The 119,050-nt window shown below is 48.0% G+C and overlaps 1 protein-coding gene across 1 annotated transcript; it reads right to left on the bottom strand.

Annotated features, from left to right (window-relative positions):
- Positions 1-15,329: 15,329 nt before the first annotated feature.
- Slco2a1 (solute carrier organic anion transporter family member 2A1) lies at positions 15,330-95,624 on the bottom strand. Its single transcript, XM_051140760.1, has 14 exons — positions 95,259-95,624; positions 56,265-56,402; positions 52,572-52,734; positions 34,544-34,771; positions 33,203-33,301; positions 32,214-32,350; positions 29,375-29,450; positions 28,700-28,864; positions 27,362-27,551; positions 25,499-25,664; positions 23,098-23,261; positions 18,744-18,808; positions 16,293-16,416; positions 15,330-15,462 (listed from the first exon to the last, which is right to left on the bottom strand). Exons 1-14 carry the CDS (start codon positions 95,352-95,354, stop codon positions 15,342-15,344), a joined length of 1,932 nt encoding a protein of 643 aa, XP_050996717.1. The 5' UTR covers positions 95,355-95,624; the 3' UTR covers positions 15,330-15,341.
- Positions 95,625-119,050: the final 23,426 nt, after the last annotated feature.

The following is a 119,050-nucleotide window of genomic DNA, read 5'->3' as shown; positions in this document are numbered from 1 at the left end:
ATCACTCTCTCTTTTCCCTCTTCCAGGACTATACTTAGAGTTAGCCTTTCTCTATTCCTTACATTTCTTCTTTCCTTCCAGAGGCAACTGAAGAAAGGAAGGGTTCATTTTAGCTCATGAATGGAGGGTATAATCGATGCTGAAGGGGAAGGCATCATGGCAGGAGCTCGAGGCAGCTTGTCACATTGTGTCCAGAGACAAGAAGCAGAGAGAGACAGAGAGAGACAGAGACAGAGAGAGACAGAGAGAGACAGACAGAGAGACAGACAGAGACAGACAGAGACAGAGAGACAGAGACAGAGAGAGACAGAGAGAGAGAGAGAGAGAGAGAGAGAGAGGGCACAACTCTGGCACTCTGTCCCCCTTATCTTTTTTATTCAATCTGAACTACCACAGCCTATGGGATAGTATTGCCCAAATTCAGGGTGGGTCTTCCACTCAGTTAAACCTCCTTGGAAATCTCCTATGGACACACCAGGGATTTGTTTCCCAGGTGATTCTAACTCATGTCAAGTTGACAATCAAGATTAATAACCACAAGCTGGATGCAGTGGCGCACGCCTATAATCTCAGCACTTTGGGAGGCAGACGCAGGTGGATTGCTATGAGATCAAGGACATCCTGGTCCACTAAGCGAGTTCAGAACAGCCAAGGCTACATAGAGAAACGCTATCTCAAAAAACAAAACAAAACAAAAGATTAACAACCACATCTTCATAGTAATTTGCATATCTTACATATTCCATTTCTTGTCATTTCATTCTACTTTGTGGATATTTTCTTTTGATTAACCTTCCAGTTTATTAACTTTCTCTTTGGTTCTGTTTTGTCTTTTAAAATATCATCCAATGATTTCTAAATTTTTACTAGAATATCCATGCCCTTATTATTCAAACCTACTATATTTTAAAAACATATCCTTTTACAGTTTTCTCTAACTTACCATTTAGAAAAACCTCTTTGAATTTAGTAAGCATTATTACAATGTGCATATCCAATATCTTCACAATCTACAATCCATATGTCCTGGCTACTTCTTACTGTCAACTTGATACAACCTAGACTCCTCTGGGAAGAGACTGTCAATGAGAGAGTCTGTTTGAATCAGGTTGGCTGGCGGGGGCGGGGGCGGGGGGCAGGATTGTCTTGATTGTTAATTGATGTAGAAAGACCCAGATCACTGTGGGCAGTGGCATTCCCTAGGCATTCTTATTCCAAAGGGGAAGAATGTGGGCATAACTGGAAAGCTCTGGCTAAAACAAAATCAAAGCCCAGCAGGACAAACACAAAAACCCAGCAGCTTCATGTCCAGCATCTGGGGCTCTCTGGCATCTCTTATCCAAAAGGAGAAAGCTAGGTGAGAGCAAAGAAACAAAATAGCTTTTGTGTACCTTTATTCCCTCTTTGCTCTTGACTGTGGATGTAGTGTGACCAGCTGCTTGAGCTCTTACTCTGACTTGCCTGAAATGTCTGATGGACTCTAATTTGGAATTGAACGTCAAATAAACCCTTTTCTAAACTTTCTATTTCTTTACTATCTTATTATCCCTACACTATCTTCAAGTACATATTAAAAATAAAACCATATTGTGCTTATGCCAGCCAGGCATGCTGGCATGTTGGAGGTTGGTCTGATGTATTTTGGTGCTAATTACTGCTTGCAATCTCTGCCCCACCTTGTATCTTGCCTAAGAGCCTAACCTGTTTGACCAATACAAGGCCATCACACCTGGGCAGGGCAAATGGGATGGGCGTGGCTAATGTTCCAGGGCTTGGGGAGACAGAGAGAAGCTTGAGGGAGAAGAGACCAGAGGAGAGGAGAGGAGAGGAGAAGAAGGCTGCGCCATGAGTTAGGTGGAGGAGAAGAAGCACGTGGCCGGCGTGGATGGAGACTTGGACCAGATGATGATAATTAGCAAGTATTTGAGATTATGCATGGGAGATAGCTTGATAGAAATTATTAGATGCAGATGGCATGGGATTGGGGCAGGTATGGGTACTACTATGGGAAGTAGTTTAGGGTATTAATATCTGCCCTGCCCCAGGTTAACGAAGGCTATTTAAAAATATAACAGGTGTCTGTGTCTTGATTGATTGCTAGTGGGTTATAAAATATTGCCGTAATCATAAGTATAGGCCTAATAATAAACATTATTAGGCCATACTGATAATCAACCACAACAGTGGCACACTGTAGTGGATAAACACATGTTTTTGTTTTGATCCCAAGTGTGGGATGGGGAACAGACTTATGAGAGAGCAGGTGATGGTTATCCACTTAGAGGTCGAACCACTTCGTGGGGGGGGGGGGTGGGGTGGGGAGGTGCTCGGTTTTTGCTGGCTGAAAAACATCCTAGTACAGACTCTGAGAGGAGACTATATATATGAGCTCAAAACAGGAGACAGGGCTTTTTGGGTCTTGGTATTATTTGCCTATTTATTGCTGTACTTCAAGAAGCTCCAAGAGAGAACCGCTCCAGCGAAGGCTTTGAGGCTCTGGGCTCTGCTGGCTGCCATTCCAGGTTCCATCCGGCAGCAACTTTGGTGGAATTGCTGGTCTGTTGAAATCCTGCCGACTACTCTAGGGGAATCGCTTCCAGAATTGAATTTAACAAGGTCTATTTCTCCTGTTCCCATAAACCTCCTTTATCTCCTATCTAGGGTAGGTGAGTTGGAAGGGAGGTATAAACATTTAAAGAACCCCAAATAAAGTAGGCTTGGAAAAGTTGGAGCTTATAGCACACTTTTAAAAAATTGTACTTATTCTTATTTTATTTGTTTTAAGATTTATTTATTTATTACATATAGTATTCTGCGTACATGTATGTCCATACACCAGAAGAGGGTACCAAATCTCACTATAGATGGTCACGAGCCACCATGTGGTTGCTGGGAATTGAACTCAGGATCTCTGGAAGAGCAGCCAGTGCTCTTAACCGCTGAGCCCTCTCTCCAGCCCAGCAGCACACTCTTTTAGTCCCATCACTAGGGAAGCAGAGGCAGGTGGACCTCTGTGACCTCAAAGCTAATCTGGTCATGATAGCAAGTTACAGGCCAGCCAGAACTATAGAGTGAGACCCTGTCTAAAACAAAACAAACAAACAAAAGATCGACTGTGTCTCATTTTCTTTCTCTCTTTTGATCTATCTTTATTTTTATTTTATGTGCTTTGGTATTTTGCCTGCATATATGTCTGCGTGAGGGTATCCAACCCCTCTGGAAGAGCAGCCAGTGCTCTTAACCACTGAGCCATCTCTCCAGCCCTGTGTCTCATTTTCTGAATGGCTCTTTTTAAGTGATTTATTATTCCTTCTTAATTTTTCTAATATTCTTTTTCATATTTTTGAATAAATGTATAATTCATGTAATACTTATTTACCGAAGCTCTTAGAGTGGTGTATATCATGTCCAGTGCATTGTTTAAACGTTTATAGCGGAGGTTATATAATATGAGAATATATAACTATTAGGAGACTGATAACAGAAGACCCAGTGTTGGGACAATACTATAAGCTCCGTAGTGTCTGTTGCAATGATGTTTACTTGGGTGATAATTAGGGCATGAGTTGACAGACCCTACTAAGCCCATGAAATGCGTGCTCTTCTCATGATAGCTGACAATGAAATGAATCCAGGAAAGTCTCCATCTGGGGAGTGACACGGGTCTCTAGAAAGATTTTCATGTAAACCAACGAGCCGGTTGGATGGACGAGTGAACAGAAAGAAAAAAAAAAGTGACAGGTGGGGGATGGGACGATGCGATTTGTCAGTGAGGGGGTTGATAGGTGCACAGAAGGTTGGGTGAGTGAATGGGCGAGGAGCGTTGTCTAGGACAAGTGTCCGAGGGGGTGGGTGCTAGAGTAAACAAATGTAGATAAGCAAGCAGATAGGGCACAGTAATGTGGTGGGTATGTTGACAGATGGGATGGACGGAATATTTGGATAGAGGACTGGCTGCAGCTGAATATGCTTCACGCACTGAGATTATTGGTGAGATGCCTACTTCCTTTCTTCTCCATTGATGTACATGTGATACAAACTTATAGACGCGTATTCAATACAAGGGTGCGCTAGCATTCCTAGATTGAGATAAACACCTAACTAAGTGGTTTGAAACTTCCTGACTCACTGTCCCCATGGCAGAGGCTGATGGACACAGTCCTTCCTCTGCCTTCTTAGGGCCGGCCCAGTGGCCATCTTGGCAACCTCAGAGAAAGCTGAGTGAAACTGGGAGTTTTCATCTCTGAGATGTGGGTAAGCATGTTATGTGAATTCTTTCTTTCTTTCCTTCTTTCTTTTTTCTTTCTTTCTAATTCATGGGTAGAGGGTTAGACTTTATTTTAAACAAACAAACAAGAGGCGTTTTTGGAAATAAGCACTTTTCAAGTATAAAATTAAGCCATATAGTAATAATTAAGCTTTCATCTAATAAATAAATTCTGTACTCTGTTGAGGGGGGGAAGAAGCAGATGAAGATGGTGGGGCTAAAAGCCTACTAATTGCAATACTTTCAGATCCAAACGGGTGTCAAGCTATAATAACAGGCTGGCCTGTTATTATAAATTATGCCTAGTGTTACAACTGACGGTCCCATTTCTTCCCACATAATTTGTTTTCTCCCTGTGACTGCAGACTAAGAAAGAAAGGAAGAAATGTCACCTTTCTATTAGATTTTAGCAAGGAAAAAAAAAATCAGACTTTTGGCTTGAGGCCATGTCTAGGGAAAATGAACTTTAGAGCAGACAGTCCCTTGGAGCACAGTCATAACAGCCCTCTCCTTCAAACAGCTTCATAAATGGAGAGGCGTATGGGTACAAGTTCCACAATGGAGAATGCTTTCCCATCAGGACATTTTAACATGAAAACATTTCTTTCCAAAGTCTGTAGCATGTTATTAATATAATAGACCCACCAGTGCTGACTAGAATCTGAAATCCCTCAAAACCCCTAATTAAATAAACCCATAGAAAATGTTAGGTATGAATTTGACTTCCCAGATGATTCCTTGTTTAATTCCTGGGGTGATGGGGGTAGTTACCGTAGTGTCCAGCTGAGGCCCATGCATGGCATTGTGATATTTTATATTGGGGAGCTCAGTACACAAAGGTACAAGACGTAAGAGTGCGCAACCAAATGAATTACGACAACACAAGGTTCCCGCCATGAGTCCAAGGAATTTCCTGTTGCTACAGTCAACACCTCTCCCTCCTCCTCCACGCCACTGACATTTCTACCTCCATATGTAACCTCTTCTTTTTTGTTGTTTGTCTTTGGAATGGTTGAGTTTGTGTTCTATGTTTTAGCTTTCACTCAGCAAAATATTTGCAAGATTTATCTGTGATGCTGTGTGTTTGTGCCTTGGTGGCATTACAGCTAGTGTAATTAGGAAGGCCTAGCCCATGATGGGTGGGGTCACCCCTGGGATGGTGGTCCTGGGTGCTATAAGAAATCAAGCTGAATAAGCCACGGGGAGCAAGACAGTAAGCAGCACTCCTCATGGCCTCGGCATCAGCTCCTGCCTCCAGGTTCCTGCCCTGACTTCCTTCAGTGATGGACTGTGATGAGAACTGTAAGGTGAAAATAAACCCTTCCCTCTCCTGGTTGCTTTTGGTCCCAGTGTTTTACCTCAGCAATGAAAACTCAAAGACAACATGGCTCAACTGATCAATCATTTTATGACTAGTGCTACTTTGCTTTGAGCAGGAGATGATTTCAGAGGCCATAGATTTCTACCCAACAGATAAAAAAGCTCTAAGAGAACATTCTTTCCATTCTTAAGACAACAGCAAGCCCAGACAAGCAATCAAGATACAACCCTATGAGTCCTTCAGACACTATGATTACAAAACCATTGAGGTGACCCAAGACTGTGTGTCTGTGTGAGTCCTTCACCGTTGTGAATCATCATGTAGCTGGCCAAACCAACCAACCAACCAACCAAACAAAACCATCTCATTTTTTAAAAATCAATTCACTTTTATTTTATGTGCGTTGGTGTTTTGCTTGTATATATCTCTGTGTGAGGGTGTTGGATCCCCTGGAGCAAGGATTACAGACAGTTGTGAGCTGCCATGTGGGTGCTGGGAATTGAGCTCAGGTTCTCTGGAAGAGCAACCAGTGCTCTTAACCTCTGAGCCATCTCTCCAGCCCCCCCATCTCATGTTTTAATAAGTTCTTAAAAGACGAATTTGGGCCAGCACATGTGTGTGTCTGTGTAGAAGACATTGGTGGATCATGCACATGATCCTGAAATATTCTTCATGGGTGTCCCATGGCTGTTCTTGAGAAAGACAAGATATGTAAGAAACCAAAGAAAGCTCCCTTGCATAGGCGGAAGGTGACTGGTTGTGATGCCAACTCCATCTATTTCTCCAGTCCCATGCATCATACAACCCCAAACCCTCAAGATCCTCGAACGGACACCAGAGCATTCTGTCCACATCCAGTGCCATGGGAAGGTAAGAATGTATCTGGGAGCTGACCTTAGACCTCCCTCAAAATCCCTACCTTCAAGCCCACAGGTAGACCCTGACTGGTTCTCAACCCTCCTAATGCTGTGACCTCCAACCATAAAATTGTTTTCGTTGCTACTTCATAACTGTAATTTTGCTACTGTTATGGATAGTAATGTAAATATTTTTGGAGATCGAATTTGTTGAAGGGGTCATGACACACAAGATGAGAACTGGTGCTGTGGGTGATGCACTGTTTATTCAAATGAGGGCCATGATTCTTTAAGAAGTGGCAGCAGGAGACCGGGGGTGGAGGTCAGTGGCTGATCATTTGCCTCACACGTACAAGGCCTTACTTTCAATCCTCAGCAACAAGGAAAAAGACAATCATGGAATCTGGAGTCTCTACAAACATTGCTCGCAATGCCCAGTGCATGCTAAAAAGAACTAGATAAGCAAATAAAAAGGGAAATGTGGCCAAAGTCCAGAAATCAAAGCAGCCAAGGTAGGAGATGGCCCAGATGTCTGACTTAGCCAAGTTTAAAGTGGCTATTGTAAATAGTTCAAAGGCCCTATAGTTAAAGGAAAATACAATCTTAATTGGTATATAAGGTTCCTTAGCATTGAAATTATGGGTGTGATAATAATTTTTGAAAAAAAGAAACAGTATTTTTAGAACTGAAAAACATAAAACTAAAATTAAAATATGCCTGGGTGGTTATAAGACTCTATTTATAGGATGCAGAAGAAAGCTCAATAAACTTGAAGACAATTCGATACAAAATGTAATCTGGGGATCAGCAAGACAAAAAAAGGTAAAGAAAAAATGAACAAGGACCGGGCAATGGTGGCGCACGCCTTTAATCCCAGCACTCAGGAGGCAGAGGCAGGTGGATTTCTGTGAATTTGAGGCCAGCCTGGTCTACAAAGTGAGTCCAAGACAGCCAAGGCTATACAGAGAAACCCTGTCTCGAAAAACCAAACCAACCAACCAAAAACAAAAACAAAAAAACCAACCAACCAACCAAAAACAAACAAACAAACAAACAAACAAAACGAACAAAGATTTGTGGAAAGTCTCAGATCATCCCCAGTGGTTGAGTTCTGAAAGAGTCTAAAAGGTGAATTACAAAATCATTTAGGATATAAATACATCAGTGACTACCAGTGTAATTTGCTCTCCCTAGGGAGAGTCCATTATGGGGGAGAGACATGGGAGCTGGAGCAGAAAGCTTAGAAATCACATCTTTAATGGTAGCCGGAAGTAGAAAGAAAGGGATGTGGAAGTGAGGTGAGGCTTCAAAGTCTCAAAAGTTGGCCCCAGAGTACTTGTTGCAACAAGGCTGCATCTCTCCACACCCTCTCCAATCTGGGAACTAAGTGTTCAAAAACATGATCCCATGCCCAGCCGCCATAGTCATATGACTGCACACATTTATCCAAACAAGTTGACAGAACTAAGCCAATTAAGCCTCAACAGAGCTGGGCTGTTGTTTTTTTTTTTTTTTTTCTAACCAAAGTTTCCAGAGATGTCTACATTGCTAGTGAAATGTTTATTCAATTTTAGTTTTTGTTGTTTTTTTGTTTTTCGAGACAAGGTTTCTCTGTGTAATCTTAGCTATCCTGGACTCACTTTGTAGACCAGGCTGGTCTTGAACTTACAGAGATCCTCCTGCCTCAGCCTCTCGAGTGCTGGGATTAATTATTCAATTTTGGAAAGAGATAATTTCTTAGAAAGCTAACTGTTTACTTAGTCTATGACCTATCAGGTTTCATTTCTCCAACAGAACTGAAAACATAGGTCCACCAAAAAAAACCTCACAATTTTCATTTTAATTTTATTCATAATAATAGGAGGGCATCTAAATAACCTGATGAATAAATACAGAAATTATGGCATAGCCAACCAAGAGAGTGCCACACAGCAATAAAAAAGAACGAACAACCAAAACTACAGGCAACAAATCTCAAAGACATTAGCATGGATTACATAGTACCATCTTTATGAAGCATTAGTCTAAGTTAGGTTAACTTGTAGTGAGAGGAAGCCCCTCACCAGAGGAGGGCAGGGTGGGGAGGTGGGCACAGACTGTACACAAAGCAATATCAACAGAGATTCTAAGAGTCACACTGTTTTGCACCTAAATGACAGTGGAAGTTGTCTTTTCATGTACTTTTCTCAAAATGCAGCGAACAAGCCAACCGGAAATTATTTTAATCATACGTTGCCAGGGAAGGCTTTTACAAATATATTTTCATCTTGTTTGTAAGTTTTTGGTCTGGTCACTTAAGGCTGAAATGCCCATTAGTTGAGATGCAGAAGTCAAGGAAAGGAAACTTGAAGCAAAAGATGGGGACTTCAGTGTCCCCTGCATCAGGAGGAAAGTGTCTGTCTGCGAGTCTCCTTCAAGCACCACGGCGTCTGGAATGGATCAGCCAATTGCTGGGACCCAGTTTGTGTGCTTTCCTGCCTAAGTCTGTCTTTGCTTCCAAGTAGCAAAGGGCTTTGTTAGTTTTGCTCAACCTGCCCCTAAGATTGGAGCTCAGTCCTTTTCAAAGTGCCCTAGAAGGTGACAGGGAGCGAAGGGACCTTTTCTGGAGGTGGGCAGTGCCTGCAATTATGATTTGTTTTAGAGGCCAGTTCCTGAGGCCTAAGAGGTACACTGGTAAACACTAGAGACCTAGAAGGTGGAGGTGGAAGCTGACTGAACACCCTGAGGTTGCTGAATACTGCAGCCTGTAAGATTGTGGGGAGGCTGACAGCACCTGGGTGAGAGGGGCCCCACGATGCCCCCAAGTGACCCTGCAACGTGCCAGGTTGCAGGGCATGCGCGCCGCAGGGCTGAGAGTGCTTGGGTGGGAAGCCTAGATTGTCAGAGGGTGGCGACGAGTTTGAGGGGTACCCTTCGCAGCGGGCTGCCTGGCCTCAGGGACACCTTCTCTACAGGCTGCGTGAAGCGACCCCCAAGGTGGCGCTACCTCATCGCGGCCCGGGTGAGCGGCAGCCCCTGGTGGCGGACTGCGACAGCAGCGCCGGGTAGTGAGGGTCAAGTAGCAAGAACCGGACCGGGACACCGCTCTCTGCCAGCTGCACCCTTGCTCCTCTTTAAACAGCGACAGCACGGAGTGCCTAGCATTCTCTGATCTCTCAACCCACTCCCGACTTTGGGAGCCATTCTGGAATTCCAGTCGCCTTTTCCCAGAACTAGCCCAGGGGAGGGCGCTCTTGTCATTTCAAAAGTCCCCACCCCTAACCCCACCTAGTTCCTCGTCCTTAAGCTACTGTTTGTGAGGGGTTAGAACATTCAATCTAGTGCTTGTCCCTATCTGAGACCTCTAAGGGACACTCTTAGAGATCTGGGGGCTGTGTACGTTTTAAATGATGCGCCGTGAGACCCACAAAGAGATCCAAAGAGAAGTTTAGGGGAGCCTGAACAGAAGACCTTTTTAAAATAAGCTGGCCCACTTGGCTTCAATTATACCCCTGGGGCTCCAGCTCCCACCTGAAGAGAGAGAAGGGAGAAAGGGGGAGCCACCTTCGGCTGAAGCAAGGGAGGGAGGCTATCCCAGGGGTAAGCTGGGACTGCTTGGGAGGGTGGCTCTTCTGCTCTCTGAGGTGTAGCAGTCCCCTTCCAGGACAATATTTTGAAGTATCAATGCTGTCCTGGGACTGGCTGACCCTCTAAGGCCATTCCCCAGCCTTTGAGTGGGCAGAGAACCAGGCTGGCCCCAATCTTCATGGCTTGGTGTAGGACAGCCCTGAAAGACCTCTCAGGGGCCGCTAAACCTAGACCCTACGGATCTCCTGGCCTTACCCTGTTCTCCTTCAGATGCCCCTGACCAGTGAGTTCTCAGAATGTGCACACGTTTGCTACCTTTGTCCACAACTTTGTCCCCTCCGCCTGTACTTTTGACCCTTGAAATCAGCCCTAGCCCCTTCTCTGATTTCTCAACTGAATTCATAGCACTTGGGTCTTTGTAATGTATGCAGTTCCTAACCTTGCTCAAGGTATACACCCTGCAAAGTCAGGGAATGTGTCGTATCTGGTCCTTGCACACACCAGCTACTAAACAAACAAAGTATGACTGAAAGCTGCAAAAGACCGCCCTTATCTGTGGGATGTGATGGTTATACTGGCCTCAGTTCAGGAGGAAGCTCTGACTGAGACTCCTCCCTTGGAGATAAGCTCCTCCCCTTGGGAGCATGCTTAATCTGCAGTCCTCCCTCTAGCTCCTCTGCCTTCTCATCCTTTGCCAAAATCTCTGCCAACTAAAGAGAACCCCTGCATGTTTCTCAGCCTCTGGTCCATCATTTCTGCCTCTTCTGAGACCCTCTTCTTCCCCGCTCTCCCATCACTAGGTATCGTCTTTTCATCTCTGGTGAGGGACCCACTGTGGGTGCTTCCTCCTGCCTCTACTCTCTTGGGTGAGCACAATGGTTCATCTAGAATCACTCCCCATGGTGGAGGATTCTAGCGCACCTGTCTAAGTCTGCTCCCTCTTCTCCTTGTGCAGAGAAGATCAGATTTCCCCCACGCGTATAGCAGTTAGGTAGCGCCCTGAGACAAGTCCTGGCCAAGTGCCTGAGAAGAGAGCCTGTGTACCTTCTTGCCAAAACACTTGCTTACCAGTGCGAGACCTCCTTAGCTTTCTTCCCTGACTCATTAATTGTGGACTGATGACACAGAGGTACCTCAAGTCCAAGGAGTTAGTATCTCTTGGAAGCCGTTGCCCTAGAGAGTCACCCAAACAAGCCATGGGCTTTGTGCAAATGGGAGATAAATGTGTATTGTGTCATGTGACTGAAGCCTAGCCAAGCCTATTCTGGGTGATTTGAGGAGTTTGCTGAAGTGAATGCATGGCTTGGCAAACTGTAGGGAATCTATGCACATTTTATTATTGCTATCAAAGTGTAGCAGGTGCCTAGGAAGCAGGGACTTTAGCAAGATAGGGAGCCCCTGTGTCCTGTGGCCACTGGACAGGGCTGGAAATGGGTGTGGAGACTGGTACACGGGCAGGGCATGTCACGAGAGAAAGGCTTTCTCTCATTAATGATTTGTCAAGGGCTTGCCTGGAACCTGTTTACATATTTAATCACTGATGAAAAGTTAAAGAACGTGGCCCTATTGGCAGGGATGGACATTTTCCTTCCAGTGTTTAGTTCTAGTGGCTGGGAAAGATGGGGGTTTTCTCCTGGATTTGCAAAGATCCCCCCTCCCCCCTCACACATACTGCTGCCCATCTCTCTGGGAAGCTGCAGTACAATACTTTAAAATCAAGCTGACAGTGATCCAGGACCCAGCCTAGCTGTATCTCTCCATCTTTGGAAGTGTTGAAGAAAATACAACATGGCTCTGTTTCTCAAGTGAGAATGTGATAGCCAGTCCCCAAGATGAGGACTGTCTGTGTGCGTGCTTTGTCCTCGCCGCTCTGCTTCTCAACGTCCTCTCCTCTGTGTCCCTTTTTCTCCATGCCTGTCTTTTCCCTCGCAGTGCCCGGAGGGCTCTCTGGCTCTTGTTTGATGAGTGGTTAGGGCATCCTTGGAGTGCGTGAATAGAAGGCGGCGGGTAAATGAAGTATCGTCTGGCTCTCCCAACCTCTATCATCCAACCTATGCGACCCTAGAGAGACTCCTCCACTTCCCTCTCACAAGTCAGTGAACTTCAGTGGGAAAAGAGGGGGCTTTCTCACTCCCTAAGACTCCTCCTAACTTCGGGAGAGAGAGAGAGAGAGAGAGAGAGAGAGAGAGAGAGAGAGAGAGAGAGAGAGAGAGAGAGAGAGAGAGAGAGAGAGAGAGGAGAGAGAGAGAGAGCGAGAGAGGAGGAGAGAGAGAGAGAGAGAGGAGAGAGAGAGAGAGAGAGAGAGAGAGAGAGAGAGAGAGATGCAGCAGACAGAAAGAGCTGGACAGCCTGGCAAGTTATTTGTATGATGTGAGCCTTGCTGGCCGCTTCCTTGACTTTGAATTTCTCTCTCTCTCTCTCTCTCTCTCTCTCTCTCTCTCTCTCTCTCTCTCTCTCTCTCTCACTCACTCACTATATAGCCCTGACCATACTGGAACTCAGTATGTAGATCAGCCTGGCCTTGAACTCACAGAGATATATCTATCTCTGCCTCCCAGGTGCTGGGGTTAGAGGTACACGCCACCATTCCTGGCTAAGATTCTTTATTTTCTAATGGAACCCAGAGACCAGTGTGAACTCCATCATGAACTGTGAGGAGGACTCTGGCAGAAGGCTTGGGACCAAAGGATGCTTGCTGGAGATATCTTTCTCTTCTTCCATTCCTCCCTTATGAGGCTGGATGACACAAGGGAGATAGGGTGGTAAACAGGGAAGGGCTTCCTAGGACTGGGTGGGGTGGCAGAGAAAGATATAGCTGCGGTTGTGCCCAGGATGGAGACTGGGGCCCTGAGTCAGACCCTACAGGGTCTCTAAGCTCCATGGAAAGGAGACCAAAGACCTACCATGGTCCTTATAAATGTAAAGGCACCTCTGGGTGGTTAGTCCTCATGGTCATGACTGGACTAGGTGCCAATGCATGGGTGAGCTTGAGGGCTGCCTTCATCTGCCTGGAAAATGGAATTTCTGGATCCCCTTTACAGCCATAGAAATGGACTCAGGCTTTGTGCAGAGTGTTTCTGCATTTTAATAGTAATCTTGAGCACGATGCACTCAAGGGAGCCTGTGACACTTTACTCTCTAATTGAAAAGAAAGTGAGACATTTCAGGAGCCAGGGGCTCCTCTGGTGCTTGAGAGGCACGATTTGCTGGATCAATTGTGACGGTGGTATTCACAGATATAGTGTCTGTGGCCAAGCCCATTTCTGGATCTGAACTCAAAGGCAGCGCTTGGGACCTGCTTAGCACTAGGCCGATGGCTTGAGAGTGACATGGTTTCTGGTGCTTTTGGCTACAGGCCTGAAAAGCTGGAGCATAGGCACTTCTTTGTCTAGAAGGCGCAAATTTGGTACATGGCACAAATCACACCCATACACACCAACTTACACCCATAACAAAATTATAATATATTAACATAATAAAATAAAGGCTTGTGGGGCCAAGCAATCTTTCAGAACCCAAAGGTTGGCATTCATTGTTTGTGAGGTCGGCTGAAGGCTGTGCCTTCAGAATCTGGCTAAATCGCAACGAATAAGCCCAGGGTTAGTTGCAGAGAATCCAAACAGAACCATTGCACATGCTGAAACTGGCCCGTGAGGTTGTGTGGAGCCGCCTCCTCAGTAAGATCTGTGGAACTGAGCCTGGTGGCTTGTGAGAGAATACTGATGGTACCGATGTCTTCCACAAAGACTTCAGTCTCACGGGTAGCTTGGTCAGACTGACATAAACCTTTTAGCTTCTCACCATATAAGGCATTTCTGGAAGGCACTTAAATGTCACATCGGGCAGTGACAATTGCCTAGCTGCCTCGGGGACACAGTGAACCAGCTCTCCATCTCACACAGGGCCAGAAGCAGAGCCAGGCTGGTGGGAGCCCTAAATGGCATGTGTGGGTCAGGTCAGGATCTTCTCTGCCAATCTTTGGGCACCTGCTATGCCCGACAATATGTGAGTGTGTCCCTGCTGCCCACCAAGCGCTCTGTGGGAGAAGGTCCTGGTGCGAATGGAGGGAAGATTTACAAGGGGGGCTCTCAGAGAGCCATGTAGCATTACTGCTGAGCGCCAAGTCAGTTTCCAATAAACAGGTAAAGGGTTTCCTTCCTGGGCCTCAGCCTTTGGCTCTCTGTTGCATAACAGTAGTGGCCCCCAGCCTGGGCCCGCGGAATAGGCCCACCTCCACCCAGATGCAGCGAGAAGCTGAGCACGTGCCAATGAAGACAAAGTGTTTGCATGCAAATCAACCCGGCTGCCCGTCTAGCACAGTGACAGGTGACATCTGCTTTGCTCTGACATCCAGCTCTGGCTGCGTCTCAGGTACCCCCTTAACACCCCCCAACCTTGCTCCTCTGTGCATGAGCTGAACTCCAGTCAGTGAAGACCACATGCAGCCACTCTTCTGTTTCCGGGGAATGGCAGGGATGGCCTCTCGGGTCTGAGGGGGATGGGTCTGGTCTCCACTGTGAGGGTGGAGACTGGGCCTTCCTTAGTTGGGCTCCTCTTGGCTTTCTCAGCTTGCAATGCAGAGAGAAGTATATGCTGATAGGAAGGTAGAGACCTCAGGTTCCTACGAACAGTGTTTGCATGACCTAATCTCTGGTTCCTTAGTGCCTGCTCTGATACCAGGGTGTAGGCTATAGAGAGGGCTACACGCCCCAAATGGCAGCTTCCAAGTCAGCCTCGAGGACAGAAAGTGGGAAATCAAGGGGCGGGGGGGGGGGGGGGGGAAGCCAGCCTATTCTGGGTTCCACGCTGGGTTGAATTCAGATGAAAAATGGTACAGCTCCTGTAGCCCAGTTCTGGCTGTTAAGGAACCAACCTTTTCCTCTGCCTCTGCGGGGGGTCGTGGGTGGAGTCAGAGCAGAGTTGGGCTGCCTGGCATGGAAGGCGTGGTCCCCTTTTCTCACTCTACTTAAGTATTCCTGAGAGAGCACAGGCTGCCTGGTTTTGGGCATCTTGTTGGAGGGCCCAGTGCTGAGGAGAGCCTGTCTATGTGGCGGATCCCTTCGGAGGAGTTGGAGAAACTGAGCACTGCAGTTCAGTGCTCAGAACCATGAGGGAGACAGAGAGAGAGAGAGAGAGAGAGAGAGAGAGAAAGAAAGAAAATGGAAGGAAGGAAGAGATAAAGAGAAAGGAATGGGAGGGAGGGAGGAAAGAAGGAAGGAAGGAAGGAAGGAAGAAGGAAAGGGAAAGGCATGTTAACATTAGTTAATACAGTTGGGTGTGGAGGGAGGCGGGGCCTGGTCTCTGGGGCAGGGCAAGCGGGGCGATGACGTCAGATGAGGCCCGAGGTGTTCTCCTGCAGGCTGTATTCCCTGTTCTTCTTCACCCTCCAGCTGGTGAAGAAGAGCAGCAGTGTGCCCAGAGCCTTGTAGAGCACTTGCAGGCCCAGGTACCTGGGAAGCAGGAGAAGATGGGGGTGGTGAGGGAGGAGGGGTCTTCCGCTTGTGTCCTCAGACCACAGACCGCAGGAAGATGAACACTTTCCACAGTGGCCTAGGAGCTGTGAAGACAGCTGTGACCTCCCAGGTGGGGGGGGGGTTGCTTTGGACTCACGCGTGACACTAGTGAGCCTCTGTTCTCCGGTGTCACCACTGATGGCCAGAAGTTAACACTACTGCCCCCAGCTGTCCCCAGAGGGTATCTCTCTGCTGCTCCCCTGCTGGCCTTCTCTGTCTGTACTCAGTGTTTCTAGCCCTGGCACAGCCCCGCAAGCCCACCTTCTCCTCCATTTGTAGATGACGGAATGTTAGCAACAGGAGAGATGGCTGGACTTGGCTCACTGATATAGGCTAGACTCTCCCTCCTGGGAACTCTGTGGGTACCATGCTCTACCCCACATTCATAATCTCTCTCAGCCTCCAGGCACCCCTTTACCTTTGGGGAACATTTTTTGGCTGCTATGACTTTCCCATGGGCTCAGGAGGGGCCAGTACCTCAGAGGCCACCTGATCTGAATGGCTCCTTACAGGTCCCCAAGTGCCTGCCTTAGTGGCCTCTGCTCTCTGTCCATGGCAGAGTCTGCAGAGTCATCTCTCCTATCTTGTCCCTTAGAAGTTTGACAGCCCCCATCACAGCCATGAGGCAAAAAACCAAACCCAAACCAAACCAAACCAACCAACCAAACTTTTTTTTTTCCCCTGCTGGAACCACAGGCCTAATTAATCTCCTAGACACCTGTGTGGGTAGGAGCCCTCCCTCCGCCCCCCCCCCCCCCCCGCCTCACCTGTTTCGGAGAGCGTCATTGTCATAATATGCACATGCCCCTTGTCTCCCTGAGCACAGGTGGTTCCACTGGATACAGGAAGAGTCGATGATGAGTCCGTACAGGGACGGAGACGGCAGCCAGGCTGGCAAAAGTGGGAAGGAGGCAGTCAGAGGTGCCTGCCCCCTGCCCCCCAACACCCCCCATGGCACAGTCCACACAGCTGAGGCCTCACAGGTGACCTTGCTAGTGAAGCCCAAGTTTAGTTCCCCTTTCACCGGAAGGCTTAGGAGATAAAAGGGAAACCCTTTCAGGACAGAATGAACCACAGGGTCAGCCTGGTGTCAGCTCAAGACGCCTAGTTCTCACGCTTAAGGTGTGGCCCCAAGTAGAGATTCGATCTCCAGATTACTAGCAGCACCAAGTCCTCACACGGCCTCCACAGGTGGATGGCTTCAAATGAAAAGTGAGTGAGCAAGCCCCCCGCCCCAAGGATCCCATGCCCTTGTCTCACTCCAAACTACCATGCTGGATTAGCCAACAGCCTTCGGAGACCTAGACTGCCAAAGGGTCCCAGCACCTAAGTGCTGAGGGCTAAGGTGTAGTCGTCCAGCCGGCTCAATGCTTTACTGGGTTGCCCACTACCCAACCCCACCACGCTTCCGTGTTGCTAGCTAAGTCGTGAGAAGCCAGTGGGTCAGGGCGGACTTGTCCAGCAGCCAGTGGGTCAGGGCGGACTTGACCAGCAGCCAGTGGGTCAGGGTGGACTTGTTCAGGATTTACAGCAGGGATGGGCCATCCCATTCACAGCAACGTGATGCTGAAAACACCTGACTGTCTGGGATGCTGTGAGTTGCTGTTTCTGGAAGAAAGAAGCAATCCAGGCCCGCGGCCCTGCCCACACACAGCTCCCTCCCAGGAGCAGCCCCTCAGCCCCTGCTCACTTTCCAGTTTCCAGGTGAACAGTGGCTGGCTGGAAACTGGCCCCAGCGACACATCCCCGAAACCGAAAAGAAGTCAAGGAGAGGTTTCAAGAGCATCTCTGGGTAATCGTAAGCCTGCTGGAGTTTATAAATAGGCAATCTTTTCATCTACCCCAGAGTGGAGCTGTGTTCTTAAGCGATGAGTGGAATTCCTCCAAGGCCTGGGTTTTCTAACTGTGGCCACAACATTGAGTTATCTGAGCTCAGGTGGAAAATTAGAAGCAGCAAGTGCTCGGAGCTGCAGGACAGAGAGGCTGTTCTCTAGGTCACCAATAGAAGCAGGGCAGGAGGTCCTCTGGGAGGAATGCCAGGTCTCTTTCCCTGCCAGGCCAGTAGAGTAAGTTATATGCCAGCTATAGACGGTAAGTCATAAATAAATACAAGGAGCTGTGCTGACAAGCCAGCCTCTACCCGGACAAGATACCCTGGGTCCCTCGTGGGGCCCAGGAATTGACAGTTGTCATTTAGAGGGTGAAGGGTCAATCACAGGACCAATGGCTTAAGGCCAAGAAACTCCACTGAAAATGCTGGCGGCAGTCTCCCTGCATAGGCTCCTACCCAAGTGACCTCAGTAGGGATGGTGGCACATGCTGGAAGGGTAACAGAAGCCATGTCAGGACAAGAGGTGACCTGTATGTACCCCTGTATAGTGATGCAGAGCAGGCTCCATATGGGTTCCAGAGGTCAAGGTCGGACTGTGCGCCTTCATAATAACTGAAGTCCTTCTGCCTGGAATCTCTAAATCCCCACGCCTGCAGTTCTTAGGTCAAAGATCCTCTGTTGAATTCAGTCTCTTTCTCCTGTTGTTCACCCATCATCGCAAAGGCCTTCATACCAGTGCCTTGCGCTCAGTCTAACGTGTGTCAAGGGTGTCAAAGGGCAGCTTTGGGAAAGCACCTGCTATGTGTCCCCTCACTACTCAGGGAAGCCAGATGCCCCCTGCTCCCATGGGAGTCCTCCCTTCCTGTGGGTCTCTGCTAATCATCTGTATGCATGCTTGAGCGTTGGGATGGGGCGGTGCTCCATGCTACTTGAGGACAGACAGGGTTTGTAGGCAGAGGGTCCCCTGACGGAAGAGACGTTTGCTGAACCGTGGCTGAAGAGAGAAGTTTGGAAAGCAGGAAGGGAGCCAGGGCTCAGCTCAGAAGCTGCTCTGTCTTTTGTTTCCTAGGGCGGATTCTTGGAGAAAGATTTTTAAAAATACCTGCCTTTAACTCTGTATTCAGTGTTCTCGAGCTATGTATGCCCTTTTCTTTTCCTTTCATAATTTAATTTGGCTTGAGTGCTGTAGACAGAATCTTTCCTGATCTCAAGCAATCAGGCAAACCGTCCCAGTCAGGGTTCAGTGCCTGCTGTTGGGTAGACACAGCTCCTCCATACAGCCAAGATGAGATGGGGCTTCCCCCAACCCTACCACCCCAACCCCATGGCCTTTAGATGCTCATGGTCCACAGCCTCTACTCCAGAAGGTAGGTTCTTAGTTACCTACCCAGCAAGCGCATCAGCAAGAACTGTACCCCAATGGCAAATGACTTTTCATCCTGGTTCACCACGCTGAAAAGGAAAACATGGGGCAGTCAGCACTGGGAGGGCTCTGGGCCGCAGGGTCACCTGGGGGTTGGGCGTGGGGAACACACAGACTCAGAGCAGTACCCATGGTTCTCAAAGCACCACTGCTGGATCCGCGGCATCACCTAGGTTAACCAGTATTCAAAATACAGATTCTCAGCCTGCATCTATTAAAAAACATGGGTATCCCAGGAGAGGTGGATGCAAACTTGAGTTGGACAACGGGCAGTCAGGATTATTTTCAGGGTTTTTCCAGAGACTGGTTGGGTGAGAAAGCAGGCAGGAGAGACTGGGAGCAGAGCGGAAGTTCTGGCTGGATGCTTAGGCAGCAGGTCTGAACAGCACCCACATCTGAACAACATCTTGTACCAGGAAAAGAGGGCCCAGGGCTGTCAGCTTCTGTGCAGGTCTCAAACAATTCCTTGCCCCCGGGGCAGCTTTGTGAGGTGTGACTTGAGCAGCTGCCTACGATGCCAAACTCAGCTTTGCTTTACATATGACTTGAGATTCTTAAGGATTCACAAGCCAAAGCTTTACAGTTTCATTTGCATCAAGTTCCTGTGGGTTCTGCCAAGGCCACATACACAGGGTGAGGAGCCCAGAGCGGTGGTGGAAGTGCCTGCTGTGTGACCGGACTCTGACTTCTACGTGCTTTCAGCACACATACTCCCTGGCTCTTTGGAGTAACCTACAGGCCATCGTACACTGTCTTACAATCTTAACCAAGGTCAGGCAGCAAATTAGATATGTCCCCAGGGGGATGCTCTTTGGGGTTCAAGTAGGAGAAAGAGGCACCCTCCGGGATTGCCCAGCGGACAGACAGCACCTGGAATGTGGACTGAATGGATGTTCTTTCCCGCTGTGTCTGCAGCGTCCCTCCAACGGCCCCGTCCATAGTGGACGCCTTGATGTCTAACCTTCATTGCCAACTTATGGATCTGGAATCACCTGGGAAACAAACCTCTTGGTGTATCCGTGAGGATGAATCCCTGGAGGTTTGATTAAGTTGGGAGGACCTACCCTAAATGTTCATGATGCCATTTAATAGTTTCCTGGGATGAATGGAACAGAGAGGTGAGCTGAGCATCAGTACCCATCTTTCTGCTTCTGGCTATGGCTACAATGTGACCGTGACTGACCGGTGGCCTTCTGCTCCTTCCTTACAGTTAGAACCAGTCTTGTCCCTCCTCCCGCGCCACAATGGGCTGTATCCTCTTACTGTGAGCTAAAGTAAGCACTTCCTTCGTTAAGTTGCTTTTGTCAGGGATTTTGTCCTAGAAACAAGAACAAAAATTAACAGTGGCCCCCCCCCCCATTGTCTTTGTCCCTCATGCGGGCAGACTAACTCCCACACATTTTAACTCAGTAAGGCTTGGACACCCCAATTTGGTTATTGACCAAGCTTCTAGGCCTCTTCTGGTTGCTGCCCCATCTAAATCTGAATTAATCTTAGGTTTTGGACCGCTCTCTCTTTTCTTACATTGTCAGATGACCTCTGCTCCCAAGCTGACTGGGGCCAGGCCTACTAACCAACACTTGGGGCATTTGCCAAGTTACCTTATGCCATGTCTTCCCTACAGCACCCGTGCTGGGTGGGTGTGGTGGCCTTTAATCCGGGTACTCAGGAGGCAGAGGCAGGTGGATTGCTGTGAGTTCGAGGCCAGCCTGGTCTACAAAGTGAATCCAGGACAGAGGACAGCCAAGGCTAACACAGAGAGACCGTGTCTTGAAAAACCAAAAAAAGAAAAGAAAACAAAAAGAAAAAAAATGCACCCTGTGCAAGAAGGGAATCCCACTAACCTACATTGGGTGCCATCTTCTTAGTGGGATATATCTTTAAATGGTCTTGGGATCCTGGAGCCTCCTCTCTAGCTCTTCTTTAGGCTGACCAGTCTTGGGATGGTTAAAATGACGCTGGTCTCCACATCTCAGGGAGGTGGTTTGATCTGGATTGAATTCCCTATCAGGATCCCTAACCCTCACAAAGGTCAGAAGACCAGCTTCTACCTAACCCAGAATGGAAGAAGGGAGACCCACTAAAGTGTCTTAGGTAACAGGGTCAGTCCTTGGGGTGCACAGGATGGGAGCAGTAAGGAGGCAGGTGACTGAGCAGAAGGTGACAGGTCACTGGGAGAGGCACCATGCTGTGGGCTCTGCACATCCATACCCATGATTACAGAGTTCGCATGGTCCTCACTGCTGCTCTTGGCCCATTTCTCTGGGCTGTGGCTGCAGGGAGCAGCCTTGAGGCATGAGCAGGAGCATGCTCACAGCTCACTGTATAAGCAGTGGCTCTCTGCAGCTCAGTGTGCCCCTGCTGGGGTGTAAGCCCGCTGCACACAAAGCCCACACTTGCATCCGTGTGTCACTGCTGTGGGATCTGGGGGACATAGATAATCAATACAGCTTTGGAGGGTACAGTCTTTCTGCTGTGATAATGTCTTTTGTTTTTAACACAGAAATTTCTTTCTTTCTTTTTCTTAGTTTTTTGAGACAGGGTTTCTCTGTGTTATCTTGGCTCTCCTAGACTCACTTTTGTAGACCAGGCTGGCCTTGAACTCACAGAGATCCGCCTGCCTCTGCCTCCCAAGTGCTGGGATTAAAGGTGTGCGCCACTATGGCTGGACACAGGAATTTCTTTTCCTCTGCTGGTGTCATTGAAATAGAGTGACAGGCACTTGGTAGCTTGTGGGTTAACTTGACTGGGCACTGACTTAGAGAGTAAAACACTAACAGCTGTTTTATTCTCCCTAGTGCTAGAGCCAGAATCCAGGCCTTTGCATGAGCTACACAAGTGCGCTCTCTCTCTGTCATTAAGTTACATTCTTGACATAACATCCGGTCCTTCGTCTCTTAACCTTCTGGGGGAAATAGGTCTTCACCAGTATGGAGAACAGCATCCCTCACCTCCTTTTTGAGGGAAGGGCAGTGCTTCTCAACTTTCCTAATATTGTGACCCTTAACACTATTCCTCATGTTGAGGTGATCCCAAACCATAGAATTCTTTTCCTTGCTATGTCATAACTGTGGTTTTGCTACAGTTATGAGCTGTAATGTAAATTCTGTGGTTGTCAGTGGTCTTAAGTGACTCCTGTGAAAGAGTCAATGCAACTGCCTTGGGGTCTCATATCACTTAGCCCGGCCGTAACTTACTATATAGGCAAGGATGACCTTGAACTCGTGACCTTCCTGCTTCAGCCTCCCAAGTGCTGGCTTTACAGGAGCCACCACCACACCCAGCAGAGGCCCTTCTGTTTACAGAGCAATTGACCCTGAAGACACGAGCACCTGGAGGTGGGATCACTATCTTACTTTCACAATCAAGTAAACTGAGGTTGGTGAGGTCAGGCAATACCCGAGACACCCAGGAAGTAGGATTACGGCAGAGACGTTTAATCTGACAGGGAGTTTTCAATCTCTGCTTCTTCTTATTCTGCTTTCCAAGTAAGCAGGTGGGGCTGGATGGGAGGGAGCGCACTAGGTAGGCAGGAGGTGGTTAGGTGAACTTGGGTGAGACTTTTATTTCCTTGGTAGAATGAGGCAAGGGCGAGGCACTCACTGTAAAAACCTTAGAGGCACTTGAGTGTCAGTTATAACTAGACACCTCCCTTGTCCCCACCCTGGCTAGCTTGTCCCTCCTGACCTGAGCACTAGGTATCTAGCCTCCTGCAGTTTTCTCCCTTTCACCCTCTTCCACAGCTTTCCTCTTCCTTCTGGAAGTTTCCTCAGTTTCCGGCTTGCTATTTCATCCAGCTGACTTCCCGGTTCTTTTAAGATTGAAAAACAAGTACCTCTGTATGCACAGCCTGTCTTTAACCCGTGACTCAGACTTTTGATAGTTCTGCCATCGTGGACCACAATGTAACGTTCTGCGAATAAGTGTGGGGATGCTAACAGGGCCTGTATTTCATGGGTGTTAGGGGCTCCTCCCGGGACTAGAACATCTGCCATTAGTGTACCCGTCATCTTCTCACCATTGGACACGTGCAGGCTGCTGTTAAGATCCCCAGGGTCGGGAGAGAGAGAGGAGAGACTGTAAGTGGGAGACAGGATGTAATGCTAAAGGGAGGGTAGAGAAGTAGCAACAAGAGCCTCACAGGGCTGGGCGTGGAGGCAGAGGCAGACGGATCACTGTGAGTTTGAGGCCAGCCTGGTCTATTAAGTGAGTCTAGGATAGCCAAGGCTACACAGAGAAAGCCTGTTTCGGAACAAAACAAAACAAAACAAAACAAAAAACCAAAGTGGGGGGAAAAAGCCTCACAGGTACCACTCACCGAAGAACCATCATGTAGAGCGGGTTGTGGGAGATGCAGGCGATGAGCGCCACAAAGGAGATGAGGAAGATGGATGGGAGCAGGAAGTGTGCACAGGACACAGGGCATGACCCCGTCTTTGCTGATGCAGATCCCCCAGCCACGCAGCTGCAGTTCAAATAGGTCTTGAAGAATAGGAGAGGGGAATGTCATGATTTCGCTCCCATATATTTCACACATCTACGCTGGCTTTTGCCACAGACTCTCACCAATATGACGCACCCTTTGCCCTCCCCTCCAGCCCTCCAGGGAAGAAGGACAAGTCTGGATTCTAAGACTGAAGAGGCCAGATGAAGGGTTTTGAGTACCCCGGAGGGGGAAAGGGTGCAGGGGGGGGGGGGCGGGCAAGGGACAGTGTCCCACCTCTCTCACTGTTTGGGCAGTAGAAATGGTCTTCCCTAAGAGTCCAACACGGGCTAAATTCCTGCAGTCCCTCCCTCTCATTTGCATGCCCGAGATTTCACCACCAGGCATAGCACCCTCAGCTAGGAGCCTGGGGGAGCTCTCCTGTGGTCCCAGGCAGCTGTGGTGCTTGTGTAAGTTGGTCTAAGGGAAGGTATGGTCAGGGAGCAGAGGAAGCAACAGTGGAGTCACTTGAACCCTCTGCAGCACCTCCCACCGAGGGGGGTCCTTTGGTTTAAGAGGGGACCCCCTGCCCCCAGAGGAGGCCCCTGCCTGGTCATAATTCTATATGGCTCAACACTGTTGAACAACTCTTCTGGTGGCCACTGCTCATCTGGTCATCTTTATCTTCTTCCTTTGCAGGGGCTGACGGCCCAGCCTGCGATGTTGCTGGCTGTCATAGCTGTCTTGTTGCTCCATCAGCTTATGAGCCAGGATGCTCCTCTCAGTCAGGCAGCAGGACCTTTCCTCCTGCTCTACCTGCCTCTCAAGCTCAGAAGTTTGTAATACCCAATATTGCTGTTACCTCCCTCAGTCTGGGTTTTTTAAAATATCGAGATTTTTCTCCCCCTTATAATTTATTATTTTTTTCCTTGAGATCATGGTAACAGATTTAATCTTGATGTGCGTGTGCTGTTATTGGAAGCTTGTCAAGATTATTTCTGGAAGTAGATGAATCAGAGTTAAGTAAATAAAGATAAGAAAACCACAGAAGCCACCATTCTTGCAGTCAGGAGGTAAGCTTAGGGACTGTCCTCTCTCAGTTCCTTGCCCTTCTCCACCTGAGAGCCATGTGTCTTTGCCCATAGAGACAGTGAGGGAAGCAGCTTTCTCCTATCTCCTCAGAAGAGGTGGTAAGTGGGGGCTAGCCTGGCCTCCACACAGGTGTGTCCTTCCTATTGGAGCATCCTACGATAATGGCATAGAATTCCCATTGCTCTCCAGGAGTGGGGGCAGGGGATCACACCTGGCCCTGTCCAGCCCTGGCCCTGCCTGGTCCCCACTAGTTGTGACACTTGTCACTTGGCCCTCACCAGACCTTTCCTCGACTCCTGTGGGGGCCATTCACACCTGAGCTTTGTACCCGTTCTTCCCTTGCCTGCCATGAATGGTCCTCCAGGTTCCCACGGGATTCCTCTGCTGTTTGCTCAGGTGTAAGTCACCTCAGAAAGTCCCCTAGATACTCTCTGGGCCCCTGAGTGTCTCCCCTTCCACCCCGGCATATATCTTGTGCCAGGGCTTTGTGCCATGGGCTCAGCACCTCATTGTCAGCATGCTGGCTGCACCCAGTGTTTTCTATTTGCTGACTAGTAAACAAACGGATAGGGGAGTCATTAGCTATTGGCAGATCCCAGAAGGCCTAGGGCCACTGTCCTCACAGAGTGATGAACAAAGCCCCTGCGGTTGTCCAAGAAGGAGACACATGGCCTTGATCTAATTCCACATTTGCGCTAGTGTCCTGGCTTCAGGCCAGCTCTGTGGCCCTCCGTGGGGCTGAGGGATTGAAACAAAGCTCCCAGCACTAACCTTTCAGGCCCATGTCACAGGGGCCCTCTGCTCCCAGCCCATGTGACTCTGCAACATGGCCTGAGCCCAGTACCCAGCAGTCGCCTGCCCCTGCCCCCTGGGGAGCCAACAGTATCAGTCACAAGTCTCTACTGAGGGCGAATGCTCTGACTTGTTTCCATTGTTTTGCCAAGTCCCCAAGAACGAACTTGTTGGTCTCTCTCCAATCTTTAATTGACTTTGGGCTGTAGGCACCTGGTCCATGACCCTGGGGCAGGGAAGGTGGTACGAGGGTGGAGGAGGCTAGGATGCTGATATTGAGTATCAGAGCCAAGAACAATATTTTGAGGTTGCACACTGAGCCCCAAAGCTCTACATGGCTCTCTCGGCCCCTGCGACTCCCCCCCAAACCTGCCCCCCCACCCCCAGCCCCACCCCCGCCCCCAATCCTTACTGGTTGCTTGGAAGCTGCTGAGCTCACGTTCATGCCGCTGCAGCCCGCATGGCAAGGGGAGAGGTACTCAACTCCATTGTCTCCGCAGACTGGGTGGAAGATGGAATCCGGGCACGAGCAGTCCTTGCGGCAAGCAGGAGGCTGCGGAGGTATAGAACTTGATGTGCTGCCAACGAAACAGGAAGCGAGGAATCAAACAAAGCGAGACCAAGAAACAGCACCACACTCCAGCTCAGCACGAGTTCCTTGGCCTGGCTGATGTGCCAGCATGTCTCTGTTTGTCTTGGGCCAGTGCCACCCTAGGATCTGAACCGAGCCCATGGGAGCCAGTCGTGAATCTGCCACTGTTTGGAAAGCATGGCCCTCTCCATTTCTCCTGACACTTTTGGACCCTCAAGGCCACCAATTACTCAGTTGGGAGGCCTAGCCAGCAAACCCAAGTGCCGCTGTGGGAGTCAAAAATGACCAGATGACTGAGACTCTGTTGAAAGAAATGATTGATGCCACAGTAATGTCATTGGTAATGTTTGCCTTCCCTTGTCTTCTAGCTAGGTTCTGGCTAGAGGCGGTGGCTGGGAGCTTTGGAGGCATCTGAAGTCCTCACTGACCATCTCCACAGTCAGTATGGATCTGGGTCTCTTCACTTCCCTCCCTCTTGTGGCCAGAACTTTATCAAAGTGGATTTGGAGGGCTGATCTTATTGACCTTTTTTGGGGGGAAGTTGTGATAGCTGAGTGGCGCATTGATGAAACCATCCTAGTGACTGTTGATGTTTATGGGACATCACAATGGAAGAGGCTCCTCATGCGGACAACTTCCTCACAGCAACAAAGAGCATCATACCTAGAACTAAGGCCAAACAAGAGCTGGGGCCAAACTCCCAGTGAAAACCACCCAAAGACCCCCAAAGCGTCTGGGCTTCTCTGGGTCCACAGTCAGCCTGCAGAACAGCAGTGATTTCCCCCACGCCAAGCAACGTTCCCTTTCTTTGTTCTCCTCTTCTCTTTCACCAATCAATTACAGAGGAGGTCGTCCCGCACTATTCTTTTGGCTTTTGCCTGATGCTGTTGCTATATTTGGAGATGTTGGTCTCTATGAGAAAGAGAACACACTGGGGCTAAAAGGCTCCAAGTCTCCAAATCTTGCGAACTCCTTATGCAAAGTCCTGAAGAAAGGGTTGCAAGGTGGTTACTGGTCTGTGTGTGTGTGTGTGTGTGTGTGTGTGTGTGTGTGTATGCGTGTGTGAGGAAGAAAAGGTTGCAAGGTGGTTACTGGTGTGTGTGTGTGTGTGTGTGTGTGTGTAGATGGGCATGTTCCTTGTTTGTGGATTGTAATGCCCATTCTGAAAATAGAGCTTGTCTCTAAACTTGTGCTCCTGTTGCTTTCTACAAACAGACTGGTACTTTGACTTGCCCTCCACCTCTCCTGCCGTCGCTGTTTTAGTCTGTCCCCACTTTCATTGCTCATCTTGAAATCTTTTTGATTTTCATTGCTCATCTTGAAATCTTTTTGAATCTCCTCTCATCTTTCTTCGACTGCTTAGTGAGACTCCAATTCCAGCTGGCCCAGAGCTGGCCCCGACCGCTGCTGATTTCCTGCTTCCTAGGGCCCGAGCTCATTCAGAAACTAAAGTGATTCATTTCCAATGATTCTTACAAAACAGAACCCTAACCCTGGCCACCGGCCGAACTCATCTCTTAACGGAATATACCGGTTGAGGCCCGGTTTCCTATGTTACGATGGGAGAGATCAGATCAAAGTGAGCAGAAGGGACAGAGGAGGTCAAAAGGCAGAGAAGAAATGCATATGGTGGCTGGATTCAGGCTGCGGTGACAAGAGGTGCCTCCGCTTTATTCCATTTACCTGGGGGGGTAGACCTCAGCCACGGCTGGGGTGGAACATCCCATAAAGAAGAGAGGGGCGCAGAGGATTATGGAGATGGTCATGATGGTGGCGGCCACTCGGGGGATGGTTTGCAGAGGGAAAACAAAGCGTTTCATGAGGATCCCTCCAAAGAGCATCCCCAAGGCTGCAGCAGGAAGGTTCACAGCACCTAGGCGAGAAGGAGAAGAGGCTGGGATGCACAGCCTTGGAGCCTTGAACTGTACCACCCGGAAGGAGCATGGCTTCCTGCAGGCATACTGGGTATATTTATGACAGTAGGGGCTGAATACTGTGTATTGATAACTATTGAGTGCTGGCTGGGTACATCTGGAGAGGTTTGCTTCACTAGAGGGGCTGGCTTGCCTGATCGAAGAAGAAAGAGGCAGTCAACTTCTGACACCTGTAATCCCAGCATTTAGGAAGTGGAGGCCAGAGGATCAGGAGCTCAAGGTCAGCCTCAGCTACCTCAGCAAGATCGCTATCAATCCTGGGCTATTCCAGGGCTTGTCTCAGAGAAACAGAATTGAAAACAATCCGACCACATCAATCCTGGGCTATTCCAGGGCTTGTCTCAGAGAAACAGAATTGAAAACAATCCGACCACAGCAAGAATAAGGAAGTCGATTATTTGCAGGTGCTAAGCCCCAATTTGAGCTGAAGGCTAGAAAACTGATGTCATATCTGAAGGGCACACAGGACTGTTCATGGAGTACAGGGAGTCACCCTCAAATCTCATGCCCTGATTATCTTGTGTCAAGTGTTTGGTTAATTTCACCTGTGGGTTGGGCCCAGTTATTCACTTAGGCACTCTGTGTAACCCTCATCGCTGAGTCTTAGCATCTACTGAAAGAAGTAGGAACACCCCCACAGAGTCTGGGTTCACTTTTCTGTGTGTCATCTGCCCTGTCATCGTGTAAAGGAGCCTGACATGTCACAGGGCTGAGACTCAATGTCTCCGGAGAAGGAAACCCCTAAGAGGCATTATGACTATTCCAAGCTTCGTGTTCCCTCTTCCCTCTGTTGCCCCTGATAAGGTCAGTTGGGAGGATATCAGAGTCCCACCCTCTTGGTGGGAAGCAAGGCAGCCCCCAGTCTCCACCCACTCCTGAATAGAAGAATAGGAGCCTCAGAAACCTGCCAAAACATTCTAGATTGCCAACCAGGAAAAATGTCCTTAAAATTCCTTCTCTCGGGCAAGCCCTCCTGTCTCCAGTCTATGTCCGGTCTGACCCTCGGTTATCCTTGGATGGACCTTACAGTACCCAGTTCCTCCCCAAGGTAGCACCACCCAGGCCACGCAGCACCCCCCTGACACACCGATAAGAAAGTTGGCATAGGCTGCCGAGGTGCCATACTGCTTCTCCAGGAACTTGTTGAGAAACGTAGAGAGGCCAGCGATGACGGAGGAGAAGGTACACTGGGCCAGGACCACCAGCATGAAGAGGGGGTTCATCAGCAGCCTCAGGAAAATGCGGGGGAACCCTGCAGGCAGATGGCTGTCAGGGAACAGGCCTTGGCGAGAGCCTTGCCACCACCCTGACTCAGCCAGGAGGCCAGCTTCCTCTCTTCCTCAGGGCAGAATCAGAGATACCTAGACTCCCAGCAGTCAGTGCACAGGCCACACAGACCTTGGATTCCCACTCACCACACTTGTGGTCTGACTAAGATGCTGCTGCTGGTGGGGAAATAGAAAACAGTGCTCACACTGGGAAAGGTCTCCTCCCACAACTGCCACCTCTACAGGAAGGTGGGGAGAGAGTGGAAGTAGAGACTTGGGGCGGTGACTGTCTCTGCCTGAATTGGGGTCTACAGGTTAAGTGTGAAGAACCAGTCACCAGGCTCCTTGGCTGAGGCCCTCTGAACTGAGGGTGCAACCTGGGGCGGGGGGGGGCAGCCACAGATCTTATTGTTTTGTGTGGTCCCTTTTACCCTCTACTTGGCCTCCTGCCACCCAGCCCCAGCCCACCCAAGGCTGCTGGGGCAGTCACTTACGTTTAATGAAATCCATGAGGGAGCCTCTTGACCTGTCCTCCTCCATCTTCATTGTTTCATCTGCGATAACAGAGTGCTGAAGGCAGCAAACACGGTGATGTTAACGGCCCGTTCCTTGAGGGCCATTTGGACTCTTTGGACTCAGTGGCTCAAGGACCACACGTGTGTAAGGGAGGGCATCTCGAGAAGCAACTGCCACATGTGCTTCCATCAGCCTGCTGCCCTGGCTGGACATCAGAGCGACTCTATGCCAATGCCTCCCACGGTACCTATGGGCATATTACTGCATCTGATGATCCCACGACTAATGCCAAAAGCATCCTCCTGCATCCTACCCCTCGTCTATATGTCACGGCTATACTGTGTTCTATACGTAGAGTCCAGGGCTGGCTGGCTTCTAGGACACAGGGGTCTACAATGCCTGCTGTTTTCAGCTCTCCTTTTCTGTGTCCTTGCTAGCGTCCCTGCCTTCTCCTCAGTGCAAAGGTGAGTCCTACTCCAGGCTCTATCCTAAGCATTACTTGTGCCTTCCAGGCATATTACCTCGGTGCCCTCGCCAGTCTCTGAAGCCGGCAGCCCCAGCCAGAGGGCCCAGCTCTCTCTGAGCCACTGCATAGACACTGACTTGGGCTCTACCATTAGCATCCTTTGGTGTTCCTGTTAACTGAGCACCTGCTCTGCTCTGGGCAATGGGCTCATTCCCCATGTATCACCTGCTTCCACACCACTTCCTTCCCAGACAGATTCTTTAATTACCCCGCCCCCCAAGAACTTTGCAAGAGAGGAAGCTTAGAAACAAAGTAACTTGTCCGACATCATTCACCTAGTTTATGAGTGGAGGGGTCTTCAAGATCTGTCCAACTCTTAGCCTATCAGAGTATGCCATAGCCTCCTGCTGCTCCCCTGGGATAAACGCTAGCCCTCTACCCACACCCCCATCTCTTACAGCGGAGCCTCCTTCTGCCACAAATCACAAACACAAAGCATGAGCTCCCACCCAATTCACAGCCATGTCTTTGCATCACCACGCCAGGAACAACCAGACTGGCCTTTGCCCCATCTCTCTGACCGCCATTGCTCTGGCCCTCTGCCATGTCTTCCCCATGAGCCTCTCAGCTCTCCAGCTTTCATTCCTTCATGAGCCTCAATCTCAGCCAACTGCCATATTGTCACTAGGTGGCCACACAGTCACCACAGTGCCCGGAACTCACAGGAGAAAAGGTTAGGACGTTTGGCCCCATGTGAAGGGTCACCCAACCTCCTCTTTCTTTGGGGCTTCCTACTCTCATTGTCCTACCTACTTTCCCCCATAAGATACAATGTAGCGAGAATTCTGGAATTTTGGTTTCTCTAGAAAAGCACAGAAATATTATAAGACTATGTTTTCATTTTAATCCCAGGTATGGGGATATGGGACTGCTTTGGACTGTCCACAGCAGCTGACTGTGACTTGACTCATGCTCTGGCAGAGGCGTTGTTTTGCCAGCTGTAGATATGTTCTGGGATTGTGTGATACTTGAAATTATGAGGATTTTACAGAGGGTATATAAATGCTAGAGCCCCAATAGGTGAGGCTGGCGGTTGTTGGTCATTCAGGGGAGTTGGCTGCAGTTTATGAGCGGTTATGCTCAAAGAAGAAACAATAAGAAATGCATTAAATTCAAGGATCTCTCTCTCCTCTCTCCTTCTTTCTCTCCTATCTATTGATGGGGGTGGAACTGGGGGATAAAGGATGGGAAAAAGAAGAACGCACAAAGTAACAAAGACCTGCTACAGAGAATAAGCAGGAAGAAATAAATTAGATTCAGACATCTCTATCTCTGTCTCTCCTATCTAGTGATAGTGGGTGACACTGGGGGTATAAAGGGTAGGAAAAAAAGAGCTCACAAAGTAGCAAAAATCCAGTTACAATACAACAGAATCTGAAACATGATCCACTCAGCCCATGCTTGCACCATGTGCTCACACCTTGAGTGGACTCCCTTTCTCACCCAGACTCAAACCTTAGTAAGTTCCTTTAAGAGTATAAGTGTGGCTGGGTGGTGGTGGCACACGCCTTTAATCCCAGCACTTGGGAGGTAGAGGCAGGCAGATCTCTGTGAGTTCGAGGGAGGCGTAGCCTACAAAGCAAATCCAGGCAGCCAGGGCTACACAAAGACACCCTGTCTCAAAAAACAAAAAACAAAACCACCAAAACAATAACAACAAAAAGAGTACAAGTGTGCCTCACCACCTGCTCAACTTTCGTGTGTGTGTGTGTGTGTGTGTGTGTGTGTGTGTGTGTGTGTGTGTGTAGATCAGATGACAACCTTGAGTGTCATCTTTCTGGCACCATCCATAGTGATTTTTAAAGAGGTCTTTATGTGGCCTGGGGCTCCCCACCTAGGCTGGCTGGCTATTCCGCCCCAGGGAAAACTTCCTCGTCTCTGTTTCCCCAGCATCAGGATGGCAATTGCACAACACCATGCTTGGCTTGTTTTAATGAGTTTGTGGGGATCAAGCTCTGCTCCTTGGGTTTGCATGGCAGGCACTTTACAGATTGAGTTATCTCCCTATCTCCCACTGTTCACTGTTAACTGTTTCATAACTCTTTGGTCCAGCTTAGGTGAACTCAGGGGTTTCCGAACTCTGTTCCCTGGGACACATCTGGTCTGTGAGATGACAGCATGGTGAGACAACACTGACTGGGACCTCCTCTCAGTCTCTGATGAGCCTTGTGTGCCAGGACTTGTTTTAATTTCACTCAGTTTGCAGAGCGTCACAGGGCTGCTAGTCTCCAACCCTGCGACCTTGGCTTAAGTGGCTACATCCACAGGGTCATGGGCTCTGGGAAACTTACCTCTGCTCCTCTGGGCATTGCTCGAGGAAAGAAAAAAAAGGGCAGAGAAGTGACAATCAAGAAGCCTGAGGAAATGAGCAAGCCCAGCCACCAGGCTCCGATCCATCGAGGGTCACCCGGGATCAAGTTCACTGTCGCTGAAAAGAAGCCAAAGGATGAAAATGGCTGTTGGTTGAATGCATGCTCTCTCTGATCTGACCAGAAAGGGAAATCTGGTTCAGGGGGATGTTTCACTGACTTTCTTCCCACAATGATGACAAGACACGGTAACATGGTAACATAAGACCCTGATCAGTGCCACACTCCTCTGAGGCCTTTCTGGTCTTCCCAGAGCACTCCAGCCACTGCACAGAAAGGCAAACACTAAAAGATATTCCCAGGCCTCCCTTCTCTGTTTCTTCTCTAGCTCTTGGCAGAAATACTGGTGAAACGATCTGGTCTCCGGAGGGCTGACATGGTTGTGCACTGCACACTTTACCTCCATTATCCTACTGGCTCCTAGCAGGTCTGTAGGGTAGGAGTTACATACATCTGACTTCCTCTAACCCATCAGGAAACCTTTGCCCATGAGTCATTTTCAAACCTGTCTTCCTGTTACCCTAACTTGTACTCTTAACTGTTGAACTCTATTACACCCTACTTTTGAGGGTCCCTAAGAAAGTAGGCCCCGTACTTCTCAGGAGCCGGACGATATATAGCTATCAACAAGGTGGGTTTCCTGGCCTCCAAAACAGAAATGTTACCCTGAAAATTGCCCCCACACTTCATCTAGAAGCCTCCATTTATGCTGCTTGATATCAAACATGGAGACGGAAGGAGGAAGAATGTGTCAGAATGGCCTCCAGTCACTCAGTGGCAGGCAGCCCTGGGCACTGTCCCACATGGACTGGGACCTCCATTGCTGGTCTCTTTAGGCAGCCAAGAGGGAGGAGGTAACTCAGAAGCAGCAGAAAAAGCATGACAAGAATGACTATCCGCCGCATACGCACCAGTGTCCACTCTGCCATAGTCCACGAATATCCTCAGCATAACTGAACCCAGCAGGTATCCGAAAGCCGGTCCAAACACAGCAATAGCAAACAAGATGGCTAGAGATTGAAGCAAAGGATAAAAGGCTGAAGAGGCACTGAGGAGATTCAGCAGCCCTGTAGGGTCTCCCAAGCTGAGGGAGATCCCTGAGGTGCCACCCACTGTCCCCTGGGAATAAGGAGCCCATGCCTGTGACACCTTCTGAAGCCCGTCCCTGTTACATCTCCTGCAGCTAAGGGCCAGATGGCAAAGCTTGCAAATCCAAGCCTGTTGCTCCTCTAGCACCTCCCAGAGGGATCTTCTGGCCTGGAATGAACCTGCCTCCATCATATCTTTAAAACAATGCCAGTCCAGGGTGTGTTATGGGCAAAGCTCCCCGAGTGTACAGTGCTGGCAGCTCTGGCTGGTGCATGCGGGGTCAAAGATGCGGTCTGTGACCCGAGGCCGTGAGAAAGCACAACATGGCTTTTTAAAAAGGGAAGGTATTGGGTACTAGTGACCATCTGCTACCTGCTTCACAGGTGCCAACCTGTCCGTAGCTCAGACAACTGGTGTGTCACCCAGAATGAGCCTAGAGAACTGGGTAATTTGTTGAATATCTACAGAGTGTCTAAGCCATGGCCCATAGGCCACATGATATTCAGGATAGCTATGACTCTGGCCCATACAAAGTTTAAGCTTACTTAAAGCATTATGTGATTGCTGTTGTTGTTGCATTAAAAAAAAAAAAAAAGCCGTAATCAAATGGTTCTCTAGTGTGAACTTGGTAGAATACAATGCCGTGCCATGACATCAAAGGCTCAAAACAGGGCTAACAGCTCACATAACCTCAAAGCACATGGCGCTGGGCCAGGCAGTAGTGGTGCACACCTTTAATTCCAACACTCGGGAGGCAGAGGCAGGCAGATTGCTGTGAGTTCGAGGGCAGCCTGGTCTACAAAGTGAGTCTAGGACAGTCAGGGCAACACAGAGAAACCTTGTTCTCAACAAAACAAACAAACAAACAAACAAACAAAAAAACCAATAAACCAAAAACAAAATCCAAAAACAAACAAACAAACAAAACCCCCAACCCCACCCCCACCCCAAAGCATATGGAACACACAAAGATTCTTAGTTCTGTCTTCCAGGGACAGAGCCACTTGAGATCCATACAAGTGGCATTTACTACAGGTCTTTGTCATCCACCATGAGGTGTGACAAGAGGACCAGACCCCATTTTAGCCCCAAGACCTTCGGCAGGTGCCCCCTCAGGCTCTGACTCCCCACCCCTCACAGGCCTGTAGAAGCTCAAAACTCACAGATATACAGAGGCGAGTTGGTGGGCTCTGCAAAGTCATCCACATAGGAGATGCCAAATGGCTGGATGGGCACTGTCCCAAGACCGGCTAGCAGCTGAGCAATCACCATAAGGCCCCACATGCTGCTGGTCTCCTTTGGAGTATCTGGCACGGTGCTGTGGCACTTACTGGTCTGCTGGTCTGACAGAGGCTTCTGACAAAGGTTGGTCTGAAAGCGGCTACTGTTTCCTGCAATGAGCATGCCCATTGGTCACCACCACCCTGGCTTCCTATCCTACCCTTGTCCTGCCCTTCCTCCCATACCCCAGAGGAAGGGAAAGAGGGCCAGGGGATAGCAAGGTAGCACATGGTCCTTGAGGAGTATTCCTCTCCTTGCATGGCAGAAAGGACTACAGAGATGGGGTGAAAGCAAGATGGACTGCGACCCCTGACCCAAGACCAGCTCTGCCCAGGAAGGAGAAAGAGCACCCATTTCTCCTCCTCTGCTGGTGCTGGCATAGGGCTGAGCATGGCAGATCAGTACTGCAGTCTTGGAGGGATGTGCCACCCATCTGGAAGAGGAGATCCACAGTCAAACCCAGAGTTGTCCTCAGCAGATCATGTCTCTGGTAGCCTTTCCCTAAGATCTGACCCTCATGCTCCCCCAGACTTTCTGCCCAAAGGTCTTTAGGGACCTGACCACATCAGGGCAGCTCCCCAGAATCACAGACTCTTGATGCTTCTTGGCCGTTTGGCTGGGATCAAGGGAAGAATCACAGACTGAAAACAAGGGGATTTGGAGACCCTCTCCTATTACAGATAGGGGAGCTAGGCTACACCTGGAGGCCCTTCTTGGAGGGCTCCAACCATCCCGCTATGGCCTTTGGACGCCGTGGTTGCTGCGGCTGTAGACCTTGCCAAGCTTGGCAGCTGCTTCCATGCCTCTGTTTTCAATTTGGCCCGCACTAAACAATCGGCCTTGTCAGCTTTCCAAGGCCTTGAAGGGTTTGAGGGATCTTTTCCAGATTCCTTCTATTCCTGCCTCATCCTGGCCAATAGAAACAATTGATGTCACCAATTCTCTCCGTGGGGTTTTCACTAACACTAATGGAATCAGTTTAATTCCTACTTGTGATGTTCCCAGAGGTGTGGCCCCAAGCCAGGGGGCCCCAGAGTCCCCTGGAGAGGAAAAGTGAGGACCACGGAACAGATGGTAGGGCTGGGGCAGGGGTTCCGCCTTCCCTGCTGCCTCTTCCCCTTCCACACAGGCCTCATCAGGCCTCACCCAGTTACTGCTTGTTCTCAATGTCCAGTCTATACAAGACCCTTTTGCAAACTTCCAGCAAAAAGGGCTCCCTTGATGGTCACAGAGGTCTGACTCAGAAAAAAGCAGAGGGGACCAAGGCCAAGTGTTATGGGATCAGGTACAGTGTGAAGCTGTGTATGGCAGTGCTCATCTGTAATCTCAGCACTCAGGGAGCTGAGGCAGAAGGATTACTAGCTAGAGGACAGCCTCGTTCACATAGCGTGTAACCCTTTCAGCAAACCTAAACACTAACCAACTACTAACCAACAACGCTCATGGGTGGTGCAGGATGGAGATGACTTTAACTCACACAAGGGCCTTGGATCCCTTTAGTGAGTGTCCTTCTGTGCCCATTATTTATTCAAGAATAGTTTAAAGGTCATCTGCAATCAAAGGATGCTGCTAAGAAAGAGACAGAGTTGTCTCCCATAACCAGGTCCACCACCGGAGGCCAGTGCCTCGATCTGGGAGGCCATCCTTAGAATGGCAGCATGAGTGTTGTCTGCCTCTTGAAAAACACCTGCACCACTGGGCGTGGTGGCACACATCTTTAATCCCAGCACTCAGGAGGCATAGACAGGCAGATCGCTGTGAGTTCAAGGCCAGCCTGGTCTACAAAGTGAGTCTAGGACAGCCAAGGCTACACAGAGAAACTCTGTCTCAAAAAAACCAAAAACCAAACCAAACCAAAACCTAAACCTAAATAAGAAAAAGAAAAAGAAAGGGAAAAAAACCCACCAAGATTCACTTCCTCTTTAGTCTCTCAGTCATCTGGCTAGCGACCACGACAGGGCCCTCTCTGTGCAGGTGACAGAGAGACACAGGTATGGCCTTTGCACATTCTTCAACCCACCATGATCGCAGGGTTATTAAAAAAAAAAAAAAAAAAGCAACCACAGTATTACTTAATCAAATCAGAACCAGGATGAGATATCACTTAACATCCCACAGGATGGCTATCATCAAAAAGCTGGAAAATAGCAAGTGCTGGCAAGGATACAGAGATAGAGAGACCCTTGAGCACTGCTGCCCAAGCACGTGAAAATGGTGCAGCCACTCTGCAAGACAGGTTCAAAAATCAAAATTAACATTACCATATGATCCAACAATTCCCATAGTAATCAAAATAATTAGAAGCAGAGGCTGAGGAGATTTTTGTTTTGTTTTGTTTGTTTGTTTTTCAAGACATGGTCTCTCTGTGCAGCCCTGGCTGTTCTGTAACTCACTCTATAGACCAGGCTAGCCTTGAACTCAGAGATCCAACTGCCTCTAATATGCTGAGTGCTGGGATTAAAGGTGTGTGCCACCACCACCACCCCGGAAGAGATCTTTATGCTCCCATATTTATGGCACCATCATTGGTGAAAGAAAAGAAGTAGAAACAACTCAGCAAATAAGTCAAAGATAGTACATACAATAGTATTCAGTCTAAAAAGGGAGCAAATTCTGCTATCTGCTAATACAGATGAGCCTTGAGGACACTGTGCTAAGTGAAAGAAGCCAAACACAAAATGGCAAGTCCCATCTGACTCCACGGATATGAAGTTGCTAACATGGTCAAATTCATAAATACAGAGAGTGGAATGGTCTTTGCCAAGGGCTGGGGGAGAAACCAATGAAGACACTGTATACAGTGGATTGAGATAAGAATGTTCTGGAGGCGGGTGGCTGTGATGGCTACACTTAGTGCCACCGACATGCATCTTACACCAGTAGAATGGTGAACTTCATGTTATGAATTTCACAATTGGGAGAAAAAATGAAAATAAAACACTGCCAAGCACGTACCAGGACAGAAGGCAAAGGATATGTGGGAAAGACACAAAACTCGGAGTTGGGGGTGGGGGCAGGGGGCTTGAAAAAAGTCCCATGGAGAAAAAGACCTCTGAACCAAGAAGGTATCACAGTGAGAAGCCAGGATGTAGCTCAGCACTCAGAAGTGGGTGACCTGGTCCCAGACACATGAGAAGTTTAGCGAGGTTGGTATGTACACGTAGCTACTTCAGGTGGGCTCGAGTGCCTTGGGAAGGGAAGGGGCCTGGATTGTACCCCAAGGACACCCCGAGATGGGTGAAGACTCTGACAGGGCAATGCAATATAGTTGCTGAATGAACGAAGGCCTGAGTTCTAGAAGCTCTGATGGAAGGGAGGAAGTCCCTCAGCCAGAACAGTCTAGAACTTAGACAGGTGAGGCTGCCACTGTGTGATACAAGGGTCAGGGCTTGCGGGGGCTCCATGGTTGTTTGAGTAGGAAAAAATACACAGGGTTGGACTGTAGTGTGGGAGTGAAGGGAATTGGAGGTGGGGATGGGGGGGCTAGGGTGGGGGGACAACAACTTGAGGAAGTCCTCAGGGGAAACAATAGAACCAGAGAATAGAGTTTATTCTAAGTTTATTCCGATTCCTGATTTTGTCCATCCTCATTATTTTACTAAACTCACATTTATGAGAACATTGTTTGCTGCCTTGGCTGGCAAAAGCATTTTTTGGTGAGACATTTAATGGTCATCAAAGATCATAAAAACATTGACTGCCTTGTTAAGTCTTCATGTGGCATATTGCGTGGTATGCCAAAGCCATGAAAACCCCCATGAACTTTCACCTAATGAAGTGTTCAGCAGCCAAGGGCTCTGGGGATTGCTTCACTATTTATTAAGTTTAAAAATGTCACAGCACAGGTCAGAAATGTCTCTTATATACATACAAAGTATGAATAAAAAAAATCAGCTGGCCCCAACTCCATCCAAGACTCCAAATGTTCAGTGGCTTTATTCTGTTTTCCACACTGATTAAAGATCTCCTTGGAGAACGTGCCTTTCCTGCTGCCAGTCCTGAGTGGGGCCCAGAACCCATTTCACGTCCAGCTCTGACACTTGTGAAAATGCACAGTAGTTAGAGCCGAGGAGATGGCTCAGTTCATAAAGTGCTTGACCTCATGAGCATCGAGACATGCATTTGATCTCCAGATGCAACATGAAGAGCTCAGCACGACGGCAAACGCTTGTAATGCTAACAACATGGGAAACATGAGACCACAGGGATGTCTAGCCTAGCCTAGTCCAATTGACAAGCCCAGATCCTAGTGAGAGAATGTCTCAAAAACCACGGTGGATGACTATCCTAAGGAACAACACGCAAGGATGACCTCTGGTCTCCAGCTGTACCCCCTACACACACACACACACACACACACACACACACACTCACTCAGCAGTAGTTAAATGAAGCCCTTGGGGCTGGGTTTCTTTTTCCTTGGGTACCATCTCAGAGGAGCAGCAGCTGGCTACCATGGAGGTGGAAAAGCACTGAGCCATGGATCCTGGAGGAACAGAGAAAAGCGATGGGTAGGATGTGCTGAGAAAGCCTGCCACTCCCTGCCCTTTGGGACAGTTGACATCACTTGGATCCTTATGCAGAATCTTAAGAACACGCTGGGGACCCCCTGCAGTGAGCGGCCCTCACCATCACACCCTGGATGAGAATAGGGTCTTAGATTTTTTAGACTGTTAAGCTCTTCTCTTAAAAAATAATGAGCATGAAGGAGGGACCATCAGGCGTCAGTGACTGCAGGGGCACGAGAAGGGGAAGAGTAGGCTTTGGAGGGAACTTTTGGCACTTTCTCTGACTTTTCATTGTGGTTGAGGACATGGCTCAGTAAAGTGATGGTCATGCAAGCATGCAGCCCTCAGTTCAGATCCTCAGCACAGGCAGAAAAACATCAGCTGTGGCAGCATGCGCCTGGAATCCCAGCCCTGAGGAGGCAGAGGCAGGTCAGCTCCTGGAACTCACTAGCCAACAGCCCAGTCAGATAGGTGAGCTCCAGATTCAGTGAGAGATGCTGTCTCAAAAGACAACAGTTAAGAATGATTGAGGGCCAGGCACAGGGGCGCACGCCTTTAATCTAAGTACTCGGGAGGAAGAGGCAGGCGAATCGCTGTGAGTTCAAGGCCAGCCTGGCATACAAAGTGAGTCTAGGACAGCCAAGGCTACACAAAGAGACTCTGTGTCGAAAAACCAAAAAAAAAAAAAGGGAATGGTTGAGAAAACATCTTACAGTGACTGCTGGCCTCCCTGGCCTCCATACAAACATATGTATGTGCACATATGAACACATATACAAACATTTATAAACATACACCTCACATACAAATTAAAAACATTTTATAGATTTATTTACTTTATGTGTATATGTTTTATTTATTTTATGTATATGGTTATGTTCTGCCTATGTGTTTGTGCATTCACTGTGTGTGTGTGTGTCTGGTACCCTTGGGGAACAGAAGAAAGCACTGATGGCCCTGAAACTGGACTTAGGGATGGTTGTGAGCCACCACGTGGGTGCTGGGAACTGAACCTGGATCCTCTGGAAGAACAAGTGCTCTTAATCACTGAGCCATCTCCCCAGTGCCACAATTTTTGGTTTCAAGACAGAGTTTCTCTGTGTAGCCTTGGCTGTCCTGGAGCTCACTCTGTACACCAGGCTGGCCTTGAACTCACAAGAGATTGGCTTGCCACTGCCTCTGGAGTGCTGGGGTTAAAGGTGTGTGTCACTATATCTGCCCACCCCCCAAATTTTAAAAATAATAATAGTTCTGTAATAAGGCCAGAGAAATGACACCCTTTGCAGCCACTACAGAATGTCTTCTCTGAAATCTATCTGCCCAGCTGACGCTGGCTGCCTGCATGCTGCAGGAGTCCTTAGGAGGACGCCTGCATGCTGCAGGAGTCCTTAGGAGGACGCCTGCATGCTGCAGGAGTCCTTAGGAGGAAAGAGAACCTTTATTAGCAGGATGTCTGCCTATTTCCTGTGGTCTCCAAGGCAGACTCCTGGAAGGCACAGGTTCGTAAGAGCACATTCCTTAACCCCAGAAGGACACGAAAGGCCTGGTCCCATTAAATCTTACAGAATGGGCCATGCTAACTAGAAACAGACTGGCCTCACCCCTCCTGAGCTTACCCAGCCCCACCCTGGCAGCACAGGAGTCAACCTTCTGACTCATCCTGAGTTTATATCTACAAAATTCCAGTTCTGATTTCTGGACACCCCCCCCCCCCCCAGTGGTTTTGCAATTTAGAAGATTTTGTGCCAGGAAATCAACTTTCCTAGGATGTGGCCCAGGGACCTAGGCAGGGATGAAGCAGGAGTGGAGCAGAGGTAGAGCAGGGGTGGAGCAGAGGTAGAGCAGGGGTGGAGCAGAGGTAGAGCAAGGGTGGAGCAGAGGTAGAGCAGGGGTGAAGCAGAGGTACAGCAAGGGTGGAGCAGGGGTGGAGCAGAGGTAGAGCAGGGGTGGAGCAGAGGTAGAGCAGGAGTGGAGCAGGGGTACAGCGGAAGTGGAGCCGAGGTACAGCAGGGATGGAGCAGGGGTACAGGAGGGGTAAAGCAGGGGTGGAGCAGAGGTAGAGCAGGGGTAGAGCAGGGGTGGAACAGAGGTAGAGCAGGGGTGGAGCAGAGGTAGAGCAGGGGTGGAGCAGAGGTAGAGCAGGGGTGGAGCAGGGGTGGAGCAGAGGTAGAGCAGGGGTGGAGCAGGGGTGGAGCAGAGGTAGAGCAGGGGTGGAGCAGAGGTAGAGCAGGGGTGGAGCAGAGGTAGAGCAGAGGTGGAGCAGAGGTAGAGCAGGGGTAGAGCAGAGGTAGAGCAAGGGTGGAGCAGAGGTAGAGCAGGGGTGGAGCAGGGATGGAGCTGAGGTAGAGCAGGGGTGGAGCAGAGGTAGAGCAGGGGTGGAGCAGGAGTGGAGCAGGGGTAGAGCAGGGGTGGAGCAGAGGTAGAGCAGGGGTGGAGTAGGAGTGGAGCAGGAGTAGAGCAGGGATGTGGTCCCAATATAAAGAAATGATAACTGGTTAACATGATAGAGATATATCAGTCATTCTGATGTGATCTGTACATATGTATACATGAAATGTTACATATTACGTAAGTATGTGCAATTACTATGTGCCATTACAAATTAGAATATATTTTAATATGTTATTTTATTGATTCTTTGAGAACTTCATACAATATATTTTTATTACGTTCACTGTCATTCTATCCCCAACTCTTCAAAGATCCACCCTACCTTCCCATTCCTTCACAACTCTTTATTCATAAGACTTTATTTGTATAAAACATTGATCTGTTAAAAAATAATTAGTAGCTGGCGATGGTGGCACATGCAAATAATCCCAGCACATGGGAGGCAGAGGCAGGTAGACCTTTGTGAGTTTGAGTCCTGCCTGGTTTAGAGTCCAGGATATCCAGGGCTACACAAGGAAAGCCTGTCTCAAAAAACCAAACAAAAACAATAATAGGTATATTATAATCTGGGACACAAAGGTCCTCCAATAATACCACTTTTCATTTAAAATGATGAGTACTTGGAGAAACTCAAGTGGACAAGGGAGAAGCCCACTGGCAGGCAACGTTACTTGGGCTTTTAAAAACTTGGGGGCAGGATCCAATAATGAGAGACAAGACCAGTGGTGGTTTCCAGCAACACCAGATTGCAACAAAGGAATCACAGGGCAAAAGTGTGTGCTTGGAAGAGTTTATACCTGCACAGGAAAGGAGTGTGCTGTTGCTGCTGTTGTTGCTGCTGCTGCTGCTGCTGCTGCTGCTGCTGCTGCTGCTGCTGCTGGTGGTGGTGGTGGTGTGTGTGTGTGTGTGTATACCTCTCTTCCCACACTGCCTCTCTTGTTCTAGGATCAGCCTAGGAAACGCTACTTGCACTGGGCACAGAAGACAGGCTTGCTGTGTGCAGTAGGACTTAACAAAATCCTGAGCCACACTGCTGGCCTGGGCCTCCCTTCTCCTCCTCCTGCACTGCCCTTTGCCAGTGCACAGGAGCTGGCACCCTGAGCATCAGACTCGTTTCTTTAGTGGCTAGGAGAGAGAAAAGACGACAGCTTGCAGCCCTGAGTTTAATATTTAAGGAGATGGGCACTCCACTAGCACCTTTCATTGGTTGTGAAATCAAACTTATTGCTCACAGATTTATTCCCTAGGCTGCTGGAGAGCTCTTTGAAGAAAACCCAGAGCTGTTAGCAGAGCCAACATCAGTTCATCAAAAGTCAGTCATACCTCCTCCACACACACATTTTCCTTGTTAGTGGGGCTCCTTAGCCAGCAGAAACCATGGCAGGACTTGACTGGAGGTAGCCTGTTGACAGAGCCATTGCATTTGCTAGGCAAGATGGGGACCCATATCTGGAGCATCCTCAGGGAGGGACCAGCTTCCTGCATGTCTGAGGTAGAAGGGCTATGGGTCCATCACTGTGTGCGTTGTCCCCAGGGACATGGCTGGCAAGTCTAAGAATGACAGGAATGCTGTAGAGCCAGGAGACTGGCTGATAAAACATTTTGAAGACTGAAAATTAAAAGAATTAAACCGGGAAAAAAAAAAAAAGAATTAAACCGAAGGATAAAAAGAAATGTTCCAACCAGGAAAAGTTAATCTTATGGGGGGGGGGGGGAATAAAATTCAAGGTTTGGCTTCAGCTAGACAGTGAATAGGACGGCTAAGGCTTGACACTTGGAAAGCAGAGGCAGGCAGATCTCTGTGAGTTCAAGGCCAGTCTGGTTTATAGAGTGATTGCCAGGACAGCCAGGGCTACACAGAGAAACCCTGTCTCAACAAAACAAAACAGAGCAATAAAAGCCTGTGGGGTTGAGTTTCTGGCTATTTTGATCATACATTCACAGCCTGAGCCTGCCTTAAGACCCTCAGGTCCAGAGTGGACACCTCGCGGTCTTTTTCCTCTGGAGCCCCTGTAGCCCAACAGTCCTAGTTTTTCTGAGATTGAGTGAGGATCCTGCAACTGAAGAGACAGAGGCCCAGCCCAGCCATGGGATGGCTGGTCCTGCAGCTGAGGACTAAGAGACTTGGTCTGGATGACTCTGGGAGGGAGAGTACGGAAAGCAGTACTGGGAGATCTAAGGAAGAGGCACTTGGGGGAGAAAGGCCTGGCCACAGGATGCATGGCTGAGCACATCAGGGCAGCCTGGGGTGGGGGGTTTGTACCCTGGGGGTCCAGCTCTAAGGACAAGGGTAAGCCTAGGCCAGGAGAACCAGCTGGTGTAGGGCTTGGGAAACTACTAACTAGGGTAAGATCTGATGCCGCCTGTTTGTGCCAGTGAGTCTTAGAGCACACACCTAGACACTTTGGTCTCTACTCCCGTGGGAACCCTGGTGTCCCTGTGACATTGTCGGACAGCTTCACAGAGACCCAAGGGTTGGCAAGCCAGGGATATTTGCTACCTGGTGCTTGAATAAAAATGTCTGCCCGTGGCCTAACACGGTTTTCAAACACTTCAGGCACAGAAGCTTTCCACGATCAAAGCTTCTAGACACAAAGCTCAAAGCAGACATGAGCAAGGCTCATGAAGGACGGAGAGGGGATGCTATTCACCCTTCTTCTTACTCTTACCCCAGCCTAAGAAGGAGACAGGAAGGAAGGGGGTGCCTGGAACATTCTAGAATACTCAGAAGTCTTTGCTGACTGCTAAATCCTGGTATGTGGGTCGGTTGCCTGTTGTGTTATTTCCCTCTTTCAATTCCACAGCTTGCATCTTCTCTGATTATGGACAGCACAGGCTAGGAGTTCTTAAAGTCCCCTGGAGTTTCGTGGGAGAAAGGTGATCTATTGGCCTCCCACCCCCAGGGCATCCACTGCCTAGGTATGCTTGGGGTGTCCATGTCAAGCCTTTGGGTCACAGGAGGTATTTGGGCACAGTCGGCAGCCCCAGTGTCACCAAACGCAGCAAGAGGAGAAAGTGCCTCCCTGACTCCGTGGGTCTGTGGGGAGCCCACTGCCTCCTATGGTATTGGCCAGTGGTTTCTTCAAACCACATTCCACAGCAGGATAGGGGCTGTTTCTAGGATGCCCAAAGCCTTTCTTACCGGCCTTGAATGACATCTCTTAAGACCATCTTCCCCCCTGGCCTGGAGAGGACTGACACAGAGTCTATCAACCCTCCAGGAAGAGTGACTCGAAGGAAGAGCTTGCTCCCAGACATTTGCAGCAGCCTGCCACCTGCACACTCACCCCCTTGCCCCCCCCCCCCCCCGTTGCCAAACAAGAAAAATGACTGCACAGCTCCCAAGGGCCAGAAGGTGGAGAGGAGAAGCCATGCCTCAAAGAATGAGTCACGCTGGCAATTCAGCTGGCTGGTGTGCCCACCACACAGATGCTCAAACAAGCAGAGAGTGGATAGACTAGGTCGTCGTCAGCTGCCTTGAGAGGGGCTGTCTTTCCTGACCAGCCTTACACTTCTGACCTTCCCCAAGACTCAGCATGGTGGCTGGGCATGGGCTGTCATTCTCCAGGTGTGTTTCTTTTTCTTTCTTTCTTTCTTTCTTTCTTTCTTTCTTTCTTTCTTTCTTTCAAGATTTATTTATTATGTAATCAGTATGCATCAATCACATTATAGATGGTTGTGAGCCACCATGTGGTTGCTGCGAACTGAACTTAGGACCTCTGGAAGAGCAGACAGTGCTCTGAACAGCTGAGCCATCTCTCCAGCCCTCCAGGTGTGTTTCTAGCCTTCCCTCCACCGTGACTTTTAAAGAGTCTGCATCAAACCTTATTCGGTTTTGTTCTGTTCATCTGTTCAGGGATGTTTTCTTTTGTTGAATTAATAGCACTCTTGTGCTTGTGGTATCTTCCCCTCTTGCACTTGTTTGGTTGTTTTGTTGCTTTCTTTTATTCTTTTTCTTCAATTTAAACAGAAATTAGCCAGCCTATGCACCTTTCACCCAAACTACCCAACCACTTACCCAGGCACACACTTTCCTCCATCTTTTATATGTCTGTCTCCTACCTCAATCCTCCAGCCAACTGCCACCCCACCCTGCCCACTTCACCCTCACATGCATGCTCAACCCCCCATATCCCCACACACAAACTTCCTCCTATGTGTGTTCTCCATTTCACCCTCCTTCCTCCTTCCCCCACATATTCCCACCTCCTTGCAATGCCCCACTTCCATGCCTTCACCCCTGCACCCACACACTTCTTCCTCTGATACCCATGTCCTTACACACCAGCGTCCTCCCTTTCTTATTCAACTCATGCATGCAGAGATGGTCTGCCCTGCACATACCTACGTGCTATGCACACCCTCAGGCCACCTGCACACCACTCACTTGCCTCATTGTTTCTGGCGTCTCCATTTCATACCACAGAACCACCTTAGCTCATGTTCCAGAGTGGTGCTGTGCCCTGGCCCTGCGTGCATTTAGGAGATGGATTTGACTCTGGAGCTCGAGAGCTGCCTAAGGAAGGATTGAAGTCACTCTGGATCCCAGGGCTCCACTTGCCACGCGCTCCCCCGTTACCTGCTTTGCTAGGGACACCACTGAGAGCGCAGGGGAGGGACCAGCAGCCTCAGACATAAAGGGATAGGAAAGCTTCTTCCCTTTCTTTTCTTGATTGCTCCCAAAATATAACTTCCCCTCCCCGTTTCCTGCTTAGCCTTCAGGAAACTTCCTGCCCCAGGCAACCATTGTCTGCTAGACTGACTTCCACATGGACTAGACTGCCTCTTTCACAAGGTTCCACCTAGTCCCTCAAAGCACTGGTTCCCCCGCCAAAAGAAACCCAAAAACAAAACAAAACAAAACAAAAAACTGCCCCTTCTCTCCTGGGAGAACTGGTCTCACTCTGGCTCATTTCCCATCTGCGAAAAGCCTCTGCTACCTTCTAGACATGGGCTTGGATGGAGGCTTTGGCTGGGTAGCTAGTCTCGTCTCTAAAGGCGCCAAGGCACATTTCCGGACCCCTTTGACATTTAGAAAATCTAAACATCCATAAATGTCTGCGTGGACTCTTTCAAATTGACAATTAGCTGCGTTTTCCCCCCCCATCTTTAGTGATTTCCCACAAAGTTCAGCCTTTCTTCAATTCTTCGCCCTCTGCAAAGCACAGCCCCTCTTTATTTCCCATGGTCATTTCTGGAGCAGCTTTGCTCCAAGGCGGGTGGGGGTGGAGGTGGGGGAAGAAATCAGCAAATACTCATGAAGAGAAGAGTGGGGCTGACGCTGATCAATAGCAGACTTCGAATGTGACAGCGAAGACAAGCCAACAGAAATGTCCCTGGCAGCCACCACAAGCCACGCTCTCCATCCGTGAGCCCACTTCAATTTTATTCCGAGAACACACTGAGGGCAAAGGGACTGTTGCTCCCATTTTACAGATAAGGTTCAAAGAGGAGGAGTACCTCCCCTAGGGAGAGTAGGCAAGTGAGAGGCTGAGGTGGGATTTCAGCATCAAAGTCCACCGCTACGTCTACCAATGGGAAGGCCTCTCCTTCCCTACACTGTGACTTTAAGAGGGTCCACATCAGACCTCATTTGGTATGCTATGGGAACTAGTCAGAACATCTTAGAGGGACCTTGTGCCCAAATGAGGGCGGCGTGGAGGATCTAGGTTGGGGACTAGAGACCATGTGCAGGTTCTCCCAAGCTATCCAGCCCACAGCAAAGTACTTGGCAAAAGGCAGGATGTGCGTTCTCACTGGGGGGTTCTGAGAGGCTGCGCATTTAGTCAGAGCCCTATAGGCGCTTTCCACACTACCACGCCAACAGGAACCACCACTTCATGATCACTGCCTGTGCCAGTTGCTGGGCTAAAAATGCAAAGACATGTGCCTTTGCAGCCACCATAGCCTTGTGGGGAGGTGTTCTTCTTTTAGACCCTCCTGAGGTACTGAGACTCAATGCAGGGAGGAAATTAAGCAAGGCCTCGCCATTAGAATCTCAATGCCCAGTCTTAGCCCAAGTTCTGCCTGGCTCAAAAAAACAGTTCAGACACACTGCTATGGGGTGTCCCATCTAATGAAATATGTCCCCCCAACACACCCCACCATGACCTTGCATAATTCAAAGCTGAAGTTCTCACAGGAATATATTGGAAATAGTAAAAAAAAAAAAAAAAAAAATCAGCCTTTTCCCCATGAAATGCGACTTGGTGGATATTTTTATCTGAACACATTAACACTGCATACTTCCACACTGCCTCAGAACCTAGTACACAGACCAACTAAAGTGCACAGATGTGACTCTTTAGGCCAAGGTCCTCCGCATCTTATTGCCTGGCACTGGGAAAGATGCCCCGAATGTAACTTATCCCTGAATACTTCCAGCTGTCACTTGAATCCCAGGCAAAGCAAGCGCCACTCTTGTCACAATCAGAATTTGCACAGACAGGTTGAGCAACAACAAACCAGCCCATTCTCCCAGCCTGTGCACACCAAGGCCCTGTCGGGCAAGCTGTGGTCCTTCTAGTAGCCCTTTCTATCTTCTCTCAGATGATTTGAGCCAGCAGTGGGGTCAAGTCTGGCTGGTGGTGACTCCCTGCGATCTGGGGGCTTTGTGGTAAATCCCAGCTCAATCTAAATAGCCATCCCTAATAAGAAGCACTGTGCACCATTTTTAACTTCCTCCCATGGCTACACTGTGAAGAGCAAATGCCATGGGCTGTGGGCCCAGGCTGCGGGGAGCCAGCCGACCGGCCTGACTGAGGAGGCCATGGTGTGTGGTGACTGGCAAAGTGCCCTCCCCTCAGCCTGGCTCCAGAGTTCCAGGCTCCCTTGCTGATCTCTTTATCCCTATCGTTCATGCATCGAAAAGGTTGAGTCCTGACTCCACCAGAGCTGGTCCCCAGTTCCTTGTCTAGATGGAGGGGGGAAAGGACAGGGTAGAACCCACAGGCTTGGATCCGTCCTCATCCTTGGCTCAGCCTGAAGCAAGGCTCAGCCTTTAAACAGCCCAGGACTATGGACATGTTTATGAAAATGACTACAGCACCCGGAGGCAAGAGTGATGGGAACGGAGCCTTGCAGACACTTCATCAGTAGGGCCTCCATACTCCCAATTCCCCCCTGCACCCCATTCAAGCCAACTAGCTATCTCCAGCACAGGCCTCTCAACCCATAGAGGAATTTCCTCTGCTGTTCTAAGCGGGTCATCTCTGGAACTTAAGTCTACTTTTAGAAGAGCCTGCTATCCAAGCAAGCACGGATCAGTGACTAGCTCAGCACACTCCTGGGTGGCGCATCAGCCTTAACCAACATCATACACTCTACTGCAGTGAATTAAGGGTGAGCATCTGCAGATCGGCCTCTTGCTGCTGTTCCTCATCATGAAGCCATAATCATACCCACTTTTCCCAGGGCAAGGGCAACTTCATCCTGGGCTAACACGATGATACAAACACATTGATACAGTGTTATCTCCAAAGCAGTGATGATCCTGGAGTGCTAAGTCCACATGAGGATGTAAAACACCACACCATGGCAGATCCTCTCCAAATCTGCCCACACATAATTTATACAAGGGGGGAAAATCCCACTATAATTTCCTTAATAGTCACATTATAGAATATACAAAGAGATAACTCACAATGAACACGAACAATGGATTACAAGAAAGAGGAAGGGTCACATTCTTAAAGCCTGAGCTAGTGGAACAATATAAAAAAGACCCCATAAATAAATGTATTCAATACTCGAAGACATCAAAGAAACATATCTGTGTATACATATACACCAGTAAAAAGCATTAAGAAATAATAAAATTAGGGCCGAAAGAATTGAAAACAAATCACAACTCTTGGAAATTAGCAAGACAGAGAAAGAGAGCTCTTAAACTTTACATGATGGAAAGGTTTGATTCTGATTTAAAAAGCTAGAGAGAGACTCACAGAATGGAAGGCATACTTTAAGGAAACCACTAAGGATACGGTACTGAGGAACACTTCACCGAAAACTCCAGTGAGGTTAAGAGATGGAGGGATGACTGACATATTCATTTACATAAAAGTTCCAGAGAAAAGGATAAAGAAAATCAGAAGCATTTTTGGCTGACAAGTTTTTAGAATTAAATAAAAATTTTGGTCTTACAAAGAAAAACCAACAAAACATATCTGAACTCCCAGACAGATACAGATTAGCCCACATTCAAACATATTATGGTAGCAAAACTACAGAGAGAAGAAAAACTTCCAGCGCAGCTAGAGAGAATAAAAGCAGTCTGCCTGAAAATAAGGGCTGATAATGAGACAGGTGGAGAAGTGTCAAGAAATAATCAAAGACAAAGGTGAGTTGCCTTCAAGGCTCTGAGCAGGAATAACTATTGATTCAATAGAGATTTGCAGCTAAAGTAACTCAAGAGCAAAGGTGAAATTAAGATCTTTTCTGACAAATTTTTTTTTTTTTATCACCCAAGGGCTCATCAAAGTAGCAACAGAGGATATATCCTAGGAAGAAGGAAACATTGAAGCAACGAAGTAGGTGAGATGCCCCAAACAACTGAACACAGAAACCCATAGCCTTGTGGGTAAACAGTAGCAGGCACTGAGCAGTGTAGGAAGGGTAAGCAGGTGTCTACAGCACTGGGCAGCACTGATGGACAGTGGGCACTATGGCATCCAGGGACTGTGCTTTTCTGGAGAATAAAGACAATCATTAGCTTTTCCAGTCATAAGTCAGTGTTAAACAGCATCAGTGAGCCACACTGTATAAGAGGTAAAGGATTACACGTAATAGCCTGCCAATGGACCTATGGATTTAATGCAACCCCAATCAAAATCCCAGAAGGATTGTTTTATTTTGAATATATACAACTAGATCTCAAAGTTTAAATAGAGAAAAGGAACAAAGCTGAATAAAACACTGGTGACAGAGGGCCTGCAGTCCTGGCAAAAGTGACACCCAGATCAACGGGATGGGGAAGGAAGTCCAGAGATGAGCCTATGAACAGGGCCAACTTTCTTCTCTGTGCTGGCACTAGAACTCAGGGCCTTGGGCATTTTGGGCCATTTCCCTACCACTGAGCTACAGTCTAAGCCCAAGACTGTTTTCTATTACAATGGCACAAAATTATAGTATGGTAAAAAGACAGCTTTGTAACAAATTGGGCTGAAAAAGAAAACCATGCTCATACACACAAGGAAAAACTTGAGCACTTATAAATGGCTAACTTAGAACAGATCATAGGTCTACATGTGAATACAAAAGAAAAAAAGAAAAAATGGAAACACCCTGGGAAAACACGTAGCTCTCTCTCTCCTGGGATCAGGCAGAGGTCTGAAGTTCAGTACCAGAAGAGTGAGTCAGGAGAGGGAAAAAATAAGGGCAAATTGGATTTCATCCAAATTAAAACCTCTTTTTGTTCTGGAAGCAGCATATATTCTGTTAAAAGAATATGTGTGATGAGCTAGAGATGGCAAGGAAACATGTGTAAAGCTCATAGCCAACAAAGAGCTATCTAGAATTTGTATAAGATCTCAAACCCAACAATTTAAAACAGCAATAGTTTATAGTTAGTTAATGTGTTGATAGGGGAGAGACGAAATTTTCTTTGGTGGTGAAGCCACTGGTAAAATTGCCCATGGTCTTATAAATAAACTCTCACTTATACTCCTTTAATCAACCCTAATGAAACACACACACACACACACACACACACAGAAGTGGGTACTAGCTGAGAGAAGAAAGATTAGCAAGAGTGGGTGAAAGAAAGTGAATATAACCAAAATAATCATGTATATGTATGGAAATGTCATAATGACACAAATTATCATGTTTAATTAATATATGCTAATTAAAATAATTTAAAAGTAAAATGTAAGGATAAGTTACCTTTTCCTAGATATTTCAGTACTAGTTAATACCACGTTTAACCATATAAATGTCTATTTCATCTTGCCACAAGACATCCCAATAAAAGCAGAAGTGTGGGTCTGCCCACATCTGCCCTTATCTGAGGATCAAAAGAGAGGAGCCCCTCCCCTTTAGCTACTTGGACCACGACACAGTATCTGAATACATTCAAGTGTGACGACCCACTATGTAGCCATTTCCTCCCAACTGAAACATTCCCTTCAGGTTAGAGAAAAAAGACTAAAGGAGCTCTTGAAATTTGTAAGCTTCAGAAGTCCCTAAAAATTATAAGATTTACAAAGCTCCCACCAAGGTCATACAAAGCAGGAATCATTTCTGGGGAAGAGGAGACTCTCTGGTAGAGTTGCCTGCCAGTTGTCCAGGAGGCTCCAAGGATACAGCTTTCGTGGGTCTTCAGCCATGATGGGCTGTGCCTTCTGGTGATGTGGCTGCCTTTGAGTCACCCACGCTCCTATAATCGCTTACCATGCTCCTGTAAGTAACCTAAGCAAATGCATTGGTCCACTAAGCTAGAGTTGAGTAGAACCATCTCTTTGGCTTGCCACAGTGTCTTATGTGGAGTGAACTGACATTTGCTCATGTTTCCCCAGGAGAAGTCATGTAAGTCCCATTTCATGGCTTTTCTCCACACCCCATTTGTGTCCCAGCATCAGTGAGTGTGCTATACAAATGCTGTGTAGTTTAAAGTAAAATCGACAGGTGTAACAAACAGTCTCGGAACATCAAGAAAACCCGCAAACTCCATCATGTTCCATAATTTGGTCCTCCTTCCTCTAAGGCTCTGGGGGCTCTGGTTCCAGGCAGGTGGAGTCTGCACTGACCCTGCTACAAAGCACAAGGAGTCATGGGGAGAGGCCGGCTACTACATCCTTAACAAGCTAGGAGCGCGGTAGGTAGGCTACTTCATGCTTGTGGGTGTTTCAACAGGCTCTGCACTTCAGAGGCAGTCCAGAGAGAAACTGAACTACTAAAGCCAAGGACGGTCTCTAATGGGAGGGGACACCCCAACCGCATGACCACTACCATCAACTCTGCGCTTGCTCACCCTGCCTCAGTTCCTCAGGGAAGGAGCTGGGGTCACACTCACCAGCAGTGGTCATGGTGTATTGATAGGGCTCCGACAGAAAGTGTGGGAGGGTGAGGACAAAGGCGCCTGCAGCCAGGAGGAGACCCCCTATGCCGATCATCCGTGGGCGGTTCACCCGGCTGCCAAAGTAGCTGACAAAGATGATGAGGGTGGCATTGCTGATCTGTAGAGGGAAACAAGAGATTAAGTGAGACCTCGGTCCTGCCCTCTCCTAGCCCAGAGGAGACCAGCCATATTTCACCTAGGGAGACTAGACAGGGGAGGAGCTGTTTCTAGAAAAGCCACATTAGCCTTGCCCAGATAGTCTTGTTTATGCTGTACACTCACAGAATCAGCTTCCCCTGTTATCAGAAACCCATCCCAGCCTCTGCTTTTAGCACCAGTCCAATGAAATTATCTAAAGACACCAGGGACTGATCTAAACATTGATCATCTATCTTATACATAAACCTTGAGTGGGTGTAGGTGCATATGTCTGCAAATGTGTGTGCTCACATGTGAATGTGTGTGTGTGTGTGTGTACTATTCCTATCTCTCCTCTCCCTCCCTCTTCTTTCCTCTCCTCTCTCCTTTCCCCTCTTCTCTCTCTCTCTCTCTCTCTCTCTCTCTCTCTCTCTCTCTCTCTCTCTCTCTTTCTCTCATTTATTACTGGTCTGAAGCTTGCCAAGTAGTCTAGGCTGGTTGACCCCAGGAACCCTCCTGTTTCTACCTCCCTAACACGGATTACAAGCACATGCTACTATTACACCTGGGGATTCATGTCTGGGGCTGGAACAACTCCGGCCACCCTGCTTGCACACTTCACCAACTGAGCTCTTTTCCTGGCCTTTCTAGAAGAGTCTTTTGGGACAAAAGCGAAGGACTCTTCCAATCCTGGCTGGTTCCTGGAGTGGCATATATTTCTTAACTAAACTCCTAATTTGAGTGAGATCCAAGGTGATGGACTCGGGGACTCTGGACTGAAAGTCGGAATAACGACCGAGCAATGTGCATGACCCCAGGCACCACGCAACTACTCCCATTTTATACTTTGTGCTGGTTAATTTTTGTCAACTTGGCACTGTACAGTCATTTGGGAAGAGGAAACCTCAATCGAGAAAGTATCTCCATCAGTTGTAGATAAGTCTGTGGGAACATCTTTCTTGATTAACAATTAATGAGGGAGGGCCTTCTGTGGGTGATGCCATCCCTGGCCACGTAGTCCTGGGTTGCAATAACTGAGCAAGCTGAATGAGGAAGCCAGTAAGATGCTTTCCTGCATGGTCTCTGCCTTGGCTCCTGCTTCAGCTCCTGCCCTGGCTTCCTGTGATGATGGCCATGGGTCATGGTCTTTACTACAGCAACTGAAAGCTAGAACTTGACAGCCAAACAGTAAGTGTGCTGTCTACGTTCATGAAGTCAGGAGAGAGACTGAACCAGGTGGAGGGGTGGGGGTGGGGCAACTTCAGATTGTGTATGTCATATCAGAGCCATCTTCTGGAGGAGTTGGCTTCTGCCCCCAACAATTCTGTGTCTAACCTATTCTCCACACCCATCCTAAATTCCTCAAAACAAAGGACAAAGACCATACCACTTCCAAATCCTGTCCAGTGTAGACATCAGGACCACTGTGTTCCTGATACTCCTTAGAAGGTATGTTCCTTGTGTCCTCCACGTTGGCCCTGGGTGCCCTTCCTCTCCCACAGCCACCTCCTCATGGAACCTACCATGTATTTATGAGAGCTTTTTTTTTTTTTTTTTTGCTTTTTGAGACAGGGGTTTCTCTGTGTGTCCTTGGCTGTCTTGGACTCACTTTGTAGACCAGGCTGTCCTCGAACTCACACAGATCCACCTGCCTCTGCCTCCCGAGTGCTGGGATTAAAGGCATGCACCACCACGCCCGGCCTATTTATGAGAGCTTTAGTTTTGCAAGCTCGTCTTAGCTTTTTGTCTATCTGTTTATCTCTGCCCCCTCGGCATCCAGGACAGGATCTGACAAGCAGCTGGAGCCCTCCAGCCCAAAGATTCCTGAGCCATCTGCAATGGCTACTCAGAGAGAGGGAAAGGTTATTCTTGAGCTTCTTGGGTTTTATTTCCTTCCTTCTTGCTTCTCTCTTATTTTTCATAAATGGATTGAAATGTCAGGGCATTTTAGCTCTGTTGGCTGACTTGAAAGGGCATGAATGAGAGAGGTAGTGGAGCGCTCCAACACAAACCCAGGAGGGAAGGCCGGGGTATGTGGGCCTCCACTCATCTGCAGAAACCAAGCTTGGTTTCTCTGTGGGTCCCTAGACCTGCTCAGGTATTAGGTGTTGTGCCCAAGCTTTCCTTCAGTGGACCCTAAAACTTCAGTTATTCTAGCCAAGAAGAGGACGTCAGGCCCCATCAATCACCCTCTGAGAACAGCTCCATCTTCTTGCTGGTATTAAACATTTGAAATCTGATATAAAGTCCCCCATTAATAGCATACTCTGCCCTACCATGTCTCAGAACCAAAGGAGTGTAAGGACTGGGGGTGGACACCTAGGGCAGGGCTCTAGGGTTCTAACCCATCTTGCCTGTTCATCTCTCGGTATCATGTCAGAGTGGACAATAACAGCCCTCTCCAAGGCAAGACACCATTGGCTTCTCTGTTTGAGCCCCTCCCTGCCCTTGAATTGCCATAGACAGTCTGTGCCCTTTCATACCACCTGGGCCCAGGAAGGCTTTACAATTAGAGCTTCAGTCTGAAGGTTTGTACTCACTACACACTCAGATGGCCTCACTCACGCCTGCACCAGGCTGGACTCTCTTTACACACCCCTGTCTCCCCTCCCCCACACACATTCAATCACCACCACCAGCAGCATACAAACTCCATTTGTTCCTGGACCACAACTGTATTCTAAGCATTCAACGGTGCAGATACAAGGTTAGGTGTGGGAGCCACAGTTTTGGACCGTCTTGACTGATGTAAGAGAGGGTCTATCTTCCATGCCCGATCTCACTTGTTTAGTAGAGTAGCCTGGGGCATGGTGTGAGAAGAATCCAGAGGTCGTGTCTGGATTCACCAAGAACTGTAGGCGACTCGTGATACATACATACAAGAGCCAGGGCCAGGCTACAGTGGCATGGCTGTCAAAGGTTTGTGTCCTTGCTGTCCATTGTCTGTAAGGACAACACCAAGTCAAAGGCCAACGTTTTGGAGTGGTGCTCTGCACTAGGATGCCGGCTTCCTGTTATGTTCCTCTCATAGCCTGTGGTTAGGCTAGTGCACACAACAAAGGATGATCAAGAGCCTCCCATTCAGGGAAGGAGAGATGGCTCAGCATTTAAGAGCACCTGTTGCTCTTGCAGAAGGCCTAGGCCCAATTTCCTGCACCTGCTGTATTTTTTTGGACCATAAGACGCACTCATGCCCCAAAAGTATGTGTGTGTGTGTGTGTGGGGGGGGATTAACATGCGCCTTATGATCTGATAGCTGTTTTTTTTGTTTGTTTGTTTTTGTTTTTACTGTGTTTCTCATTTTACTGATCTAAAAACTGGGTGTGTCTTATGGTCAGGCGTGTCATATAGTCCGAAAAATACAGTACATAGTGGTTCACAGCCATGCATATCTTCAGTTCCAAGAGATCCAAATGCCCTCTCCTAGCCTCCTCAGGAAGCACACATGCACATGGTATACATACATATAGGCAGGGAGAATACTCACACATAACATAAGCACCCGCTCACCTCATTCAAGCTGGAAATGAGACCCGAGGAAGAACTGGAGAGGCCAAAGCGCTTCTCAATTGTGGTGAGGCTGCTCTTGAAGTAGGCGCTGTAGAGCAGCTGGCAGAGCTGTAGGAGGCCATGGCAAAGCACGAACACCTGGGAACAGATGACATCCTTGTGAGGGCTCTGCACCGTGGCCCAAGTGTCTGCCCAGCTTTCCATCCAGGGCCTCTGGGGCAGTTGGAACTGTCTCCCCATGGCGACACTTACTTCACCGGATGGTTTTGTGGGTGAACTGCTATCTGTCCATCCCATGGCAAACATCCCTAAGTGCTAGCCATCCCTAGATTTACCACGTTATTTCTGAGATCCTGTGTAGTGGATATAAACATGTTTTTGTTTCCAAATGCTTCAACCACCCTGTGTCATGTTTTCCAAGTTGGCTTCACACTCGAGATGAAGCTGAGCATGACCTTGAACTTCTGACCCTTCTGCCTCTACTCTGTGCTGAGCTCACAGGCCAGTGCTACCACACTCTGTTTTTATGCTGTGCTGGGAGATTGAATGCAAGGTTTTGTGCATACCAGGCAAGCATTCTACCTAATCAGCTATGTCTGTTGTCACAAAGAACCCACTAAAACCATGGTGAATTGCCATTTCCAAGCAAGGCCTCAACTTACATAAGCAGTCAGGGCCTTTGCCACCTTGGGTTGCTCCCTAGTCATATCACAGTATACCTTGAACTGCTATTTGGTCTTCCTCCTGTGCCCTGAGAGTGCTGAAGGTCATCCTCTATTCAATCTGGACCATTCTCAGGGATACCAGTGAACCCTCAGTGTGGCTGCTCCACTACTCTTGGCCTGTCCTACATCCTCCAAGGCCCAGCTGCTATGTCTTCATGAAGGTGGTCCAGCGGAGTCCTCCAACCACCAACTGAATGAATATCTTCATCCTGTCCTATCAAGTTTTTATCGGAGCTATCTTGACCTCTTACCGAGAACACTTGTGACTGGATATCCCCTTTGGATGGATGCTCAAAGCCTTGGAGAAATGCCCAAAGATTATTTGTCATTGTGTCCCTCCTGGCCTCACATTCCTCGTCCTGTGTATGCTGAGTAAATGTGAGTTCTACACTTGACAGAGATAGATCTACATCATGGAATGTGGAAGAAGACTGTGGCCTCCCTCCTGTGATTTCAGCTGTTGCATGAACAGGTACCAAGCCACAAATCCCACATTCCTTAAGCAGTGCTTGTAAGGTTTTCTTTGGGTCATGTTTTCCCTCCAGGGAAGGGTAGAGTACGCTGATGTTTCATACTCTGCCAAAGCTATCCTCTGAATTGAAGGGCTGGTGTCTGAGAGGAGCAACTGAGACTCCACCTTCACTTTCATTTCCCTCCAAAACTGAGGCCAGTCTTTCTTCTGGGCCCTCCTTCCAACCTGTGGAATTTCTTAGCTGCTAGAACAAAGCCCTGGAAAAGCCAATGAGGCTTCTGTGACAGAGTCCAGAACTTACTGCATGAGTTCGGTGTAGTGTATACAGATCGCCACCTGCATTCACAGCCTCTAAAGCCAACTGAGACTCTTTTTCAGGGGATGGTTCTAGGCTATGTCAAGCTGATGCAAACTAGGACAGAAACTATTACCGAAGATGGCATACAGGGGCGGTATTGGTGTTGTTGATGGTGAAAATATTGGTAGAAATTACGGTAATGGTGATGGTAAAGGTGAGAGTAAAGGGAAGGTGTCGGTAAAGGTGACGGTGGTGAAGATACACAGAGTAGCCAGCTTGAGTATTGTTCATACATACAAGACACCAAAACACACTTAGTCTTGGACTATTCCCTGGGTCAGGCCAGACTCAGGAAAGAAGATGCAGTCTAATATGTAAGGCCTCAACAGAGCGCCCGCCTCTGGTTATCCCTGGAAGGTTAATCCCCCTATGATTGCTTGAGGTCCACTTCTGGACAGTCACTCATTGATGTACATTCTCTTGACAATCCCACAGCAGTCATGTCTTGCTTCCTCTTTGAGAACTTTCCACAGAACTCTACACTCTCGAATGTTCTACTGTCTACTGAACATGTCAACCTGTATACCCCAGACCCCTCACACCAGTCACTCCCCAGGTGTAACATACTGTCTTTCTCATGGCTCCTTTTTTCTTTCACTCCTTATCTTAGTTACTTTTCTATTGTGGTGAAAAGACAAAATGACCAAAGCAACTCTAAAAGAAGGTATTTAATTAGGGAATCATAGTTCCAGAGGTTAATAGAGTCCATGACCACTAGGGTGTGAAGAAGAGCAGCAGGGAGTTAGGCATGGCGCTGGAGTAGCCGCTGAAAGTTTACATCTGGTCCAAAAGCCTGAGGAAACCAGATGGAGAACTGGGAAGTTTTGAGACTGAAAACCCCACTCTAAGTGACACACCCACCCCAACAAGGCCACACCTCCTAATCCTTCCCAAACAGTTCCATCGGCTGTAGACGAAGCATTCAAATATCCGAGCCTATGCGTGGGCATTCTCTTTCAAACCACCACACTTTTAGTTTCCCAAGTAAGAAACCAGGATTCTTCCTACATGACCCCTTACCCATGTCCAACACCTACCTATTACCAGACCCTTGAATCTCTTCTTAGTGTCTCTCATACATGAGTCCCTCCCTCATCTTCAGATATACCTTAGCTCAAGTTCTTACTGTTTCTACCCTGGAACTCTACAATAATGTCTCTGCAGTCTCTTGTCTGCCCCTTGAAATCTTCCATCTTACGACCCCAAGGACAACTTTTTCAAACACAAATACAAGTAGGTCTGCTGTGCAGAATTATCATCTAAGCCAAACTGCTGCCTGAATGAAAATGAGGACATGACCGCTTCAAGGAATGGCCAGGGAGAAGGATTTTATTGTAAATATGAGAAAGAGTTCAGCCAGAAGCATCTGGAATAGCTCAGAGTAAACCAGGCCATGAGAAGGGGAGGAGGCAATGAGAGAGGAAGAGAAGAAGATGATGATAAGAAGAAGGGGGAGAAAAAGAAAAAGGAGAGAGGGAGAGAGAAGAAAAATAAGAAGAGGAGGAGGAGGAAGAAGAGGAAAAGGAGGAACAGCATCAGACCAAGAGAGGAGTTGAGGACCAAGAGAGCACCTGGCTGAAATTTCAGGTTTATATAGAACAGAGAAGTTGGGGGAAGGGAAGGGAAGCCCCTAGGCTAGTAAAGTTTAAGGTAGCAGGCTAGTAGTGGAAAGAGCTGGGAGGAGCCACAGGTACTGAGTGAGCCTAGAGGCCAGGCAGACACTTTCATATACTAATAGACACCACAGTTTGCCATTTGTCTTCAGTTTCTTTGGGACCCGATATGACCATTTTTATGAGTTCAGGTGTGCCCCCTGGACTTATTAACAATTGCTGTTCCCTCACAGGAGGAGGTGTGGGAGGGTCACAGAACCCTCACCTGAGCATCCGGGTGCTCCTCGTTAGGCCGAGGAGGACTAAGGAAGGCCTCCTTTCATGCAGCCCTGAGGAAGCTGTCGCCCATGTTGGTGTGGACCTTCTAGCAAGGCTGCTCTAGGACCCCCACGTTCTTTTCCATGACCCCTCATCCACGCTCTGCAAGTAAGTCCAATAAACTCATTGGTTCCTTGGAGTACACTTCAGTGAAACTGAGCTTCGGTTTGTCACCGGTCCCTTATGAAGAGGGGGGTAGACATTGCCTAGCCACCAACACCCCCTGCCCCCTGCTGCCATCTCCACCAGGAGGAGAAAAAAATCTCTAGACTTGGTCCTATCCAAATCAGTATCGCATTGTCTCTCAATTCTGAGGAGCTAAACACTGGCACCCTTGGTATGATAGCCTCTACACTGCAGAGCCTGCACCACAGCCTCTCTCTCTACAGCCTGCTGAGGCTGATCATATGTCACAGAGACAGCCATGTCAGTCTCTCCTACCCACCCACACCTCTTAGAGCATGACAATGACGCCATCGAGGGGTGGGCATATGTTCGCTCTGTTTGAGTATGGGTCAGTCATAGCTACTTGCTTCCGGTGAGAACAGAGCTGCAGTGAATCTGTGCTTTCTGGGGAGGCTACATGCCCGGGGTTCAGCTAACATACCCTAAATGTGGATTCAGTGTCAACTGACAGACAGGCTGCTGAGCTTTCCCTCAGATGATGATTCTAATCCCAGCCTTTGATGCCAAGCAAAACAGAAATGAGCCACTGTCGTTCCCCCAACCCCCCGTGCCCTGAAGAACCTTGTACAGATAGCATATGTGCCAGCGAGCAAACTACTATTTTTGATTTGAAGCACTGGGTTTGGGATTGCTTTTGTCATTCAGCACAGGGGGTAAGTGTACCTCCAAACCCTGCTGAGGTACATCTTGCTCCTCAAACACCATCAAGGTCCCCTCTTACAGGTTCTCAGAGCACAACAGGGTACTTTTGCTCACAGTCTCCCCAGAACCCTGTGGGTCCTTATCTAGAGCCTTACCTCTGTCCTTCAGCGCCCTCTTACCCAGGGTGAGGCTCAGTTGTATGTCAAGTTCAAGGTTGCTTCCTCAAATCCCAGAGTCCTGTTGATGACTTTTGCACAGAGAGGTCCCTTGAAGGCTTGGTACATGCTAGTGACAAGAATAGCATCTAGCAGAGGAGTGAGGAAAAGACAGCAAATGAGGGTTGAACTTAGGTCAGGCCAGGGAAGTGTCACAGGATATGTGAGTAGAGACCAGATCAGAGACTCCCACAGAGGTAAAGTTGTCATTGGCTCCAGGTGGAAGAAAGGCCAGAAGCCAAGGGGGGCAAGGCAACAGGTGAGAAGGCACCCAAGAGAAGTGTGGGACGGGGAGGGAGGACGGCGGGTTCAGAGCTAGCATACTTTAGTTTCTGAGCATTAAGTCTCGAGGAAACTCACCTTGCTTCACAGCAGTTAGTAAGGAGTTAGCATGAGTAATCCCTACCAACTTCCTCTGCTGTCTCCTGAGAGGAAGATGGGGATGGTGGGAGAGAAACCGCCTCAAAGCCTTTCCTGAAAGATACGCCTTTGCTATTTCCAGTAAGTGCTGAAATTCCATATCTTCAGCCCTGGGCTAGAGTGAGGGCCTCTGGCCCCTTTTCACGTCCCTGCCCCTTCACCACCAAGCTCACACCAGTGTTGGCCACTGCAGCCGTGGCTGATCTGGGTACCTCGTGGATGCTCTTGACAGGGGTGCTGGTATGAATCTGAGCCCTTTATTCCAGGGGATGCAGCAGATGGAGACAGATGGGATGTGTGACTATGATGGCAGGAGAAAAATGCTAGGAAAAGAGGAAGCCATAGAGGGATGGGTTTGACTGAACTTTCTGGAAGGGGCCACTCCTAGGGTCACAGGCACCTGGCCCTGCATGCTAGTTCATGAGGACAGAAGTAGGAGACCTTATCCTCATCCGCTCAGACTTACCAAATACCCAGCAGGAGAAGAAGAAATGATCACCTGCCAGTACAAAAAAAGCGAAAGGCATCCCTTGAAGTGGGCGTGGTCCCTTGAAGAGGGCGTGGTTTGAGGGTACATGTAGATTGACAGTGGTGTAGCTGGGTTAGAGCATCCCTCTACTTTGCTTAGGGCAACTATCTTGGTTTCAAAGGTTTGGGTTTAAAGGTCAAACAGGTCTAGGCCCAGATCTTGGCCCTGTACGGAACCTTTGGCTACCAATGTAGTCACTCTGAGCCACAGTTCTTTTTAACAGGACCCAGGAGCTGTAACATCCTAGTGGAAAGGATTACCCAAGGGGTGTGTTTAGGACTCTTGGCATCATCCTGGTCCCACAAGTTGCCCTAACTCACTCCTTCCTCACCTTCCTAAGTAATGAACTTCTCCATGGCTTTCAGATCTGCATCATGAGAAGTGGAAGCTGAGTGTGCTAATACAGGCTGCTGGAGAGACGGCTCCTGGAGAGACGGCTCCTGGCTCCACACACTCCAAATCCAATGGGATTCCCAGGAAAATGTGCAATTACATTAGCATGTCAAAGGCTTCATTAAGGACCTGCTCAGCTTTGTTTTAGCCAATCCCCCCAATGTGTGTGTGTGTATGTGTGTGCACATGTGTATGTGTGTGTGGTGTTTGTGTGCGAGTGTGCTCATGTGAACTCCTGAAGGCAATCCCCAGGAGTTGTTCCTCAGAAGCCACCCACCTTGTTTTGTTTTGTTTTGTTTTGTTTGAGACAGGGTCTCTCACAGGGACCTGGAGCTGGTGGATTAGCCGAGGCTTGCAGGCTAGAGAGCACCAGGGATGCATGCACTGTGTCTGCCTCCCCAGCACTGGGCTAACAAGCATGCACCACCACACATAGCTTTTCTTTTTTTTAAACGTTGGGTGATAGAGATCGATCTCCGGCCCTTCTGCTTAGGAGGCAAGTTCTTTACCCAATCGAGCTCCCTAGAACCCCAACCCACCTTCTTTATCGATAAAAAGCTAAGTGTTCCACCTGACTCCATTTAACAAATGAAAGAACTCTCTGAATACTTCACAGAGAAGGGAGAGGTAAACAAAGATGCATTGCCAGGATTATCACTCTATCAATCACCTTCCATCTCTTTGCTCCACTTTCCTTCATGCTCTCGGCATTTCTCGCTCCCATAGTTTGCACAGCACACACGAGCTCTTGTTTATTGCTATTTCCCCAACAAGCTTCAGGCTTCCAGGAGAAAAGATGGCCAGAGATTTTTAAAAAACAAACACTCCCCCAGTGTTTGAAGTGATGCCTGGCTCAAAATCAGCAAATGAACATCAGGTCTTCAAAACACAATAACCTATGGTCTGGAATAGTCAGCCATTGGGGTGCTGCAGGTTCATCATCACGACGACCAGTCTCCATCATTTGTAAAATTCCCCTTCTACGTGGCTATCATCTGTAAGCATGGTTGGGCTGCCTGCCTTGCTTACCTGGCTCACTCAGAATGGTTCTTGAGTATTCCAAAAGCAAACTGCAAAAGTTAAAGATTTGCAGCTATGTATACAGGGGCTTTCTGATGTGGCTGAAATCATCCACATTTTTATGGCAGTGATATTTGTACAGGTAGAGTTTATATTTAAAGTCTGTGCATTTTATTATAGGCAGACTAGACCTCGATAAAATTGACTAAAGGAAAATTCCTTTGGAGACAGAGTCACAAGCGTGAAGGTTTTCAAAATAATATCCTGACACACTGAAGGACATTCCACAAACAGTTTTTCTGTTTTTGTTTTAAAGTATGAACATCGACAATGTTGTGAGAATGTTTGTTTATTCAAGGGACCTGTGCTGAAAGGTTCAAAACCCACGTAAATATTTAGATTTGTGTGTGTAAGCTAACCAAAACACCTAGGTTTACAGGGAATGTGTGTGTATGTGTGTGTGTGTGTAATTGACACAGCACTTTTATAGATACATCTCACATAGCACAGAGAATGTTAGCAAAGACGTACCCGGTTAGAGAACTTCCTTGCAGGGCTGCATGTGAGAGAGGCTCTCAGACATCCAAATGTGAAAGCCATGCTCATAGGCCTATTGCGCAAGCCTCACTGCTCAATCCTAACAAATACGGAGAGTGTGGCAGGGAGAATGGGGGAGAAGGAAGCAGAGAAGGAGTGGTCATTAAAGACCAGTGACCTCAGGAAGGCTGAGAGGATAGCCATGATGGCAGAAACAGGGGTCCTGGGCCCAAGCCAAGTTCTAGTGGCATACAGAGGACAACTGTACAGAAATCACTAATGATGAGGGAACCCTGGTGACATGGGATAAATGGGAAAGGGCCAAAGGACACCCCAGACCCAGTTTTGTTCTGTTTTCATTGTCATGTTCGTGGACATTGGAGCTGTGAGGTAACTGACATCAGACCACAGAAGCAACAGCTGTGAAACTGCCCGGCAGGTCTGTCACGTGCTCCCCATAAGGTTATAGCCCGGCTGATGGCTGCCCCAGCTCTTGATTTTGTGCACACAGATGTCTGAGAGGTAGAACTCTATTTTCCTGAGTCCTTATGAGCACTAGGATGGGATTTCACCGAGGTGGTTCAGGACAGACTGGAGCTGAATAGCAGGATAAAAAGCCTTAGGCAGCCTGAGGGTGGCCTGAGTGAACACCAGCTGGTGATCTGCCCGCACTCCCATCCCTAGGTGTCTGTGTCTCAAAGACTTACTAGTGGTGGACTAGAAGAAGCAGTCCTTTCCAAAGGAGGGAGGGGAGAGGAAGAGAAGGAGGGAGGGGGGGACGGAAGGAGGGAGAGAAGGAAGGAAGGAAGCAAGCAAGCAAACAAGGAAGCAGACAAGGAGAAATAGTCTTCTCACTCCACAAGAACGTTGGGTGGTTTAGGATATGCCCAAGCTGCCTGCTTTAGATTCCTTGACCTCAGAGAGAACTCCAGAGATAGTTCAGCCTGTAAAGGGTTTGCATAGTAGCCGATCGATCCACAGAACCCAAAAGACTTGGGTGAAAGCCCCAGGAGAGCTGGGTGTAGTGGTGTGCACTTGAAATCCCAGGACTGTGATGGCAGAGACGGGAGGCTCCCTGGAATGTGCTGGCTAGACAGCCTAGCCTAATGGATGAGACCCAGATCCTAGAGAAAGATGCTGCCTCAAGAACAACAACAGAGTGCATGGCTATCCTGAGGGACAACACTTGAAGCTGACCTGCAGACCTATGGTTTACACACACACACACACACACACACACACACACACACACACACACACACACACACAGAATACTCATGTATACGTGCATGCACACACACATGCATGAACACTCGAACAGGTACACACACATTCACACATGCTTTTGCGCGTGTGCGCGCGCGCACACACACACACACACACACACACACACACACAGCCTCAGAGACCATCCTCTTCCTCTTTTCTTTCTAAGCTGGAGCTGATTACAGCCAGGCCGGCAGTAATACTACTGTTCAGAGGTATGGAGTTCTTGGCCAGAAGAGTTCCAAAGCACACTAAATCCCCTGCTGGGCTTGAGCAGCTCCAGCACACAGGGACTCCTGGCCTCTGTCAACCAGATTCCACTCGAGATATTAAAATCTGTTTATATTTCTTTACACATTTTGTCTGCCTCCTTCCCCCTACCTTTTATCTTATCATCGATAGGATAATATGCAAATGTTTTAAAACCTCAGGTAGCATAGGAGAGTTCAGAGTAACAAACCAGTGGCCTGTAAGCTCCAGCCAGCTCCTGCAGGTCCACGGAACAAGTTTTCTGTCTGTCGATCACACATCTCCGCCTGCTGTTTGCTCTAGAGCATCTTGCTCTGTCATTTTTGAGTATGGATGAGGAGTCTGTTTACCTAGACCTGCCCTTCTCCCTGCTCCGCCCAACTTTTTATGGTTCTGTCAGTCTTTTTATTATTATCAGACAACCCTACTTTGTGGCAGACAAACTGGAAGCCATAGGACCCAGGCTCGCCTCCTGGAAAGCCCTCCGCCCCTCAGCTGATACTTGTGTGTTCCGCGAGGAGAGGACACATGGGTTTTCCCTGGGCAAAGGGCTGTTCTCTGCTGACCCTCACCCCCAGAATTCCACTTTCTACCTCACGTCACACCCATAGATTCCATACCTGTTGCCTCGGGGGCTGTGTCAGGCCTCAGGTCTCCCACCACTGAACAGCCTTGAGGACACCGCAGAGTCTGCGTCTCCCACTCTGTCTCACCCTTCAGTGCTTCCAAGCCACTGTTTATTCCACAGAAATGATTGACTTCTCTCATTCATCCACAGCTTCTCCCCCTTTGTTATGACTTCTGATATCTTTTATCATCCTTAGTCATTATTTTCATCATGATGGGGATGCTGGGGCTGGGGAGAGATGGGCATATGCTCAGCCTACCATCGTGAAGCACTCACCCACTCTGCCCATCCTTCTGCCCCTACCTTTTCAACGAATAAAGAAAGGTCCCAAGAAAACCTATTGAATAAACTCTTCATAAATAGGCAATACCATGTATGTTTTTCTCACCTTCAGGACAAGATATTTTTATCAGCATATAATGGGGCAGAGTCATTTAAAAGAAATCCTATTTCATAACAAGGTATTGGCTATCTCATATAGTTGACTGAACACTGAACTGAAATCTGAAGACAAGGTGGTGGTGTGGGTGTACTTTCATACCACAGTGGCATCAAGATCACCATTAAGGGGCCATCTATTATAAACTGGGCAGTAGACTAAACTGTCAACCCCAAGAGTACAAACAGATCCTCCCTTTTCCCCAAGCACACTCAAATTATGACACTGCTATCTAGTTGGCTGAACCTTGCAGAGTGAGGTGTGCCTCTGACTGCAGGCATTTGGTCTGAGAGTTGTACTGACTCTGCGGTTTCCACTTCCACTCCCCTGCCCACAGCTCATCCTCCTTGCGGGCTGGCAGTTGACCAGTGGTTAAGTGCCGAATGGTGAGGTCCCAGGTTCAAGGCACCCTATTGCAACAGAGGTGATGACGTTTTCCAATGTCACCAGACATTTCAGAAAGGTGAAAAAGGAGCGAGGCTAAGTCGGTGGCTCTGGGACCTACTCGAGAGGCCCTCAGAGTTGGAAGAGGGATGGTGACTCCTTCTTACCGTCTTTCCAAAGGGACAGTAGGAAGTAAAGCAAAGAATCAGACGTGTCCTAGGGTGATAGGCCTGGGACAGCCAGTGAGCCTGCTTAAATCTACTGTATCTCCTGCAGGGCGTAGTCCAGTACCCCCACTGGGGTGTGTCTCTTTCACAAAGTGATGCAGGAAATCAAGTATATTCCCTTGCAGGAAGAATGTCTGCATGAGATAACACTCAGATATTTAAAATAGCCAGTCCAGGCTCAAAGCTGGTATCCTTTGGAGGAGAAACGAGCCAGGATATCGTGGGGATTAGTAGTGTTGTTATGAACTAGGAAAGCCCTTTGATAAGACAGTGTCCTGTTGGCTCTTGGAAGTTAAAAAACAAAAAGTCAGACCACTCTAAAAAGGAGTACAGAAGCTTTAAGACACCTCCTTGTTCCTTCATGGGGAAGCAGGAAATTTGGGGAGCTGTGTCTGGGATTCTATTCTTACTATAAAGGATCTTTGATGCCATGGGGTGCCGGGGTGTCCTCCAAAGTAAAAGAAAATGTAGGATTTCATTGTGGAAATAAAGCCTGTGGCTTTTCATGCTGCACTCTGACTTTAAATCTGGGTATAAAGGAGAGAAGCAGTGGGGCTTCAGAGCCCCAAACCACATCAGGGACCCTAAAAGGCATCCTGTGCTGGCTGTTCTATGACGTTCTGCTTCCCCTTGCCAGGGGGTGGGGGCAGCTGGGGGCTTGGTATGAGGTGCTCAACACTCGGGAATGTGTAAGGGCAGGCTACTGCATGAAGGTGGTGACAGGCTGGCATGGAAGAGCAAACTGAGGGACTGCCAGAGGATGAGGTCTGGGTTCTGTACTTTAAGAGTCACAGATTTGGGAAGAGAAAAAAAAAAAGAGTTATAGAAGGGATTAAAAATGCAGGCATTTGAGACTGTATGGATTTATCATATTAACTAGAAAAATGTTTTCCTGGGCAAATAAACACTCTGAAACAAAATTATCACTGGTGTTCATGTCAGTATATGTTCAAATTCTTTTCCAGAGATTCTGAAAGTATTTTTGCTATTTTTTTTTTTTAAGACAGTAAAATACTCCTTAACAAAGAACAAGTACCAATTTGTGTTTGGGGCAGTTGTTAGGTTGAAAAGAAGCCGCAGTTGGCCAACGTGCTTTGAATGCGTTTATGGCAGGGAAAGGACATTCAGACCCTGTGAATATGGAAACTTGGCTATTTTATATCCTTCCTCATCTTTGTTCTGGTAACAAGATGGGATGTCAATATTTTTTCTCACATCCTGGAAGGGTTTGAAGATAAAGCCCGTCCCTTCCTGCCTTCAAGCAAAGGGCAGCCAGTTTTTCAGACAGACAAAGTGCAAACTGTAATACAAACACAGTCTTACAAGAGCCCAGGACTTTAGAAGCCAACCTCAAAGGGAGGGGTCCTATGGCCCCATAAGTGAGCAATAGCTACCAGGAAGCTCTGAGGGATGACACTCAGGGCCTCCACATCATCTTGTCTTTATTGTTTATTTTCATCACTCTATTTTCAGAGTTGGCATGTTCTCCCTTTTAAACCTGCAGGCCAACACATAGTACACGCTCACAAACCCAGTTAATCTCACGTGACCCTGTGGAGAAGGTGACTAAGGGCCCAGGGCAACTTGCAAACTACGTCATTTTTTTGTTTTGTTTTGTTTTGTTTTGTTTTTTTCGAGACACGGTTTCTCTGTGTAGCCTTGGCTGTCCTGGCCTCACTCTGTAGACCAGGCTGGCCTCACACTCACAGCGATCCACCTGCCTCTGCCTCCTGAATGCTGGGGTTAAAGGCATGCACCACCATGCCCAGCTAAACCATCTCATTTTTGCAGTTAGCAAATGACAGCATCCAGCAGATCCACCCTTCCGCTCCGCCACAATGTCTACTCTTACGAGGGCTCAGAGGAAGAAGGTGCTACAGAAGATGACAGTTCCTGACCATCACATCAATGAATTCTCCCCAAATTGTATAAGTTCTGTAGGACACCCCTTCCTCTCCTGTTTCCCTCTCTCTCTCTTTTTTCCTTCTTTCTCCACCATCCCCCTCCCTCCTCTCTCTGAGATAGGGCCTAGCTATATAGCCAAGGCTGGCTTCAAACTCCTATCCCCCAAGTGTTGGGATCACAGGTGTGCAGCACTATACCCATCCAATTCAACAACGATCCACACTAGAGTATGTGATGTCACTTCATCCAGTTACCGTGCTCAATTGTAAAAAACCTTGCCACGAGACTTCTCTTTCCAGCAGGTGTTGATGGGACTCATAATGTCCTTGGTGCCTCCATAGACATTTTCTTTTGGTGTCGCGTTCACCCACTTGTGGGAACTTGGCTGATTGCTGATGCCCTCCCTCCTCAAGCTGCCATCATCTCAACTGTGTCCCTCCTATGTGTGATGGTTTTCCGTCAAGCCCATGCCCTATACCATCCATGCCTTCCTACAGTCTCTTTTGGATTCTAGTTTTTGCCCTTGATGCATGCAAGCGAAATCTCAAATTTGTTACATTCTTCATCCATTTTGGTCCCCTCCCAGATCCTAACTCCAAAGCTCTCACCTGCCCCATTTTCTATACCTATTCTCTACCCCTGCTCTACTTTTCTAGACAACAGCCCGAGGCATCTTTTGAGAAACCTTTTACTGGAGTATGACATTCACACAGAAAATGCATATGTTTTAAGAGTACAGTTTGTAAAGATTTCCAAGCTGGATGCACTCGAAGGACCCACAATAAAAACTAGATCATTACCAGCTCCCCCCAAGCTCCCTGGGTCCCTTCGGTTGCCACATGCCTGACTCCAAGGTAGCGACTCTTCTGGCTTCTAGGAGCTCAGGTCAGCTAGCCTTTGGACTTTGTAGGAAAAGACTTCTAGTGGCAGCATGCTCTGAATATGTCATGACAGTGACGAGCCTGTGGGTTCCCACCACCTTGGACGAAAATCCAAGCACAGTTCACAGCCTTTAATGCCCTCTATGCTCTAACCCTCATCCGCATTCCCCTCTCCCTATGCTTCCCAGCACAGTGGCCACAAGAGACCTCTCAGGTCCCAACCCACCTACATTTACTGTTTGGTGATAAGAGGTGAACTGTGTAGCTGGATAGAAAGAGTGCCTCCCACACCAGGTGACATGTGGGGGCAACAAATGGTGGTGACAATTGATTTCTTCTTTGATGATTCTTCACTCCCATCCTGTGTGTGTGTGTGTGTGTGTGTGTGTGTGTGTGTGTGTATGTGTGTGTGTGAGCGTGCGTACATGCACACATCTGTGTATGGAGGCCTCAGTCGCCATCCACTTCTTTGAGACGGGATCTTTTACTGGTCTGGAGCTTGAGAAGCAGGATGAGCTGATTGGCTGGCAAGCCTCTGGGATCCACCTGTCTCTGTGCTTTCTTCCACCCAGCGCTGCGATTCCAAGAACACCACACCACACCACCACGCTCAGTTTGGGTTTTGTTTTCTACCATGGACTCTGAGGATTGAACGCAGCGCCTCATGCTCGCACGGCAAACACTTCACCGACTGATCCACCTTCCTAGCTCTCTTCATGAACTCCTACTCACCAATCTAGTGTCAAAGGCTGTCCCTTGAGCTACGGGTCTCCATTGCTCCTTCAGGGAACTGAGCCCAGAGTGCAGTTACAACCACTATGAGTGTTCAGGGCCCTGCAGCATTCTAGGTATCCAGCACGCACCTGTCACCAGCATTATGGGAAGGAAATGACCACAGAGGTAGGGTGAGCATGAGGAATAAGCAGTCCTCTGAAGTGGAAGTTTTGGTGTCTTTAAAAGCTCAGTTATGTTATGTAAACATGTTTTGTTTTTTTTTAAACCCAGGTGTAGGATATAGGGCTGTTGCGGATTGTCCATAGCAGCAGATTATTTGCCTTGTGGGGCTTTGAGAGGGGTGTGATCCTTGCTGGCTGCAGATAGTCTCTGAGGACTCTGGAGGGAAACAAATGCCAGAGCCCAGAGAGAGATGGGGGTGGGGCTCTGAAAAAGAAGAATGCTGGTGTTTCTCCCTGATGCTCCCGGTTGCTGTTGATACAGGTTGACAAGTAGAAGTTGGCGATATCCTGAAATGAAGATTGGAATTGCCTCAAGAAACCCAGTGACCCTAAACAGTAGTAAGTATCTAAATAGAACTATGCCCCCTCTCCCCACTAACCTTCTTTCTCTCCCACCTGGTGTTGGGATGTTGGGAGGAATTGGGGTGGAGAAGGGAGAAAGAGATATAAGAAACTCAAATAAAATAAAATAGATTTTAAAAAACTGGTGCTAGAAGTACCCAGACATAGGGATTAGAATAATGGAAAACTTGGTTTCTAATGACATAGAGATGTCAGGGTATGAAGGAATGGATTTATTGTTTCAGGATATGCACAAAAAGTTTATAGTGGCTGCTGCCACTGGATTCTCTCCTTCTTTGCTCTCAGTGGGGATTTTCTGTTTTTGCTTTGTCTTCTTCCTGTATTTCGTTTTCAAAAAGTTTCGGAACATAGCTGAAAACCCGGAAGTGCCACTCAATTCTCTCATTTTTGAAAGGATTGCAGAGCTGGCTGCACAACTAGAGAGTTTGCAGGTAGAGATGGGAGCACTTGGGAAGCTAATAGTACTGCTGGAAAAGGGAGGGAAAAAACCAGTTCAGCCCAAGTAACTGAAAGCTGGAGCTTTCTGAAACTGCCACCCTGCGCTGTTCCATGCACTTTTGGTGCCAAGTTCCCATGGGCCCTGGGCATGCTGGAGAGCCAGAAAGAAGAGCAGAAGGCTGTACAGGAACAAAGGGTTTAAGAGAAACAGCCTGTTTTGGGACGAAGGGTTAATCTTGAGCAAACTGAGTCGACAGAGGGTCAGCCTCGGGTGAAGAGATCACCACCATTAGCTTTCCCAGTAGCCATCAAAAGCCTTAGAAATTGAAATGCTTACTTCTTCATTTGTGGTAAATTTGGTCATTTGAAAAGAAATTGCGACCAAGCCGCTAAAAGCCTCAGAGCTCAAAATGGCAGCTCAAAATGGCCAGTGTGTTAACTCTGAGAAATATGGTACTTTCTTCCAGCGAAGTAAATGAGCCATTTCTGGCATCACTAGGTTCTTGGTAAGAGCACCTAAGCTTCCTGGGGTATGTAGACATTATGGTAAAAGGTGTCATAGGACTAGTAAATGCAGGTCCAAGAGGGACACACAAGGTAACCTCTTGCCCGTAAGGAAGCAACTTTGCAGTCCTTGCTTGAGGCTCAACAGCAAAAAGTATGAACTATTCCAGACAAGAGCAGCTGAGAGTTACCAGGTTATAGGAGAAACTGTTGATCCAAAGGTGTTTGGTTCATCGATAATCTCCTTTTAAGAAAGCAACGACAAGTGGATCTCTATAAGTTTGAGGCCAGCCTGGTCTACAAGGAGAGTTCCAGGACATCCAGGGCTATTACACAGAGAAATGTTGTCTCAAAAAACAAAAATAAATAAAAATAATTTTAAAAATAAGAAAAGGAATAACAAAGCTGGATGGTGGTGGTGCATGCTATCTCCCAGCACTCGGAAGTTAGAGGCAGGCAGATCTCTGTGAGTTCGGGGCCAGCCTGGTCTACAGATCAAGCTCCAGGACAGCCAAGGCCACACAGAGAAACCCTGTCTCACCCGCCCCCACCAAGGGAAACAAAAAAAGAAAAGAGAAAGAAAGTAACAATAAGCTTCATTCATATTAGAGAAAACACCATTTTTTTTAGACTAAAAGGGGGAAATGTAGTGGAAATTTTGGTGTCTTTAAAAACTCAGTTATGTTATGTAGACATGTTTTTTTGTTTTAAACACAGGTGTGGGATATGGGGCTGCTCCTGATTTTCCACTGCTGCAGATTATTTGCCTCGTGCAGGCTCCTAGAGAGGTATGATCTTTGCCAACTGCAGATAGTTTAATTCTGAGATCTCTCAGATACACGCCAGAGCCAGGATAGAGAAACGGGGGTTTGGGGGGAGTCTGAGAAAGAAAAAGGATGCTGCTCTCCCTGCTGCTGCCCACTGCTGCAGGTGGTTCATCCTGCTCTTGCATTTGCTGTTGCTGGTTTGCTGGATTGCTGGACTGCTGGACTGCTGGACTGCTGGACTATTGGATATCCTGACAATGAAGATTGGATTTACCCCAGGGAACTATGTCCTCAAACAACAGGAAGTAGTAAAGAGATATATGCTGCCCCTTTCCCCTCTAACCTTCTTTTTCTCCTACCTAGTGTTGGGGGGGGGTTGGAAGGTATTAGGGTGGTTAAGAGTTGGAAGGAACCCCATTAAAATAGATTTTTTTCAAAAAGTATGCTTACAGTTCTCTCCATAAATACTAACAAATGGGATAAAGGCAAAGAACAAATATCAGTGAATGACCCCACTAGTTAACTAGACACCCAAATGTTAATATTAAGTACTTATAAAATTATCAGAGTAGGTTGTAAACTCATTGTAGAAACAGGTATTTTTCTTTCACTATATCCATATGTCTGCTCCCCCCAAAACATTCTGGAGACAAGGAATTAATTTGTAATTGATCTTTGTAGATTGATTCTTTTACTGTCTTAAGAATCCCAGGAGCCATTATCTAGCCCAGAGCTCCCAACAAACCCTTCTCCATGTGAAGACATGAAGCCAGAGACTCAGTTTGGACTTTTGGTCTTTCCTGTGGGTTTATTTTGGCAGCCAGACAACAGGCTGTTGAATTTCTCCTGAGCATGAGAAACAGAGTATTAAGCATGCCCCTGGGGTACCCAGGAAAGAGCCAAGCTAGTGATATCAGAACTGAGTCAGTGTCCTGACAGGATGGGAAAAGCTTTCACTCAGGGAATCCCCCTGCCTCAGGCAGCCCAAGTGTCTACCCACCACTCATTCATCCTCAGCAGCAACAGCAACAACAGGTCTCAGAAGACTTTCTGACAAACCTCAACGTACTTGCTGGAAACCACAGTGGAAGTCTGAGAACAAGGTTTCAGTCTATAGTAGATCCCCAAACAGATATAAAAGAGACATGGAAGAGAGGACTTGAGGAGAGAGAGAGAGAGAGAGAGAGAGAGAGAGAGAGAGAGAGAGAGTGTGTGTGTGTGTTTTGGGGTGCAGGCACTTGTTATCCTTCCTTTGAGTAGATCCCTGGCCCCACTCATGGTCAACACCATCTCTTCTGGCGACCCCCCAAGTAAATGTCCCCCTCCAGGTGATGCATCCCAGAATCCACACATGCACACCTGTAGGTGAGCTTTGCCCACACTCAGTGCTCATAGACAGGGCCCTTCTATATAATCAGCAGTCACATCTGTTTTCACATGGGGATACTCACACAGCTCTTCATGGTCACCTCACATTTCCCTTCCCAGCCTGCCATGTGCCTCCGTACGTCCCCTGGCAAAGCAGGCCAGTCTGAGCCAGGATAAGATATTCCAGCCAAATAAAACAGAAAGATGCTACACGTCGCAGAGCAGATTGCCCCCTCACTCCCATAGGAAAACCAGCCTGCGTCTGCAGTCATCTTTCCTTGTTCCCATGGAGGCGAGGAGGAGGAGGATAGGAAGAGAAAAAAAAGCTCTCGTTCAGCATTCAGATCTCGGCATTCCATCAGACACCTCAGGGGAAAGAAATGCCTCTCTGCCTTAGGCAGTGGGCACAATTCTACCACCTAACCTTCAGTAGGTAGATCATGAGGTGGTCCTGCCACTGGTGATCTGACTTTACCAACTAAGTACCAAAGGCATGGACCAAGAGGCCCACAGGTGGGTGAATGTGACAGGGAAGCCAGGATGTGCACCTGTTACAAGTGTCACAAGTCTACATCCTTTCCATAGCCCCTCCCCCCTCCAGCCTTACACGTGTTCTCAGTACATTTTGCTATGCTGTTGCTCCATCCTTTTAGGACTCACACAAAACATTAAGGGCATTCTCTGTCTCCAGCCTCTCCTTGCTGGGTACTTCAGGTTGAACTATGCTTTCCAGAAAGATGCACTAGCATCATAACGCCTTGCACCTGCATTATTTGGAAACAGGTTCTTTGGAGCTGTAATCAAGATGGTGGTTAATGAAATAGAGGAGGCTCAAGCCCACTGGCTTTTGCCCATCAGAGGATGTTTCTTTGAGGACAAGAACTTTAATTTGAAGCATGCAGGTCCTGGCATCTTGTCCACGGCAAACACTGGACCAAAGGAAAATGGTTCTCATTTTGTTAATCTGCTCTGCCAAGCCTGAGTGGCTGGCTCAGTGGCAACATGTGGTCTTCCAGAAGGTGAAAGAAGGCAGGAGCATCATGGAAGTCAAGAAGCATTTTGGGCCCAAGAATGGCAAGACCAGCAAGAAGATCGTTTTTTCTGACTGTGGACAACTCTACTTCTTCTGACCTGCAGGCATCTTACCCGCCAGACCATTCCTTCTGTAGCTCAGGAAAGCACCCCCACCCCATCTGCTCCCAGTACCCCATAACCTCTGTTCTCACTGAAGCTCTTTGGGTTCCATATTTTCCTCATTCCCTTCCAAGTCTAGCTAGATTGCAGAGCTAACTTTATGATTATGAATAAAAAACTAAGTAAAAAAACAAAACCAAAAAATGCACAGGCAGGGACACACGTGACAGTGAAGGCGGAAACTGAGATAATGTGACTACAAGCATGGGAATACCCAGGATTTCTGACTATCGCTAGAAGGAAGGATAGGAGTATAGACTGTATACCTGCAGCTTTCGGAAGAAAACCAACTCTACCTATACCTTTTTGTATGTTGTTTTGTTTTTGTTGTTTGGCTTTTAAATTGTTCTAGACTTTAAACATGAAAAAGAATAAATCCCTGATGTTTTAAGCACCCCCGGTATTTTGTTTTGTCAATTGTCAGAGGCTACTATAAATCAATGGGGCCAGGGCTTTGTTTCAAAGCCAAGGCTGAAGCCGGGTGTGGCGGCACACACCTTTAATCCCAGCATTCGGGAGGCAGAGCCAGGTGAATCGCTGTGAGTTCAAGGCCAACCTGGTCTAAAAATCGAGTCTAGGACAGCCAAGGCTACACAGAGAAAGCCTGTCTCAAAAAACAAAAACAAAAACAACAAAAATCAAAGCCAAGGCTGAAGCTGGAACCTATACCTGATTCTCACCTTTTTCAAGTGCTACAAATTATAAGATGGCAAGCCAGGTCCGGCATCATTTTTAAGTTTCTATATCCTTAAAGTGATGGTAATGGCAGTGACTATGACTAGCCCTGTAGGATTGTTCAGAGAATAATAGGATACATTTGCAGAGCGCTTAGTGCATAGCTTGGCCCCACTGGGTAAATGCTCAAGCCCTTTAAGAGCCAAGATGGTGGCTCCCTCTGGCAACAGTGGACATTTTATAATTGCCTTGGTCTACTAGTTATGACAGGTTTGTTTTTTCTTAACCCAGGGCTCTGGGGAAAGGGACAGTGTATAATTGCTAATTCTTCGTGGAAAAGAACATTTAGGACCATAAATGAATGGTTATTGACTAGCTCCCTGGGCTGAGAACACTTCATGAGAGATCAAGGGTCAAACATGGCTGCATCCCTTTGGGAATAGTTTGTTAATAAGATCCTTGTGTATGACTACAGCAAAGGCTCTTGGGGAGAACTGGTCAGACAATAGAGAAGTGGCACAAGTAATGGTGCTATCCTGTGACCAGTACTGCGCGACAGTGGAGGACAGGTTCCTGGAGAAATGAGTTGGATCTAGGTGTTTGAGGATGAGTAGATTTTAGGGAGTGGATAGGAAAAGAGGGGCCATCTCCAGGCCCAGGAGACAAGGAGAGCAAGGTGATTGGGTCAGGGAAGGTCTGCTTAGCTAGGGAAAGTTCTGGGTACATGGCAGGAAGAAATTAAATTGGGAATGAGAGCTGGCTCTCTAGAGGAGTCATAGCCAAGATCATTTAGAAGAAAGATGACCATGCCCAGAGGCCTTCCTGCCCACGGTGAAGCTGCTTTCCTAGATAAAACTGCCACACTCTATTCCACGAGTGGCTTGGCTTGAAAACAACTTTATGCTTTCCCAGCCTGCTGTGACAAGCAACGACTCTTTCTCAGTTTCTTGGGTTCTGGCTTTGCACCTTTTAAGTGAAGCAAGGCAGTGAAGCAAGCAAGTGAAAAAGCCACTGGACTCTCTGTCATGTGCTTCTAGATTTTTCCAGACAGAAGCATGTTCTTCTGTAGCCTCACCTCTCACCTCTCAAACCTTCATGTGTGTGTGTGTGTGTGTGTGTGTGTGTGTGTGTGTGTGTGTGTGTGTGATCTCTTTCTCTCTTCCCCTGACTGTAGGTGCAATGAAACCAACCACCTTATGCTCCTGTTGTGCCTTCCCTACCAGGCCAGTCTGTATAAGGCAACCATGAGGCAAATAAAACCCTTTCTCAACCTTGGGTTGCTTTTTGCCAGGAGTTATGGAACACTGAAGAAATTAACCAGCATACCACCTCTTTAGATAAGAAACAGCAGAAAGAGAAAGCCAGCATAGAGAGAGGGCAACAAAGCTGAATGAGACCTGAAAAGGGACGGGGTGTCTTCAGTCAGACCACAGAAATGTCAAGTCCTCTCTCAGAAAAGCTTCATCAGGTCCTAGACTGTTGTGACAGAAGAAAAGAAATGGACATATGCGGAAGTCAAGAGAGGAGGGCAGGGAAGACCTTCATCTGCCTGACTTTAATAATCACCAGAGTATGGTGCCCTGGTTCCCATGATGCTCTGGTGCTCCTTCCCAGCCCACACTCATGCCATGACCCCAAAGAACAATTCTGGAATGGGCTATCCAGAGCACCAGGTGTTCTTAATACTGTACTTAGTACCACAAAACACCCAGTAGCTGGGATTAAGGCCAAAGGTAGAAACAAAGAAGAGAGCCCACGTCTCAGACTCACTGCTTACTTAGGGTATTTATCTTGATCTGCTGACCTCAACCTCCCAGACAATTGGTCTTTCCCAAATGGTTTAAATGGGGTTTCTCTGGAATCCAGCCTATGTGTCCTGTGTACCCCTAGAGAGCCTGTGGATTCCAGGCGGGCTGCTCCTCCTGGCTAAGGTTCTGCTGGTACCTTCCAATTCTAGTCTCCTGGCTTAGAGAGGCCTCAGGGCCACTGGATCACAGCCCTTGGCTTTTATCTGAGCCATGCCAGAAAGTTCTGGGAGGCCTTCACTGGTCAGTCTAAGAGGCCAGGCAAATTCCTCCATTCATTACAAGATCCTACATCAGAAGTCTGAGTTACCTGGCAATCACAGGAGTTGAAATATCATTAATTTTCTGCCAATCCCTTTCATGAGTTCCTTGGCCACTGGCCCATAGACTCCATCTTGACAGTCACTGCTATCCAGTCAAAGGAAGTCCTCTCGAGCCTAAGTCATTCCTTTCTGACATTTTTTTTTTCCTAATGACAGAGCTCAACCTCCGACAAACACATTTTGTGAGCAGAGCTGTTAAAACGTAAACTCTTTCTGTGGATTGAGAACGTATGAGACTTACAGGATCTCTCCCAAACTCCCTTTGGCTGTCGGGGTGTGGGGAGTCCTCATGAGGGTCTGGCTGCACAGTTGGTGCTGGGGAGCCCCCCTGGGGGGACACTGATTCATTTCCTTTTTCACTTAGAACTCTGGAAGGCAAATGCAGGAGTGTAGGGGAATGTGTCTCCTCTATTTGCACCTGGTTCGTTTGGGCTGGCGTTTCTCCCTACAGACCTCAAGATTCCTGAATGAAATCATCAAGGCGAATCTTCAGATGGGAAAGGATATGCTAAGCAAACACTTGCCGCCTACAGCTGCCGGTCCAGGAACAGCAGACGTGAGCTCACCTACCTTCCACCATCCGCCCATTGACGTTTGCACCCCAGGGGCCTGTGACTTAGCAAAGAAAAAGCAACATAAGGAAGGGGGCATCTCTAGACACTGGTTGATACGTTCATTGCGTGGCCTGGCAAAGCTGGTGTAGAAGGAAGCAGGCTCCCATCATAGCTTTTACAAACTGTGGGAAAGAGTGGGCCTCACTCCCACCTAGGCTTCTTACAGGAGCTCACCCAAGCACACATATTCATCACATCAACAGTTTCAGGATGGTCTTACTTTTTGGGAAACCCCCTATGCTCCCATAGTATTCCCAACTCCTGGAGCTGCCACACTCCATCCTGCCCAGGTCCTAATTGTAACAGTTGGATGTGTCAGCACAGGTAGGCTTGTCTCTACCTATTCAATCTAACACAACCCAAGAGTTGCTATCAAAGTCTGCAGATGTAATTAAAATACAGAATCACTTGACTTTAAGCAAGGAAGATGATCCCATATAATCTGAGTGGGCCTAATGCAATCAATCACAAAATTTAAAGAGAACTGACAAATGTGTGTATGTGGAAACACACACACACACACACACACACACACACACACACACACACACACACACACACATCATGGACAGCAGCCTTGGCCCAAGCCAATGAGTTCTAGGAGCCTGTTGGACTACTTGCCCCCAATTGTGTGTGAAGCAATTCCTTGCACTATGTCTTAACACGTGTGTAAGTGCCTTCTACTGACTTTAGTTTGGGTAAACCCTGAATTGAACAAATGAATGGCTCTCCCTGTGTAGAATTGTAATCCTCAGAACCTTTGAATATATTAGCTTACATGCAAAAAGGAAATTTGAAGGTGTGATTAGGATTTTAAATTGGGAGCTTATCCAAGATCCCTGGCTGGGGTAGGGTGGGCAATGCAATTACAAGAGTCTTTATGAGAGAGGAGGGAGGAAGGAGAGTGAGAGACTTCAAGATGCTAAGCTGCCATTTTGAGGATGAAGAAAGGGGAGAGACATGAAGAATGTAGGTAGCTCTAGACACCGGAGAAAGCAAGGAAACTGCCACTACATCCTCCAAGACTACAGCTCTCCTGACATCCCATAGTGAGACAGTAAGTCAATGTTTAAATGCCGCAGTTGAAATCATTTGCTATAGCAACAATAAGAAACAGGTGTGAATCCTATTTGTAAAGATCCTTCTCCTGTGCCTCACTGCCCTCATTCTTGAGGGACCTTTTCTCTCCAGCAAGATGCTAAACAACATTTGAAGAGGAGAGGCAGTGCAACACTGGACCAATTAACTAAGCTGTAGGCAGCAGTTTCGGCTGACTGCTGAGCTGTGGCCAATTGCAAAGTTTTTTAAGCCTCACTTCCGGTTTCCTCTAAGGATGTGGTTGTGTCGGTGGCTTCTTAGAGCCTGCTGTGACTTCAGGGTACAGAGTGGGTGAACCATCTTCATTTTGTTCTTTGCTCAAACAATTTGCCTAGCATGCTGCCTAAGGAATTTTCCACTGGACCAAGGACCACACCTCTTCTTTGGTGTCTCTTCATTTGTCCTCTTTCCTAATACAAGAAATCTTGATTGCCTTGTGTGTCCACCCAACTTGTAAGAACTAGAAGATGGGCCCCTGTTGGATCAAATGATTTAAGGAGACATTGCCAGTTGGGGCATGGCAGGACACAATTAAATGAAATGCAGTGGGCATCCTGTGGCTGCTGGCTGTGACTCTGTCTCCCAGAAGACAGCTTCATGGGGACAAAGTGACATTCAGAGAGACCCTAGTCCACCTATTTCCTTACTGGAAATATTCCTTACTGTGTATATTCTACATATGAATCCCATTCATCTTTAGATATTGCAACTATACCACAGTCTGGCCTTCTTTTTGCTTTATGTCTTGGTCTCCTGGAAATCTTCTTCTGTCTCATGATTATCTACCCTTCTGCATCATATTGTTTTAATATTTATTCTTATGACTTTTGGTTTTGTTATTTGTTTGTTTGGTTTTCTGAGTCAGGGTTTGATGTTGCATGGGCTTCCCTCCCCAACTTGCTGTGTAGCCAAGGCTAGCCTTGAACTCCTGACGCTCCTGCCTCCACCTCCCAAATGCTGGGGTTATAGGTGTAACCTTTGAATATATTAGCTTATGTGGCAAAAAGGAAATTTGAAGGCATGATTAGTATGTTAAATTGGGAGCTTATCCAAGATCCATGGTGGTGTGGTTTGATCACAAGAGTCTTTATGACAGAGGAGGGGAGAGGGTGAGTTGAGAGATTTCAAGATGCTAATCCACCATCTTTGAGGATGGAGAAAGTGGTAGGACATGAAGGAGTGTAGATGACCTCACATCCCATTGTTTTAGATGTCTCTCTCTTTTCAAAAACAACTTGAACTATTTATTTATTTATTTATTGGTTTTTCAAGACAGAGTTTCTCTGTGTAGCCTTGGCTGTCCTGGACTCACTTTGTAGACCAGGCTGTCCTCGAACTCACAGTGATCCATCTGCCTCTGCCTCCCGAGTGCCGGGATTAAAGGCATGTGCCACTACTGCCTGGCTTTGACTCTATTTTTTTTTTTTTTTTTAATCTAACCTGAGACTGCCTGGCATGGAGATGATGAGGGTAGGCCATTTGCATGGATTGTGATTCTTTTTCTATCTCATTATATGATGTTCCACTTTACAATTAAGGGGGTTTGGGTTTCTTTTTGCCCCCTCCCACCTTTCTATCCTTTGACTACATATTGTTTTATTATCATGTTTTTTTTCACTCTCCCATTTATTCTCATCTTCTTTGGAACACATGTGTCTAGTGACTTTTTGCTGATTGCCCATATATATTTCCTATTGTGGTAAAGCACATTTCGACCCAGTTACCATCATGACCACTTACAGTACCAACTCCTGTGGCATTACACATTTAATGCCATGCACCCATCCCCACCACCCACTTCTCTGACACTTCATCTTGCGATGATAAAACAAATACCCACTGGATAGCAGCTCCCCATTCTCCCTCCACCACTCCAACCCCAGGAAACTGCCATTCTACACTCTGTACTTATAAAGGGAGCCATGTTAAAGACCTCATTCAAATGAAACCACATCTTTGTTATTTTGTGCTTGACATAGCTCACCCAGAATGTCCTCCAGACCCATCTATTTGATAGCAAGCATGAGAATGGCTTCCCTTTGAAGGCTGATGTCCCACCCTATCATGATGCCTTGTTTTGCTTGTTTGTTCACTGGTGGTGACCTGGGTTTCTTCTGCCTTAATGCTGCTATGATCCTGGGTGTTTAAATATCACTTTGAGTCCCTGTTTCTGGATCTTTTGTGTGTGTGCTACCTAGTTTCATTTCATTCTGAGCCAAAAGCAAAGAGATGAAAGGGTTTATTCAGTCTACAGTTTCAACTGGTTTTTGTTGCTGGGTCGAAGGAGTTCTTTATATATCCTAGATGTTAATCCCTTTTTTTCCCCCCCAGATGTTAATCCTTACTGCAAATACATTTGCATGTATTTTCTCCCATTCCTTAGATTGCCTTTTCTTTTTTAAAACTTGTCTTTTATGTTCTGTCTGCATGCATGTTTATATGAGGGTGTTGGGTCCCCTGGAACTGGGGTTACAGACAGTTGTAAGCTGCCACATAGGTGCTAGGAATTGAGCCCAGGTCCTCTGGAAGAATAATCAGTGTTCTTAGCCACTAAGCCACCTCTCATGCTCATAGATTGCCTTTTCTAAGATGCTGTTGGCTATGTCATTTGACACACAATTTTTAAAAACTTCAGTGCCATATAACTTATCAGTTTTAATATTCATTGCCTATACTTTTGACATCACGTCTAAGAAAACTTTGGCCAGTCCTGTGTCCCAAAGTTTGACCTCTATGCCTACTTCCTAGTTTTATAGTTTTAGGTCTTATGTTTATGTTTATGTCGCTGATCCATTTGAGTTAGTTTTTATAGAGTATAAAGTCTGTCAATCATGCAGTTTACTGTAACTTAGTCAGCAACTCAGTGCAGTACTTTCTTGGGGGCAGGGTTAGTCTTTCAGAGGAAGCTTTGCACCCAGAGATGCCATTAGACACTGAGTTCTTGGCTCTCCTTAGGGAGGTAGACCATAGACCATGTTTTTTGTTTTGTTTTGTTTTGTCTTGTCGGTTTTTTTGTTTGTTTGTTTGTTTGTTTGAGACTGAGTTTCTCTGTGTAACCAGCCCTGGCTGTCCTGGATTCAACTTGTAGACCAGGCTGGCCTCAAATGCACAGAGATCTGCTGCCTCTGTCTCCCAAGTGCTGGGACCAAAGGCATGCTCCACCCCACATAGTGGTAGACTATGTTTTATTAGTTCCCCTTTCACCAACAGTCCCAGTTTTTTGGGCTCTCACCACCTCTCAGGTCAGGCTTTCTTTCCTGGCCTAATTGCCTCTGTGCTCCTTTCCCGCCTACCCCTCACTGCAGTGACTGGTACTGTTGGAGTCTAGTGTTCTGTGCATCCTCCATTTCTCTCTCCTGAAGATCCCCCTCTCCTTCTTGCAAGCTTCTCTGTACATGGAGCCTAAGCACCTCTAAGTATTTGCGGTAAGAGGGGCTTCATGCTACATGAGCCTGCCTTGTTGATGGAAACCATACTTCACTAGAGGTGTTTATGGTTTGTCTTCTGCCATCTAACCACAGTTTTTGGAAGATGGAAACAAAGTGGTGTTTTCCATTCAGTCGTTCTATATAAGGATAGTGAAGATGATGTTAGAATTTATGGTCTGTGACCCAGATATGTAAAGCAGAATCTGCCTTATTCATCACTCCCTAACTTACATGACACATTTTGTAACTTTGTTATTATTTGCATAACTGTGCACTGTCTGACTGGAGGACAGAGCCCTCCTGCTTTTATTCATCACTGGATAGTTAATAGTTGAAGATGGAGAGATAGTCAAGCAGTAAACTGCTTGGTATGCAAGTGTGAGGACCTTGGGTCGGTCCCCCAAATAAAGGGGAAAAGAAGATGGACATGGTGGTGTACACTTGTAATCCCATCACTAAGGGGGCAGATCTTTGGAGCTTTCTGGCCACCCAGGGCAGTCTACTTAATGAGTTCCAGGCCAGTGAGAGATCCTGTCTTTAAAAACAAAACAAAACAACAACAAAACCCAGTTGTCTTCTGACCTATACACATACACATGCGCACATATACACACATTCATGCATATACATGGGTACATACATGCACACATGTGCACACACATGCACACATATACACATGTGCACACGTGTGCAAAAAATGAATAAATGAGACTCACCACTCTTGGCTCAGAGGATCAGAGTTCACTGCTGTTTAAAGCAACAGCAGGGTACCGCCTTGCAGACAATGCAGAGACAATCCAGGCTCACCACAATGTCGGTGGGAAAGCCCACTCAGAGATGGTTTCCACATCCTCCCAGGCATAAAACCCCAGGCACAAGACTAGCCCCACAGGCAGTGCTTACCAGGTCCAGTGGCAGCCTCTGTCCTTGCTGCCTCATCCTTGGGCTGCTTTTCCTACAGTGTAGGGTGCTGAGCAGATCTGCCCATCTCTCTAAGAAGTTCAGCCAACCCTTGAGGCTGGATTCCTAAGCTCTGAGCCAGGCTCTGGGAGTGAACACCTGAAGAGTAGAGCGGGCTTCCTGGATAGACCTGTCTTCCCAGAAAGGAGAATGTTCTGCATTCTTGCCACTCTTCAAGGCTCCAAGTATTATTATCTGACTTGACTTCCATTTCTGGCAAGCAATGAGCCTCGAATACGGTAACAGATGTAAAAATGCAATGGGAATAGCAGCCACACTCAGGACAACTCCACGCCCCTCAGTGCAATCCTGCTGCATCCTTGGTCCCTTCTCAGAGCCTTGGAAATCAGCACTTCTGTCCTCCATTGCTTTTTGTCGTTGGTGCACCTGGCAATGGGGGGTGGATGTCACCACAGACTTTAGGGTTTGGAGCTGATAGTCTCACCTAAGCATAAATGTAGCACATGTTTGTTGCTGAACAATAGAAAACATAGAAACCCACAAAGAACAAAGTGAAATGTTGGAAGGCTTCCATCCCCCTGATCCCCAGGGGAGAGCCAGTGCTATTTGGGTGTACTTCCTTGGAGACTTCTCTTACTCTGTGCGTTCTTTCAAAAATGTACATCTCTTCTGTACATACGGCTGTCCATAGGCCTCATGTTAGTTAATATCAGAGAATAAGCTCCTCTCCAATGTTTAATTTATTCTGGATGGTGTTTCCCAAACGTAGTGGACTTCATCTGACATCTTGCATTTGAGAGACACGAAATAGCTCCCTGGCTATTGAGGTTACTCCAAAATTTGGGGAACAAGAACAAACTTATAGAAATAGATGGTTGTAGAACAAAAGATAAAATTCACTTGATTTTCAGGAGGGGGGTAAGAAAGAATTTGGATCAAAGAACTGTAACTCTCAGGGCTAGTCAGCTCAGGCCGTTTCCCCAGATGTATTGCCTTCCTGTCCTTTCCAGATGCGGAAACCTATTTATTACATTTAGAACCCAGGGCTTTCAGGTAGTGCATGTGACAAATTTAAGCTCCATGTTGACCCCTTCTGAGGATCTTTGCATCCTACGCACGACTCTTGGTGCTCTAGGCTAGCCTATATTCTAGAAAAATTGGGTGTAACAGTCCTCTGAACATAAGCAACCTTTCGAGAAGACTTCCAGGCTCCTCTAGGACCCAGATACCCATTAGGTGTGCTGGGTCAACTTGACACACTAGCTAGAGTTATCTGGAAGGAGGGAACCTCAATTGAGAAGATGCTTTCATAAGATCCAGCTGTGGGGCATTTTCTTACTTAGTAATTGATGGAAGGGGCCCAGACCAGTGTGGGTGGTATCCACCCTGGGATGGTGGTCCTAGGTTCTATAAGAAAGCAGGCTGAGCAAGCCATGGGAAGTAAGTCGGTAAGAAGCATCCCTCCATGGCCTCTGCATCAACTCTTGCCTCCAGGTTCCTGCCCTGTTTAAATTCCTGCCCTGACTTCCTTTGATGATGAACAGGAGTATGGAATAATAAGCCAAATAAACTCTTTCCTTCCCAACTTGCTTTTTGGTCATGGTGTTTTGTCGCCACAATAGAAACTCCGAATTAGAAAGGGAAAGGGTAGAGGAGGGCAGTCCTTGGGGTTTGTACCATATACTGATCAGATTGAGTGCCTCAAGGTTCCTCACAAGCCCTTCAGTGCCCTCTCCTCGCTTCACTCTAAGCCTTTTGGAAATATTCATGAGCATCGCTACCCAAAATGCAAAGGGGCTAGAAAGACCAGCTGAGGAAGGGGACTGCCCATCCCCACAGCATCAGCCATTCCCTCACCCCCGCCCCCCCCCCCCCGCCCGCCACAGTGAAGCCCAAAACTTCTGCCTTGGTTTTGTTCTCCACTCCTGAACAGATTTAATCAACTTCCAACAGTAAGGCAGACACAGGCCACCAAGATGCCCCTGATCTCACTGTGTCCACTGGTTGCATAGCAGTTCTCGAAGCACAGCGAAGCTCCAACTGGCTCTGTTCCTGGTCTCATCTCAGTCAGCAACTGCCAGCACGAGGTGAGATTTGAGACTGGGAAAGGTACCCTGAGATCACTGAGACCAAGCCTAACAGTCACGGATGAGAGAATCTAGAAGCCACAGTCCTCCAGTGGTCACTGGAAGAAGCCGGGTCTCACCGGAAGAAGTCGGGCCTCACTGGAAGGAGATGCTGCGTGGGAATTCCTGCTTTGCCAGGTACTCGATGTGCAGCCATGGGTGGTTCTCTTTTTCCTGAGCTGTGAGATGGAGGTGTGATATTGACATCTCTCTTCAGGGCTGCCATTAGGATTATAAGGGAATTTTTACTTATTTTGTGTTTTTCCACGTGTATATTCATGTGTGCAAGTGCATGTAATGTAGAAGCTCAGTCTCTCTCCATCTCAATTTTGATACAGAGTCTCTCACTGAACCTGGAACTTGTAGATTCAGTTGAGCTGGCTGGCCAGTGAACCTCAGGAATTATCCTTCCTCTGCCTCCTCAGCCCTGTGTCACTGCTCCCACAATATTACATGGGTGCTGGGCATCTGAACTCAGGTCCTCATGCTTGTATGGCTAATACCTTACAGACTGAGCCATCTCCTGCTTCCATAGAGAATTTATAAGCATAGATCTAAAATTCCAAGGGGAAAAGACATGCCAACGGCTGAGACCAGAAGGCAAGCTGGAGACACAGGTGCAGGGGATCTCATCCTCATTATCAAACGTGAGCTTGAAAATCTGCCCTAAGGCTGGGCATGCCTTTAATCCCAGCACTCTAGAGGCAGAGGCAAGCAGATCTCTGTGAGTTCAGGACAGCCAAGGCTACACAGGATGACAGCAAGCCATAGCGACAATGATTAAACTGTGGTAAGGGGAGAGCTGCAGTTACGTAGCAATGAAATGGAACGAAGAACCAATAGACCCATGTGAGAATGGCCAACTGGCTTTTGACAAGAGTTCAGAGACAATTTAGGAAAGAAGAGATGTGGTGTGAGAGCATCGAGAGGTTAAAAAAACCAAACCAAACCAACAACAACAAAAAACAAGACCTTGACCTAATCCTCATATCCACACAAAACAACTCAAAATGGAATAGATCTAATTGCAAAATGTCAGCCAGACATGGCAGCACACATGTGTTACCTCAGAGAATTGGAGATAGAAGCAAGCTGATTGGGGGTTCCAGGTCAGCCTCGGCTACATAACGAGTAGAGGGCAACCTGGCCTACAAGAGACTAACAAAAACAAAGGCATTAAGTTTAATTTTGACACATTGCTATAGAATTCAAATTTAAGATTATTCCTCACACACATCGTATATATTCCTACTCTACTATGAGGTATTGTGCCCATACAACTCAATTATAACACAAGGTTTACTTCTAATACTTTGAAAGCGCTATTGCAGGCTGTTTAGAATAAGTAAGTTGTATGAGTTAAGTTAGTTGATCAAATCATGGTCATGTCAATTCCTAGTCTATTCTTATCACAGGAATAAACATCCTAGGTTTAACAGATAGATATGATTCTATAGATAAGGTAAAAAATTTAGATAAGGTCTTCAAAAACCTCAGAGACCTACAGAATAGGGCATTTAAAGATTTTTTTTTTTTTTTTAAGATTATTTGACAATAAGACAGGTTAACTCCTGGCAACACCCAGCCTACCTCAAAGACGATGATGAGCATCAAACAAGCCACTGGGCAAGATGTCCTTGTTTTGGCCACAGACAGATTTCTGCCTAAAAATGGGCAAGCTTGGATGCAGGCAGAATCAACGACCAAACTCTGCCAAGACAGGGTAAGTAAATCCTCAATAGTTCCTGACTCACAAATATGTCTGTCAGATATACTGGGCCAGAAGGCTGAAGATGATGCTCCAAGTTTATAGAGAGTTTTGGGTGACTGTTGAGGCAGCAAACTGTCTCTGTCATTCTTCATTTTGGAAGCTGCTAATCTGCACTTCCTGTTTACTTAGGTATTCAATTTTTATTCCTTCTCAAGTCTCTGATGGGGTTGAAGACCAGATAGTTTAATTTTACAATTAAGCTTAGTTGTTTAGGGGTTAAGATGTCTTTAGGTCTAGATAGATATTTTCAGTTGATGGAGATGAGATATGATAGATAATGATTTACATTCAGAATTTTAGACTCACCAAGATAGGAAAGATGTTTTTAAGGTTACCAAATACAAATAGCCAAAACACTATGAATGTAACATTTATATAATTCCTGATTGTTTCATGGTTCTTCTTGCTGTATGTAGTTTATTGGATATATGTGTAATGATATAAATGTATATGTAAAAAAGAAAAAGAAAAAGAAAAACAAAGGCTGGGGTTGTATACAGGAATAACCAAGAAACCCTATCTCAAACGATGTGGGAGCCAAGGACCCGCACTTGAGGTCCTTCGACAGTTATGTGCTCACACATGAGCATGGGGAGACCGATAATTGAAATTCATCAAAATTAAGGATTTTCTCTATAAAATATTTTAAGTGATTCTTAAAAACGAACCTACAGATTGAAAGACAAATTTGCGGACCAAATAGCCAACACGGGGCTTGCAGCTGGCTCATGCAGAACACTCAAAACCATGCAACACTAAAGGAAAACGGCATGCACGGGCAACAAACACACGCCAAGAGCTTCAATCTTGACCTTGCCAGCCACGAGGCAAACACAAATTAAGGCACGGAGAGGTGCCCCTGGACACCTGTTAGACTTTTTACAAAAACGAGTGACAATATCAAATGCTGAACAGTCTGCCAAGTGGCTGGAACAGGTGTAAAGTGAGATGGCCATTACAGGAAATAGTTGGGGAGTTCCTTTTTTTTTTTTTTAAAGCATCATTATTCAACAACCACACCACCCAGCAACACTGCACGGCATTTACCCCAGAGAAATTACGAGCTGTGTTCACACAAAAGCCTGTACACAATCACTCTTGCAGGGTTATCTGAACTAGTCCCAAATGGGAAATAAGCCAAACGCCCTTCAGTAAATGGACATGTGTGAACGATGTATACTACATTGATACCTTGGCATAGTATTCAACAGTAGAAAGGAGCCAACTCTCGATCCATGTAACAGTCTAGGTGGAATGGAACCCAAATGCATTATTCTCAATGAAAACAGATGATTTTTCAAATGGTCACCTGTTCCATGACTCCACTGATAGAACATCCTTGAAACGATACATTCATAGAGGTGGAAACTAGATCAGTGCTGGGGGTTAGGGGCAACGATCAGATGATGAGGCCCTCAACAGGCTGGCACAAGGGACTTCTGCCATGGTGGGTAGTGAAACACTTCTGCATCCTCGGGTGGGTGGTGCCTGCACAAATCTGCATGTGATAAAACAGTGCAGGACTGTGCTGTATGTGCGTGAGATAGCTATGTCAATTTCCTGCTCTCGATATCCTTTGTAATTACCGTTCTTATGCAACATGGGTCCCTGAGAGGAAAGTGAGTGAGGGATACACAGCACTCTGAGACCAGCTTTGCCAAGAATCTGTCATTGTTTTGAACCGAAAAGTATTTTCTAAAAGACTCTAAACAAATCAAGTTGTGTCTGGTACTAAAAACGCAGGTGACTTTCTCATGGGGTCACTGTGAGGGAGCCCCACCCCACCCCACCCCAGCCCGGTCCCATAGTGACAGCTACCTGTGTAGGTCCTGTGGGCATGAGCAAGGGCAAACTCACCCTCCCCAATTTCTTCATAGCATGCCTGAGAAAACAAGGGTAAGATCTCTAGATACTATAGTCCGAGAACTGTAGACAGAAGACAAAACCCTCTACCCTGACACAGGGCTCTCTAGGGGACCCAGGAATGCCCCTAGCCTCTGAGTCTCCCTATCCTTGCCCTCTTGTGCCCCTCCCCCACCCCTACCCTCGGGATTAGGCACATAACAAACTCTGCATAACCAAATAGGCTGTCAGGAGGTGGTTAAAATCATGGCATAGGATAAAGCCACGCAAAGGCAGGAAGGTAGGATGAGGAGGGTGGAGTCAGAGGCCTTCTGACCTTCAGAAGGTGAAAAGAAGTCTGTTCCACCCCCCTAGCCCACCCCCTAGCCCAACAACCCAGGCTGGGTCTCCTAGCATGGCAAAAGAGATAGTCATGTCACAGTCAGGCAAAATGAAAGTAACTTGCTCTCATCTGTTCTGTGTTGGGAAGAGAAAAGCCGTGGAAGGTTTGGCACATCATCCCAGAGAGACCGCAGTGTTCTCTTTACCCGGTCCCTACCTTCGCCTGATAAACTTGCCAAGATGGAATCCTGAAAACAGAACAGGGCTCTGAACTCTAGAGAAATGCGCCCCCTGGAGGGAAGTGGGTGCAGCTTCGTTTGCTGTTCTCCCGTGCATGCAGAGGGTGTAGGGAGTACATTGGGAGTGTTTTCCTGGGGGTTGGGGGGGGTGGATTAGATTGCGGGCGAGCTGCCCTAGATTCTGGGAGCCAAGAAGTGACGCTCAAGATGCCTCCCCAGGGTTTAGGGGTCAAAGGCCTCCGAAGTTACAGACTCAGGCAAGAACAAGGTACTTTCCCCGTTAGTGCTCTCAGGCCGCTCAAACCCAGCCATGAGGTTGGCCTTTTTCCTCCTCTTTTCCCACAGTTCTTTTGCCTGGGGCGCCCCTCCACCTCACAGGGTGTGGCTTTTCCTCACGTTTGGCAGCCATCACCAGCAGACCCCTCCCGTAAAAGATAGCCTCCACTCAGCTCCAAATGGATGTTTCACTTAGGGAGCTTTGGATCGGTCTGAGGCTGCCAGATGTCAGGATCAGAGCCTGCCTCCTGCCAACACCCTCCTACCCTAGGATCTCTGAGGGAATCTGGGGTTTTTTTGTTTTTGTTTTTTCAATTTAACTTGGAGTCCTGGGGCTGTACAATGCTAGTTAACAGTGATTCTTTGAGCAGGTTCTCGGATTCCTAAACATCCTTTTGCAAAGCAGACCTCAGGAGATGTCTCTTACAGAAGTCGGTATGAAAATTCTCTCCAAATGGCTTGGAAGGTAACTCAGTGGTAGAATGCTTTCTTGTACGTGGCTCTGTATTCAGCTCTCAGCACCACAAAACAAACAGAAACAAAAACACTTCTAAAGGGATAAGGTGATGGCCTAACCTATAAAATACTTGCCTTGTAAGCAGGAAGTGGCTAGGTCCACCCTTGACACCTAAGTAATAATGTCATTACCTAAGGCCAGCGTGCTTTTGATTCTAGTACTAGATAGAGGCAGGAAGAGCCCCTGGGGGTTGCTGGCCAGTCAGCTGAGGCTAATCAGCGAGCTTCAGGCCAGTTAAGACTCTTTCTTAAAGGAGATGGAAGGTGTTCCTGAGACTGATAACATAGGTTGTCCTCTGGCCTTCACAGATCTGTGCACTTGTGAATACATGTGCGTGCACACACACACACACACACACACACACACGCACGCACGCACACACAGAGGCACACATGCTATATGAAGGCTACACAGAGAAAGCCTGGTTTTGGAAAACCTAAATAAATAAATAAGGAAATAAAATAAGTAAATAAGTAAATAAAAAATTCCCCCTAAGAGTTGCAAGGCTCTTTCATTGAGCCTAATGAAGACTGAAGAGGCAGGAGTTGATCAGCGTTGGGGATATCTGTCTGGGTACCCACTGTACCACTCCTGGATGTCTCCCAGGCCTGAAGATGGCCATGTTGTCAGCACTTACAGAACCAGAGTAGAAGGTGTGGTGCCGATGAGGGAGCCTAGTAGAACAGTGATTCTGCCCTCGGCTGCTCCTACCTGGCTCCTCACTCTGCCTTTCCCTTCCTGGTTCTATGAAGGCTTGATTTCCTTATCGGTGAGATAGGGGACAGAGCTGTAACGCAGATGAAATGTGGGTACAGGATTCTCAAGGCCTATATTCATAGAGCCCAGTCGCTGCTAGCTACTGTTATTTGTTATTATTTGGGTGTTATGATGAACACTATTAAATGTAGCTGTTAGCCAATAACTGTGCATTATGGGATTAGTGCAACAATGTGTCCTTCACTCCCCCCCCCTCCCAAGCAGGTCTCGTGTAACCCAAGCTGCCTCAGACTCACTATGCAGCCAGGGATAACCTGAGCCTCTAATTCTATCTTTACCTCCCAATGCTGAGATTACAGGACCACCATGCCCAATTTTTTCTTACTTTTTATTGTGTTTTTATTTGTATTAATCTTTTAAACATTTTTAAAAGATTTGTTTTTTATTTGACAATTTTTGTACGATTTGGGGTTTTCTTATTTTTATTGTGTACCTTTATCTTTTAAACATTTTTTTAAATTTGCATTTCACTTAACAATTTTTGTACAATATATTTTAATCATGTTCCCCCCTCAAATTCCTCCCAGATCCTCCCCACCTCTCTACCCATCCACCTTCATGTTCTTTCTTGATCTCTCTTAAAACACACACACACACACACACACACACACACACACACACACACACAGAGAGAGAGAGAGAGAGAGAGAGAGAGAGAGAGAGAGAGTAAAAAATGAAAATCAAAACAGACAAAAACAAAACAAAACACACCAAAAGCCAATAAGCCAAAAATGCCCGAACTAAACAAAAGTCCCATAACAAACAAACCAACCAAACAAGCAAGCAAACATGGACTCTCTTTTGCGGCGGCCAACTACTCCGGGACATGGGGTCTGCCCTGAAGTGTGGTCCATATTCAGAGAGAACTCTATTGGAGAAAACTCATTTCCCTTTGCTGGTACCTATCAATTGCAGATAGCATTTTGGTTAGAGGTGGGGCCCACTCCTCCCTCTCCATTCCGGGACCCATCTGACTTGAGCCTGTGCAGGTCCATGATATGGGGCCAAGGATGGAACCAGGGCTTCGTGTAAGCTGGGCTAGCTCTGAAACAAGAGCTCCTTAAACGATGCTGGAAAACAGTCTTGTTTATGGAAGTGACAAGTGATCTCAATTGGCCCTCACCTTGGGAAGACCCTTTTCGACTCTTACCTCAGGTAAGTCTTACTGAGCTGTGTGGGTGGGAACTGTTCGTGACTCTGGAAAGGACAGCAGAGGCCCATGAGAGATGAGCCAGATGTCCTGAATGACCCCGGAAGTGAGTGGCTGGAGCAGGCCGAGGATCTACGCATCTGTACCCTCAGGCTTTACTCCTCCCCTGAACCATGTGGAACTCGGGTTTACAGTAACATCTGCTAGTCCATCCCGGTGACAAAGATCCTAACAAAATGACGAGTCCTTGGGCTGGCTATCCCTGGTCACCTTCCCTCATGTCACTTGGGCCACCTTTTCCCCTACTGGGAACCTATAAGGTAATCACCCAGCCTGTTGTGAAGAGGAGAAAAGCCCCAGGCATAGCTTTTTCAGGAAGGAAACATTTAGCTAGGATTCTCCGCTCTAGGTGTACCTGGGGTCTCTTGGGTAAACCTGGCTTTGGGTCAGAGCAAAGCCAAGGTGGGGGTCTCAGCAAACTTCCTGCCTCTGATGCCTATCACCCACTAACCAAGGAGCTGTTTACCCAGAATCAAGGAACACTCTTGACTGATAAGAGCTCTTAAACTCCCTTTAGAGGCCAGCTGGCCTGGGTCCCGGTCTCAGGCATGAATCTCAGGCATATGAACAGGGCTTTTTAAATCTTACTTTTATATACTTTTAAAGACATGGCTGCCATCCACTTGTTTTTAGAGATTAGAGGTGGCTCATTCTTGTCCCCCTCACTGTCAGGAATCTTGGGGACAGCCACCTCTCCTCCCATTCTTGGGGAAAATGAGAGAGTCCTCCCTCCTTCCCATCTGTCACAGCCCCATTCCTTTGTGACCACCCATCCCTTGCACACACCCTTTCCTTCTAATTCCTAAGTTAAAAAGAAATCACCACAATTCTCCAGGTCCCTCTGAACTGGTAAAGTCAAAACAATATGTGGTATTCTCACCCGGGTCTGGCTAACGGGGAGATTTGAGGACTGTCTTCAATTACCTCCAACTTTCTGTGTTAGTAATATTCCAATAGGAAATCGATACAACCTTTTTAGGCTGTGGTGGTGAGAGGGGGGCTGTGGTGGTGAGGGGGGGGTGGCTGTGGTGGAGCAGGGATCCCCACAGGGAACTCCAGTTCCACTGGTAACAGCCCAAGGTAAACCATAGAAGTGGCATCCACTCTGACCTCCGAGTCTCTCTCTGTTAGATGCGCTTAGCCTGCCCACAGTGCCCCAGTCCTCCCATGTTAGGTCTGGGTACAGCATACTTGTAGCATTTGTTACATCTAAGATCGGAACGCGGGAAATAATCTCTCAGCTTCATACTCTTGCCTGACTGTTGCTTCCTACTGCCCATGGGGTTATCTAGCCCTTCCAAGGCGCTAGCTCCTTCAGGAACCTCTCCCCCCAAATGCTGGGAAAGATATGGGAAAAAGGACCCCACTTCTGACCCTTCTCAAAGAAGGTGTTCTCATCCTAAGAGTTTCCAACACCCCATTTTTCTTCCCTAATTTCCCATAACGCTCAGGCCACAGGCACCTCCTATGACATTTCTTAATAGACCTAGAGTGCACGCTGTTTTCTTGAGGCCATTTCGAGACCAGGAGAGTTGGGCAATTCTCAAACCGGCTGGGAGCTCGGTGGCCAGGTAGCAATACTACTGCAAAGATGAAAACCCAGCCAAGGAACACAGGCTTCTGCTATCCACCTGGGACAACCTGCTTGCGCTCTGACTTGCGGCATCTCAGGATGCCTACACCATGTTGCCTACACGGAGCGGGCCAAGCTCCTCTGCATCCACTCATTAAAGAAGAGCACACACAGCAGAGACCCAAAAGAAATTCCCTGGAGGTGTTCTTTCCCCATGAAAGAACAGGACAGCTCTCTCTATCCTTCAGGTTCGTATGGCCAGGACATGGCACATGCAGGAGCGTGCGCACCACACAGAGAGGGGGAGGGGAGGAAGAGACCCTCTCACAAGCCAGGCCAGGCCCCTAGGATGTGGCGACCTGCACAATAAGGGAGCCTGGTTCACCCAGAGCTCCCAGACTGGCCTCATCAACGGCCTAGCTTGCGTTGCCCTCTTGCCCCTCCCCCGAACTCTACTTACCTTAATGTTGCGGAAGATCGAGCGGGAGCAGCGTGTGGCTGGGACCGAAGAGGTGTCGCTACCCTGGCGAGCTCCGGGCTTGGGCAGGAGCCCCATTGTGACAGAGGCAACGTCCCCTGGCCGGGCCGAGGCTGTAGCGACAGACAGGGGGTCAGATTCTACAGGACTCTGAGGCTTCGGGCTGCTGTAGCGGTAGCTGGGCGATGGGGAGCGCGGCGCGCGGACTGAGCCAGAGAGTGAGCGCCTAAAAGTTTTTATAAGTGGTGGCTGATGATGAAACGCGCTCTCCCTCCTCCCTCTCTTCCTCGGGTGTCAGAGGTGCTGCAAGCCTCCGCCCAGCCGCTGCTGCCTCCCCAGGCAGGTGTCTTGGGCCCTTGGCGTCGCTGCTGCGGAAGCCCAGAGGCTCTAGGACTCGACCTGGGTGAGCCCTGGCTGCCTAGGAAGTAGAGTGCGGGGGAGAGAAGGCGTGACCGCGGATGGAGGAGACAGAAGGCTGCAGGCCAATGCAGAGACCTGGAACTTCGTGGAATAGAGTGTAGGCGCAGCACTAAGGAAGAGGTGGGGAGCTAGAAGGGACCCGAGGGGCGCGGGGTCTCCAGGTGGTGGAAAAGAGAGAGGAGTCTCCGTGGCTCTTGGGACTGTCCAGCGCCAGACTTTGCCTCTGCGAGTCTGTACTCGCTCCGCAAACCTGGGCTCTCGGTTCCGGTGATGGCTTTGAGACTCGCCGTCCAAGCTCTGTTTTGTGCTGAGGACTGATTTATATTTAAACTGCTCTTTGCGCTGCAGAGGAGGGTGGGAAGGCGTAACAAGGTGGAGAGGTGGGGGCCGCCCCAGGGCTGGGCTCGAACTCACTGGAACCGAGCCAAGGTAAACTGCAGGCGTTGTCGAGTGTCAGCGGGTCTGGCCTGGAGTACTGGGGGGGTTGGGACAAAGGGAAGCGCTGGTCGAACAAGAATGCCCCTGTGCTGACCTCTTCAAAGCTAGATAGAGTGAGCAAGATTTTTCCTCTCCTGGACTTGGATCTTAGAGAGAGAAAGAAGGTGAGCCTTTTTCAGGAAAAGCCAAAAGATCCAGCCTGGGTGAAGGATGGAGCACACTGCCTTGTATCTACCGAAGGCCAGATGCCTTTCCAATTCCTGTCTGGCCTGGGGATCTGGAGACGGCTCCCTATGCACCCGCAGGCCAAGGACTCTGGACACAACAATGTGCAGAGGCTGTTGGACAGTGGACAATTTCTGGTTGCTTTGTCACCTGCAGAGAGGTATGTGCAGACAGGCTTTCCAGGCCCACAGCAAGATTGATCACCGTTCTGTCCCTGGTAAAGTAAAACACAGAGATGGCTGATCAGAGTTCGAGGTGACACTCAGTGGACACTGGGCACAGATGGCCACACCCATGGAGGGAGGTGACCGATGCTTTGCTGGACCACCAGCATTAGATCTAAGGGCTAGATGCTCTGATGATCTGGACTTTGCAGGTGAGGATGCTAGTGAGGTCAATTAGAAGGAGACCAGAGGAATGGGTGGAGGCCAGAGGACAGGTCTGGATGTTTCTCAGATGTCATCCATCTTGCTTTTGAAACGGGACTCACTGGCCTAGTGTTCACCTGGGGCTGGCCAGCAAGGCACTGGGATCCACCTGTCTCTGCCTCCCCAGGCCGGCGACTATAAGTGCATGCTGCCATGGCTTGTCACTTCACACTGTGGCCTCTGTGAACAGAATATTCTTCCTCAACATCTGGCCTTCCCATGCTCTTCTAGCAGACTCCCCCAGGGAGAAGCCACCTCTCCTGTGTCTGTGTTGTCCTGCTCCTTTAACTTTGCCTTCTGCCTGGTATCAGGGCCAGTGTGTCACCTCCAAAGGAAATGTTTATTCAGAAATGTTATCAGTAGAGTTCGGCTAAGTGCGGTTGAGCCCAACTACAGTGATTTCAATGAGACCTATTTGTCTGTGTATGAACTGATGACATGGACACTCTGTGGTGTGGTTGAGGGGAAAGGTTTTTTTGTGTGTGTGTGTTTGTTTTGTTTTGTTTTGTTGTAGATGTAAGGGAGAAAAGCAGCCAAAGGCACCTGGCAAAGTTCAGAGCAGAGAAAGTAGTAGATTGAACATGGTCAGCTAAGTAGACCCAGTCATGAGAGAAGCAGGGGCAGAGCAGAAACCTAGGGGTGGGGGTGCTGAGAGAGGAAGATAAAAGGAATGAGATGGGTGGGGGGAAGCAAAAACACGAAGCATGGCTGAAACAGCAGGGCTATAAGCAGAAGAGGAGCTGGCTTTTGTCTAACCACCAGGATCTGGAGGGATGAACTCCCTTTAAATCCAACAGTCTGTCATATGAGGACATTTGCCGGTATGTCATCAGAGGGTCATGACCCAACTCCCTCAGAGTTCCTTAGTTTGTGGCTCCCATGACTAGAGCGAGCCCATTGTCACAAGCTGGCTGCTCCTCCTCCAGCTTCTTCTCTTTATTTCAAGAAAGAAGTGGAAGATGGGAAGCCGGAAGGGGCCAGGCTCACTGCAGAGAAGCAACCTTCGTCGCATGCACAGACTTTGCCTTATGTCTTGCTGGCTGGACCGCAACGTAACCCCCTCCTGCAGAGGACACTAAAAAATAAGCTTCCTCTTCTTTGGGGGTGGGAGAGGGGGGCAAGGGGGAGTTGTAAAATTGGGATTCAGTTAGGAAAAATCAGAGAAATGATGTCATATTGTCAACACTCAGTGTCTCCATGTAGACTCATCCATGTCCCTTTCCATCCCTTGATTTCAGGAAGCATTTTCTAGTGCTAAATAACACAAGAGCCCAACCCCCAATGCGTGGCGGCAGGCCCAGACTGCCAAGCCATTCTGTCTCCATAGAGAGAGTGGAGAGAGGCCTCCATGTGTCACAGAGCATCTGCGCTCGGGAGCTGTGTAGAGGAGAGGGGCTCCAATTCACCCAGGACAGCAGGAGGGCCTGTCTGAAGAAAGGACTGTTGAGGACAGCCCTAAGCATGAGGGTGAGGAGGAGGGATAGAGGAAAAGAGGGTACATCTGCTCCCTGGTGTCATTCTGGCTAGGATACAAAGACAGGGACAGCAGGACTACCTGAGGCTGAGGAGAGACTGGAAAATTGAGTGGCGTGCTAAGAATGGAGACGTTATTCCCAGAGTGCAGGAACAACCACTGAAGCCAAGTAGCAGAGGCTCTGAGCTGATTTGCATTTCCCATGAGCCTCTATGGCAGCCAGATCAGTGAAGAGAGAGAAAAGAGGCGGGGGTGGAGGTGGGGGGGGGGGGTGGGAGTCAGTGGTGTCCTGTGGATTCACTTTGAGTTCACCCATCTTGGACTACTTCTAAAGATGGGCAGCTGGACTCTAAATGTTTATCCTTATGCCCACAGGTATGTGTAGCTCTCATCGTTCGTCAAATAAACTTAATCTTTGCAGCAGATGGACACCATTACAGAAAACCACAGCCGGTCGAAGTACAGAGAATAAGTGATGGTTGGGGGTGTGTGTGTGGGTATTAAGCCCCAGTGGATCCATCTGCGACATTTGGAAGATGTGGTGGAGAGCTTAATTCTAAGAGCCAGAGGACCAGGGAATCTTGACACCCAACAATATGGCTGCCTAAACAAGACCTGAACACAGACAACAGCAGCAGACATGCTAACACAGATAGAGGAAATCTCACAGGGTACCACCCACAGACAAGGACCTATAGGCAACTAAAGAATGCTGAGACTGGGAGAAACCGCCTTCCCCAAGGGTGAGCCGCATACCTGGCTATGCAGTACCAAGTGCTCAGCCCTGAAATTATGTACACACAAGTGACACAAAATGGGTTGAGCAGGTTGGATTTATATATTTAGGGGTGTGTATGTGTGTGTGTGTGTGTGTGTGTGTGTGTGTGTGTGTGTGTGTGTGTGTAACAACAAAAAGAGGAAGCAGAGAAGGATGTAGGATGAGTTGAATGGGAGTAAAAGGAAGAGGGAAAAATAATATAATTATATTTTAATTTTGTTTGTTTAAAATGATACTTTTGGTAAGTGGCTATGCAGACTCAGTGTCCAGGATAGGCACAGAAGTCAAGAGAAGATAGAGGTGATATTAACCTTCCAGAAGAGATGAAGTCTCCCAGTGAGAGGGGTGTGGAGATGGGGTGTGCAGAAAAGATGGCAGAAACATCTGTAATAGACCGAGGGATGAAACCAGAGAGGAGGGAGTACAGCAGGGGAGAGAACGGAGGGGAGAGACCAGAGATCATGTTCAAAGAGGAAGATGAGAGCTTGTCCATGCTGTGGACAGTGTTTGAATGACCTGAGGGGCATCTACTGGGCTGGCCAGGTCCTGCACCGAGGACCCGAGCAAGAATGTTTTTAATGGGTGTTACGGTCAAAGGCCAGATTCTGTGGGCCCAGTGTTGCTGACTTTAAAAAAAAAAAAAATCACAGGTCACAGCTGGGACAATATGCGTGATGACTAAAGGCGCAAGCAAGATTCTGACTTCATACCAGCTCTGCTACCTCAGTAGCTTTCTGAATCTTTAAGGAGTCCCATGGGGCTGTCATGAAGTGTATGAGACAGCAGACAACTCGGACCATTGCTCTGGTACCTGGTGGCGCTGATGTTAGTGTCTTCCTCCAACTCAGCTGTGGGTTTCTTGAGAGCAAAGGTTCTATGTCAATTCCCCTTGTACCTCCTACTTGGTCAGAATGAAAGATGTTATTTGATGGCCTGGCAGGTGGCTCAGTGGGTGAGTGCTCACCATACAAGCATAAGGACCTGGGTTCAAATCCAAGCAACCATGTAGGAAGGAAAGCTGGACACATGCATCATATTCAGCTATGAAATTCTTAAAGAATTATTCAAAATCTATTTTTAAAAGGCTTCCCACAGCAGCACGCACCTGTAGCCCCAACGTTGGAAGGCAGAGACAAGAGAATCCTGCGGCTTGCTGGTTAGACAGTCCAGCCAAGTGGGTAGGAAGCTTCAAGTTCCATGAGAGACCCTGTCTCAAAATATAAGGTAGGGTACACTTGAGGGAAAACTTGGGGTTAACCTCTGGCTTCCACATAGACATGTACACGTACACATACACACACACACACACACACACACACACACACACACACACACACACATTAAATTGAAGTGACACCCAAAGATCCCAGCAAATGAGAAATGACTTCCTAATTCCTAAAGGCCCTAGCCGTTGCTCACAGTCAGTCCCTAGAGACACAGACTGTTCCCACTGGTGACTGGCTATGGACTTGGTGGGTGTGTCAATCCATGGGCTATGGGATTCATCCCAGCCATAGCTGATGAACTTCTTTTGGACACTTGTGCCTGAGTGTGATCATGGATTCACTCTGGCTGGTGGCTCCCTGGTGGCACACTCGTACAAGAATAGGGCTCCTGGGTTCTCTGTTGAATGTCTCTCCCTAGTTTGGAGAAGCTCTCCTATGCCAAGGATTCTTGCTCTCCGTCACCCGTGCACAACCTGCTCTCTTTGCAGGGCAACCTATGACTATTTTGTATTTTTGTGTATATGTTTTATTATCCTAACCACTTTTTATTTATTCTTACACACACACACACACACACACACACACACACACACACACACATACACACACACACACACATTTTGGTCATATCTCCCCATCTCCCATTAGCTTCTCTAAACCCTTTTTGTTCCCACCAAGCCCCTCCCCTTTTTGTTCCCACCAAGCCCCTCCCCTTCTTGCTCCCACCAAGCCCCTCCTACTTTCACATCTTTCTTTCTGGTGTTGTGTTGCTATTTCGTTTTGGTTTTCTGTGACCTACTGCATTTAATTAGGGTTGCCTGCATGAGCATGGGTGGGGAGTTATTTACTTGAGCAAGGACAACCTACCAGTGGCTAGACCACTGAGGAATATGACGCCCTCTGCCTCAGCAACCATTAATTGCCTATGGTTCCTCAGGGAGGGGTGGGGCCTATGAGCCCCTCCCTTGTCCATTAGTGGAATGTGGATGGACCCAGTAGCCATCTTGGAGGTACTGGGAGGTAGCCACTGCTGCTTTGAGTTCACGATGCAAAAGCCATGTCTTGTGCAGAAGGCAGCATTTCATGGTACTCCCTCTCACCCTCGGCTTTTACATCCTTTCCTCTCTCCTTCCTGCGATGTTCTTAGAGCTTTGGACAGAGTGATGTAGAGGTCCTGCTTAGTGCTTGGCAATCAACGGTCACTTATTTTCAGCACTTTGACCATTTGAGTCTCTACATTACTCACCACTCACTGCAAGCAGACACTTCTCTGACTGAGGCTGAGAATAGCACTGGTTTATGGTAGAAACATCAATATTTAGAAGGGAGTTTGATACCATGTACATCTAGCAAAACAACAGTAGCAAGGTTCCCCTCAGGGGCCTATGGCTTCCCCAGCCATGGGCTTCTGACCAGATTTACAGTATCTGGTTTGAATTCCTCCTGTGGAACAGGCCTACAAGCCAATAAGAAAGTGGTTGGTTACTACTACAATAATCATGCCACTATTGGTTGGTGGTGTAGCTCTCAAGATTCACAGATAAGACCATTAGTGGCTTTCCTTTTCCAGCTGCCTGCACAGCACTTACAGTACCTTTTAGCACTATGAGGACTAGCTGGCAGGGTTGACACTCCCAGTTCAGTTTCAGATTGATTTCTCTATGTCCTGCAATACGGTATTTTCAGTAATATGGTCTTGTTATCTAGTTCTGGTAGGCAATCACAGACAATAGCAATAGCTGGAATTATTTTGAGGGTGCTTGGGTCATCCCTGGACAACTCATGGAGAGATATCCTACACTATTAACACATAATTCCAACAGTCAGTGTTCAACGATGCCAATTCGTTTAATCCTCTAAACAATCCAGTGAAAGATAATGCTTTTATTAGTTCTGGTTTACATTTGAAGAAACTGAGGTAAGAGGACTAGAGAGATGGTTTAGTGGTTAGGTGTGAGTACAGCTTTTTGCAGAGGCCTGGAGTTCAGTTCCTAGCACCCATGTTAGATGGCTCACAACTGCCTGTAACTAAAGCTCTGGGAGATCTGGCACCCCCTTCTGGCCTCCATGGGCATCTACACTTACATGCACATGCACACATAAACACACACATACACAAACAAACACACATACACATAATGAACAATAACTTTTTTTTAAAGAAAAACTAAGGCACAGAGAGATTCAATAACTTGGTCAGTCACAGAGCTAGTAAGTGATGAAGACTAGAAAGAATCACAACAGCAGGTACAGAGTCTAAGCACCTGGGGACTCTTGCACACTCAAGTTTTTACCATATGTATACATGATAGAGGCTTTTCTTTCTAATCTCATGAATGGCTGTGCTGGCACACAGGAGTTATTCAACCAACTACTGGGGTTGAATGATAGAAATGTCTTCAGTGTGCTTATTGTATTTTCTTTTCCTCTCAAGCACTTTGTCTTAGGGCTGAAAGCCAGGTCCTCTGCAGAGCTGGCATAATCTCTCTCCAAGTTCCTGTGGAGAGCATGGGAGTCTCCACACCAGCCTCAAATTCCATTCCTCCTCTAGGGAGCCTAGGGCCTGTCTATACACAAGACAGACAGACAGACACAGACACACACACACACATACACACACACACACACACACATACACACACACACACACACACTGCTTTGACAGGTTTCCTTACAGTTCTATCAGTACTCCTGCCTTCTCCTCCTGTTCTTATGTCTTTGCATTCCATCCACAGCAGAGTCAAGCCCCGAAAGTCCTCATGAGGAGACCTGGGGATCCTGGCCACTTCATGGATTTCCTATAAACACATAGATCAACACCAGGCCTCTCTGCAGCAGGTGTCCTGCCTGTGCCGTGTACCCTGTACCCTGGATCTAGGTCTGGGCCCCTCTCTCCTCACACCTTTGTTCTTCAGTCATTCCTTAGCTCCCACAGTGTCTTTCCTCCTTATTTGTCTAGATCTGTGGTGTCCTCAATTCCCAGAAGGGCCTCAGGCTCCTTGTCTCCCCCCATTCCACTAATGGACAAGGGAGGGTCTGAGCCCCATAGTACCAAGCCCTGATCTTCTCACCTCTGAAAGGGAGCAGAGCCCTGCCTTGCCATTTGATACATCCTCACTGCCTTGCTTAGATTAGACTTCCTACCAGGTGGCTTGTCAGCCTTCGGGCCAGGGACCAAATGCAAACACAGGATGCCACTGGTAGGGCACAAAGCTGGGTGGATCCAATGTGCACCCACCTCTCCGGCCCCTCAAGCACCAGGGTTGCCAGGAGACATACTTGCTGCCCGTCTTTGTTCCCCGCTGAACACAGAAAGGGCCCTGAGTGCTGGGACTGGACAGGGGTTTCCAGCCTCTTCTCAGAGCTGTGACAGGTTTTGCTGTTCCAACCTCTTCCTGTCCCAAGTCCTGGCTCCACCCACCACCTGCTCTGCCACCCACTCTGCTCCTTTCATGGGGCACTTCAACTGAGCCTGGGACTGTAATACACCTTGGACCATGTCTGTGAAGGGGAGGTGAGTCACCTGATGAGGTCACCAAAGGCCAGCCTCCTCCCATGTTTGTGGTCATGAGGACTGAGTGCCCGAGGGTGTGGTTCTTTGCATGGACTTTTGAAAGAAAATGCTTACTGTGTTAGGGCACAGCTGGCAGGAGAAGCAAGTGACCAGGGAAGACTCTGTCCACATCACAAACCAACACGGGCTGCTGGACTTCCTGCTCCGAGAACTTCTTTCCAGTCACAGTGGGATTGGTGCTCTATGAAGTACATGGCTGCTATCTGTCCCTCAAACTTTTCTCTCTTTTGATGAAAGCACTCCCTGACCTTTCTTGGGACCACCACCCTCAACCACTCACAGGTTAGGAGGTATAGGTGAGCGCCCACTGAGGAAGGAGGATGTGGGCCAGGCCTAGCCACTTGGGCCTCTGCTGGAACAATCAGGCCAATATATGCTTTCTCTTGTGGCTGTCAACAGTGGGGGGGGGGGGTACTGTTGTCAGTTTGAAGGTCTCAGAAGGACTAGAAAGAATGTTCCCTAGGATTAGTTGACCAGAACTGTAGGTGGGTAGGACAGCCATCACTGAGGCCTGTGGCCATATCCTTCAGGCTCCGTGTCCCTCATGGGTCACTGCATCTGGACTTTGTGATTCCATGAGCTAATAAATGATCTTCTTTATGGTTTAAGTTTTGTTGGGCTGGATTTCCTGTTGCTGGCTTCCGAAGGTGCTGGTGAATCTAATAACCCAAGACTTGGACTGAGCAGGTCGCTCACATGCCTGGCAGCTACCCTGTGAGATAGGTTGTTGATCTCATTTCAAAGAAGTGAAAGGGAGGCTAGAGAGGCCAAGGGCTGGCTCTCAGGTCTTCTGTGTGCAGACACTGCCCCTCTTAGGTTCACATTGCAGAGCCACTAGACCCTGCTGTGTTCAAGCCCTCATGGCAGAGTGGTTGCCAGGGCAGAGGCAAGACTTCTAAGCCCCTGGGGAAGAATGGCTCCAAAGCATACAGAGACACACAGATCCATGGGCTATCTGCAGTACTAAAGCTGCAGAAAAAGTTAAAATAATAAAGAAAACATCTATATCATGACATCAAATAAAAAGGTTAATTTGGGTGGGCAAGATGGCTCACTGTGTAAACGTGTTGCCACCAAGTTTGAGGACCTGAGTGCAGTCACTGGGAACCACATGATAGAAGGCGAGAACAAACTCCCCAACTTCTCTTCATAACTACACACACACACACACACACACACACACACACACACACACACACACATACACACACACACTGAATTGAAAACTGATTTTAAAAATTAAAGATTATATATTCTATATATAATAATTATTTGTAATTTTAAAATGTAGTGACAGGTAGATACTGCTGCTGCTGCTGCTGCTGCTGCTCTGTGTGTGTGTGTGTGTGTGTGTGTGTGTGTGTGTGTGTGTGTGTGTGTGTGTGTAATCCCAGCATTAGTGAGGAAGAGACGGGCAGATCCCTGGAGCTCATTAGCCAGGCAGCCTAATTAAATTGATGAGCTCCAGGTCCATCAAGAGAAACTATCTTTAAAAAATCCAGTGGAGAATGATGGAAGAAGACACCCAACATTGACCTCTGGTTTTCATATAGCCATGTACACATGAATGCATGTGTATTCATACCACACACATGCTAGTAAATACGATATCATACTAAAAGAACATACAATGAAATATTAATAAATATTATCATTGTATTAGTGGACATGTGTTCCCGTATAATTTCATTTTTCTATATCTTTTGAATTTTAGAAGTACTGCTTTATAATGAAACAAACATAATAGGCTTTGTTAAAAAGAACTGGAAGAAGATGAGGATGATTTGAAGGAGGAGAAGATGGAGGAGGAGGAGGAGCCACAGTTTTCTGTGCACCCAGTTTTGGAATGGAAATCCATCACCAGGAATCCCACATGCAGATCGGAGCAAGGAGGACACGCTGGGTCCTGTCATGCCTTGATCTCCCCTTTGTGGTTTTGGGGGACTCCCAGCTCCTCTCTGTTACTGTTGAACACAATGAGAAGTCACACAGTTACCTTTCAAGTTGATAGGGCTCCAGTCACTGGGACTGTCAACCCTCACATTTATTCCCTGCCCTGGATGTGCCCACCCTCTGAGAGCAAGTAGTAAATGGCCAGGAGCTCCTGTTAGCTCCCCATAGCTACTCTGTTGTTTACTTCCTTCCACCAAGCTGCTGAGAAGCCCCAGGGCCTTGTGTCCTTTATACAGGGGAGAACCCGCAGGCTGGAAGAAGCTAGCTCTAGGATCTGCCTCACTGGGCCAGTGGGAGGCAGGGTTGGAACTCAAGCTGCGATCTGGCCTATTCCAAAGTCCAAGCCACTGGCCACACTGTGACATTACCTCTCTTCTAGAACATTCCTGGGCGACATGTTTATTTGTTCCTTTCACAAATATTTGCTGAGCACCAGCTATGCACATAACATGATTCTTGATTGCGCAGGAGACAGGGAGGGACTCCAGAACGGCAGTCCATCCTAGCAGCTCAGAACAGACAAAGGGAAGTGCACGTGCCCCACGGGGGACTCAGGAACATCTCACAGGCCACATGCAGAGTACATCATAACTTCTACCTATAGCCCGTTTCAGTGTCATAATGGCCCATCTCTGCTTCTCATAAACTTTATGACAACATAATGTCGGATTACCTGTACATGAGACATGTCTGACAAATCTCATAACCTATCTCATTCCATGAGCTCAGCTGCCACCTGCTGCTAAGTGACTCCCAGACAACTGCCCAGCCTTATACCCTATGGCGGTCAACATCTATTGCTGCCTAGACAGGACCTAGAACTGCCCAGGAGGCAACACTCCAGACACACCTGGGAGGGATTGTCTAGACGAGGTTAGCCTCTGGGCATGCCGGGGAGGAAATGCAGTGCTTGGATTCATTGGGATGGGATGAGCCACACACAGGAAGTGCCCGTCTGTGGGCTGGGGGCCTGGACTGCATGAAAAAGAGAAAGCGAGCTGAACACCAGCATTCACTGCTGTTTCCTGCCCGCAGACGCTGCCTTAAGCTCCGACCACTGTAATTCCCCTATCCCGCTAACCTCAAGCGTGAAATATGGGCAAAATCAAACCAAAACCTTTTCCCTCTTAAGTTGCTTTTGATCGGCATCATCCCGGCCCAATGATCCCCTTCTGATGTGTGGAATACTCATGCGACTTTTATCACACTCTATTGTTATAATTGGTCCATTTTATTGTCAGTGTTAGCTGCCCATGCCTAATTTAGGAATTAGACTTTATCCTGGCCCTGCATGTATATGTATACTATCGAGCTAGCTCCTGTCTGCCATTTCAGGGATCCACAACCATCAGGAGCACATGCGACACTCCTAGACTGTGACACTCCTCCAGAGCATTAGGACTCAGAGGAAGTAGCCCATTCTGACCCCCCCACCCCCGCACACACATACCTTTAGACTCCATGTTGCCTCTAATTGCATCTAGAAGCAGAGACGGGCCATTATGACACTGAAACAGGCTATAGGTAGAAGTTATATACTCTGCACATGGCCTGTGAGACGCTCCTGTGTCTCTCCGCAGGGCACGTGTTCTGAGCTGCTAGGATGGACTGCCGGTCTGGAGTTTCGGCTGATTTCAAACTCAGTCCGTGGAAATCGCCCCCGCCCCCCAGATAACTGCAAGTCCACTCTTAGCCCCTCCATGTGAACATCCACGGGCTTCTCTGTGGGTCTTTGATTGCTCCTTTCTTTATATAGAAATGTCACCACAAGGCAAGGGGGAGCAGGGGGTGGGTGGGTGTGGGGGTGGGTGGGTGGAGCCAGACTCTTGATGGTGAAAGACAGGAGACAGCTGTCCAAGTCCCCAGCCCAGCCCAATTGCTTCTCTCTCCTTATATACATAAGGATGACCTAAAATTAATTAAATGATAATATGAGATTCGTCCCCCTTCTCAGGCCTAACTTTGACCGTATTGTGAGAATCTGCCACCTTCCTTCTTCTCTGGCCTTGGTATAGCTTTCCTGAGCTTTCCTTAGAAGTTCCTGAGAAAAGGGGTCATGAATTCCAGGGAAGATGGCCCATCAGGTCTCTAGCTCACCCAGGCTCTGGTCATCTCTGCCCCTCTGCCTTCCACACACCACGGCACTGCAGTGAAAATTAGAAGGAGAGTCCAAAGAGCGGCAGCTGGGCCCCATACTGGGGGTGGGGAGGCATCCTACCTTTAGTCCCTCGCTGCACCTGGGACCTGTCTATGCAGTAGTGCTTGCACAGCCTAGCACGCTGGCTCTGGAAGTCATGAAGGGAGGCGGTATGGAGAGAGCAGGAGGTTCTACACTCGAGTGTACACCAGGAGCTCCCTGAGGAGTCTCAGGGCTCTGCCTGGAGCCCCTGAATCAGAAGGTCTGAGGTGGGGGTCTGAAACTACATCTCCAATGAGTTACCAGATGCTGCTGTGGGCTCAACTGGCACATCGCAGAACCCTCATTTTAGAGGAAAGCACACTATTGTGAATACTGTCAGTGGGTACTGCAGGATCCTGCATAAGAGGACTATTCCCTGCCGAGGCCACAGGGACAGTTCACCTTCTATGTTTGCTTCACTGACGAAGGCAAGTCCCTTAGCGTTGACTTGCTTCAGTGACTGGACTCATGGCTCATTTCCCAGCCTACACTTGGTCACTCTTGCTGTGACTCGAGAGCAGAGAATGGGCATGAGTCATGTGCCCATAGATGAATGGTGATGACAGCCATTGGAAGGGCGTTCTGCCTGTCCCCACGCCCAGGGTTGCAGTCCTCACACGGTTCATTTTTAAAACTCTGTGTGTGTGTGTGTGTGTGTGTGTCTGATGGTACAACTTGTTGGTCCTTCCTTTCCACAAAGTGGGTCCCAGGGACCAAACTCAAGCCGTTAGACTTGGCAGCAGATGCCCTTACCTGCTGAGCTATTTCACTGGCTCCACATGATGCATTTTTTTTTCTAGGCCTCATTATTGTGTGCATGTTTAAGAGGACACAAAACCACACTTACCCAGAGGCCTGCAATGTTATAAATTGCACTTAGCTCAGGTTCTCACTTGTCCCTAGCACCCGAGTCCCCTCTGGCTAGCCCCCAGACTCTGTGCTGAGGCTTAGAAAGGCATCCACCCTGAAAGATGCCAGTCCCTGAGAGGAAACGGATAAGGGTGTTTGCTGATGTAGCTAGCGACCCATGGCCAGCCTCAGAACTGAGGTGAGCAGAACTCCCCAGGGGCATAGCCTCAGAGCCACCAGGCACTTTTCTTTTTGCCCTCATCTGCACATGGCTTCTCCTCGAGACCTGTGTCAAATGCCTGCCCTGTTTTCCACAGCCTGGGGCTGATCCTATCTGCACAGGAAGAAGGCCACTGATTCCCAGAGGGCTGAAAGACGGCACAGGGACTCACATTTTGTGAAGTGTGGGGGCAGAGATCAGGTTTCCCCAGAGAAAGCCTAAAAGTATTTGCTATTTTCTTTGGTAAATACTATAATAAAATACTATAATAAAATGGTCCTAGCTTCCTTCCAAAGATCCAGATTTGATTTAATCATTCAAAACCGCTGTACTTTAATGTCTGGGCAGCAGGGCCTGGGTCATCATCCTTGGCTGTCTGCAGGGCAAATGAATGAATATTCTCCTTCCTGGGTAGCCTGTCCATTTCAGCAGGTTCAAGGTGACCCTGGCTGTTCTTGTCTCAGTGGGGGTTTTTATTTTCCCTGCTTCCTTTCATCTTTCTCTTTCATAAGGGACCACACTGGACATAAAACAAATTCTCATTTATCCTGCAGCCTGGCTGCCACGGAACAAAGGATGGGTCACTTGGAGTCAGTAGACGGTGTCACTCAGCGTTACACGAATTAAAATTCCTTCACCATGGGCCTCGGGACCATTCGGAATGGAACCAATCTTTTCCATGTATGCCTCTGATGGGCCCCAGTGACATGCAGACATTCAGAGTCGCCCAGCCTTCTCTTTACCCGGAGGCTCAGGAAGTGGTTAGGGTCTGGCTGTGCTCTACCCACTGTGAAGACAGTCCTACTTTTTCTTTCTTTCTTTCTTTCTTTCTTTCTTTCTTTCTTTCTTTCTTTCTGTTTGTTTTGTTGTTGTTGTTGTTTTCAAGACAGGGTTTCTCTGTGTAGCCCTGGCTGTCCTGGACTCACTTTGTAGACCAGGCTGGCCTTGAACTCATGGAGCTCCACCTACCTCTGCCTCCCCTCGTGCCGGGATTATAGGCGTGCACCATCGTGCCCAGCTGGCATTTCCACTTTTCACTGTGAATTCCTCAGCCAAAAAAATGGAGCCCTTTATCCCCCAGGCTTCAAAGATACGAGGGACTGAAGGAGTCAATGAAAAGAGATGCACATGTGTTTTAAAGGGCTGATCTGGCCATCAGTACGTATTAATCAAGCTGCCTTGCCTAGGAGCAAGGGTGGGGAAGAGCCACTCAGAGCCGTGTCTCTTCTCATGCTCGGTTGATGTTGTTCTTTAGGCTTTCTGTGCAGGACAGAAGAGGGACCACACAAGTCCAACATGAGCTTTCTCGAGAGTTTGTTTGGAGGTTCTAGCAGGGAGGGTACAGCTACTCATATACCCTTGACCAGAGACCAGTCTTCCTCTATTCCAGGAAGGTCATTCCTCAGCCAGGCACATAGCTTCAGGATGGGCGTACATGGAACAGTGAGCGGGAGGGCCACACTCACCTAGCCTGCTGGATCAGTCAAATCTCCTTCCCATCCCATTGAGTGGGAGATGAGGTCATCTTCCTTAAACAGCTAAGAGATATGACAAGAGAAATATGGTTCACAGTTGGCTCTGCAGCATGCCATGATGGAAGACACGAGTATGCTGGAGTGGGGGGGGGGGGCGCCTTGGCTGTCCTAGACATGCTTTGTAGACCAGGCTGGCCTCGAACTCACAGAGATCTGCCTGCCTCTGCCTCCTGAGTGCTGGGATTAAAGGTGTGCGCCACCACAGCCGGCTTATGGAATGAGCAATTTTGAGAAATCTTCTGCCCATGGAAGACTTCCCGTATAAATCTGTAGCTGTTGACTATTGTCCCTCAAGTCCAGCCAGCAGAGAAAGATGTTAGAGTTGGACAATGTGGTCCAAAGTTACAGCCCAGGTTGCCTCAGAGACACTCAGGACAGTGAACACGATGTGCACGCACCAAACCCCCCAAGGTAGGGTCTGTCCATTGCCTTCCCACCTGGGCCCTTTGCTGGCCCAAGGAAGCAAGACTAAAACTGCTCCTTCTCCCATAACCTCTCTCAAGAGTGGACCTAACAGCCGGGCGTGGTGTCGCACGCCTTTAATCCCAGCACTTGGGAGGCAGAGACAGGCGGATCGCTGTGAGTTTGAGGCCAGCCTGGTCTACAAAGTAAGTCCAGGATGGCCAAGGCTACACAGAGAAACCCTGTTTCTAAAAACAAAACAAAACAAAAAAGAGTGGACCTAACTCAAGGGAAACCATGTTGAAAAGAAATAGAAAGTTTCCAACCGGCGTCTGCATTAACTCTGTCTGTGGTTTCAACAAAGCCTTGCTGTTGAAGGAGATCTGGCTGCAGAGCTTCTCAACGCTGAGGGAAAGACAGCTCTCAGCAATGTTCTGTACCAGCCCTGAGCCCTTCACAGGTCCACCCCAGCTGTCAGCATGTCTCAGAGACGCTGTGTGTGTAGGGAAACAAAGCCGAACTTGCCACAGATGTGGACTTTGGAAGCAATACTCGTGCCAAAGCATTTCACAATTACATGGGTAAACAAATCAGCCTAAAATGTCATGTTTCAACGGATAGATGAGCGGCATCAACCTAAGCGCTCAGACACTGTACAGCTGCCATGGGTATTGGTCTGGCTACAAGTCTTCATTGATGCCATTAGTAGGACTAGAAGCATGCCTGAAGATGAAGACAGAATGAATCTAAGTCATTTAACCCACCGGTGAGCATGACCCTGAACTGTGCTGTGTGCTTGTGTGGAAGCTATGCCCCATGTGTTCACAGGGGTCGCCCTTGCTCAGATGCCACGTCATTGGGTGGTTGGTTTCATCACTTTATGGGCCTTGCCTTCTTCCTTCTGGAAAACATGTTCGTGGGGAGAAGAGAAAGAAAAACAGAACTCAAGGCACTACCCAGCTTGAAATTGCTACACAAGACACCAAAGTGACCTCAGGACCAGGCATCCAGCGTATTGGCCAAGCTTACTTTCTAGAACCCTGGAGAGGGTGTGACTGCTGGGAAGAGTCTGGCTCTGTCCTCAGTGAAAATCATGGACAAGCCTCGTGGTTGCTATGGCAACAGGTTCCCTTGCTGGGCCTATGAGGCTTGATAGCACAGAGAGGGGATGTAGGAGCCAGCCCAGCTTAGAGTTACTGGATAAGACACTGGATGCCAGGTCATTTGAATTTCAGATAAACCACATACTTTATGAATATGTACAGCAGACCATAAGTTATTCCATACTGGGGACATGCTTATACTAAAAACTTATCCATCGATCTAAAACTCGAAATTCCCTGACAATAAAATATTAAACATGACAAACCCTTTATTAATTGGCTAAGGGCTGTTTTGAGCCACCTCCAAGATACTAGTTATAAATATCCACTCTGGCTCAGGAGATAGTCAGGAGACAGTAAAGCTATTCTTAAGCCACCCCTGGAGGAACAGGTGTATTTAATTAATTCCAAGGGTGAGATGTCATGGCTCTGATATTTTGTCTCAGGCACATGAAGTATTTCTGTAGGAGAACAGGTAACAGAGAATTGGATAGGAAGACGGACGTTGACAAACTACGTCTTAGATGCTATACATAAAATTATTCCCACCTTTGAGGCCGCAATGTCAAACGCTTGATGGCAGGAGACATGGGTCTTGCTTTGCACCTAATTTCTCCTGAGTTAAGCCTAGTCTTATTTTCTCAGAGATGCAGCTGTCAGCAAAGGGTGTGCTTAATGGAGGGTGAAGGGGAGGAGAGTGAACTTCAGGCAAAGGCTACAGAGAGGAAGGAACAGCTTAGGTGGACTGTGAGAAGTGGGTGGAAGCTTGGGAGGGGAGACATCTTAAGATATGAAATACCTATGGTGTGTGTGTGTGTGTGTGCGTGTGTGTGTGTGTTGATGTTGTGATCTGATGTAGATCCTGGGGGGAGGGGCACAGAGAGAATAGGGGCAGCCTCAGACTCCAGTGAGGTTAGTTGTGTGCAGCTGGGGAGGCTGGCTCTGCTTTTCGTAGCCTATGCCACAAGGTGGATTTAAGGGAGAGTAGGTGGAACCTGTCTGCTAAGATGCTCTGTGAGAGTGGCCAGGATCTGCCTAGCACCTGGCCAGGCATGAGAACACAGGAAGGCATCTCTGGGTAGCCAGGTTTTCTGGGAGCCATGATGTCTGACATAGACTGTTGCTAAGGTGTGAGTCTAGAGTCTAAGCAGCTTCCTTTACCCACTGTTGGCCAACCAGCATCCAATGTTCTTTTCTCAGTGCTCAGCCTGACAGCTGCCTGGCCCTGGACAGTACCTCCCATACTGTGTTATTCTGGATGGATACACACCTCTTCTCGGAAGCTGCTTTCTTATCAGCACAGAGAGCTAGTGAGATGTGCTCAGTGAAGTCATAGCCTCTCTTGCCAGGTCAGCTGGATCAGGCCAGTCACAAGGCCAATTCCCAAGGCTGAGGCATCTCCACCCAGCGTTGCTCACAGAGGCCCTTGGCCTTCACGAAGCTGGTGCAGCCCTCTCTTTCTCAGTGTTTCAGCAAGGGAGTCTGAAATTGAAAATGACAAGAAGAAAAGTGAAACCTTCTCTCCTCCCTTGTTGTGGGGTAGGACCAGGAACCTGGCCTCTCTTCCCTCACTGGGGGGAAGGGACCAGGAAGTTGGCCAGGTGGAAGAGTCAGAGGTCATTTTGTGCCCCTTGAGATGAAAACCCAGAAGAGTCTTTGGGATTCCCCCTTTCCGGACTTTGATACAGGTTTCTGAATGGGTCTGGTTCCCGGGTACAATAAACCCTGTAAAATCTCTTACTATATCCCTGCAGCCAATGGCCAGGTAGCCTGATCCATACAATCCTGTGTTATGGTGAACTGAGCTCTTAAAGGCAAAATAGAGCTGACCCACCCACCAGGCATGCACAGAAATCATACACACACTGGGAACACACTCTATGGTCAGGGTCACATACCTATGTACATGTGCCCATCCTCAGGTGTGTATTCACACAAGAGACACCCTCACCTACAACTCCCTAACTGCACACACACATTCCTTCTCCGGTATCTAACTACCTAACCCTCCTCCCCTCCAGAAGACACCCATGAACCCAATCATCCTGTTACATCTGTAATGTGGCTATAGAACCTCCACATTACAGACCCACCACTCCTGTCTCTCACACACCCACACACTAGGTACACAGCCTCCGACCTGACACCAAACCACTGAGTGTGCTTCTGGAAGCCCCACCCCCCCACAACCCAGAACGTCTGAAGACCCTAGATGTGTCCCTCCAAGCTTTTCTCAAAACACCCCTATCCTGGTCACCAGGGCATTGCTCTCAAAATGATATTCTATCCTGTTTGTACTAGACAGAAGACTTTTTGAAGGCCAAGTCCTTCAAGGGCCACACGTGTTAAATGGTGTGTTAACCTGGGCTCAATGCACTGAGAAGGTTCTTTTTATGTTCGTCCTGAACAGGCTATGCCAAGTCACAAGAAACACAGACATGCAAGTTACTTCACATGAAAGCTGTTTATTGTAAAAGAAAGATGAGGTGGAGAGACAAATGGATGGATGGACAAATGGATACATACATGGATGGATGGGCAGGACATCAGCAATGCTCAGTAGCCATGACATGGGGGTTAGAAGTTGAGCCTAAGGCCAGGTTGACAATGATGGTAGCTTTTGCTTGTCAAGCAGAGAAATGCCTGGGTTTCAGGCAGGACACCAGAGACGCTATGGGCACCGTCTTACCGTCTTTCACACTCTCACAGTTGAGGCTACGCTCATCCGCCCTATTGGGAGCGTGTTGAAACTTAAGAAAGCTTTGTGACTCCCCCACCCCCAATTCTCTTGACAAGTATCTTCAGGGCTGGAATTCAAGCCTAACCTATTAGAGCCCAGGAGAATGTCTCTGCCTAGGTGAATCCCCACCTCATTGCTTCCCTACGCCAGTACCTAGGACTTCAATCTTGATAGATCTGCCATTCTTGGGACACAACTTCCTTGTACCTCTGCATCTCTTTCACCCCTCGATCTGCAACATACACACACACACACACACACACACACACACACACACACACACACACACTGTTTTCTATTCTGTATGAATGATAATGACCTCCCCCATAGGCTCTTTATGTTTGAGTATTTGGTTCCCAATTGGCAGAACTGTTTGGGAAGGATTAGGAGGTATGGCCTTGTCGGAAGAGTTATGTGACTAGGGATGCGGTTTGGGGTTTCCAAAGTCTCATGCCACCCCCAGCGTGTTCTCTTTGCTTCCTGCTCTCAGATCTAGATGTGAGCTCACAGCTGTTCCTAGCACCTTGCCTCTGCTCTGCCACCAGAAACTCCAACCCTCTGAAACCACAAGCCCAGTCAAAACGCATACTCTTATAAGTTGCCTTAGTTAATGGTGTATTTCACAGCAATAGAAAAGTAACTAAGAGAGTCCTTGACTAGAAACTCCTGGAGGTGGGACCATTTGGGTCAGTCAGAATCCAGACAGCATGGAGCCACCCTGAAGCAAAGAGAGCAGAACATCTGCCCAGGTGAGCCCACGGGACTGAGCCCCTGTCTCACCAGCCGGCCGCTGCCTCCAGTGGGACCTCAGCCTTGCTCAGGCCCACTATCTTTATTCAGTGTGCCTTCCTGACTCTGTACGATTCCATCTAGTCAGCACAACCAAACTTCTTACAAACTTAGTGAGAATTTTAGGATTTCCAGGATGGGACTCTGAATGCCAAGTAGACCAAGCTGTAAATGTAGGAAATAAGGCGCTAGTGTGTGATGACAGCCAGGAAATTCCCTAGACACATGCATTCCTGCTTGGTCCTCTGCCCTCCTTTGTCTCTTGAGGCAACTTGAGAAAAAGTCCCTGGCGATGGATCCCAATGAACTTGAGTGTCATGGCGTCCGCAAAAACAAAAAAACAAAAAAACAAAAAACCACCCAAACAAACAGGCAGGTCCAGTCGTCATGTGACTGCTTTCTCTTTGACATTTCCAGCCATCCACATTGAGGACCTCCAGAGAGTTCTCAGATATTTGGGGACCGAGGCCAACACCTCCATCATCTCTCTTCCTGGGAGCCATCCATACTCCAGCCACAAGACCAGCAAACAGGCTGCTAATCCATTCTTGGAACTGCCAGGAAAAGCCCATTTCAGTCTGACCTTTTGTCCAAGTGGAATCAAGGCCACAGACTTTAACATCTGAGCATTGCTCCGCTTCTAGGAGAAAACATCCGCATGTAGGGCCGACGGGATATATCATAGGAAGATGGAAGGTCTTAAAAAACATTGATTGAACTGGATGTCCATCTGAGAACCAGAGAAGCGATGCCGAGCCCTGTTCCTCCGACGCCCAGAACTCCCAGGGGCTCTGCACACTACCCAATGGCAGTAGCTATTTGGACACCACCCAGTTCTGTTGGGCTTGCTTTCCCCTAGGCCCCCGCACTCAGGCTGACCTTAGGGTTCTCAGACCTAGGAAGCATCTGGAAGCAAGGTAGTAAGTAATGTTGGGACTTTATTCTGTCTCCCCATAGACCCCTGGTTGTGTCACAGAGGAGCAAGGTGACAAAGAGTGGAGACTGTGAAGTTGACAGGCTCGGTCCTGGCATCTCCTCTTTCTTAAGTCAAGAGTGAGTCAAATGAGGAGATGGCTGCAGACCATGGGCTGCAGAGTGACAGCCACATGACAATGGACCAAAGCTCATGTGGGTGGCCTTGTTTTCTTTCTCTTTTTCCCCCTTCCACCATACTGTTGCATACTGTTTCTGCCCCACCCTTCGACTTGAACACTCTTCCAAAAGGATTTCATTAATGTTCACAATAGTGGTATATGGAGCTCATTCCTGTGGCCTTTGGCCTGTGTTGTTGTCTATAGTGGTTGAATGAGGTCTTATGGCCAGAGTGGGGGATGGGGTAAGCCTGGTAAGAGGACACTGTGACATTTCATGACTGAGTCAAAGCCCAGATCAGAACAGAAGGTGTCCAGATGAGCTGCCCCAGAAGCGATGGCTACTGAGTAGAGAAGCCAGCACAGGCCTGGCAGCTGCCTGGCACCCTGCCCTCTCCCATGGGTGACCCAAGAATCTGGCTCAGAATGCTTCCCTGCCTGCAGACATAGCCCCCAACCCTAACAGCCCCGCGCATCCACACAGGACCTTGGGCAGGTGGGAGGAAGATGGATTTGGGGGCAGGACCTGGGTGTCTGTCTGCCTTGTCTGCACTTCACTCATCTGACTCATTGAATGAGGAAAAAGGTAAGCCAAGGCCACATTCCATCTCTATAAATTGATGAAGATCCTCCTAGAAGCCCTTCCTCAAAAAGCCATGTTCCTAGGCTCTAGCTCAGAGAAAGTGCCTCCAGGGTCCCAGGGAAAAGTCCTGAGCTAACAGGTCTCTCAGAAATAGGCATACAACAGCCCAGCTCTGGAATCCAGGTGGAGAGTGGGTCCTGGAGACGGGATGTTTGGAGCTATGTGGAGGAAAGAGGTCTGCATAGGAGAGGAGCGAGTAGTGTCAGCATTTGGTTTCCTGGAGCTGCTGTGACAAAGTACCATAGACTGAACAGCTTCCACCTCAGGAGTGTACCACTTCCCATCTGGAGGCTGGAAGGCAAGGGTGCTGACAGAGCAGGTTTCGGAGGCTGGGTGGGGGAGCTCTCTCTCTTGCTCTTTGGTTTATTAATGGTCACGGCCCTGCCTTGATAATAGCTTTTCCGCATGGGGGGTCTATGTCAAGAGAGCGAGCATTCGGGTTGGATTTCACCCCACCCTAATGACCTAGTTGGAACTTCTTTGCTTCTTTGAGGACCCTGTCTCCAAATACGGAAACATTTCTCCCGAGTGCCTCAAGGAAGTGGGACTTGAACACATGAATTTCAGGGAACACAACTGAGCCCATGTGACTTGCCCAAGCAGTAAGCACCTTGTCCAAAGCTGGAAGGCAGCTTTGTGGGCCTGCTGTCAGCTGGAACCCCTACCCCCCTGCACAACCCTAGCACTACTCATAAAGTGTTGTCAGAGGCATCTCTACACTCTGATCCATCCAGAAGTCAAGGGAGAAAATATTCTTGTCCCATTTCACAGAGAGGAAAACAAAGGTCCTCACAGAACTGGCCGACCTGACCCCCAAGCCTTGCTGCCGGCAGGTGAGAGTGATTAATGTACACTCTCCCAGTGCAGGACAGTTTCAACTCCCTGGGTCTTAGACCAGAACATTCTCCTACAAAGAGAGAAGAAAATCCTCCGACTGAGGGCTTCACGCCCAAACCAAACCTGCTAGTTCCCTGACTGTCCTACTTTCACTTTGCGACATTTATTTGCTAAATAAAGGCCCTTCTCCCCGCAGCTGGCCCCTGCTAGGCACCTTGCCCGCCCGCCTGCAATGACTCTGGGAAACCATATTTTGTAGGTCAGAAAACAGAAGCTTAAAGGGATGTGATAAAGTGGGCAGTGCTGGAGAGAACTACTGAGCTCAATCGAATAGTCTGGAAGCCCTCATTCTTCTGCACTGCAGTGACCTTTAGCTAAGGCATTTATTTAAGGACTGGTTCCCAGCCAGGCCTGTGAAAGATGCTATTCGAAGTGTTCGGAATTCTTCACTTTGCAGAACTGACACCCACCTCTGGCCACGTGGATCTTACCTTCTTCCAGTGAGGACAAAGACTACCTGAAATAAAAAGGTAAATTATGCTATACTCAAGAATCTAGTTACCTGGGCTGGAGAGATGGCTCAGAGGTTAAGAGCACCATCTGCTCTTCCAAAGGTCCCGAGTTCAATTCCCAGCAACCACCTGTAATGAGATTTGGTGCCTTCTTGTGGTGGGCAGGCACACGTGTGGGCAGAATACCATATAAATAAAAATTTTTAAATAATAATAATCAAGCAACCTGATCTGGGCCTAGTAATGCAGGCCTAACATTTTGGCTACTCAGGAAGCTGAGGCAGGAGGAGTGCAGGTTCGAGGACTTGAACAACTTTGTGATATCCTGTCTCAGGAAAAAATAATCAAGAATCCAGCA

Source organism: Acomys russatus, chromosome 32, assembly GCF_903995435.1.
Source record: "Acomys russatus chromosome 32, mAcoRus1.1, whole genome shotgun sequence".
Classification (NCBI taxonomy): domain Eukaryota; kingdom Metazoa; phylum Chordata; class Mammalia; order Rodentia; family Muridae; genus Acomys; species Acomys russatus.
Note: the sequence above shows the minus strand (reverse complement) of the source record. Positions and strands in the feature narration are given on the sequence as shown.

Excerpts from the sequence above, each read along its gene's own strand:
- Slco2a1 (XM_051140760.1), bottom strand. The coding sequence starts at position 95,354 with ATGGGGCTCCTGCCCAAGCCCGGAGCTCGCCAGGGTAGCGACACCTCT. Across the intron at positions 56,403-95,258 it reads CGATCTTCCGCAACATTAAG|GTGTTCGTGCTTTGCCATGG; the intron begins GTAAGTAGAGTT and ends ATCTGTTCCCAG. Across the intron at positions 25,665-27,361 it reads GCTGAGGTCTACCCCCCCAG|CACATCAAGTTCTATACCTC; the intron begins GTAAATGGAATA and ends TTTCGTTGGCAG.